The following is a 136,901-nucleotide window of genomic DNA, read 5'->3' as shown; positions in this document are numbered from 1 at the left end:
TGTTTATGCTCTGTATCAATTGAACTGTTTTGGATTTTTGTTTTGGAATATAATGATTGTTAAAGGAGCTCTTGGGTTTATTTTTAGCTTTTGAAATCAGTCTTGAGCTTGTACTGATTCAATTATTATCTGTTGTTTTGTGTTGTGTGAGTGCTTTCTATCTTCTCTGAATTAGTGTACTTGTTATTATGTTCTTGATGATTTTACTTTGATTGATAGCACGGTCTCTAGGTTGTGAGAATTACTGTCAAATAGTCTAGTTTTTGTTATCTGATTTTGGATTGGGACTGGTTCAGTTTTGTTAGTTTTGTCTGTAAGTTTCACATATGTTATCTTCTGACTAGCAAGAGTAAGCAAGTGCTCGGTGAACGCCTTGTTTTCTTCCGGCACTTATTGAGAGTTTAAGCTTTCTGCTAGATCCCGTTTGTTTTGCAAATGACAAATTTTAAATCGGCACCAGAGGTTAAAAGAAAGGTACTTCTCTTTGTCCCAAGAGTTTGATTGCAGACTCCCTATTTTTTGCATTGTGATTTTAATCGAGTCAAAACTTTTCTATTAGTTTCAGTTTACCTTTGTTTGTTAAAGTTAGAGACTAGTAGTCTGGGCAGTGTTGTGGGTAATTAGATCTACCTAGACCTGTAAATGGACCGGATTTGGATCGGATCGACCTAAATCCAAATCCGTTTACTTAAAAAAAAAATTCGATCCAAACCCGCTCCGTTAACCCGGCGGATCATTGATAGCTCGATCCAAATCCGTATCCGTCGGATTAACTGATACCCGATCCGCTAATCCGACCCGTTTATAATTTCAAATATTTTAAAATTTTAAATAGTAATATTAAATTTATATTATGATATCTCATAAGATATTAATAAAATATTAAAACAACATGAAAAGTATTACCAAAACTAGAATTACATTATTAAAATTCTTAATGCTTTTTGGAATCTTTGGTGATGGACTGTTCCTTAGATTTCTGCAAAAAATTTGTATTTAGAAATTCTTCATATTTTATATTTTATATTTAAAAAAAAAAAATAATAATATATTAATAAAAAATAATATTTTATTATTACGAAAACGGGACGGATCATTAACTGATCGGATCGACCTAAATCCGTATTTGATCCGTTAAATAAATGGGTTAACGGATTCGGATCAATGGATCAAAATTTTCGATCCAAACCCGTCCAATAGCCATGGATCTGGAACGGGTACGGATCAAAATCCGATCCATTTACAGGTCTAGATCTACCTGGTTGTTGTCAGCGTTTTGTGTCATGATTGAGGAAGTTTAATTTTATTTATTTATTTATTTTAGTTTCTTTGTGTTTGGGTACTTGTTCTTTTCAGCGTTTTTGATTGATGTATTTTGCTGGTGTAAGAATGTTCAGTTTCCTTTTGGATCGGCCCTTTGTTGGTGGAGTTAATTATGTATTGCAACTTTGTTGTGGAGGAATGTTGCATTGGTTACATGCTCTATTGCTGGTTAGCTTTTATTGCATGTAGTGACACCATAGCTTTTGTTTTGGTTAATTTCAGTCCAGGTTCTTTTTCTTCTCTGGAAGTTGAAATTTTTACTTGATGTAGTATTTCAATCTTTGGTTTTATAGTACTAGTTGAGTTAAGATTTTGCGTCAATTATGTTGAATTTTAATTGTTTTTTTTTTTTTTTCTTTCTGCTTGTACCTCTTTCGGCTTCTAATGAACTAAAATTTGATGCCATAGTTGTCTTTTCTGGATCTCGATTCTTCACATTGTTTTTTACACTCAATGATAAATGGGTCCTGATGTGTTTGCTCAGAGAATTGATTATTGCCATCTTGTTACAGTTTGTCTGCATTGGCTCTAGTGAAGAGATGGAGGATAATGAACATGATGGAGATGGTCCGGAAAGACAAGAAATGGAGTTGTTAAGAAATGCAATTGCATAAAGTCTAATGAATGCATCTACTTAGCATTTAGTTGCAAATTTCAAGTGACTTCAATTTATTTTGTGTAATGGTTCCCGTTGAACTATGGTCGGGAAATTAATCCAAATATTCTTGACTTATTTTGTGTAATAGTCAAACATAATATGCATATTGAAGAGTTTAAAGTAAAAATTTTATTCGGTCCAACCAATGGTACAAGAATAATACATGAGAAATTTTTTTATTTGGTATAGTTACATAATCAAAAAACAAAATTTTGTGTTTTAGTAGCATATCAAAGCATGTATACCAATTTTGGTAATTATACCCAGCCAAAGCACTTTTGCCTTACAACTTACCAAACACCTACAAATTGCTTTTCATTCTCACAGCACTTTTAAAAACAGTTTACCAAACACCTCAGCTGCTTCCTCTCACAGCAAGTTCGGAAGTGCTTCTTCTCACAGCACAGCAATCCCAAACTAAGCCTTTCTCCCACGGCGATCCAATTTTATAGTTCTTGTTCACAAGAGATTCTTTGCTATCATGCTCATATTTTGACACTCTTTCCCGGCCTCGATATCCCTTAGATGGGAGGGACTTCTTAGTTTCGACATGAATGTGACTTCGATAATCAGTTGCTGAATTGGAATTTGCATGACATTTCATACCTCTAAGGCTCTAACTACATATCTCAATTATTGGTTGCCTTTTTACGTACGGGGGATATGACCATGCAATTTTGCATTCCATCAAGCTAAAATGATTTCTAGATGCTTGTGTACATCTAATAATTTTTTTTTTCCTCTTATCAAGGGTCGTTCTAGTTAGACCTCCAAATTTGATATTTGTACCTCTCCTGCTTATTAAACCTCTAAATCACTTTTCTGAATACTTATTTAGCTAATTAGACCTCCTTAATTTTACCAAAACACTCTTACACAACTAACATGAAGAATTTTTTTTATTGATAATCATGAACTACATACAATAACGTGAAGTTGAAACAAGTGATCTCAATCAAATGGAAATTTGGTTTAAGCAAGTTAATCTTAGATCTCCACCCACAACCTTTTTACCATCCTTTTATTAAAACCCAGATTCTGTATCATCATCTTCCACCATTTAGTGATTATGGAAGTCGATATGCCCTCTTTATTTATGTATTTCCCAACTATGGGGTTGGAGTTTGAAAGACGGAAGTATAATTCATCAGGCACTCTCTCAAGATGTAATTTTTGTTTCTGTACAATTTGGAGAAGGTCAGAAGGACCTTTGAATTTGGAATGTTAAGTCTGTGTTTGTAAGCTGGGTTTGGAGACTATAGCCATGATTCCATGAATTTGGAACTCCAATTTTTTTTTTTTTTTGGGTCGATGGTACTCCAATTGGATTGGGTTGTTCTTGCAATCATATTTGGGATTCAATAATAACTTGGGTTAATGTTTTGGCGTCATCTTTTTTCTCTCTTTGAATGAAAACAGAAAGAGTAAAAAGGAAGATGGTGGAGGAAGAATATATATACTTTGCAAGTAAACAGAAAAATTGAAGAGGTTTGTCGTGGAGGTAAGAATAATATGTGTTTGAATATATATTATAAACCCTTATTTGTCATTTCATATAAGTTGACAAAATCTAATAAAAATAAAAAAAATATGGAGATCCAAATATTTGGAGGTCCAACTAGAACCTCCCTTCATTTTATGGTAGAACTGTGCATTTACTCATTATATTGCTCAACTTTTATATTTAATCATCTATGGTTTATATGGAAGAGCCAGATAATGGATTATTCAACTTCTGATTCTTGCTTACACAATGACAATATTGTTTCCCTTGACTGACTAGCATATGTATATAGTGCAAAAATGTATGTAATTCTTCATTCCCATTGGGCTTAATTGCCAAAATACTTCATAAATTTGGCTATAATTGTTAGTTTACACTTCAAAATTGCAATTGTAAAAATTTACCTCATAAACTTAACAATAATTGTCAATTTACACTCTCTCCATTAACTATAACTTTTTACATAAAATTTTGCTTCAGTCTGGGTCTAAGAGGTTTTGAAGATTTCAAGAAAATATGTGCTAAAATAAGCAATCTGTGATTAAAAATTGACATGCTTCAGGATTGACTTTTGCCGAAGAAACTAAGTTCCACCAAACTCCCATCAAAATACTATATTTATCTCTATTGTAAATCACAGCAAGTTCATGACTCATTTATCCACATTTCCAGGAACTTCATGACAACAATTATTGGAAAATTTCCACCAACTTCATTGTTACTGATTTTGTTTGGTAAAAAGTAAAAACTTAAAATGTTATAAAAAAAGAAGAAGTAAAAAGTAAAACCTTATGACTATTTAAATTCATCAACACTTTACTCTTTTGAGTCTTTTCCTCTTTTTCTCCAAGTCAGTCAATGCCCGTGAGCCATGCAAGTGACACGTGGACACAGGAGAATGGATATCCTATTTGGCTTTTTGATCAGGTACTCTGCCAGTGAGCATCTCCATTCTCAATTCTCCACGTGTCTCTCCAATGGCCCACAAGATCATAGTAATCGAGACACGCTAAACCCCACTTTCAAATCACCTCCCTTGATCAAGCAGACTTCCCTACTCTAACCAAAATCTCACCGTCACAGTAGCGAGTAGTCTCTCAATCCCACACTCGCGAAGACGCTTTCCTTAAATGAGAAAAAAACAAAAAAGAATTGGAAACGTGAAAATACCAAGAACGGGTTTGTTTTGGGGGCACGAAATGAAATATAGTGGACTCAGAGAAGACCAGCAGTCCTCTCCAGTCATTGCTTTCTCTCTCTAAATTTCCAAAATTGATTCTCACACTCTCTCTCGAAACCCTAACCCCCATTCTCTATACCACAACACTCTTCCGCTTCTCGTCGCCCGCTCGCCGTAGACTCGCCACGGCGTCGTTTCGGCTTCCGGCGTGTCGCATTATCGGCGTTTCTCCGCGTTGTCGGTGATAGCCGGAAGGAAGAAGGAGGGAGAGTAGGGGTTTTGGCTCTGTGGGACTTGTACGACGGCGTTGGTGATCGGTCTTTGTTTTGATCAACATTCCGGCGTTTTGGCTCGCCGGAGAGGAACGATTGGGGTATCGGAGGCTCTGTGGGAAAAGAGGTTTGTTGAGTGAAACTGCGAAGGTAGTTTCTGAACCTAATCCAAGTGATTTAGCTTAAACAGAGGCGTTCCGTATTTTGGGGCAACCAAACAGAGGGGACTAGTTACTCAGAAAAATTTTCTGCTTTGCATATAGATGGTTGTGTTGATTTTGTTGATTGTTGAGCAGAATTGCTTGTTCTTTTGTAAAATAAATGTTAGGAAAAAAGAAGAAGAAAGAATTGAGCCTGGTTGTATGTTCTGTAATCTGTAGCCGAAACTTCACCAATCTTTGGTTAAATTCAATGTTTTCTTCTTGGTGAAAAAGTGTTGTTTTGGTATTGTTTATGTGCAATTATATGTAGGAGCGGAACAAGCATTTGGTATTTTACATATATCAGCACCTTGAGTGGTTGTTACACTGGCACATTGGTACCTGTTTAGCCTTCATGTAAGCAATGGCAAGTCATTGAATTAGATTTCTAAGGCTGGATGCAAATGTAGGGTTCTTTTTGTTTATTTGTTTAATCAGGTAAGAGTTAGAGAGGATGTTATTTCAAATCGAATTCCATGTAAAGGTAAAAAAGGCAATTTGACATAACTTTGGTGCATGTCCCTAAGATATTGAACAGATATTACAATTCCTGACTTACTGAGTATTTGTGAAATGTTTGGATGTGTGGTTTTGCTCACCAAGAAAGAGATTTTAAAACTGTATGTGTAAGTCTTTCTTTCTCATATATATGAGACCGGAATTAGGACTTCAAGTTTTATATATGGCTGGAAGTCGAGAAGCTTAATCTATTACCTCACCATCTGCATAATCGTGTGGCTTTGAGATATTTTTAAGGAAAGAAACAAATTTTACTTATTATAACTAAAGTCAATGTTAATGGGGTAAATAAGTAAAATCTGTAAGTGTGAGATAACAAGATTTTGTTTAGTTTTGAAGACAGTAAATAGCCTTACATTTGGAACTAATTAGACAGTCACTAATTGTAATAGTTACTGTTCATTTTAAAGTGTGCTTAAAGATGATCTAAAAATGTTAAAAGTAGGTAAAGAACTTTTATGCCTTATCTACATAGATTCTTATAGTTGGCTGCTGTGCTGGAGTGGATGCTACTTGAGTGACGAAAAAGAGCTGTGTATGAGCATCATTGTTAAAGATCAATTGCTGATCAAATCATCAGGCTGACTTCTCATATATATCAAGATTTACATGTCTCACTTAATTATACTGGTCTTATATGCATGAGTTTTGCTTGCTGGTGACAAACATCTCCTTCTTGTATAATGTTGTAGGTTAGTTTTCTAATGCCTAGTGGTTGTTCATGATTAATCTCGTTCTCCTGTTTATATGCACAAATGAAAAGTCATTTCTATTTGTCATTATCTTTGTGAAGCATATGTTCTGGTTTTACTTGTGTAGTAATGTCTCAGGTACCAAAGACTGCTGCGTATAACAAATGTTGCTGTTAGTAGTGTTGTTACTTTCATGGTGCATTTAGGTTGCATAAAATAGATATTTAAGTTTTGTTTCTCTTTTTGACTAATAATTTACTGCTTGAGTTTTGTTTGGTGCATTTAGGATGACTAAATATTTAAGTTTGGTGCATTTAGGATGACTGAAATATATGTGATCATGAATTAGTCAAATTACACTACAAAATTATGAAAAATAATTGAAATGACGGATTTTGACTCATGATTCAGATTGATTGGTATTTAAGTGAAGGTTCCACATTCTCACTGAAATAAATAAAGTTGCCGTTATTTAGTCCTTCAAGGGGGATCTAAATTGTTTTTGGGGTCTCTGTTTGTGGCTTGTTTTTTTTTTTTTTTTTTGCAGGATATGCTTGTATCTTATTGCTATGTTTAGTAGCTTGAAAGAGAAAGAAGTGAGAGGCAATCAGAAGTTTAATGTTAGATTTTGTTCTGCATTTCAGGTTTGATATGTCTCACAGATCAAAGGAAGAAAAGGATAAGTGGTCTGATTTCAAGTACTATGAGGACAAGTATTATAATGAGTTAAAGAAAGGTAGTTACAAAATAAACAATTCTGATTCAACTTACAGATGTCCGTTTTGCCATGAGAAAAGGAGGCAAAGTTACCAACTTAGGGAGCTTTCACGACATGCTTATTCTATCGGCAGAGGCTCACATAGCAGGGGTATAAAAGATGAAGCCAAGCACTGGGCTTTGAAGAGTTATATAGATAAATATGTTGATGTGAAGAGTCGGTTAGAATCTGCAGACAAGATAGAACGGCCTAGAGAACTTGCACCCAAGGTAGCAGGACTGGAACAATCTGCAGTCAAGCTAGAAGGGCCTAGAGAACCTGCTCGCAAGAGAGAACGGGAACCTGCACCCATCAGAGAACTTCCTATAGAGCCTGCACCAAAGAGAGAACGCCATTTAGAGCCTGCACCGCAGAGAGAATCCCCTATAGAATCTGCAACCAAGATTGAATCCCCTAAACTGAATGATGATAAATTGTTTGTATGGCCTGTGGTGGGCGTTTTGGCAAACATTAAAACTGAGTTCAAAGGTGGGAAACATGTTGGCGAAAGTGGTTCTAAAATGAAAGCCGAGTTGACAGCAAAAGGTTTTAACCCTGTGAGGGTTCATCCGTTATGGAATTTTCGGGGTCACTCTGGTTTTGCAATTGTTGAATTTGAGAATAACTGGGAAGGTTTCAACAATGGAATGTCCTTTGAGAAAAGTTTTGAAGTTGAGCGCCATGGAAAAAGGGACTATAATCTGATGAGGAATAAAGGAGATCAATTATATGGATGGGTTGCTCGGGATGATGATTACAATTCAAGAAGCATTGTAAGTGATTATCTCCGCAAGAATGGAGATTTGAAAACTGTTTCTGGTCAGCAAGCTGAGGAACAGAGAAAAACTACAAAGCTTGTATCCAATCTTAAAAACACCTTGGAGATAAAGAATTCAGATCTTGAGGAGATGCAAAACAAATATCACAAGACTGCTAATTCCTTAAACAAGGTAGTGCTTGAAAGGGATGCGATACTTAAAGCTTTCAATGACGGTATGCTCAAAACTTCAGTAGTGTATAATTGAATGCACTTTTGAAGTAACTTTTCATTTTCCCAGTTCAATATTGTGATATCTTACTTTGAATGCTTAAGAGTTCTTCAACTCTGTATAATTGAGTGCACTTTTGAATTTAAAGGTTCATTTCAGTTTTGTGATTGCTTACTTTGAATCTCACTTTATGTTGTTAGAAAGAGAGAAAAGGCAACAAGTGGAAAAAGAACAGCTCAGCAGAATATTGAGGGACCATGAGAAAGCCGCAGAGCAGTTGGAAAATCAAAAAAAAGAGCTTGAGCGCCGTGAGAAGCAACTGCAACAACGTAGGGCACAAAATGATAGCGAGAGGAGGAAACTCCATCATGATAGGCAAATGGTAATTTTATTGTTCTCCTCTATCAAAGAGCTTGGGCTCTGTTTGGATGTGTGGGGTTGCACCACTGTCATTAACTGTCAGGTTGTATTAGTTTCTTGTTTTAAGTCAGTTTAAGTTTGATATTGATCTAACTTATAAGTTGTTTGCGCGTTAAGCTTGGAAATTAAACTGCTAGAAGGAGAAGAGAAACTAAGAGAATGGGATCAAAGAAGTATTCCACTTATATGAGACACTAAGAGACATTAAACCTTTTACATTTTTGCTGGACCACTTATATGATGTTCATTATATTGAGAAAACTCCTGATACTTAGTTAGAATAAGAAAGAGGATTCATCATCTCTTGTTCTACTTGCTTCTTGTTTGAGTTGTTACAAATCTGACCTCATTCAAGTTTCAATTTCTAGCATTCCTATAATATGTTTCATTCTTTTTCGTGTATATATTATGGTTGTATTTCATCGATTACTGCTCTCTTTTGACTAGTCTAGGGTTCAGAATCTGATTGTTTGATATATATATATATATGTCCATCTTATTGCAAATTATTACTTGGTAATAGCTGATAGATGTCTTTCTCTTTTAGAATGCAAGGGCTACCCTGGAACAGAAAAAAGCTGATGAAAATATGTTACGGTTGGCGGAAGAACAAAAGGTTTATTTTCCATTTATTTCATTTCTGATACTTTGTGGAATGGATGAATGAATATTTGAAATTTTGTCTTTGGTAATTGACTGAAATTGCAGAAACAAAAGGAGGAACTTCGTAAAAAAGTCATTCAATTGGAAAAGGAGCTGGAAAAAAAACAAGCACTGGAGCTGGAAATAGAGCAGATGAGAGGTGCTCTAAAGACGATGAAACACATGGATGAAGATGAGGACATGGATGCCAAGAAGAAGATGAATGAGATCAAACAAAACTTGGAGGAGAAGGAGCAGGAGTATGATGCTGTAGAAGCACTTCATCAAGCGCTTGTGGTCAAGGAGCGGAGAAATAATGATGAAGTGCAGGAGGCTCGCAAGGAGCTAGTCAATGTATGCACGTTTGACTGTTGCTTGGTTCATTGAATCTACTATTTCTTGGTTCATTGAATTATATATCTCCATACTCTATACAGAAATAATTTATGTATAACTGATATGCATAGTTGGATAAAAGCTTCCAAATTATGACTCTAATCTTGTATTTTGCAGGGATTATGGGATTCAACAAGCCAGGGCAATAAGACCCGTGTTAATATTGGTGTGAAGAGAATGGGAGACCTTGACGTCAGACCATTTCAGATTGCTATCAAGAGCCGATATTCCAAAGAAGAAGCGGATGTGAAGACATTGGAGGTATGCTCTCTTTGGGATAAATATCTTGCGGATCCAAACTGGCATCCATTCAAGATCATTACTGATAAAGAAGGGCGTCATAAGGTATACAATTAACTTCTTTTGTTGTTGTTCTTGCTAGTTATGTTTGATTTATTATGAGTGCATCAGGTTTAAGTTTAGATTTTTTCAGGTGATTGCCTTGTCATTATGAGCTCCTGGGGTTTTGTTGAAGAAAAATTCATGTGGTCAATCCTTTGCTTGCAACTGGCACATGTTTTTTTTATATTTTGGGTTGTTGTTGTTGTTCCTGATAATCTTGTCAACTTGGTTCTCATCACATTCTCGTCACAAATCACAATAGAGGGGAACTGTATCTTTCTTAGTATTATGCGCTGTCTCACAGTGAGCTTGCAACTGGCACATGTTTTTTAATTTGTTTTTGTTGTTGGTTCCTGATAATCTTGTCAACTTGATTCTCATCACCCTCTTTTCACAAATCACAATAAGGGGGATTGTATCTATATCTTAGTATCATGCGCTGTCTCACAGCGAGCTTGTCCCTTAAGTTAGTTTGTCTTGTTGGGTGCAGGAGATTATAGATGAAGAAGATGAAAAACTGGCAAGTTTGAAGAATGAGCTTGGTGATGAAGTGTTCCAGGCAGTTGTCACTGCCTTGATCGAACTGAATGAGTATAATCCCAGTGGCAGGTATTCAATAAAAGAGCTATGGAACTACAAAGAAGGGAGGAAGGCCACTCTGAAAGAGGGAGCAAGTTATATTCTGAAGCAGTGGAAACTGCTGAAGGGTCGGAGAAGAAACTGAAGGCAAGTGTTTAAATTTTACTTATGATATAGCAAATATATAGTAATTATCTTTCAATATTATATGCATGTAGACATATAGTAGTTAAGTTATCAATTGGATGAAAAGATTGGTTTGGGAATGTGGTTATGTATAGTGACCTGTGCTTACATCAGTTTTCATTATTTAGAATCTTAGATTAATGTGTTCCAAAGTGCTGTTATTGAAATGGATTCCCTTATACATTGTAATCAATTTTGAACTTGGAACATATCTTTGAAGATCCTGTAAATTAGTCCAATTAACATTGGACTTAGATATTATGGGATCGTGGTTAGCATAAAATATAATTTTGTTTCACCTACGATTTATGTTGTAATATAGATTATGATACACAGTATAATTTCTAATATCTAGATTCAATATCCTGACCAGAATGATCTTGTTTCTAGGCATTGTGGATGGAGAGTGCTTCAAGAGCTTCGGTTTTGTGTTGTTGAACGACTGGCTGCTGTCGAGGTCTTTGCTCTTGCTTAACTTTTGTCGGAAGAATAGATGTAAACTTAGGACATTTCTTTTGGTGGGAGACAGAGTTGGGAGTTCGCGAGATAAGAACCGCTGTGTTAGTTATGCCTTTAATTGTTGTTGGAACATACTATTGTGCATGGTCGCATTTGGCCTCTCATTGACCCCCGAATTAGTTGGGGCCTAGATCCCCCCAGATTTACTATGAATGTTTTCTTAACCCTTTCAATGTATTTGTTATCTTGGATGGCACGGCAGACATGGGATCATTTCCTGTTTGCTATCAAGATCTTCAGTTGTGCTTCTTCGGACCCCATCCAATGAAGCAAGATTAGTCCAATTTAAGTTTTCAGGTCTGGAAGTTCAATTGAATATTCCAAATTCCTGTAAAAGAAACAAGGTCAAAGCTTGAAGTTGCAAGAGAATACACTTTGGCCACAAACTCAAAATTGAAATGAAGAAGCTTTGAATTAGCTGCTCCCAGAGATAATCCCAATACATGATTTTCATTTATACTATCGGTTGCAGTAAATACAAATGTTGTTTGTATCTTACTACACCAAAGTTTGCTATCGTTATTGCGATAAAGAAAAAAATTGGTACTGCAATACCAAATTGCATAACGTGTATTTGAAAGTGACATTATGGCTTGAACTAGTTGCCAACAATGACATTCTTATATTAAAGGTATGTCTAAAACCTGTTTCTTCTATTGTTGTTGCTAGAGGAGGCTCACTGACCAGAAGCAATTTTGAGAACAAAGTCGAGCACTTTGGCTTTGGAGAGGTGTATATATAAAAATATGTGGATGGGTACTGATGAAATCCCTAAACATTTTGATGAGGAATTGTTTCCGTGGGAACATTGAAGTTGGAGGCTGGAGAGAAAGAGCTTGAATAGCAACTGCAACTACGCAGGGCAGAAAAAACTCAAAAAAGAAAGAAAAAAATATTGGTTATTTGGTCGTCTGATCGGGGACATTGAAGAAAAAAAAAAAAAAAGGAAAAGAAAAAACGAAGAAGAAGAAAATTTAGAGACCTTTCAACACCCTCCACTTCGCACTGTACCTCGTATCCAAACAGCCGGCTCCACGTGTCTCCCATGCACAACATGATGGTCGGTTGGGTTACCCAAGTAGAGATATATATATATAGAAGAGTTGGCGTTCTGTTTCCCAGTAATTACTGTTTGAGTAATCTTGCTATATATACACATATCTCTATGAAGACCAAGGAAGATATTTTCTGCTGTTTCTGATTTGCTGGGGAGAATCAGAGGGACGTAGCTAAGGAGATAGATTCTGGTAAGTGCCACTGTTGCATCTTTACATCCATTTTGTTTTTATTGTTGACCTGAGAGGCTGAGACCTCCATCTTCTAAAATGTTTGGTTCCTTGCTTTTGTAAACGAAAAAGTTCAACATGAGAGTGATGAGAGTCTCCCTTATCTTCAGGCACCATGTTTGGCTGATTTGAAGAGATAGGATCATATGAATATCTTCATTAGATTGTTTAATCATTACTGATTTCAGGATATCAAAATGTCTCACAGATCAGAAGAAATGGATATCGGTGAGTCCGAATTAAACTTAATACCCTTTTGATTCTACTTACAACACTCTTGAAGACCACCTGTCCACAGTAATGGGCTCACTTTTCTTCGATTTATATGGTTAAATAGGAAAACTGCAACAAAATGCTCGTGACCATCTTGAAAAGGCCTTCTTGGAGCAAGGCAAAGCCTTTTTAAAATCTGAAGGGCAAAAGAATGATCTTGAGAAAAAGCTTGAACAGAACGAGGCTCAAAAGAACGATCTGCAGAAAAAGCTTGAGCAGAATGAACTTGCCAAAAAAGAGCTTCAGCAGAAGACTGAAGATGAACAGATGTGGGCGGGCATGTATTTTATTGTTAGGGAAGAGCAGAAGCAGAGTGAAACTCAGATGAAAGAGATTCAGAAAAAGCTTGAGCAGAGTGAATCCCAGAAGAGAAAGCTTGAGAAGATTGAAGAAGCTCAAAAGAACGAACTTAAGAAGGCACTTGAGCAAAGTGAACTTGCCAAAAAAGAGCTTCAGCAGAAGACTGAAGATGAACAGATGTGGGCGGGCATGTATTTTGTGGTTAGGGAAGAGCAGAAGCAGAGTGAAAATCAGATGAAAGAGATTCAGAAAAAGCTTGAGCAGAGTGAATCCCAGAAGAGAAAGCTTGAGAAGATTGAAGAAGCTCAAAAGAACGAACTTAAGAAGGCACTTGAGCAGATTGAAGCTCAAAAGAACGATTTTGAGCAGCGCGAGATGAAATTAAAACAAGTGGTATTACCATTAATTTTTATCTTTTGATTGTCTAGGTCTTTCCTTTGTGGAATAATCTAGTGATTGTAGTATAATTGCCTGAGACATTCTTGGAAATTATTGTTTGATAGCTAATTTATGCTTTCCCCTTCTCCCTCAGCAGGAGCGGGTTAATATTGAGCAGAGGAAGGCTAATGAAAATTTGTTAAAAGAAAAGGTATGTTTTCTATTTACTTTCAGAACCAGCAAGGACATTTGTTACATCATGCTTATACGAATGAGTGTTTTGAAATTTTTATTTTGGTGACTGAGGGGAATGGCAGAATGAAAATGAGGAGCTCCCGAACAAGATCACTGAGTTGGAGGATCGTAAGAATCAAGTTCAGGATGAGGAGGATTTAGATGATGAGTCTGAGGACGAGCATGAAGAGATGGGTGAAATTCGAGAAAAGTTAAAGGAGAAAGAAGAAGAGCTGGCCAATGTTGAAGCTCTAAACAACACACTTATTGTTAAGGAGCTTAAAAGCAACACTGAACTGCAGGAGGCTCGTAGAGAGATAATCAGAGTACGTATGTATATGAATTAAAGGTTCTGAATTTGACTATTTGAGTGTGATTTTCAAGGTGAATACAGGAAGCTTACACCATGCTTGGAAATGCATTTATCACTAACTTAAATCAAGACATGCAATACTTTAGAAATTTGATTGAGAACTAAAATTAATGGGTGTAGAAGTCAGTTGAGGTCTGAACCAAGGGAGGGTTGACATATTTTCGTTTGTTTTTTTCGTGTTTAGCTGTTGTCTGATCTTTTGTATCCGTTTTATGATTTCTCATTAGCATTTCTAATATCATTTTCTAAACTAGTTACCTTATGTTACACAGATCCAACTGTAATGCTAGAAAGTAAAATCTTACGCATTGGCTTTGGACTTTAATCACATGTATTTAGAACCTTTAATCTGTTGAGGACAGACAAGCAGTAATGTTATTCAATAACTCTGTCCCAAATACAACTTAACTGTTAGAAATGCTCTCTTATTTGGTTTGATCTTCTGAACATGTTCCTTTTATGGTTGGAGATTCCATCAAATTTTAGCTTCATGTTATCTTTGTTGAGGCTCAGTCGTTAATGTATTAATCATGATGCTTGCTTGTCAATATGATAAATAGTATTTTCATATGGTTTGAGTAAAGTTTTGTACTTTTCAGGGATGGGAATCAGCAAGTCGTGCTTTTATTGGTGTCAAGAGAATGGGAGAGCTTGACAGCAAACCATTTCAGACTGCATGCAAGAGAAAATATAATACAGAAGAAGCAGATGACCAGGCAGCAGCACTATGTTCTCTATGGGAGGATTATATTAAGGATTCAAGCTGGCATCCATTCAAAACTAGCAAGGATTCCTTTGGACATTGTAAGGTATAAATTTTCCTTAGAATGTACTATCTAACAGTGAATAGAATACTATTGTTGGTAACATTAGTTTCATTGCTCCTCCTATATCGGTTTAACTTCTCATGGGCATGTACTTCCAATTAGAGAAATATTCATGTTATTGTTCCTAATGCAGTAAAAGACATCCAATTTTCCTTTTCTTGCTCATGAAATTAACTTATTTTCCTCTCACAGATGCTAAACCTATAGGAGTCTTTCCTTGTCTAATAATGAGCTTGAATTGTACCCCAGATGAACCATTGCACCAATGTCCTAATTAATGACATTGTCCCATGTTAAAATTCTAGAATGACATTATTTTACCCCATCGTGTTTCTTGAAATTGATTTACTAACATATTGGATGCGGGTACGTACACAGGAGATTATTGATGAAGAAGATGAAAAATTGAAAAAGTTAAAGAACGAGTTTGGTGCTGAAGTTCATCTGGCTGTGTCAACTGCTTTGCTGGAATTGAATGAGTATAATCCCAGTGGTAGGTATGCACTTAAAGAACTATGGAACTTTAATCATGATAGAAGGGCATCATTAAAAGAGGGAATATTGCATCTCCTGAAGCAGTTGAAACTGCAAAAGAGGAGAAGAACCTCATGAAGGTATGCATTTGGCGAGTATTGAGTTTTTAACTTGAGTAATGATTCTTGCTAGAAATCTTTCATTCAAATGTAAACTAGAAATGGATAACAAGATCTTGGTAATATAGTGACTTGTGTATTTCTCTTATATAAGTTGGCTTAAATTCAGGTTTGATTGGTTTAAGGTCTCTCATTGTTTAATTAGCGTAATGCATGGCCAAACTTGAAGCATTGCTGCCAGTGTCCAATATGAGGCCTCTTTATTTAATTGGTTACCCTCGTCATTTTTTTTTTTAAATCTTTCTTTCCACACATACAGTGCATAAAATCATAAGCTTCTTTACTACTTTCCAATAGATTTCAGGTTGGCCATAGCTTCTTCAAATTTGTCATGTGATTCGTAATGCACTTTAATTTGGTATTATTTATCTTTACATAAAGATGACCTTTATAAATAATGGGCCTATTGTTTTAAAATTCATGCGGGATGATATGGTTGTGTAACTGATTTTTCTGAACATCGCGTTTCTTCTGTTAGAACTCAAGGAAATGTTTTATTTGTGGTGTTTCTTGGTAAATATGATCGATGTGCTCACACATCTGTGGATGGGAGGGGGGATTTGGCATCATCAAGCACCTTTTGCAGTACTGTTCTGCCTACCCTCCCTGAAATATTCATTGAAATCATGAAAATATTTTCGATGAACTGGTTTTAACTCAATGAGACAGTTCATACCAAACATGTTCTGTTACATGCTGTATCCAGACTTTTCTTTTTTTGGCAAATGACTAATTTCATTGCTTACCATTACTACTGAGTTTCTTATGTTTCTGTTGTTAAGTTGTTTCAAACTTTACATTTACTGGAAACTGATAGTTGCTTGCTGATCTCACACTAGGTTCTGACCACATCCTGTTGTCCAAAATTTCAGAGTAGGGGATTGTCTCGAGAGTGATGGCGCTCAAGGGAATCGAGAAGCTGCTATACTTTCCTGCTAGGAAGCTTTTGAAGTTGCCCTGCCGAGCCTGTTTCGTATGTGAAAATCAAGTCGTTTCTGTGTAGTTTTGTAGTCCAACTTACATAGTTAGGAAACAATCATTATGTAGAACTAAGATTTGGATAGTTCCATGTCAATTCCAAGTTCCCAACACGTTTGTTCACCCTGACTTAAATGACTTCGTCTTAAATCTATGGTCAAGTTTAGTTGGACTGATCCGGGACAATGGAAACCTATCTGGGCCTCGCTGGGGGCAGGTCTCGCTCTGATGTGTGTTACTAGCTGGGTGTCACAGGCCCTAATTAGCCTAGGCCCAGTGTTTGGCTCTAGGTGGTCGATATGGGGCCTGTTTCGAGCTTGCAAATGGGGGTACCTATAAAGACTGTGTCAACTCATATAACACACTGGCCTGAGAATAATCACAGCAGGATTAGGAAAGTCGTAATTAATTCAAGATTAAATGAGAATATGAGAGTAGTTAATGCTGGAATATAAGGAAATAAAATGAATCCCTTACGATTCTCTACTTTTTTTTTTCTAAGTTACTATCTATGTGCTCACTCAATATGGTAAAAGAAAATAAGAAGAGAATAAATTTATTTTTATCTATTACGTTCACTATGTTTTCTTTTTCTGAATCAGAAATCTGTGAACCAAACACGACCCGTTGCAGAGATTTGATATATTTCTTTACTTGACTAGTGGTACACAAATCTATTCTTTTCTCGAGAAAGGTTGCGAATACACTTTGGGGTAAGAAAAAGTAAAATGGAAAAAAACTTTCAACACCCCCGATTATTTGTGGCCAATCACCAGCAAAAGTCAAAATGAAAGGCACAAGACTGCCCCGCCCCGCCCAATTCACCAAGGCCCTCGTTGCCAAATGGTCTCTACATTCATTACCAAAAAAGACATGGTCTCTACATTCATTACCAAAAAAGACATGGTCTCTATATTCGATTTCCCCCGTCCACGTGTCTTCTACTAACCAACGATATCAGAACCAATAAGCAGAGGAGTTTCTTCGATGAAGACAAGCCATGTTGCTAGATTTTTTCATCCCTGTGAACCAGAGGAAGAGCCCTTGCTTTGGTTCAGTTCAATTTGGTTTGTAGGCATCCACAGGGTTCGCTAATCAAATTGAGTAAGCACATTCTGCTTTGTGTTCTATATGCTGTTCTTTGTTCTTGAAAACGAAATCTACTGTTTGGTTGCTGAGAAAATTTCAGAGAAGGTGTGTTTATTAGTTTGGGAACTTGGGCTAAAAATGAAATCCCACTGTTTGTGACCTGCCGTTAGTATGAACCCTTTTGCTTCATAAGTTAGGCAACTGTCTCTTTTGTTGCTGTTTTCCAAGCCATAAACCCAAAACCTTTTGTCTCTGCATGGTTGCTTTGAAGACGTAGGATTTATTCTTCTAATCTTTAAATTTGTTTCTGGAATTTTGTGTTGGGGAGAACAAGTTTTGTACCTTATCTATTTTCTCTGATGCAGGTTTGATATGTCTGACATATCAGAAGAAATAGATATTGGCGATCAGTCTGCGTTTTGTCACCAAGATATTGATATTGGTGAGTCTGATTCTATTTTAAGAAGCGCAACCATGTTCATTTGGCTTTCCCTTTGGAAAAGGGTTGCAGTATTACTTTATTTATCTTCTTATGTTGATAAGTAGGGAAATTGCAACGAAATGTAGCTCATGTCTTTGGAGAGGCCTTCTCAGAGCAGGGAAAAGTCTTTTCAAACTCTGAGGTTCAAATAAATGATCTTAAGATAAAGCTTGAGCATACAAGATCTCAACAGAAAGAACTTCAGGAAAAACTTGAGAAGAGTGAAGCTCAAAAGGAAGAGCTCCGGAAAAAGATTGTGCATAGCGAGGCTCAGAACAAAGAGCTTAAGAAAACTGAAGAAGCTCAAAGGAAAGCACTTAATGAAGTACTGCTTCAGGAGAGTGAGACTAGAAACAGAACTTTGGTATTGTTATTCTTCTTCGCTCAAAATTCAGTTAAAGTATCTTCTGTTTGTTGGGTAATATAATGGCTTAGATGCTCTTAGCAAACATCTGGTAGAAGAAAATGCTCTGTTTTTTTCTTCTTCCCAATCTGCGAGATATTGATAAATCAATTTTGGTGATTGACTTGCAATGCAGGAACAGAGTGAGAAGCTTGGTAGGAAATTGAACAGATTGCTCAACCATTGTGATCTCCAGCATGAACAAATGAATGTAGTTTTGAATAAGTTAAAGAAGATGGAAGAAGAGTCGGTAGAAGTACGTGCTCTATACTCTACACTTATGCGCAAGGAGGACAATAATCATGATGAGCTGATCAATGTACGATACCATCTTGAAAAGACCTTCTTAGAAAAAGAAGCCTTTTCAAAATCTGAAGATCTAAACAATGATCTTATGAAAAGGCTAGGTGAGAGTGAATCCCAGAGAAAGGAGCTCCAGGAAAAGCATGATCATAGTGAATCTCAGAAGAAAGAGCTACAGGAGGAGCTTGAGCGGATTGAAGCTCAGAAGATAGAGCTTCAGAAAAAGGATGATCAGAGTGAAGCCGAACTGCAGGAGGCTCATAAAGAGTTCATCAATGTATGTATAGTTGTATACAACAGTTTTCAATTTCTATAGGTTTGTTATTATTCTCCATTCTATTGTATTAAAATACAAGAGGCTTACACTACATGGATTTAAAGGTATAAATATCCTGAAACAAAGGGCATGACAATACTTTACAATTTCAATCTAGGAGGGGGATTAAATAGGGTTTTGAAGGAATCAATCAGGACTGAAACAATGGGAGGTTTAATAGTATATATGTACCGTGTATGCATCATATATCTGTAATTTCTTTTTGGATTGTGTGTATGAATACATAGGGTTTGGATAATTTGTCTAGATTTATCCCATGTTTTCAGCACTTCAAACATCAGGCTTTGTTTCCAATGTACCATATTCTTTTCTAAATACAATTTTCTATTTCACATGTCTTTGTTTTTGGTTCTGATATTTTGAAGATGTTACTTGATTTAAAATGGGGTGGAGGATCCATCTAGATGACTTCTTAGTTTTATCTCAATAGGACAATGCCTTTTCATTCGATGGGATCATAACATGTGGTCAATGCAGGGACTAGGAGGTTTAAGAATTTGTTCTTTAATTGGTGTGAAGAGAATGGGAGACCTCAGCAAAGAACCATTTCAAACTTCATGCATGAGACGATATTCTTTAAAAGAAGTAGATGGCAAGGCAGCAACACTATATTCTCAGTGGCAGGGCAACCTTAGGGATCCAAACTGGTATCCTTTCATAACTAGCATGGATTCTTGTGGAAATTCCGAGGTATATATATGTAATTTATAATGCTCTGTCAGACCATGAAAGCTTTATACCTTGGAGTACCATTGTTAGCGAAACCATTTTCTTTTGTTCCTGCCATACCACTTCTACTTCTTTTGAGTGCAATTAAGGTTTCAATTGAAGAACTATTCATGTTGTCATTCCTGCATATACAAACTATAGCAATTGTTATCAAAAATATATTTATGTGACCAATCCTTTGAACCTTAAATCTTCATGTCTTGTTTGAGGCTGATATTGTTAACGTTTGTTTTACTCTCACACCGCTCAATCTATGTACTGGTCATTTGGTCATTTACAACAAAAAGGCACCATATTTCCGTTTCTGTGAACCATCTAGTCAGAATCAATGCATATTTCATTCTTAATTTTCATCTAGTTTGCTGACTGGTTATTGCGGATGTGGCTATGCAGCTAACAATCAATGAAGACGATGAAAAATTGAAACAGATAAAGGTTGACAATCTTGGTAGTGAAGTTTACAAGGCTGTGACAACTGCTCTTATGGAATTGAATGGCTATAATACCAATGGTAAGAGTGCAAGAACAGAATTATGGAATTTTAAAGAAGGGAGGAGGGCAACATTGAAAGAGGCAATATCGTCTGTACTGAAGCAATTGAAACTGCAGGAAAACAGGAATGGTAAAAAGTTGTCAGAACAAAAGGTTTGTTTCCACTTATGTAGTTGAAACTAGGAAGTTTCATTGAATATGAATGAGTCTTTGAAAAATTGTTGAATTGGAACAGCAACTTGATGTGAAGAAGACAAACCCGGATGAATTGGAACAGCAGCTTGATGTGAAGAAGAAAGACCCGGGTGACATTAATGAAATTCAAAAGAAGTTAGAGGAGAAGGAAGATGAGTTGAAAGATTTAAAAGATGATTTTGAATATTCAGAAGCTCTCAACTCTACACTATTTGTCAAGGAGCGTGAAAGTAATAATGAACTGCAGGATGCTCGCAAGGAGTTAATCAGGGTATGTTTAAGTTTTATGTTTTAAGTTTCTGTGTGTTATTCATCCATTCCATTATTGTGTGCTTAAACACAAGATGCTTGCATCTATATACAAAAAGGGCATGCCATTCTCTATAATTTCAAATGAGGGCTGATAATGTGGAGAACAGACAGGTCCGGATTGGGAATTTGTATAATTTCTGGAACCAGTTTACTGCACTTGGTATTTAACTGGTAATTTTCTGCCTTTCAGGGACTGGTGGATGACGGTTTTATTGGCGTGAAGAGAATGGGAGAGCTTGACATCACGCCTTTTGCAACTGCATGCAAGAGAGACCATTCTATGCTAGAACCAGAGGTGTGGCAAGATTATCTTAGTGATCCAAGCTGGCATCCGTTTAAAGCGATCGAGGATGAATTTGGAAATCGGAAGGTATAATATATACAAAACTAATCAAGCACACCCAACAATCAGTAGCTAGAATACCATTGTTGATGACATTGTTCCTTTGTTGCTCTATGCTATATTGGTTGTGGTGCAGGAAATTCTTGATGTAGATGATGAAAAATTGAAGAGTATAAAGGGCGACGATGCAGTGTACAAGGCAGTCACAACTGCCTTGATGGAATTGAAGGAGTACAATTCGAGTGGTATGTATGTGACAGATGAACTATGGAACTTTCAAAAAGGGAGGAGGGCAACACTACAGGAGGGATTATCATATATATTATTAAACTGGAGACCTCTGAAAAGGAAAAGAAAAATTTGACTCGTAGGTTCAGTTGGAAATCACCATCACCATTGCGAAAATTATTTATTTTCATAGAGACTCAGATGCAGCGTCAAAGCATTTTTTTTTATTTTTTTGATCACTTTAAGATGTTATTAATCTATTTTTTTATTAAGAGATGAGCATTTATTTTCCAACATTGGTCAAATCTTTCCAGGTCAATTATATTTTTCTGCTTGGTTTTGTATCTTTGTTTTATAAATAGGAAGATGGATTGAACCAAAATCAAAACAAAACAGGGTTCATACACCAGCCTTCAAAAACCAAATCACACGCCCATGAGGGTTGGTTCAGTTGGCAAGGATCGGATTGTTCGTTGAGCCCCAACCGAGTTTGAATCCCGCTAATCTTTATTAGGGATAGTGAAGCCTCCCCTGTGCCTAAACTTTTTTGGGCTCTTGACCATTTACATAGTTTGGGCCCAACAAATGTTCACTTACTCTATTAAAAGATTTATGTGCTCACTTAAATGGGTAAATGTAAAAATATAAGTTTGCCCTCCAAGGTAATGGAGTGCAAATATCTATCTATCTATGCACAAGGTATGAAAAAAGAGCAAGGTAGTTTAAACATAGTTCCTAATAAAAAGGTAGGAAAAAAAAATGATTCATTGCAGCTTGTCTTTTCCCTTAAGAAATTATCTTTGTACTAGGTATCAAAATTGCAAACATATCTATACACATGTAATGAAAAAAGGGCAACTTAGTTTTAACATTGTTCCTATTCAAAAGGTAAGGGAAAAAAAAAATCGCAACTTGCCTTTCCCTTAAGATATGAAAAATACAGCTCCCTTTACAGAATTTTTCTCCTTTGGACGATTTATCTTAAGGTGCAAAAGTAGATAGGCACAATGTAGAATATTACATTTTTAGATGGATCAAAACCTTCTTATGAATACCCATCTGAAATATCTATTTGATTGTATAATACTATAATGAAGTTGAACAACATGGCAATTCTATAATGAAGGTGTAAAAACAAGAAGAAAGTGATGAGAATAAAGGAGAAGAAAAGAGACAAGATATAGGGTGTAGAAAAATGATTGTAAGGTATGATCATTTTATTTAAGTTATAATTTTTTTTAATGACTATGCATTAATTAAGGGTTCATTGTGCTGATGAAATATTATAATTGGTATGGTTTTTATGAATATCAAATTAATTGAAAAACAACATTAACTCTCAATTAATTGACTCATAGATTATTGATTGTTTTGAGTAATACTGTTATGGGTAAATTCAGTATGTGGAATAGTAGAAGTTAACTCATCATGCTAATATAGGAAAGTAAGCTGATGTAGATCAGTAGATGCCTATTCACTGGACCGCAATTAACAAAAAATTTCGTCCGGATTACATTTATAATAGGTAATAGTTTTTGGACTTAAAACAAATTAACTCTAATTACCAGACGCGGGACTCCGATCACCAGTCACCGAAGGTCCTCAAAGAGGTCGTTGGAGATCTTATAGGTCACCAGAGACTTTTATTACCCCTAATAAAACCTAATAAATTTTTATTGGGGAGCAATAAAACCGGACACCAGACTCCTGTCAAAAGATTCCGGCAGCCAATCACGGGCAAGCAAAGTCTCCGATGACTTCTCTCGCTCTAAGTGATAAAGAGAGAAAGCGCAAAACTGTCCCAAAAATAAACAAAAAATAATAAAATAAAATACTTAATTGAATATTAGGACAAAAGATATGTAAGCTAGTGGGTAAATGGGCACCCACTACCTAAGAGATCAAGGTCCTGAGTTCGAGTCACCATGGGGGTAGGAGTGAAATCATTTGATCATCTTTTCAATAAATAAAAAATAAATAAATAAAAAAAGTGGGTAAATGGGCAATCTTATAAAATGTTTGGGTAAATGAGATTAGTGTAGCTCAAATTTGGGTAAATAAACAATTTCCCACCTTTTTTTGTCCAAAAAAAAAAGAAAAACCAAATGCTTAGCAAGAAAAGTCTTTGATCTAATGCTTAGCAAGGGCTGCATGGTTGATGTTCGTGGTTGTAACATATTGATAAATGAATACTGTAAGCATAAAAGGATTGATGAGGCCAACCGGGTTTTTCAGGAAATGCTTCGTACGGAACTTGTTCCCGATACCATTACTTACAGAACTCTTATCGACGGTTTTTGTAAACCGGGGAGAATACAGGTAGCAGAAAAGTTGTTCTCTCAGATGCAAGGTTGTGGCCAACTTTCAGATCTTCATACTTATGCCATTTTAGTTGATGGCCTATGTAGAAGCAACCAACTTTCAACGGCAGTGGAACTGCTTAGAGAGATGGAAGACAACAAGTTGGGAGTAAATATTGTAATTTACATCATCATCATTGATGGTCTGTGCAAAGCTGGAAAACTTAAAGAGGCCAGGATCTCAGACCCGTATCCGGGCACCTAGCATCAACGAATTTTCCTTGGTTTCTTGTCCGGTTTCTTCCTCCTTGCTTTCGCACTAATTATCTCCATCAATTTCAAGCATTTCACAGCTATGGAAGCTACACTACTTAATGACTAAGAAGTACTGTATTAACAGGCAAAATGCATTTATAAGCTAATGCCTTCAAATTTAGCAGAGTTTGAGACAACATGTACAATATTATGTGACAAAATATAAGGTTGAGATACAAGACGACTCATGAATTTATTTTCATTATTATATGAAATGTCAAAGTTGCAACTAAACAAAAGTTCAGCTTTTGTTAGTCACAGGCAAATTTATTAGATTCCCCCGATCAACTTTAAAGGATTGCGTTTGACATTACACTCCTGGAACTAAACTAACCAAGTTCCAACATCTTATAATAAATAAAACAAGTTCCCAGTTTCCACTTATACAGGCACAGGTTCGATAAGTAGAGAAGCTACAAAATCTTTGAGAATGGTTCCAGCATGAGTGTAGCCATCTTCAGACTTGTATACTACATCTATCACGCGTGTGAGATTCAGAACTCGCATTAAGAGGGACATGTCAAGAGGTGTAGGGTGGAGGCACTCTTCATTTATGTCCTTCCATGCATCACTCACTTGTTTACGAAATTCAATTATGGTTTCTTCTTCTGTCGCACCGTATTGTTTCATGTAACATTCCACAGCCGAGGCAACATGTCCTCTCTTTTGCTCAAACTACATAGGCAAGAAGATTAAGATAAAAATTAGCTGAGGAAGAGTTTAAGAAAGTACATATATATAATTCAATTACCTTGTGGGATACAACGTCATCCATGAGTCTGCAAACTACTGCTGAAGCCTTTACAATCTTAGGGTCACTGAAGATCCACTCAAAGGAGTCTTTTGTAACGATATCTCCCATTCCAACAAAGGATGTGGTTGCTAGCATTGAGTAGGCTGAAGTGACAAGGGCTACTTCCATGTATTCATCCATTGTTGGTGTGTAGTTCTTGTGAAACCATGAACCTGTCTCTTCATCTAGGACATACATGCAGCAAGTTAACTATTAATAATTAACCTTCAATAACTTTATGAATTTACAATACTGAAGGTAATTTGAGGCTTAATAAATTACCGCTTCTTTTGCGTAATTGATACGATATAATTGTCCCTTGTTTGCAAGCTCTTGTTCTGTTTCAGCATAGACATCTAACAGTGCCTCGTAACAGACTTTCATATACTCCGGTAGTTCATCCATGGCTGAGATGTCCCACCTGCATATAAGCAAGACGACGGCGATTACATGTGGAGAAACTTTTGTTAGGAATAAATTGAGGTTATATAATATATATAAGGCAAAATGTATATATATCAATTTCAAACCTCTCAATTGCTCTAGTAAAGAGGTCTAGTTCTTCAAGCGTGCCATACACATCATAAATGTCATCGATAATGGACGTCATGGCAATAACTTTGGTTAGTGTCCTCCTGGCAAAGTAATACTCAGGCTCAAAGTAGACTCCCAAAATCCAGAAGTAGCACTCGATTACTCTGTCTCTTGCAAAAGGTAGCTTGCTAGCAAAGTCCAACTCCTTCCACCACCTAATCAATCACATAATTAGTTATCACACACATTTATCTAATTAATTAGAACAATATTCACGTGTTTCTTTAATTACTTTCTTGCATGGTGTCTACTTAATGAGTATGGTAATTAATAAATATCAACCTTGCAATATCACTTAGTTCTTTCTGATGCACTTGTTGGAGCAGGTTGAAATCCAGCTTTGCAAAACTCAGCAAAATTCGGTTACGTGATCCGTGTAGTTCCTGGTGGAGAGACATGTAGTGCCTCGCTTCTAGCCTCGGTAAGCCCTTCCGGAGTGGTTGATTCAAGGCATGCCTTACTTGTTTCGAAAGCGGGGGGCTTAAATGGTTTGCTAGCGCTGCCGACTCTAGATGTGTGGTGGTGAAGGTCAGTGCTTCTTCTAGAAAATCCTCTCCCCGTACTCTAAGATGTGTGGCTTCATACAAGCTTTGTAGCCCCACTACATCATCGTGAAGCGATGTGTAGTCGAACTTGTTGAACATATCTGCTTAATTATTCATATGCGCGCCAATGTACACAAAAATTAGCCTATTTTTAAACAGAAAGAGTTAATAGGATTAATGCAGGGAAAATTATATTTGCAACTTTACCGCATGAAACATTGTAACCATGCTGCCTCAACAAGCGAAAACGAAGAGCACAGGTGTGCAGATCACCATCACAGTAACCATTAAAATTGTTGTGAATTTGCTGCATAGTTTGGTCAATCTCGTATTCAAAATGGTAAGACACGCCCAAGCGTTGAATGTCATCAATCAACTCCAGTTTTTCCAAACAAGCTTCAACTGGCGGAGCCATTAGCACTCTCTTCACTTCTTCCTTCAGTTGTTGGACATGTTGCTCACCATTTATGTTAGTTTCCTATATACAGGGCGATAGAAGAAATTAACAAAAATATCGATCATCTCATCAGACAGATAATAACATGTAATAGATGTAGTGTTGCTTCAGATCGATGTACGTACCATAGTGTTGTTACAAGACAGAAACTGGTCTCCCCAAATACTGGGATGGAAATTTGCCGAACGTCGACTGTCGGCATCAGTAGAGGCATTCAGTGTTGGAGGGGCTTGAGAAGCTATATTGACCCCGTTGAGAGACATATTTCAATATGGCTTAATTTTATCAAAGGTTTGATTAAGTGGCTGGGTAGCAGTATGAGTTGAAATATTGCTCCCGTTGCTTTGGTATTTATAGTAAAATATCTATGAAAGAACAGTATACAACCATACAAGAGATTAATATCTAGGTAAATATCTGGGTTACAAACTAGCATGCATAAAGCATAAAGCATAAAACATGCATACAAGATACAAGTACGTACTGATCGACATTAATTGCACGCATAAAGCATGAATATCGAGTCGTTGACTATAGGTCAATGAATAGGTGATTCATCCCCTACGTACATTAAATATGACAGATGCAAGTCGTCGTCTAGTGAATGCAACAACAAAAGTGATTCATCTCCTCCGTTTAATATGACACGTGTATAATGATTAATGACATATGCATATACGGGAAACGCTGTCTGCATGTGAGTCAGATAATATTGAATTAACTCCTACCTAGCTAGTCTCCTTGGTGAGGAAACCAAACATGCAAATTAAACGTGTTCGATCGGTTGTGTCTACAAAAATTGAAAACACGTTGGTAGCTCCGTGGTCCACCTTTTTGTTTTGAAAAATTGAAAACACCTTTTTGACCATGTGAACGGGCCGTGTGAAATACAGTCATAATCACCTGGTCACCTACTGACTAAATATTATTTGGTCAGTCACCGTTCGATTGACATCGGACGGTTGACAGCTAAGTGATGAAATCTGATATGAGAGATGTCAACCGTCTGATCTCAATCGAACGGTGACTGACCAAATGATATTTGGTCAGTGGGTGACCATGTGAACGGGGCCGTGTGAAATACAGTCATGATCACCTGGTCACCTACTGACCAAATATTATTTGGTCAGTCACCGTTCGATTGACATCGGACGGTTGACAGCTAAGTGATGAAATCTGAGATGAGAGATGTCAACCGTCTAATCTCAATCGAACGGTGACTGACCAAATGATATTTGGTCAGTGGGTGACCATGTGAACGGGGCCGTGTTAAATGAGACTAAAGCAAAAGAAATTTAGAGGCTTTCCTAGAAGGATATTTTCAGTACAACAACAAAGAAAACTATTTGGTATAATAAATATGAACTAAAGATACATCATTAATTGGAATATATATATACATCTGTTGAAGAAATCTGTCAAAATTCTTAAAAATTTCATTTGTGAAAGTTTGAGTTTTCCAAAACTAAACATAAAATCTTAAATATTTAATAAAATTTTCAAGAGAATTGGGTGTTAATCCATTAAAAGAAATTGTACGTGGGTAATCGTACACGGTGACCACCATGGATGGCACATTCGACTTGCATCATTCCTTAGGGAGCCCTAAAGCTACTTACATAATGCTTACCTAGATAGAAGCACAAAGTAACTAGTAATTTGACAATATTAGGATTTTCTTTGAGCAATTCAAGATCAAACCCTAATTTATTCATAAATCTTAGGGCCACCCTCGTTTGATTCTCCTTTCGTATTCCTATGTCTTTGATAGCTAAATTAAAAGCTATTGATTTTCCTTATTCACACTTAAGATTGTCAATTATAGCAAGGGTAAACAAGGGGTCTTTCTCGCATAAAACTAAGGTTCTAAATACTCAAAACAATGTCACAAAAGTGACCACTGTTCCTAGAGAACAGCAGTTGAAAACCTAATCTAAACTGATCACACACAAAAAAAAAAAAAAAATTACAGAGATGTACTAGACACACAGAGAGTCCAGCACACAAAATTTGAAAATTTTTGGATGTCGTTTACTATTTAAAATAAATACAAACATATAGAGTACAAAAGCTGAAAATAACAAAAACTGGTTTTAAGATGGTTTGAAAACAATATGATGAAGATAGTTAGGGAAGATGCATCCACCCCTGACAATCACACACAAGATAATTTGTTCAATCTTAATTCAATTAATCTAGATGAAGATGCTCAGGTTGGCTCGGTACGCTTAAATACAACCTATTACCATTTCTTACTTTGTACGCTAAGCAGGATGCTCTACACCTAGGCTATTCTCTAACATGCAAGCTAAAGGTACGTTTATTTGATTTAACAAGAAGAGATCATTATCATTTAAAGGGTTTGAGACATCACTAGGCATCGCAAATAACTTAGTGCCTTGCTAAATCTTGGACTTAGTTTATTTGATAGTGAAAACTAACAATTGCTTCTCTAGAAGGTTTGAGGAGTCCAAATATTGACTCAGGCATCAAACAATCAAAGCGGTAGAATCCTAACATGCATATTAAGCATGCACTCAAAGAATACAAGCAAGCATTCATCAATGGAAAAGTAGTGAACTAAAGTCTCATCTTGAATTAAAATAAAATAAAATCAAAGGTCAAATCATCTTGTATTTCATGTCCAGGGGCTTCAAGCAACCCCCTAACTAATAAAAACTAATTAAACATGGAAGAAACAAAACAAACTAAATAAGGGGAGGAAGAGAGAGAGAGAGCCAGCTACTGCATATGGATCTCCTTTTTATATGCTTAGAGGTTGCCTACATCTTTCTTGTTGTGTAGGAAATCCAAAACCTAAGAGTATATATTAGGCTTAGTGTGCTTAGGTGGAATTTCCCTATTGGCTCTTGAACTTGATGACTCATTCCAACTATTCACGTCGCGCCATTTGTCTATATTAATTAAGTTGGAAAATGAAGCACAAACTCAACCTCAGGCTTCCTGGTGTGATTTGGGCCTCGAAACATAAATTCCCGTCCAACCTCAGATTTATGCGCAGCCTAATCTTCTTGTACTAAATCGGCCATAACTTTTTCTAAAAAAATGATATTGACGAGCCGTAAAAAAATCCATAAACTAGACATCTGAGGATTTCCACCAATATAAAGACAATCATTTGGTTCGTTCTGAGATGGTCCCAGTGCTCTGTCGAAGTTAACTGATCTGTACAGGCAGATTTGCTTCTTTTGCTTTTCAATCCCTCTTTTGCTTTTCTCCTTCTTTGCTCAAAATACCTATCAAACATAAAAACAACTAAATCAATCATAAAATAAGTTAAACTAACAAGGTAAATATGAGAATTAACAATAATAACGTCGCATTATTATGCTCCTATCAGTTTTCACGTGGGAAGGGAAATGAAAATTTTCAAGAACTTTTCTTTTCATTCCAATATTTGGTCACATAAGGAAAGTTACCGAGAAGTTGTTCAAATGTTTGTAAATAATGCAATAAAAATGTGTTATGAGTAATAAATGCAAAGAAAGAAGGGGGAAAAGTGATTCATTTAGGGTTTGGAATGAACACTTTCCCCTTATTTTTCCTTCCTTCAGGAAAGTATTTCTTTTCTTTTTGTATCCCAAACGCAAGAAATGAGCAAGTTTCCTTTCCTGATACTTACTTTCCTACCAATGTTTGAGAACGCCGGGAAGTAATCCGAAAGGGTGGTTCTAGTCAGACCTCCAACTTAAATATTTGGACCTCCATATATTTTTTTGGACTAAATACTTGTTACTCCTCAAACTTTTCCCTGAAAAACAGTTTAGTCCCTAGTCGTTTAAATTAAATTGGATAGTCCTTATTCTTTGCAAATCTCACCCAACAGGTTCAAAATGACTATTATATCCCTCACTTCCTTTTTTTATATTTTTTTTATTTTTCTCGCTTTTTTAATTTTATTTTACGTTTTCTGCTTAACTCTCTCTCTCTCTCTCTCTCTCTCTCTCTCTCCCTCTCTCCATCTTCCTCCGGAGGACGCAGCTATCGTCTACGACGGCGCTGCTAGGTCTCTCCCCGGCAATAAGGCCAAGACCAACTTCCTGGCGCCGTTGGACCAGAGGAGATCTCTCCCTCGACCTCAACATCTCCTCCGCCCACTTCGGCCGTCTGGTTGAGTTTCTCCACACCAACGTTTTGAACGACGTCGTTTCCCCAGCGTAGGAGTGCGGCAGCCATGCGAGCCCAACGTAGCAGCCAGGCAAGCATAGCAACCCCGCGCACAGCAGGCACGCGTGCACGCAGCACAGCCTCGTCACACCACTCTGCCTAACTCAGCCAAACCTCAGAGACCAATTCCACCATCTCCACCCAGCTCCGATCCCATTTCCAACAAGCATACCTAGCTCTACCGAGCTCTATTCCTAGCTTCGATCCCATACTCGCGGCTCTCGAAGCCTTGGACCTCAATCAACCTAATCAACTTCAATCGGAGCCCTAGACAGATCAAAATCCAAGCTCGGCGACGTAATTGGGCTGGGGCTTGGCGGTGAAGAAGGCGTAGTTTTGGGTGGAGTGGCCTATCGGAGAATGGGGCGAGGCCATCGCTGTGGAAGAGAAGAGGAAGAAGAGGCGGGTCACCGTTGGTGAGCGAGAGAGAGAAAGAGAGAGAGAGAGAGTAAAAAAAAAAAAAGATTAAATTTTGTTTAGTCCCTGTACTCTGACTATTTTCTTATTTCAGTCCCTGACATTTTTATTTAATCTGAAAAGTCCCTGAGGTCACAATTTCCATCTGATCGGTACACTCCATCCAATTGCTCCGTTTGTAGGCTGACATGGCATTAAAGTCAACGCCAACTCAGAGCCACATAAGCCTTTCCAATTGCGAAATGTCCATATTGTCCATGCCTTTTATTACTGTAATACCCCGAAAAATCCAAATTAAATTCCATGGATTTTTAGAAATGATTTCACGATAGTGGGAGCGAGTACGAGGCTCGGAGAAGTTGTGGAATTAGTTCGAACGATTTAATTTTCGAAAACGAACGTTATTTAGGGGGTCTCAAAAAGTGACTTTTATACGTTCAAAATTTGGGAAAACTTCCTTCATGAAAGTTGTAGAGCTCGTCGATACGATCGTGTGCATATGTGGAACGCAATATTCGGAGTTCGTATGAATAAGTTATGAATATTTGAAAATTGGGATTTTTCTATAAATAGGTGGACAATCTGATTTATTTCGGAAGGACGAAAGTTTCTCAAAATTGCATTTTGGTCCCTGGAACTCTCCGTTCTCTCCCCTCCCTACGCAGCCGACCCGGTCGACCCGACCCGGCCCTATCTGCCTTCTCCGGCGTCCACCGGCGACGACCCGGCCCTCTCCGAACTCGCCGCGACACACCCAGCCTCCTGGTAGCCTATCCTTGCTCCGCCGCTTCCCCAAGACCTGGATCGAAGCAACCCAGCCTCAGATCTGTGACCCGGAAAGAACTCCACTTTTCGGGCGTTCCCTCGGCCGATACTTCCCATTTTCGTGATCTCCTCTTCCTCCTGATCATCCCCATATAGGCCTTGCATGACGATTTTGGGTGTAGAGCGCTTGATCAAGGTTTGACTTTTAGACGGCTCTGATTCAATCTGGAATCAGATCAGACGCTCCGGATTAATCTAACTTCAAAGCTTGATCTAGGACGATCTAGGCCAAACCAGACTTAGCTCCAGGTATGAAAGTCGATCAACTTTTCATTTTGAACAAGTTTGTATTTGGTCACTTTGCCATCGGAGGTGGTTGACCGGCGTTGACCGCCACGTTGACCGCCGTCTGACCTCCGCTTGTGGCGGCGCGTCGGACCATATTTTGAGTTTTTATTATCTAGGCGATGATCTACGCATCCATACGAGCGTTTTGATATATCACAAGGTTATTTTAGAAAAAGTTGGTAAATAGTGGATTTACATTTTGACGTTACTATTTACAGTTTTTACGTTTTATCTTCGGTTTACGATCTGCGAAGATCAGACCATCGGTTTTACTTCAAATTTTAATATGTTGATCGTATGACTGTCCCGGTGACTTTGTGAGGTCACGGGCGAAGATCCGACCGTTGGATCTTCGTATAATTGAGAAATGGTGATTCGGAAGGCGATTCGTGAGAATCCGACCGTCGGATTTTCATATAATTTTATGGAGATGTTTGTTAGAGTGATTCAAGAAGATCTTACCGTTGGATCTTCGTGATAATTTTGGAGGATGATCCTAAAGGCGATCCGTGAGGATCCGACCGTTGGATCATCATTAAATTCAGATCCGACCGTTGGATCATCGTTTAATTTGAATCCGACCGTTGGATCATCATTATATTCAGATCTGACCGTTGGATCGTCGTTTAATTACATTTATGAGTTGTTGGCTAAGTTAAGATCATTATTGGATTAGGTTATCGACGGATTGATTTGGCGGACAATTCGGGAAAATTGTTGTTTTAGCTGTTAAGAAGACGCAGCTGGATTAGAGGTGAGTAAACCTCACGTGGTTCATATTACGAACCGAATAAATTTAATTACTTTATTTTTATCGCAATTGTGTGAAAATATTTGTGGAATAAATATTTGTTTTAAATCATATGGACTTGATCAACTACGGTCCATAGGTAAGTAAAATGATTTCATTTATACAAATGAATTTCACGGTTTTTATGCTTGAACTATAGTTGATATTAGTGGTCATCCCTGAGCGGATGATTATATATATATATATATATATATATATATATATATATATATATATATATATATTTATGTGGAATATATATAGTGGTTGATGTGTGATTGGTGTGATGAAATGATTGAGAATGGATTGGATATTATTCAAGCTATTAATCTCACATTTAATTGTTGAATAATGAAATGTTGATCATGTGGTGTGAAAGCTATTTTATATGCCCAAATGTGATTATGTGGAAATTATTTTAAGAAAAAAAGATTTGTCTTGAAATAATATGTCTCTTTATGTGGGTGTACATATACATATATACGATCTATAAATCATAAAGATTGTATTTTGTGAATTTGATTATGTCTGAGAAGTACAATTGTGAAGCCGAGTGATTTCTACAACCCCGTGCTTAAGTGAATTACTGGTAAATATGTTTTGGTGTTATGAGACGTTAAGCCTGGGCCCTAGTCCCTACAGATAGTGCACTATTATACTCTTAGGAAGGTTGCTTACTTTGAGTATACATACTTGGGTATAGTACGTTGGACCCTAGTATGCTGCGGCTTTCCCGTACTTTGGGTATAGTACGTTGGACCCTAGTACGTGGATTTGTGATTTGTTACCAGTCAACCTGGCTTACTCGTGCTTTGGGTATAGTACGTTGGACCCTAGCACTTGTATTTATGATTTGTTACCAGTTAATCAGAAAATTCACTAAAAAGAGAAGTGTACTGATATTATTCTGATCAAATATCTATCTGTGATATATTGCTAATATGTGAAGGTGTTAGTGAAAAGAGAATCAAGCATGCTTTGTTTTAATGTTATTTCACATATTAATGTTGCAATATTTGTTGGTTGTGATCAGTCAAATGTTGAGTTTTAAAAGAAAGCATCGAGAATATACTTATATGTTTCTGTGATTTTTGGAGTTATCTTGTGAGTGTGTTGATTGCTTACTTGAGTTATAATAAATATAATTGAATAAATCAACAGTTCTTTCTTGTTTACTCATACTGGCTGTCAAAAGCTTACCGGGTTTTGTGTTGTTGCAACTCCCGGTACACTATTCAAATTGTGTAGCGGGTAATCCTACAGGTCAGGAGAATCAGGGCAGTGATCGTGCGGTTTAGAGTATTAGTATTAGATTTATAGCATTTGTTTTGTGAGGAGAATTGTGCTCTCTTGAGCTTTATAATTTGTTTTGGTGAGAGTGTACTGTAATAAGTAGCTTGAGGATTTGGTTTATGTAATTATCGAGAGGTGTAATGTGCAGCTGATTTTGAGGAAAAAAAATTCTGAGATTATAAACAGGGTACTTGAGGTTCATGCTTCGAATATGAATTACTTAAATTCAGAATTCGGGGTGTGACAATTACGAGTGTTTAGGCAGACCTAAAATTCAAACCCCACACCTCCGTCGCCGAGAATCCCCTCTCCTACACTCTCTTCCCCAACCTCCTCTCCACTCTCCAACGCTGCTGAGTCCCTCACCAACTAGCTCCAGGACCTCGACTTGCTGCTCAGATCCACTGCGTCCCTCCATTGTTTGTCGCATCCGGGTTCCAGGTCGGATAAAGAGAATCTCAGCTTCTTTATCCGGGACCTCTTCACTCGACTGGAAATCGGCGGCATCGAGTTCAAGAAGAAGGCTCCGGAGTCTCTACTTCAGCTTCTCGAAGACGACCACAAGGTCGCCTGCTCGATAAGGTCGTCGATGGGATTCAATCGGCAACTCTAAAATGAATCCCTCGCTTTCTTCTTCTCCATCTTCTACTTCTTTAGGTTTCGCCGGCTCCTGGTTCTCCGGTGTGAAACAGTGTCAGTAGTTGTCGATGTCTGAAGATTTGATCTGGCGGGTTAGCATAGGCGCAGGAGAAGCCGAGTCTGATCTGGTACGGTGAAAATCTGGGTCGAACATCGATGGTTAGAGCGCCGGTGGTCTGGATAGAGGAACGACAGCAGGAGAAGATGTTGTGGTGGTCTTTGAGCGTTGGGTTTGCAGCTCGGCGATTGGTCTGGTATGGGTCTGAGTATGGATCAACCACTGGTTTGGAGACATTGGGTAAAAGATTGATGCTTTGAGCTCCATTTGCTATAGATTTTGCTCACTTGGGCCATTTTGGTGTTTCCGGAACTCTAAATTTAGAGAGATTGCTGACTTGGGTCCCTTTAAACTTCTGCAGGGCTTGTTTCGATGATGATGTCAAGGAGGGGGGCAAAGTTTGCTTGCAGTGTGGCACTACCTATGATGGTATCTCTTTTACTTGGATTTCTCTATTCTATGTTCATGTTTTAGAAGTTCAAATGATGGTATCTCTTTTACTTGGATTTCTCTATTCTATGTTCATGTTTTAGAAGTTCAAATCTGCTTGAGAGGGGTTGATGTGTTTTGTATGAAATAAATGCAATCGATGTTTAAATCTTCTTTGAAGAAGATGGGTCCGGTAGTAATTGAGGCTTGGTGTTGATTGTAATGGGATTGGTGGTTGGGCTCAGAGAGAGAGAGCTTGGTGGTGGTTATGGTGGTTTGGGTGTGAAGAAGAAGGTAGTAAGAAAAAAAAACAAGGGGGAATAAAAGAAATTAGAAGGGAGAAAAAGGAATAGAAAATAACATAGGGTTATATTGGACAATTTACAGGTTACATGGCATGCAAACTGAGGTGGCGTGACTTGGAGTGCCACATCAGCAACTTAACGGCCCAACTTGACGGAATCTTAACGGCGAGGACCTATTAGACGGAAATTATGAACTCAGAGATTTTTCAGATTAAATGAGAATGTCAAGGACTGAAATGAAAAAAGGGTCAGAGTATAAAGACTAAACATAATTTAATCCAAAAAAAAAAAAAGAGTGAAAAAAAAAGAGAGAAAAATAATAAAGAAAAAGGAAGTGAGGGGTATAAATGTCATTTTGGACCTGTTGTATGAGATTTGCAAAGAATAAGGACTATCCAGTTTAATTTAAAAGGCGAAGGACTAAACTGTTTTTCAGGGAAAAGTTGAGGAGTAACAAGTATTTAGTCCTATTTTTTAATTTTTGTTAGACTCTGTCAATGGTCGGCAGTACACTCTAGGTGGCATAAGATGACTGGTCGGCACTCGGCAGTTCCCTCTAGTCATCGCCTATTTTTAGAGAGTATTTTTAAATCAGATTTACGAGATTTCTGAAATGATTTCGAGATATTCTATCATGGGAGGATTTGAAACAGTTTTCGAGATGATTTACATCATGAGCTGAGATTTCAGTACTAGAGAATAATTAAGAGTGTTTTCACGAGTTTTGCACTGATTTTGAGATGCTCGTTTCAGTTTGCATTTAAAAGTATTTTTCTTGAAACCTTACTGCATGCCTTGTTTTTAATGAAAAAAAAATTGAGAAAGCATTATATATTTTGTTTTACCTTCATTACAATTACTTTTTTTTTTTTATTCACTCACTTTAATGGTTTTCTAATACTTTTCCTTAGGCTTTTCAGTTTTACTTGCCTAGTTTGCATATAGGTTGAGGTGGAGCGTTCGTAGGCATCGAGGCATAATGTCCACCGTACCAACTTCATCTTCATTGTAGGTTTCCCAGTTAACTCACTCGAACCTTATTTCAGTATTTCATTTAGATTGCTCTGATTACCAACATTTGTATAACTTTGTATTTTGAGTATATTTAAATTTATCGGAATTATTGGGGAGTTGGTTATGAATTGTGGGGAGCGAGTAGACTTCATGAGATAAAAATGGATATGATTATTGAGGAGTGTTAGAATGTTTTTACAGATTTTGGGTAGTCAATTTTTAAGAGTAATTTTGCCTGATTTTCGATAGAGTTATTTCGAAAGTGAATCCCACAAAGCCACTTATGATTTCAAGGTGAAATTCAGAGCAAGTCCTATCAGTAAATGATAAAGTTTTCTTTCCAAAGCTTTCCATTCCGCCGACCAAACGAGACCTAAGTGTTATTTGGACCGACGAATAGATAGAAACAAATAAATTTGATGGAAGGGTAGTTTATTGGTTAATTTACAAATTTGAAATGGAACTAGGCAGAAATAAATCTTTAGATAGAACATTGACATGAAAATGGAACTAGGCAAAGCCTTGTTTTCGACTCTCCCATAACTCCGTCGACCTCGAGAGACTATATATTGCCCTGCCCGCTGACTGCCCAAGCCGCCCGTTGGCACATGCCTCTATATTCCATTTGCACCCTCCACGTGTCTTTTATGAACCATAACCAAAAGAAAAGCAAGTTCAGAAGTCTATCCCTCTTTCTGCACCCCAAGAAAGAGAGAAAGAGCGTTTGCTTTGGTTTTGTTTCTGGGCATCCACTGGAGTAGGAGTAGAAGTAGAGTGGGCACTAGCCCTCTATTCAAATCGAGTGAGCCTCTTCTGCTTTGTGCTTTATGTGTTGTTTTTGTTCTAAAACATGAAATGTACTGTTTGGTTGCTCAGAAAATGCCAGAGAAAGTGGAAAACTTGTGGTATTCAATGAAATCCATTTTTTGTGATCTGCCGTGAAACTCAGTGTAGTTATAACCCTTTGGCTTAATGAGTTAGGGAACTTTCTCTGTACTGTGTTACTGTTTTCCTAAACCCTAAACCTTTTATCTGCATTTGTACCGTGTTTCCTTATTTGGTTGCTTTGAATGTTAGTTTAATCTGTATTTTGTATAGGGGAGAACGGAGAACAAGATCGTTTTCTATCTTTTCTATTTTCTTTGCAGCAGTTTTGATTTGTCTGACATATCATAACTGGATTTTGGTGAGCATCAGTCTGAATATTGTAACCAAGATATGGATATAGGTGAGTCTGATTCTATTTTAAGATGCCCTAAGTTTGGCTTTGGCGTTGCAAAAACAGCTTGTTTTACTTATCTTCTTATGTTGATGATTAGGAAAATTGCAACAAAATGTACGTCATCTGACTCATGTCTTTGAAGAGGCCTTCTTAGAGCAGAAAAGAGTCTTTTCAAAATCCAAAGCTCAAATAGATGAACTTAAGAAAAAGCTTGAGCAGACAAGATGCCAACAGAAAGAGCTCGAGGAAAAACTTGAGAAGAGTGAAGCTCAAAATGAAGATCTTCAGAAGAAGCATGATCACAGTGAAGCTCAGAGGAAAGAACTTATGAAAAGGCATGAAAAGAGTGAAGCTAATAAGAAAGAGCTCCGGAAAAAGATTGTGCATAGTGAAGCTGATATGAAAGCGCTTCTGAAAAAGCTTGAGTATATTGAGGCTCAGAAAAAAGAGCATGAGAGAACTGAAAAAGCTCAAAAGGAAGAACTTGATAAAAAATTGCTTCAGCAGAGTGAGACTCAAAAAAAGAAATTGGTATTCTTATATATTCTTCTCATAACTCAAATTTAAATAAAGTATCTTTTGTTTGTTGGGAATTATAGTGGCTTAGTTACTTTTCACATAAGTATGAGCTAATGCTATGCTTTTTGTTTTGTTTTTTTTTTTTTTTCTCGCAGCAACTTATGTTCAGCTTGGATGATAATAAGGCTATTAAAAAGCTGTTCGAGGAAAAGGTTTGTATTCCATTTTTTGGCAAAACTATGTGATTATGATAAATCAACCTTATATGAATGAATTTTTAGAATTTTAGTTTTGATAACTGACTTGCAAAGTTGCAAGGCAGAAAAAGAATGAGAAGCTTGATGGGGAATTGAATGAGTTGCGCAACCATCATAATCTCCTGCTTGAACTAAAGGATGCTGTTCTGAATAAGTTAAAGAAGAAGGAAGAAGAGTTGATCAATGTACGAACAGACCTTCTTAGAGAAAGAAGCCTTTTTAAAATCTGAAGCTCTAAAGAATGATCTTAAGAAAACGCTAGGGGAGAGTGAATCTGAAAGAAATGAACTTCAAAAAAAGCATGATCATTGTGAAGCTCAGAAGAAAGATCTTCTGAAAAAGGATGATCAGATTGAAGCCGAACTTCAGGAGGCTCGTCAAGAGTTCATCAATGTATGTAAACAAAAGGTTTTCAATTTCTGTATATGTGTTTATTCCATACTATTGTATGAAAATACAAGAAGCTTACACTATACATGGATTTAAAGGTATGAATATCCTGAAACAAAGGGAATGACAATACTTTACAATTTCAATCTAGGAGAGGGCTTAATTAGGGATATGGAAGAATCAATTAGGCTGAACCAATGGGAGGGTTGATAGTATTGTGTTTGTTTGTGTGGATTTTGCTTTTTGGACTATGTATCTGTAATTTATTTTGGATTGAATATTGGTACTTAACTAGTATCGTACTGGTTTTCTGTTATTACTCTTAACATGATACATAGGCTTTGGAAATTTAGTCTGCGATTATTCCATGTTTTCAGCACTTTAAACATCAGGCTTTGTTCCCCAAATACCATTTTCTTTTCCAATTACAATTTCCTGTCTAACATATTTTTTATTTTTTATTTCTTTTTTGGTTTTGATATCTTGAACTGTTACTTGATATATAATTGGATGGAGGATTCGTGTCCAAGCCTTAGTTTTATCTCAGTGGGATAATGTCTTTTCATTTGGTGGGATCATAACTTATGGGCAGTGCAGGGACTAGGGGGATTAAACTTCTGTACTACAATTGGCGTGAAGAGAATGGGAGAGCTTGACAACAAACCATTTCAAACTTCATGCAAGAGACAATATTCTAAAAAAGAAGCAGATGACAAGGCAGCAACACTATATTCTCAGTGGGAGGGCTACCTCAGGGATCCAAATTGGTATCCATTCACAACTAGCATGGATTCTTATGGAAATTCTAAGGTATGTAGATATATGTATGTAACTTGTAATTCCCAATTAGACCATTGAAGCTTTATCTTTTAGAGTACCACTGTTAACGAGTCCATGTTCTGTAGCTCCTGCCATACCAATTCTACTTTTAGTGAGTGCATGGTTTCAATGAAAGAATTATTCATGTCTTTTCTGCAAATACAAGCTAGCGCATTTGTTATCAAAGAGATATTTCTGTGATCAATCCTTTGAACCTGCAATCTTCATGTATCCCCTGTGGCTCATTGTTAACTTTTATTCTTCTTTTGCACTGCACCGTCAATCTATGGTACTGGTCTTTTATAACAGGGAGCCTTTCTTCTTCTTTTTATTTTTTATTAATATCTATTCAACCATCGAGTCCAAATCCATGCATTTTTTTCTTCTCAATTTCCATTTGGGTTTGCTAACTGGGATATTTTGGATGTGGGTACAAGCAAACTATCAACGAAGAAGATGAAAAATTGAAACAGTTAAAGGTCTGCAATCTTGATATCGAAGTATACAAGGCTGTGACAACTGCCTTGGTGGAATTGAATAGCTATAATACCAATGGTAGGACTCCAATAGCAGAATTATGGAATTTTAAAGAAGGGAGGAAGGCAACAGTGAAAGAGGGAATATCGTATGTACTGAACCAATTGAAACTGCTGAGAAAGAGGGTTGGTAAAATGTTGTCAGAACAAAAGGTTTGTTTCTATTTATGTTGTTGAAACTAGGAAGTTTCATTGAATACAAATGAGTCGGAAAATATTGTTTAATTGGAACAGCAGCTTGATATGAAGAAGAAAAAAACGGATGATGGGACTAATGAAATTCAAAAGAAGTTAGAGGAGAAGGAAGCTGAGTTGAAAGATTTAAAAGCTGAGTTAGAATATTCAGAAGAGCTCAACTCTACACTATTTGTCAAGGAGCGTGAAAGTAACGATGAACTGCAGGATGCTCGCAAGGAGTTAATCAGGGTATGTTTAAGAAAGGTTCTAAATCTCTGGCTGATGTTCATTCATTGCATGATTGTGTGCTTAGATACAAGATGCTTGCATCTATGTACCAAAAGGGCACGGAGTTCTCTATTTTTTCAAATGAGGGTTGATAATGTGGTGAATAGACTGGTACAGATCCAGAACTTGTATAATTTCCAGAACCAGTTTAAGTCCAGTCTTTAACCTGTAACTTTCTGCCTAGCAGGAACTGGTGGATGGCGGTTTTATTGGCGTGAAGAGAATGGGAGAGCTTGACATCACCCCTTTTGCAACTGCATGCAAGAGAGATAATTATATGCTAGAACCAGAGGTGTGGCAGGATTGTATTAGTGATCCAAGCTGGTATCCTTTTAAACCAATCGAGGATGAATTTGGAAATCGGAAGGTATAATATATACAAAACTAATCAAGCACACCCAATAATCAAAAGCTAGACTACCATTTTTTGATGACACGTTCATTTGTTGTTGCGCTATGCTCTATTGGATGTGGTGCAGGAAATTCTTGATGTAGAAGATGAAAAATTGAAGAGTATAAAGGGCAACGATGGAGTGTACAAGGCAGTTGTGACTGCCTTGATGGAACTGAAGGACTACAATTCGAGTGGTATGTATGTAACAGAAGAACTATGGAACTTTCAGAAAGGGAGGAGGGCAACACTACAAGAGGGATTATCATATATACTATTGAACTGGAGACCTCTGAAAAGGAAAAGAAAAATTTGACTCATCGGCAGTTGGAATTTAGCAGGGCAAACATTAAGAATCGTCCTAAAGACTCAGATGTAGCTTCAAATATTTGATATGCTGGGTGTTGGTTATGCTCGAGGTTTTGTTAGTTAAGTTGGTTATTTGTTTTTGTTATTTGTTTTTGTTTTGAAAAAGAAAGGGGAGCAGTTGATATCAGCTTTTTGATGTTTCAAATTGTCCGTACATCCCTTGTTATTATGAGTTCTTTGTTTTTACAAAAAAAAAAGGATTCATACACCAGCCTTTGAAAACCAAACTATGCATTATGGACGAAGTGCAAGTACAAAATTTACAATGATAAAATCCGGAAACCAGAACATTATTACAAAGTAGTTTCTTTCAGAAGCCATGGTTGATGTGATAACTTCCTTGAGAAGCTTAATCTGTAGTACGATCACATCAATCACTTCAACTGTTTACAGTAGCTAGCAAGGCGCTTCCTTCCCACGGAAGCTCAAGCTTTCCTCTTCCTTCTTCCTTTATAATCTCAATACTGCAGTAGCTTCTTCTCCCCACACAAGGCACAGAGGAAAAGAAGAAAATGGACGTGGATATGATCAAAGCTTGTCGAGAAGGTAAGTAGACTCAGATTGTTAGTTTCCAGCAGTATTCAATGAGTTCAATTCATTTATTTTCTATCCCTTAATTTTAATTGTGTGGTAGCTAGCTTACTTCACTTCATGAATTGTTGGTTAGAAGCACGAAAATTGCAACAAGCTGTAAGTGAGATGAAGATGTTGTTAGAGGATCGAGAGATACCCGAAACAGAAGTGGAAGTTCGAAAGAAACATCTTGAGCTGCTTATGCAACAACATTGCCAACAAATAGTACGTATTCATATATTATTCTTAGTTTTCAGTCTTACTCTGGTGTTAAATTGTTTTCTACTTAGCAATATGAGCATATAATTGTCTCTGCCTTACTCTTTCAGGTTGAGAGGGCAAGTGAAGAGGGCTTGCGGTTGAAAAAAGAAGCAGAGGTTTGTTTAATATTCCTTAATAATCTGGTCCTTACTAATAATGAAACTAGATAGCAGGCTAGGAGATTCATCATATACTTGGGTACTCATTATTTGATAATACTTAGTTTTGCTGATTAACTGGCAATGGTATCAGAAACTCGAGGGAAAATGTAATGCTATATCTGGAAAAAAAGAAGACTGAGGGGAACGAGCTAGACAAACGGCGCGTGCTGAAAGTGGAAAACTTTGGATGTATAATTTCCTAATAGGAAACTTTCGGAGTAGCCATCTTGCACTCAGCAAGCTAATTTTTAATATGTAAATGACAATAACTGTAAGATAATAGGAAGCTAAGCTTGATCAAGCCAACTGAAACTTATTGGCTAAGAGTGCCCTGAAGTATGTATGTTTTGTGACCTGACTGAAATGGCAGATGGTTTCTATGGGTACATGTCAATCTCAACTAGTTTAACCAGATATTATTAGACTTTCTGCGCATGAGGATCAAATTCTGTAACTTTATTAATTCATGAATATAGGCATACAGTGCCGATGCGTCTGTACAAAGATAAAAGTTTTGATTGACATCGAAATTGGGAATAAGATTAGCAATCACCAAATTTTATGCAAGTCTGGTTCAGGCTCCTTCTTCCTCCATGTCACTGAAGTAGAGCTCATCAGCAAACACTTCAACCTGCTCCGAAGTCCATCCAAGCCTGTGGCATCTGCCCTTGGAGCAATCACTGTACCCAACACTGTACTGCTGGCTCTCTGTCATGAAGAGTTGTTCTTGGAAGTCCTGCATCAAATCTTCAGTCAACTTTCTCTTCTCAACCTCAAATTGGTTCTTGCATAGTTCCAAGCTCTTCTGGCTCTGCTCCAACTCAGATTGGCACTTGGACAAGTCCTTTTGAACCTCCTTTAAATCCTTCAAGGTCAAATCTCGCTCCTTATAAGCCAAGTCTCGCTCCTTGGAGACCAGGTCTTTCTCCTTAAAGGCCAGGTCTCGCTCTTTCGTCAAATTCTGGATAGTGGCATCGGACCAGTCCATATAAGTGCCAACCTGCAGAACACAAGTACAAACCAAACCCAATATTCACCTAACTTAGAACAACAACCGTATGGTCCTTTTGGATTGATGAAATTAAACGATTCAACTTGAATTTTAAAAACAGAAGCCACCATTCATAAGAGGTGATTCCAAATCTCCGGGATTTAGTTAACATAATATCTAGAGTTCTATTACAAGCCATAAGATTTGAGTGAGAAGGAAAAGAGTTGAAGACATGAATTTGCAAAATGGGTTCAGTTAGTTTCTTTCAAATGTATCTACTTTCTTCAATTCATTCTAGTGCTTACTTTGTCTCCACAACAAATCCTTATCAAGCCATTGAACTACATAATATCAACTAAACCTATGTTCCCAATTAAACAGGCTTCTATTAATAATGTAAAGGGAGTTGAACAAAACAAACAGGGTTTTGTATGTAATTTAACTTACAGAAGCACAATGCTGGGAGAGCTCAGCTCTGAGATTCACAGGGCTTACTAAACCTCCCCTCAAAAATGTGGCTTGGGGCGGTGGTGGTGCCATCACAGAGGTTCTTGGGGCACCAACCTGAGGTGGGTTTGCTGGTTTTCTATCAGGCTTGTTTTTAGGAGAAGGAACAAGACAAAACAAACATGAGGATTGATGTAAGAAACAGATGAAGAGAACTAAGCACAAGGCACAATGGAAAAGGATGAAACTTTAATTACCAGGGTGCCCAGCCGCTTCTTGGGGAATTTACCGCCGGTTGATTTCCGAGCAGTTTGAGCTGACTTGGTTGGAAACATTTCGGATTTCTTCTCAGATATGAAGTGGATACTGAACAGTAGTCAGAAGAACTGGCCAGGGTGCAGAGATTTTAATTCATGTGAAACCAGTTCCTCTCATAAAGAGTCGTTCAATAATTACAACATTCCACCGGATTGGATTTTACTTTTGACTATTCACCAAAAAAAAAAAAAATTTTACTTTTGATTGTTTTAGTTAGAAATACCGGTGTATTCATTAGTTCATTATCTTCATTTCACTCGAAAAACTTGTCCGGTTGTCCATAACAATTTTTTTTTTTTAGAAAATTAAATGAGAAATTTTATATACTCCCACCCTACATCGATTATTTTTGAAAAATTAAAATCACTATTTTACCCTTCTTGAAAACTTTTTAATTTTTGAGATAATTCTTCCCGACTTAATAATACACTAGATGTCAAACACGCTGTATAGATGCGGTTGTTCTTTCATAGAATGTGGAGAAAATTGCTCAACTTTTTTTTGTTTTTTATTTTTATTTTTTTTAATTTCTTTTCTTTTTAATTTATTTTGGATATGGACTTTTTTGTCCTTCTCGAATATTTCAGTTCAAATTTGAGGAATATTTTTGTAAAAGAAATTCTGTTTTGGTTGACAAGCACTTTTTTTTTTTTTTTTTAGGGGAACGGAAGACTAATCCATTGATATAAAATCATACGACCTCACTCGATCAAACATGAAGGGTACAAACACCCCTCATATTTCAATCATTGCTTAAGTAGTGCATTGACTGCACATTAAAAATGACTACTAGCCTAGACTATTGCGCCTTGAACATTAAGAAGCTACAACACCAAAAAATCAGTACATCCGCCTAAGACCCTCATGGTGTACATTGATCATTGGGCACATTGTAATGTCCTAGAGAAACAAGGTATACAAGGCCAAGGCCCACTGCACCCACCCGTAAAAGAGGGAGCCTTATTAGACAAAAATAAATAACAAAAAAAAAGAAGTTGGGCCCAAAGCAAAGCCCAGACCCAAAAGCACTCAAACCCTAGCCAACTCCAAGCTGCAGCAGCCACCACGCCTCCACCACGGTTACAAGACTCTAGCTACCGCCACGAGTAGCCGTCGGCCACCATCCACTCCTCCATTATCGCCAGCACGCCGACAAGAAGCACAACCTCCCCCAAAACACCTTCTCCCCGCATGGTTCCGAAGCACATATCAGATCGGAGAACTTCTATCCAAAAGAGCCCGTCGAAACCCCACCTCACACTATCCTGCCAGCCGCCGCCGATCAAGGGACAGAATGCCGGTACCACCAGGCTGCTCCCGCGAAAGCCTCTAAGCGATCAGAAGACGCAGGACCAACACAAGGCTTGCAAGCTCGTCAAGGTTCGAGCCATGCCGCCGCAACAACAGTTGAGACAGCCATCAAAAAATGTCCCCACTCGGCTGCACTCACCGCTCACCGACAAGGCTAAAAGCCTGGCACGGCACGGGAGGCGCCGGACGAGAGCCTCCAAGCTTACCCAAAGAAACCCTAGCCGCCCTCTTCTTGAGAGAGAGAGAGAGAGAGCTCTAAGTTACAAAGACAAGCACTTTTCTCTTAATAATAGTATAGATATGTAAAACACAATTGAAAAAAAAAAAATGATTTGTAATAGTTTATTTATACCATAGCTTTGAAATTCTATGAACATGAGGCTTTGCATATCAGTCATTCACAAACGAGTCAATTAAACGAGGTTTCTATCAAATTTGCTAATTTTTTTTATTAATTAGACTACTATATTGGGACATAGAGTTATACTATTGAAAAGAGTCAAAAGACATTCTATGTTCATGATCTCTTAGAGCTGAAAAATAATTACATGCTCTAAGATCAAAAGGGTTGGCCTTCAAAAACAATTTTTTTATGAGTTGTGTATTAATAAAACAGGGATGTGTATATATAATTACTCTATGATGTCAGTGAAGATTAAACATTTTACATTCACGATATTAATTATTTCAAATAACCAATATGTCACAACTAACAACAATATCATCATATATAATTTTGTGTTTTTTCATGTGTAATGTATTAGGGTATTGAGCCTGTGTGAGGTTGGATAAACTTCTATAAGTCTTCTATGACGTTTCTAGTTTATTGCCTATACCACAATTGCGTGATTGACAACTGATTACTAGTTGAATGATTTATTTTCCGTAGGAGGCGAGGTTTTTTTATTCTTGTATAGACTCGCTTAAATATGAGTGTCCCAGTGATCCTTAATGATTTGTTTTAGCTTAGGTAGGTTACTCTGGATTTTCTTGCTGGATTTCTTATGTAAGTTTTGGTAGACTACAGCTCTTTCTGTTGTTGATCTATGAAATCAATTTCTATTCAAAAAAAGAAAAAGAAAAAAACCAATTGAAGCACACACCTATTCCGTAAAGACGTAAAGATTAATTATAGGAAGGAACAAGTAGCCATTTTTTATTGGAAAAATGTCCAAATACCCTAATTTTAGAAAAATTATTTCCACTTCCCCCACTAAATTTATGGGTTTCCCCATTACTCATAAGATAATTGATTGGACACAAACAACCCGGATTACTCTTGTCTAGGGTTTGAGTATTTCTGCTCGTCCGGCGGTGCTCGAGATCGGTGCGGGTTTGCCTCGCCGCTAATAGGCTACTGTCAGACGAGTGTTTGAATGCTATTTACTCGGCGAGTCCTAGAGAGAGGTTTTTTGGCTCAAGGTTTGGATGGGTGGCTAGGTGGTGAGTACCAGACGAAAGCTCCAGGCGTGGTGGTTGCGTTGTGCAGGGATGGCAGGTTTCAGCATGGGTTCTGCAGATCTGGGCAGCGTGGTTCTAAAGGGCTGTGCGGTGGTGAAGATCTGGATGATCAGGGCAGTGGCATGGATTCTGGAAAGTTGTGCAGCGAAGTAGGCCAAGTGTTCTGGGAGGTGGTGAGTCGTATATATTCTGGGTTCGGGCCGGCGCGGCATGGTTGGGGCTTGCTCCAGCAATCCTGCTGGGCCTTGCGTTTTTTGGGCTTCTACTCTTTGAGCTACTGGGCTTTTAATTTGGACTAGGGCTTTTGCCCTTGGCCCAACCGTATGTTTTTAGTTTTTGTCTAACTACAATAATTTCCTTATATTAGGAACTTAGATCTCTAGCGCCTCCAGCGTAGTACCAAAAGAGGATCTCCTCTACCTCTATGTATCTGATTGTATAATGAGTAGGTATACTTCTATCTACCACTGTGGGTGCTACCGCCATCTTCTTGTCTGTCTATAAATGACAGCGGAAGTGTATGTAACGGCCTATTCTGACTTGTGATGAATATACTATTTCGCCCTGTGGGCTTGATTCAAAAAATAAGATAATTGATTGCATGTGTTCCCTAACACCAATTAAGCTCTTTTTTTTTTATTATTTATTTTTGGGCGCACTCTCCCTTTGTCACATAGAGATAAAGTAAGAGAGAGAGATCACCGGAGATTTTGCCGAAACGTTACCTGACTTGGAGAGGACACACGTCCTATTTTTTAGACTAATTTCATAATTTTAAACGTAAAATGTCAAAAACAGATAGCCCAGAAATCCTCAGTGGCTTTTATCAGTCCTCCTCGATCATTCTAGCTAGTTCACATAATATATATGGAGATGGGAAAAAGGAAGAGGGGATCAGATGAGAAAACGAAGACTCCCATGCAGATGGAGGGCGAATACCGTGTGGCCCTGGCTGCTTACAATAAGTTACAGCGTGAACATCAACAGTATACTACATATTATCAAAAAGGTAATTCAGCTAGCAACACTCAGATTCTTTATTTCCAGCTTCCATGTTAATCAAATGATGAAAAAAACGACTTTCAAATTGTTAAGGTAATTAGTTTAATTCGTTTTTCATGTTGTTAGAAGCACAAAAAATACAACAAACTTCAAGCGACTGCCGCGAAATATGGTTCTTAGAGAATCATGTGAAACCAAATCTCTTTCTACTGGAAGCTGAAAAGAAAGCGCTTCAGCAGCGTGTGCAACAATAATTCCAGCAACTGGTAATCTAAATCCCTAAAATTAATATTGATGTTCCCAAATGAATATATTTTGTTCCTACTTTGAATCATACTGTGCATTGTTCTTTAAGCTTGATAGGCCTTCTCCAAGGAGAAGATCGAAGGCACTCTTGTGGTGTTACGGTTGGACGAAGAAGCACAGGTTTGTTTGTTTAATCAGTTGAATCGGTTAGTCAAATAACGGCTTATATTGATATGATCAAATAGTATTGAGTTGAATTAAGTTTCTAGTGATATATTGGAAATGGCAGAGACTTCGCAGGGAATTCAATGTCAAATGAGGTAAGAAACTTGATGGGAACAAACCAGGCACTGGAGCTGGAGATTGAGCCTTGTTAGCTAGGGATGAAAGCTATAATATCTTTCTAGGAAGCTTTTTGAGTAGCTCCTTTGAATAGGCATCTCAGGCCGGTATTGATATTGCCATGTAGCCTTGTTTTTCCAGGACGGTAGCATGAGAACTTTGTTAAAAAGCAATCAAAAATTAACAGCGTAAGCCATAAGGTTTGCTTGCTTCTATATGGAACTGCATGGCCTTAGTCACTTGTATATTCATTCTTATCATGGTGTGCCTTATGTGTCTGCTTAGCATATCCTGCAATCATAAGAAAAACATCACGTATAGCTCCGTTGCTTATTAATTTCATCAAATATGCCGGAATGAAGATGGCTTTCTCAATACAATGGAATAAAAAGAAAAATATAGAAGCATCATATTGATTAGCCAACTAAACATATAACAAGCTAGTGAAGATAGAATATAGTCTAAAGCAGAAAAACACCGAAAAAACCGCCCTGTCATCAAAGGATTAAAGAACGAAACAATGGCAAAATGATCACACCTCAAAAAGTAGAACAAACAGAGTAAACTGGAACATTGCTTATAAATTCAAATCCAAGTACAATCTAGGCTAATTTAAACCTATGACAGAAGATGGAAAGAACAGGAAAAGAAATGCTAACATACAGCATATCAGATAGCTAGCTACAACTACCTTAAACTCTTCAGTTAGCAAAACTTATATTATCTCAGTTGCAAAATAACTGCAATATATATCAAATGTAGTAGAGGTCAGTCTCTCATTTCAATAAAAAGTTCAATACTGTCAAAGCAGACAATACTGGAATGGGGTTTCACTTATCTTCACTCGATCTATTTAAGCCAATGGTTTTTTCCAAGGCTTGTGACTACACTTGCACTCACAATAGTTCTTGCTTTATGCTTGTTAGCATACACCAGTTGTAAATAAAGATGTCTATTATCAGTAAAAATCTAACATAGACATCCAAATTCGCAACTCAAACAATGAACTTGATGAATAAACATCTGAATGCAGTTCAAAATATCACTCAAAACGACAAGGACTCTGTTTTGAATCCGACCTCCCTTGTTAAAACAAAGATAAATGAGACTCCTTCACATTTCACACAAACTACTTTCTGCCAAAAACAAAAATAAAAAATAAAAAATAAACATAACCTAGACATTGAGACAACCAATTAAGTTTCTATGAACCTCCATGGACATTGATGCCTAGGGAATCTTTTCAGAATGCTGGCGACAAACCTCTTTTATAAGAGATCTCAAAATTAAATCAACCACGTTCAAGAAGGAATCAGTAGATCCAATGGTGACTAGATGATTTTGTGAAATAGTAGGATCTCCTCATCCACACCGGGGATAGTTTAGAATGACTTATCTATGCTCTTGTATATAGCAAATACAAATGAGACCATAAAACAGTTGCAAAAAGGATACCTTCTCAACCTTCTCCTCCACCGACAAGAAGAAGTATGAGAGAGATCTGAATAAGAGAGAGGGGCATTTAGTGTTTGCCGATAGATAAAACATTCACTAATCCAATGGCTAGACCAGATCATCAGAAATTGAGAAAGCACATATAGATGCAATAAAAACAATGCTGCTCAGTACTGCACATACATGCAGTTAAAGCATTTTCTGTATGCAGTTAAAGCATTTGGGTGGTTAATGTGATAAAATAATCATATATACACCTTGTTGTTTTACTAGTGGCCTTTTGGGAGATTTATTTTAGTGACAGTGGGATGTGAATGACAATCTACAGTATAAGAACTCTCATGAAGAAGGTAATTAAGATAAATTCAGATACTTCATTTCCAGCTTCCATGTATACAAAAGACTCCATGACAGGATCTATCCTACTCTATTAGGCATGATGGGTTTAAGAAAACTCCATGAACCCACCTCCACAAAATAGAAGCTGCAAAAATTGGCACTAAAATGCCAATAACTTTCACACTAACTGATATATAGATCTAGACATGTGATTTTGGCAGGTTGTTCATCATCTGCAACACAGGAAGATCAGTAACCTCATTGGCCAATCTGGCATCATGCCATGCGTGGACATAAGCATGAGGCTTCTTGAGCCACCCATCTAGGTATCCTTTGCAATAAGCCTTTTCTTTTTCCTTGTTCGCCATTGCTGTGCTCTCCACCATTTCTATCCTCTCAGCCTTGGCTACCTTTTTCCTCAATTCCAAGGCGTTTTCCTTTTCCTTGTTCGCTGTTGCTATCCTCTCTGCCATTTCAATCCTTTCAGCCTCCCAGACCTTGTTCCCTAATTCCAAGCTGCTTCGGTAGGTATCCCGTTCCTGGGAAGTCTTCTCCAACTCAGCTTCGCTCTTAGACAAGTTTTTCAGGACCTCCTTTAGCTCTGCTCCAAAGTTATTAAACTCCTTATTAAGTCTCTCAGCCAGAGCTTTCTTTTCATCCTCCCACTCCTTCTTCCCTAATTCCAAGCTGTTTCGGTAGCCATCCCGTTCCCGGGAAGTCTGTTCCAACTCAGCCTTGCTCTTGGACAAGCTTTCCAGAACATCCTTTAGCTCTGCTGCAAAGTTACTAAACTCCTTATCAAGTCTCTCAGTCAATGCTTTCTTCTCAGCCTCCAACACCTTCTTGCCTAACTCGAACTCAGCCAGAGCCCTAGACCTGTCATTGTGGACCTCCTTTAGCTCTGCTCTCAAGTTATTCAGCTCGTTCAAGGCCATATCTCTCTCCTTCAAAGCTTGATCGTACTCCTCCCTCGAGACTTCCCTACCATTGGCCTCATTCCGGTCCACCAGAGCAGGGTTATCGGCACCATTCTGCACGCAATGATTTAAGACAAGGAAAAGTACAAACCCAAATTAAAACTACATTACACATACTAAATAAAATATGAACCTAGCGATACATATTTTGCATCTACCAGAGCAGTTGCCTCTTCATCTTGGGGCATCTCAGACTCGGACCTTGTCTCTTCATCTTGGGACTTGGCAGGTTCGGAGTCTTCCTCTTCCTCTTGAGGCAGCATCTCAGAGTCAGAGCTAGCCTCTTCATCTTGGGACTTCTCAGACTCCTCTTCATCAGTGGAATCGGCGCCATTCTGCAAGCAATGATTTAACACAAGTGCAAGTGCATACCCAAATTAAAACTACACAACAAAAACTAAATAAAATATGAACCGAGTGATACATATTTTGCATCTACCACAGTAATTTCTTCTTCATCTTGGGGCATCTCAGACTCGGACCTTGTCTCTTCATCTTGGGCCATCTCAGGTTCGGGGTCTTCCTCTTCCTCTTGGGACTTGTCAGACTCACAACTGCTGCTTGGAATATCCACCACAGTGGGAGACCTCTTCGGCGGTATCGTACCACTCTTCTAGGATTTCAAATAAAATGGAACACTTCAGTGAGGACTTTTAACAAACACCAGGCGTGCAAGAAAAACACAACCCAGTTTGGAAATGCCCAGGAGAGAAGATCAAGAACTCACCGGAGTAGTACAGAAGCAGGCACGGAACCAGGAATTAAATTTGAGGTGTGCTAAATTTACCTTATGCTAGCAAGAAAAATTATTCTAAAAAATTTGACAGAGTTTACTTTGTTTTGATGGAATATCTCAATTGCATAACACTTGTCAAAATATGATCCACAAGATGCATTTTGTCACCCAAATCTAACAATAGAAAATTGAAACAATTCAAAGTTAAATATTCAATGTCAATACAAATTCAACTACTTAAGTTGTGCTCTTCGGTTACCTGAAGCATAAAACTCATCTATAACCGAATTTGAATCAATAGTATCAACAATTTCTCTCTCAATATGCACTGTCATTAAATCTGCAAGAAAATCATCACTCATCTTGCTTCGAAGTCGGTTCTTAATGAGCTTCATGGCTGAAAATGCTCTCTCTGTTGTAGCCGTAGAAACAGGAAGAGTCATCACTAGACGGACTAGTCTCTCAATCAACAAGAATGGTGTCCTTGTGTTAACAAATTCTTGACATAACTCAGAAAGGGTGCATAAATCTTGAAATTCTGAAAGTTCAGAGAATTGATATTCAAAATGCTCCAACTGGTCTCTTAGATCATTCAAATCAGGCACATCATGAGGATAAAATTTCTCAGCCAAACAACATATTTTGTCAATGTCAAATGATTGAAAATCAAATCGAGGATCCAATGCAGAACTAAGAATCAAGAGTTCTCTTGTTTGCTCATTGAATCTACTGTTTAGTTCCATCAATTGAAAATCAATTACAGCATTGAATATTTCAACACGATAATAATGCTCAATAGTGATACAATTTTGTTGTTGAGAAAGACGACCCGTACCTTCCATATGGCGAGCACTAAAATCTGGAGCATCAATTGTATGTGCGTCACAAAACGATACAACACTAGCAAAGAAATCAACCCAACCATTTTCTCTCAACTTTTGAAGACGACCCTTCGTACTAGAAACTAGATTCATAGCATTTATGATCTCTTGAGACTGTTCTTGCAGTGACTTACAAAGAGCATTTGTGATTCCCATAGTTTTGTCCAACAACAATAAGCAAAACACAAAGTCAAATGATCTTAGAGCTTTAGAAGCACCTAAAGCCTCTCCACGTATTTTTCCATTGAGTCCATTATCTATCATGTTTTTCAAAACTGAACTAGTTGAGTTATACAATTTCATCAAGTTCTTGATAGAATAATACCTTGAACTCCACCTTGTAGCTCCAGCTCTTTGTAAATTGCATGTCTGATTAGCTCCTTTTCCAGTTTCAAGTTCCCCAGCAGCAATTTGTTCCACAACTTCAACTTGTTGAATAGATTTTAACTCAGAAACACGCTTAGCAGATGAGTCAACAACATTAATGATACTAGTCAGCATTTGAAAGAATAAATAGACAACACCCACATCTTTAGCTGCAGCATTTAAAGCTAGTTGTAGGCGATGAGCAAAACAATGTACATAGTATGCATATGGACACTTTTGCAAAAATAGTGCTTGCAACCCATTCCACTCACCACGCATGTTGCTAGCACCATCATATCCTTGACCACGCAAATTTTCAACTTGAAGATTGTATTCAGTAAGAACATTGTCTATCTTACTCTTAAGAGTTGCAGCACAAGTATCGCTAACACTTACAACATGGAAGAATCGTTCACGAACAAACCCATGAGAATCAACAAATCTCAAGATAATTGCCATTTGTTCCTTCTTTGATTCATCAAGTGCTTCATCAACAAGCAGACAAAACTTAGCCTCCCCAACCTCTTCACGAATTTTTCTTCTAACTCTATTGGCAAGAATACTCAGAATTTCTTTTTGAATCTTTGGTGAAGTATAAGTAGCATTTCGAGGGGCATTTTCTAAGGTGACTTTTGCAACTTCCTCATTCATTCTCCCATAGGAATCCACTATCTCAACAACATTTCCACGATTAGATGACTCAGCAGATTCATCATCACCTCTAAATGCAAGTGCTTGCTTTGCTAACAATCTTACAGCCTCTATAGTAGCCTTGAGCCGCAACCGATTTTGCTGTATCAATTCTGGCGGTTGTGGATTCATGACTTTATCAATATGTCTACACACATGTTTTAAGCCCAACATATCTTGCATAGACTTGTGATGTGGGGAGCCGGTCTTCCCTACATGTTTTTTAAAGCAACATTGAACACCACCGATCCTTCTCCAATTGTCAAACCCATAAGAAGTGAACAAAGAATGCCTCGAAGGATCGCTATCAAAAAGAAAGCATGGAAAACAAAATGCCTTATCATTCTCATCAGAGTACTCAAGCCAATGATATTTTTCAAACCACATCCCATTAAATCTGCGATCTTGATCTCCACAAAGATGAGTTGGATACTCTTCTAATTTTGGTTGATAAGGACCATAAAGTATATATTTTCTTCGAACTTCATCACGCTCATTAATAGGATATGACGAGATTGCAGGGCGTTTTCCCGGATCACGTTCAATGTGATTAACATCAATTTCATGAGACTCAACTCGTACAGAACAAGAAGGTTCTTCCACAACCGAACTTGGAATATCACCCATAACAACATCATTTTTCAGAAAATATGAATTTACTTTCTTCTGAACTTTTCGTGGCTTAGGATTTTAAGGTTGATCTGTCATTAAAAACAAAACCTAGAAAAAAGAAAACATGAAAACAACCAATCTTAAGTTGCTGCTTGCTGGCCATGTATAAATTACAAACTTAAGTCAAACTCAAATATACAAGGACCACATCCCTCCCCACCAGGCCATCACATCCCTCCCCACCACAAGGGAAAACAAATTTAACTTACTCAAAAGCTAAAAAACACCCAAACAAAAGTATAATCAACTCAACACAATAAAGAAATTGCCACTATCATGAGCAATTGGGTATTTGGGTATTAATAATACAAATTCAATATCTTTTTCTACAAATCAATAGATTTGATTGCTTACATCAAGAAATCTAGAAATAACCAAATTCTAACCTAAATTACATTCTAATTTCGTCAAAAAAAATTATTATAGAAGAGAAGTTAAAGTGTAATACCTGAATAAAGTTGAGAGATGAGACTCGTGAGAGCAGATTATTAAAGAGAGCAGATAAGAGTGACTTGGTAGAGAGAGGTGAGAGTCTGCTTGAGAAATGCAGAACAGAGAAATGGAGAAAAGGAGGTCTGGACGAGAGGACGGAGAGGATAGAGAAAGGGAGAAAAGGAGAGACTTGTGTGCTAGTTGGTACATACATTAATTATATATGTTGACTTTTTTTTTTTTTTTAAAGGGTACCATGACTTGTCTGTTAGTATACATATACTAATTTTTTTCTCCCCAAAATCTTGAGGTGTGCTGCAGCACACCCCAGCACACCCCTAGGTCCGTGCCTGACAGAAGCGCTTCGTAGGGGGATATATTTCACCGGTTGTTAGACGAGTATCTTCCCCGGTACGACCCATTTCTTCTTCGCAATGACAAATGATGCAGAGACAATCTGAAACCACAAAGCAAGAATCAAACCATTAGAAATCAATGTATGAATCCGAACCCAGTAACTAAGAAGAAAGGGAAAGAAATTAGCCGCCTTCCTTACCCTAAATAAATAACTTGGGAGGGATTTGGCAACCCTCTGTGTAATTTGACTGAGTGTAGCTATCGAAGTGGCTTTTTCCTATTCCTCTTGTTTCCCACTCCAACCGTTTCAGTTCCTCTCCAAATGTCTTTCAATGCAAGAAAAAATAAGAAATATTAGCTTCTATGGGCTCAGTCGGGCTGTTGGTATGGGCTCCTAATTTTTGGTCATTCAGTTATCTTGGTGGATTTTTAGCTTTTATGTTCGACATATGTGTTTACATGAAGAAAAATATACATGGTCGATCGTATTATTAGTTATATTGACGGAAGATTTATCTCTATTCAACATAACATGGTCGGTCATACATTAGTTATATCTTTCACAGTTTCACTGTCTAGGTTACATTCGGTGCTTCATTTGATTTAGTCTTGCATCCCGTTATGTTCTTGCTAGGTTTATTTTTATTAGAAAGTATATGGAAATAATGTGATAACATTAATTCATTTCTCATGGAGGCTTTTATAATACTAGATGGATGTACAAGTTAAATAAGTAATTAATACAGAAATTAAAAGTAGATTAATACAATGAACCTGTTGAATGTAAAAAATAATAACAATAATAATAATGGGTAAAGCTATGGTATGTTAACATTTCTCATACATCAACTATTTTTACCCCTATAAGGACTCATATTATCACTTTGAGGACTAATATTACTATTTTCATGACTCATATGGTAAACTAAGAAAATTTACCACTTTAAGAACTCATGTTACCACTTTGAGAACTAATATTACTATTTTGAGGACTCATGTGGTAATTAAGTGTACATACCACCTATATCACATACCGCCAAGCATAAGCAACGACCTCTTAGGTAGGCCCTGCGACATGGCTAGTCCCGCCTATGACATGCATCCGGTAGTCCGACACCCGAGCTACCTCGCTATGGTGGAGGTCGGCCGATACCTCGTAGGGAGGCCACCCTCCCATGCTCTCCAAGAAGCTTCAAGAGAAGCAATATGTATGTTGTATCCCACATTGGAAATATAGAATAGAATGGGACTTCCTTTAGCTATAAAGGGAAGTCCTCCCCTTATTGGATGGGAGAGATCCATGATCCCTACACTTGTATTACTACAAAGGCTCTTTGGCCTCACTACTTGTTTGGACCCAAAATGAGCGTTTTGACCTGACAAGGCACGTCTTAGAGAAATTGAGCCAATCTCAGTGGCTCAAGCTATATATTGTCGACAAGTTCGAAATATATATTTAGAGGCTAAATAAAGCCTACTATGGAAGCATGGAAGCATGGAAGCATGAAAGCATGAAAAGTCAACTTTAGCACATTTTCCTATTTCGGCTAGGAGAAACCGAGCTAAACAAGGAAGGAGAGGCGGAAGACTAACCAAACAAAATTGAAATGAGCTGAAACCTTTCAGATTAAATCTAGAAAGCCCAAGGATCATTTCTTATGAAGAGTGCCAGAGCTAAAAGTGAGTGGAAGGCCTTCAAACAATCAGTCCAATTTCCTTGTCTAGAAAGGCTTGGAAACTGGACCTGTAAGAGGTCCAGCAGCGTTTTCGGCCCAACCACTATATGAAAAGCTCTGAAAATTTATCAGGGTGATCTACACTCATAGTGGAACATTTCTTATGAAGAAGTCATGGTCAGAAAATGAGTTCTTGATGGAGATAAGATTGAAGGAATTTCCTTGTCTAGAAAGGCTTGGAAACTGGACCTGTAAGAGGTCCGGCAGCGTTTTCGGCCCAACCACTATATGAAAAGCTCTGAAAATTTATCAGGGTGATCTACACTCATAGTGGAACATTTCTTATGAAGAAGTCATGGTCATAAAATGAGTGCTTGATGGAGATAAGATTGAAGGAATTTCCTTGTCTAGAAAGGCTTGGAAACTGGACCTGTAAGAGGTCCGGCAGCGTTTTCGGCCCAACCACTATATGAAAAGCTCTGAAAATTTATCTGGGTGATCTAAACTCATAGTGGAACATTTCTTATGAAGAAGTCACGGTCAACAATTGAGTGCTTGATGGAGATAAAATTGAAGGAATAAAGGAGCAGAAAGTGGTTCCTTATCTCCAAAATTCATCATTTCTTATCTTCAATTATGCCTTCTTATCTCCTTATCTCCGAAATTCATCATGCTTGATCTTCAATTATGCTTCCTTATCTCTAAAATTCATCATTTCTTATCTCCAATTAATGCTCCACTATCATTTGTTTAATGCTAAACACCTTGGCATGGTAGCCTATAAATAGAGGTTACAATTCACTCTTCAAACCACACAATTCACAACAACAATCTCTAAGATTATCAAAGCCTCTCTAGAGCAGCCCTCTCCTTCTCTTACCGGTAGTCATACTTCAGTCCTAGTCTCCTCACTAGCCGATTGTTAGTGCTACCAAACCTTCCAGCCAAGCTAAAGTCACGCTTTAGCAAGTTCTCCTCACTTCCTAGTAGTTCTCGCTCTGCTCGATCTACAACATCGAGTATCGATTGTGATTTTCAAGAAGCTCAGCAAAAGTCCTCGCCACGAGGCACAAAGAATCCCACGACGAGGTTGGTGCTCTCCTCGTCCACAATCACTTAAAAGAAGTCAGGTCAAAGGACACCCCCGACGACCGCACCCGAACGGTGCTGGCACGCCCGCGCAGAAAAGAGACTGTTGACCAGCTGCAGCAAAATTGGAGCCAAACACTACTAGTGGAATCTCTAAGTAGACGTAGCCTTGCCTCAAGGGCAAGGTGAACCACTATACATGCTTGTCTCTCTCTCTCTCTCTCTTCCTTCCATGATCTATGCTTGGTTCCCGTTCCGTATTCTGACACAGAAACACTAAGAAAATTTACCACTTTAAGAACTCATGTTACTATTTTGAGGACTAATATTACTATTTTGAGGACTCATTTTACCACTTTTAAGACAATTGTATGCATGTTATACGTTAACACATTGTAGAATTTTCCTAATAATAATACTCATATGGGACACCCAATAATCATGTCGTTTTAAAAAACCGAGAACTCTCTCCCTAGCGCTGCGAGAGAGCACCAAACCCACCAGTTTGTTCCCTGTCCGGCGGCGGCTGTCGATGGCGCCGTCTTCGGCCGCATTGTCTTTTGCTGGCTGCCAGACGGGCACTTTAATGCCCTGGGTTGTGGTCGGGAGAGGAGGTGGCTATGGCTTGTGGTTTGGCGACCTGGTTTTGACAGCAAATGTGGGCGCATTTTCTGGGCGTCTGTGGTAGTTCTTCTGTGCAGGGATGGCGATTCGGCGATGGCGAGGCTTGCGGCGATCGGGGCTGGGCGCTGGATCTACAGTGGCTTGGCGCTCAAGGCGGTGCTGGCTTGTAACGAAGCTTGACGGAGCGGCTCATGGCGGGGCTGGTTCACGGCGGGGATCGTGGCAAGCTTGGATAGTGGCGAGGCGGCTGTAGGCGTGGTGGAAGGGTGACTGGGCTTGGGTCAACCTGGCTTGCTGGACCTTGAGTTGGGCCTTCTCTGTTGGGCTGCCCATTGGGCTTTTATTTAGGCTAGGGTTGTTTAGCCCTAAGCCTTTTCTATGTTTTTAGTTTTGTCTATTTACAATAAGGTTCCATTTTCAAGGACAATTTAGGCACCTTTGTGCATTTAGTTTTCTGCATTTGGTCTGGTCCTGTCAGCTTAATTCTCAGTGGATCTAGGTGTACACCAATTGAGGTCTTTAGGCAGCTAGGTTTATTGGCTAAAGAGTTAGGTTGGGAGGACCGGATCTTTCTAGTGCCTCCGGCGTAGTACCAAAAGGGGATTCCCGCTAGTCTACGTATTGATGGTACAATGAGTTGGTCTATTTTCTATGTACCATTGTGGGTACTACCACTATCTTCTTGTCTGTAAATGGCAGCGGAAGGGTATGTAATGACCTATTCTGGCTTTTGATGAATATATATTCACCTACTGGATCCATTATAAAAAAAAAAAAAAAAAAAAAAAAAAAAATAATAATAATAATACTCATATACTCTCTATCTCCAACTCCACCTACTATTATGCTTTTTTTTTTTTTTAATAAATGTTTGTTTGTTTGTTTGTTTTTTTTTTTAAGGGACTATTATATGCATGTTTTACCCACCAGAAACCATTCAATAACTTTCTCCAGTGTAGGACCCTAATTTGTGTGATCTACCGCCAAGTCTACTCTCAATTTGGATACCTTCGTCATTAATATTGTATTCCTAAACATTTAAATCAATTTTGAGGTTATTTACCAAAACAAAATAAAACTTGGTACTGAAAAACAATAACAAGGCATACAAGGTCATTTCATATAAGCTTGAGCTTAGAGTCATAGTTTCATTGTGTGAATAAAATCCCTCTTGGGTCTTTGTATAAACAAGCAAGAGGCTCAACAGTGTGTAAATGACAGGATTCATCCTACTCTATTAGGCAGAATGGGTTAGAAAAAACGAAAACTCCATGAACCCTTGTCCACAAAATAGAACCTGCAAAATTGACACTAAAATGCTAATAAGATTAGCACTGACTAACTCTTCGATATATAGGAGTATGACATGGAGCCTCTACACTTGTGATTTTGGCAATTTTCTCATCATCTGCAAGACACAATGATCAGTAACCTCATCGGCCAATTTGGCCTCATGCCATGCGAGGACATATGCATGAGGCTTTTTGAACCATCCATCCAGGTACCCTTTGCAATAGGCATTTTCCTTTTCCTTGTTTGCCATTTCTATCTTCTCCGCCATTTCCATCCTCTCGGCCTCCAAAACCTTCTTCCCTAATTCCAAGATGTCCTGTTCCTTGGAAGTCTGCTCCAGCTCAGCCCGGCTATTGGAGAAGTTTTCAAGGACCTTGTTGAGCTCTGTTCCAAAGATATTGAACTCCTTATCAAGTATCTTAGTCAATGCTTTCTTCTCAGCGTCCCAAGCCTTCTTGCCCGACTCGAACTCAGCCTGGGCCTTGGACAAGCTGTTTTGAACCTCCATCAGCTCTGCTCCCAGATTGTCCAGCTTGTTCAAGGCCGAATCTCGCTCCTCCAAAGCTTGACTGTACTCTTTCGTTAAAACTTCTCTGACAGTTGCATCATACCGGTCCACCAGAGCAGTCGAGCAGGACCCAACCTGCACGCAACAATTCGACACAGACGCAAGTGCATACCCAATTCAAAACTCAACTCAAACCAAAATACCAATAGAAAATAAAATGTAAAGTGAATCATACAAAGGTACTTAGTTACTTACAGAAGCATAAAGTAGGGAAAGCCCAGCTGTGAGGTCTGTGTTAGAGAATTTGTCAAGGTTGGGCAGAACCAGAGCAGTTGCTTCTTCATCTTGGGAAATCTCAGAGCTGGTGCTTGGATTATCCAGCAGAGGCCTCTTTACTGATTTCCTACCACGCTTTTGAGGAGTTCAAAAAATCAATACATAAAGAAGACACTCTAAGATTCGTTCTATGAGGAATTTTAACAAACACCAGGCGTGCAACAAAAACACAACCCAGCTTGGAAATTCCAGAACAAAGAAAACACTCACCGGAGGAGCAGTACTATGGTGCCGCTTAAGGGGAGCACCATCAACGGTTGATCTACGAGCAATTTCCTTGGTACGTCCCATTTCTTCACAATCACAGATGATGCAGAAAACCCAATTAAACAATCTAAAACCACAAAAGCGATAATTGAAAAATCACAAGGTTATACATTAATGTATAAATCTAAACCAACTAAATTAAAAGGGGAGAGTGGAATGAAGCTAGGAAGCATACATAGAGCTTTTGTCCTTAAAGATCGGAGAAAGCAGGAGAGCTGCTTTAACAAAGCGTTGCTCTTGTTGCATGCGGTGGGTTTCCTTTTTTAGTACAGGCTTTGCTTCCCGCTGTTTTGTGCTGCTCCGTTTTGGCACCTTTAACGTTTGGCCATTTCCGCTTTCATCATTTCCTTTTTCTATTTATCTTATGTTTCAAAAATGTTTTTATTTTTTGTTTTTTTACTAAATACAAAATTATTCTTTACAACACCAATTAGTTTTATAACAAATTACATATAAGTTATTGACAAAAGATGACTTAACAAATACATCCTCTAAAGATTAAATTAAACATATAAGGATTAAATCTTACAAATAAGGACAATGTGTTCTCCACTTGCCACATGTCATGAGTTAATTTACTTTTTTACCCTTAACTATTTCTTTTGACTTATAATCCCTTTATAAGGATCAAATCTTACAAATAAGGACAATTGCTCTCCACTTGCCACATATCATGAGTTAATTTACTTTTTTACCCTTAATTACTTCTTTTGACTTCAAATCCCCTTATGTTACTTTTTTTTCTTTTTCTTTTTTCTGAGAATAATCCGTTTATGTTACTTTTTTTTTTTCTTTGAGAATAATCTCTTTATGTTACTTCACAAAACCTCACTCTCCTACTACTCTCATCTCATCATCTAATCCTGCTACTACACTCGTCCAATTCTGCTACTGCACTCATACTCGTCCAATTCTGCTACTCGTTTTCTGCTACTGCACTCATCATCACCTAATCCTGCTACTACACTCGTCCAATCCTACTACTGCACTCATACTCGTCCAGTTCTGCTACTGCACTCGTCATCGCCTAATCCTGCTACTGCACTCGTCCAATCCTGCTACTGCACTCATACTCGTCCAGTTTTGCTACTACACTTGTACTCGTGTTTTGCTACTGCACTCGTCCAATCCTGCTACTGCACTCATACTCGTTCAGTTCTGCTACTACAGTTGTACTCGTGTTCTGCTACTGCACTCGTCATCACCTAATCCTGCTACTGCACTTGTATCCTGCTACTGCACTCGTCCAATCCTGCTACTGCACTCATACTCGTTCAGTTCTGCTACTACAGTTGTACTCGTGTTCTGCTACTGCACTCGTCATCACCTAATCCTGCTACTGCACTTGTATCCTGCTACTGCACTCGTCCAATCCTGCTACTGCACTCATACTCGTTCAGTTCTGCTACTACAGTTGTACTCGTGTTCTGCTACTGCACTCGTCATCACCTAATCCTGCTACTGCACTTGTATCCTGCTACTGCACTTGTCCAATCCTGCTACTGCACTCATACTCGTTCAGTTCTGCTACTACAGTTGTACTCGTGTTCTGCTACTGCACTCGTCATCACATAATCCTGCTACTGCACTTGTATCCTGCTACTGCACTCGTCCAACCTCGCTACTGCACTCATACTTGTCCAGTTCTGCTACGGTACTTGTACTCGTGTTCTGCTACTGCACTTGTCATCGTCTAATCCTACTACTGCACTCTTCATCATCTAATCCTGCTACTGCACACATACTTGTCTAGTTTTGCTATTGCATTCTTCCTAATCTTGATTTAAGAGTTTGCTAATAAAGGACGTGAGAAGACGAGTTTGTGGGAATTTTCGGAGAATTTTTCGGATACCCAAACTAATTTTTATGTATTTTAGTAGTTTTAGTATTAAAGAAATTATTTCAGAAAAAAAAAAAAAAAAAAATTCTGGCCCGATCTGGTCCGTGTATTATCTCCATAGCTTGATATCAACCGTTGAGATCAAGAATATAGTGGCTGGAATAGGATCGAGCACACCAGATTTTACCAGAAGCTTCAAGCTTCTTCGACCCCGATCGACGACCCACGACCCGAATCAAGATCCGACCTGAATTCTTCGCTCCGACCACCTCCGGCCTGGAAACCTATCGTGTTTGGTTCTTCACACCGTCGCCGTCAAGCTTGTGGTTGTGCTTCGTCTGATCGTGCACCGTGGACGGAGTACGAACGAAAGAGTATAGCAGCTCTGGCGGGTTTTGCATTTTCCAGATCTTCGACTTGGACTCGCCGATATCTGACGTGAGATCGACCACTGGCACCAGAGCTGTGGCAGTGTCCGGAGTTAGACGAGGTGACGTTGAACAGATCTCTGATCTCTTCCTCGAAGCCTTTCTGATGAGAGATGAGAGATGAGAGATGAGAGATGAGAGAAGTTTTAGTCTGATAATGGCATTGTAGTAATTTTAATGAAAAATTGTATTAATTCGTAATTATACATGAAATTTCAGAGGTTAAGTCTATTCCATTCTCTTTGGGCTTGGGCTTTGTGTCCTTAATTGTATAAATCTAATACAAGATGGGGTTTCTGTTTTTGTAAATTTGGTCTATTACTTATATGTAATTTTCTATTAGTTTTATGGCATAAGTCTCTCATTTGTAAATGCAGTTGCCGATGTAATAAAAATAGGGTCTTTGACCCAAAACACCAAAATTGGCTAAAAATTATCTCACTTACCCCAACAACAAATTTTTATTCTCACCCACCATGTTTAAAGCAGAATGATAGTTTTGCCCCTGATGTAATTAATTAATTACAACCTGCCACTTTCTCTCTCCCCCCTACAAATCCCCCATATGCGCTCTCTCTCTCCCACCGCGCCGTTGTCGCTGCCGCCCTCCACAACTGCTTCAGCAACTTCAATGACACCGTCGACCAGATTTGCAACTCACTCTGGCAGATGAAGAGCCTCAGTTCGGGTCCCGACCGGAGACGGCGGCGACACTGCGAGACTGAGTAACGTTGACGATGCCCGAATTGGTAGCCTCTTCTGTGAAGGATTTTAGAGAGTTGCATGCTTTTTCTTTTTTTTTGGTTGGTAAAATGGTGGCAGAAGGCCTATAAGGAAAGGAAAAAGAAAAAAAATGTTTTATTGGGGCAATTGGGGGCAATAGACGTTTTGAATTGATGTAATCTCCTCGTTTTTTTTTCTTTAATCAAAGTTTTATCTGTCTAAATTTAAAGAGATTAGTTCTCATTCCGGCGATTGAAAGTTCTATTGGGGGGTAATAGAAGTCTATTGAGGGGCAATAGACGTTTTGAATTGATGTAATCTCATCGTTTTTTTTTCTTTAATCAAAGTTTATTTGTCTAAATCTAAGGAGATTAATTCTCATTCCGACGACCGAAAGTTCTATTGGAGGGCAATAGAGGTTTATTGGGGTCAATAAACCTTTTCGGCGATCTATGAGATCTCTGACGACCTCTTTGGGGACATGCATCCGGCGAGGTTTTTAGATAAATCCAGTGGCGGCGGCTGGTGACGGGACTCCGGCGAAGTCTTCTATGGTGTCTCTCTATTCCATTCTGTCTCTCTCTCTCTCTCTCTCTCTCTATGTAACAAAGGGGAGGGTAAAATAGTCTCAAAAACAAAAACAAAAAAAAAAAACATAATTGGGTATTAGGGAAGACCTTATTAGAGTTTTCATGGGTAATTGGGGATTAAAAAAACTTAATGGGGTAAGTGGGAAAAAATCCCTAGAATTAGAGTAAATGGACAAAAACCCATAAAAATAACATTTATTTTTGTAAATGATTATGAAAGAGCATACAAGAATTAGTGATTAAGACTGATTTATGTAAAAATAGTTCTTATAATAAGATGGTTCAAATCACATAATCAAAATGTAAATTTTGGCTAATGTATCATAATGTATTGATGTTTTGTTTTTACTATAACACTTCTAGCGATATGTCCCACGTTGTATCATAACGTTTTACGTCTAAATCTCAAACTTCTTATTTGAGAACAGATCAATAATAAAAAAGAATCAACTTTAGTAATAAATATTGTTGCTCAAGCATATATATAGTCTGATTGAAGTAGATTAAGCATTTCATAAGCGTCAACTTGATGATGCCTAGAAAATGAAGATTTTGGTCGCGGCTATGTATAATGTAATACCAATATCGACGAAATAAGCTTGGTCTCTCTAACTTTTGTTTTCATTGATTTGTTTTTTCTCTTTATGCGAGTTACATTTTTTGAATTTGGTGTCATTCATTTTGTTTTCCAAAGGTTTGGCTTTTGTGCCACCCTATTAAAAAAAAAATTGTAAGGTCTAGAGCGATATCTTTAGTTAAACTGGAAGCATGATTTTGTTTCAAAGAACAAAAAAGAAAGAGAAGAATGTTTTTCATGTTAAAAGAAAAAAAATAACACACACAACTAAAAATAAGGAAGGGTATTGGTAACATCACCCATCATCCGTCACTGGTCTTCGTGACTCTAGCACAAAGGAGGCAGTGAGGCACACACATACACAGTGTGGCAGATTCAGGATATAAAATTGAGGTGGACTAATTTAATCATCGATATAATTTTCTTTTTCCCGATAGTACTTCTAAAAATATACACTAAAAATTAAATAAGAAAAACAATTTAGAAATTCTTTTAAAGAACCACTAATGGAAGTGTAGAACTAAAAAAACAGAAACATTTTATATTTTTTGAAAAGTAGAAAATTGGCAACGCAAGAAAAGAAAATATAGAAAATATTGTAACCAAGGAAGGAAGGGAGAAGAAAATGGGAAAAAAAGAAAAAGAAAAAAAAGAATGAAGAATGAAGAAAGTAATAATGTAACCAAATTAAGAAGAAATGAAGAAGAAGTGCGCGATAGGTCAGTTGGTTATGCAGCCGTATGATACACTCCACAAACCCTAATTTACGGACCCTCCTCTTTGCTCGCATTCAGAACCAACTCCTTCGGAATCGGCTTGACCCAAAATCCGGTCTTCATTTCCTGACCTTGTGGACGCGGAGGTCTTCATTTCCTGACCTTGTGGACGCGGTTTCCGAGGGTTTGTGTGGCTCAATCTCTGTATAAAGCTTTCATGGGTATTCGCAAAGGTCAGCCTCAGTTTCTCGTAGACTGATTTGGAGAGAGATGCATGGAAAAAAGTATCAATCTTTGATTCGATTTGGCAGTTTAGTTCGTTGATCGGTATTAGTTTCTTTCAGTTATTGAAAATTTGTTGTAGATCAGAGTATCTGTGGGCTGACTTTATATGCTCAAGGTTGGTCTATAGGGTTTGAGTACTTCAGACTGATCAGTTTAGTTTGCTAATTTTGTGATGAATGTGGGCTAACTTGGAAGGATTGGAGGTTGTTGATACAAGGGTTGGGGTTTATTTGAGGTTGAGATAGGTGAGGGAGAAAGGAGGTTGTGATGTCTTTCAAGAGTATACTTCAGGATAAGAAAGGCGAGTTTGGAAGCAGTTGGAGGAAACGTTTTAATCTGAAATTTAGTTATGGGATGATATCTAGGTCTCACCGGGTGGTTCAGGACACCTCGTTCAGGATTGATGCTTTGAAGCAGAGTTGTTGGGCTAACGTGCCGCCGGAGCTTTTGAGGGAGGTGTTGATGAGAATTGAGGCGTCTGATGATACATGGCCTCTGCGGAAAAATGTGGTCGCTTGTGCTGGCGTGTGCAACAATTGGAGGGAGATGATGAAAGAGATTGTGAAGTCCCCAGAAGTTTCGGGCAAGCTGACATTCCCAATCTCCTTGAAGCAGACTGGTCCCAGGGACTTCCTTCTCCAGTGTTATATAAAGCGTAGCAACCAGGCATATTATCTTTTCCTGGGCTTACATCAAGCTTCAACTGAAGATGGGAAGTTCCTTCTTGCTGCGAGAAAGCGTAGACGCCTAACATGCACAGATTACATCATCTCTCTGAATTCTGAAAACGTGTCAAAAGGGAACAGTGCCTTTGTTGGAAAGCTCAGATCAAATTTTCTGGGTACCAAATTTACAATCTATGATGCGCAACCAAGTAATACTGGAGCCAATGTCACTAAATGTCATTCCACCATGAAACAAGTGTCACCCAGAGTTCCTGCTGGCGACTATCCTGTGGGCCACATTGCTTATGAGTTGAACGTCTTGGGTTCCAGAGGTTCAAGGAGAATGAAGTGCGTACTGGATGCCATCCCTGCTCCTGCTGTTGAGCCAGGATGTGCCCCTACGCAGACTGAATTTGTCGATAGCAATTCGGATAGTATTCCATCTCTCCCTCTCTTCGGGTCAAAATCAGGTCCCGCGGTGAGTGTCCAATCTGGACAACAATCTGGTCAGAATGAAGGGATGCTGGTATTAAGGAACAAGGCACCTAGGTGGCTCGAACAACTCCAGCGCTGGTGCTTGAACTTCAATCGACGAGTAACCGAAGCTTCAGTCAAGAATTTTCAGCTGGTTGCTTCTCCAGAGAACGGAGTTGCTGCTGACCCAGAGCATGAGAATGTCATTCTCGAGTGTGGAAAAGTAGGCAAAGATGTATTCACAATGGATTACCAGTATCCAATCTCAGCCTTCCAGGCATTTGCTATTTGCATTAGCAGCATTGACTCCAAGATTGCTTGTGAATGAGTAGCAAGCAAGTTGCAATCCAGTACAGGTGTTAGGAGTCACAGTGTTTCCGCTAATAGTAGTTTTTAGTTTGTACTATGCATGATGAAAACAAGTTCGTCTCTCTTTTACGTTTAAAAAGATAAATAGATAAATAAATACTAATGACTCACACTGCTTAATATATGATACAATAGTTTCTGAAACTACATTTGAGCACCTGGATTACAAACTTGGATTACAAGGCCACCATGTACAAGAGCAAGTGAGCAACTCTAAAATCTTGTCCATTGTTCATGATTTGTAGTGGCTTTCACGTACTCCCACTTGAACTTGGCCAGCTTCAACACCTGCCAAACCGTAACGTGACAACTCTTATGTTTGCTGACAAGGTCCTTATGAAACAAGTTAACGTACACTCTCCTTCTAGAAACAGATTTTTCTCATATGTTTGCTGACAATATATTTTCATCATTTTTTTAGTCATTTTCCCTATCCCAAATCAATTAGACAACTACAATCATTCGTGTTGGGAAATGTTGAGCAGAAATTGAGCAGAAAACGAAAAACTGATGGTCAAATTACTCAAGTTCTGCAACTTTCTGCAGAAAACTAAAACTTGTACAGTTCATTATCAAATAGAGCAAAAAACTAAAAACTGATGGTCAAATTACTCAAGTTCTGCAATTTTCTGCAGAAAACTAAAACTTGTACAATTCATTATCAAATAGGTAATGCTTAAACTATAAAAGCACAGAGTTAAATAACAGTTCCACAAACAAGTATCTTTGTTCCACAAACTGATGAACAGAAAAAACAGTTCCACAAACTGATGAAACTCCCAAACTGCAGAAGAAGACAGCAAGCTGTACAAAGCCTAATATCTACACGATTCTGTGATATGCTTCACCACAGATGGCAAAAAGAAGAAGAATGTAATAACCTCGTTGGAGGAATAATACGAACCTCGTTGGAGGAATAATACGAACATTTCACCTCTTCCTTTAGCTTTTCACTCTTCCTTTTGGCTGTCTCGGTCTCTCTCTTTCGTCCCAAGCATAATTGCTTCTCTTTTCTTTTTTCTCTGTCACGAGCTCTCTCACTCTCTCTCATTCTCTTTCTCGTCCGAAACCCATTCGAAAACAGAGCACGGCTTCTCCAATCTCTCTCTCTCTCCACAGGCCACCAAACGACGCCGGACCACGTACCACACCTTCGCCTCTTCCTTACGCAACTGCCAGTGGCAGCCTTGCACCGCAGCACGGTCGAATACGACGGTGGAAACCCGGTTGGTTTTGAAACCGTGTTAGTTCCAAGCTTGATAACTCGAGCTGCAAGCCACCAATCCTTTCCAAACTTCGTCCTCAAGCTCGCCTCAACTTTCTGAACAAGCACCTAGAAGGAATCGAAGCTTGGAATTGAAGTTTTGACGTCGAAATCGAGCCTTGCCGGATTCTGCAAAATTCTGGAATTTTTCCGACCACCGAAGCTTTCGATAGGTATATCTCGAGCTACAGACCATATTTTTCTGTGATTCTTGAACCAGTGAGTTCTTCTTAAGTTTCTTAACAACTCTTCAGAAGGAATCGAAGCCTTAAATTGAAGTTTTTACGTCGAATTGGAGCTCGCCGTTTTCTGCAGTTTCTCGCCGGATTCTGGAAATTTTCCGGCCACCTCGACTGTTTTAGGTAATTTCAACCACTTCCGGTAATTTTCAGCTTACATGGTAGTTATGAAAGTTGTTAAGCATGATGAGAGGAAGAAGAGCAGCCCGGCCCCGACACCATTGGTGGTGGTCGGCGGCGGCTCTGCCACTAACTCCGGCGGCCCTTTCCGGCCACCTCCGGGGGTCAAAAATATAGTTTCTGTGCTTTTTTAGATTCTATATTTCAATACGATCTTTTCGATATATTATACGCAATTTTTGGATATCGCATGATTAAGTTAGGAATTTTTAAGTTTCGATCGATTTCGATCGTTAGATTTGTGATCTGTGAAGTTAGGACCGTCAGATGGACTTGTAGTTTTGATATGGTGATCTTATGACTGTCCCAGTGGCTTTGTGTGGTCATGGGCGAAGATCCGACCGTTGGATCTTCGTATAAATGCAAAACAGTGATTAGGGAGGCGATTCGTGAGAATCCGTCCGTCGGATTTTCGTATAAATTTGTGAAGATGTTAGTAAGGACGATTCAGGAAGATCCGACCGTTGGATCTTCGTGATGATTTTTGGAGGGTGATCCTAAAGGTGATCCGTGAGGATCCGACCGTTTGATCATCATTTAAATTCGATCCGACCGTTGGATTGTCGTTTGATTTCGTTTTTGAGTTATTGGCTAAGTTAAGGTCATGTGTGATTAGGTGATTGACGGTTTCCCTTGGGTGAGCGATTTCGGTGTGTATTGTGTTAAATTGAAGACGCAGCGGGAATATCGAGGTGAGTAAACCTCACGTGGTTCATATTACGAACCGAGTACATTTAATTACTTTATTTTGTCGTAATTGTGTGAAAATATTTGTTTTAAATCATATGGACTTGATCAACTACGGTCCATAGGTAAGTAAAATGATTTTAATTATACAAAATGAATTTCACGATTTTTATGCTTGAACTATAGTTGGTATTAGTGATTATCCATGAGCGGATAATTACGTATATATATATTTACGTGGTTATATATGGAATGGTGTGACATTGAGGTGTGCGTGGAATTGCTATAACTTGGTTATGATTTGATATTGTTTTTGAAATTGCCATGATTATTTGTGACAATGATGATCGATGGATGTTTGTGATAATCATGTTGATCTTGTGAGTTGAATAGAGAAGTAGGGTTCTGAGGACAGGGGTCCAAGGATCGAGGGTTATTAAAAAAAAACCCTGATAGAGGTCGTTTTACTAAACCTAGGCCAAGGTGACGTAGCGACGTAGTTAGAGCTCTAACGTGTGGAGATATTGCAGGTGGTGGGAAAGACCACATGCAGTGAGGATGATTGCAGGTGGTGGGAAAGACCACATGCAATGGGAATACATGTAGGTTGTGGGAAAGACCACAGAGGGATATTGAGGTTAGGGGATTGTGGGGATGTATTCCTTGTTGTTCTGTGAATTGGTCTGACTTTTGCATTTTGAATGTTGAGATTGTTGATTGTTTACTTGAGTTAAAAGAATTGGGATTTAATAAATCAACCGTTCATTTCTTATTTACTCACGAGCTTTGCAAAAAGCTTACCGGGTTTTGTGTTGTTGCAATCCCGGTACACTATTCAAACGGTGTAGCGGATAATCCTGCAGGTCAGGCAAATCGTGACGGAGGTCGAGCTAGTTAAGGGTTGCAGCATTATTTTATTCCCTGCTATTGTGAGGTTGTTATGCTCATCTGAGCTTACATTATATTTGGAGAGAGTGTACTGTAATAAATAATCTCCTTGAGAATTTGGTTATGTAATATTGAGTGGTGTGAGGTGTGGGATTATGAAAAAAATTCTAGTTGTTATTTAAGTAAGTTGTGTAATTCACGTTTCGGATTTTAATTTGTTATTTAAAATTTCGGGGCGTGACAGTTTGGTATCAGAGCGTAAGGTGCATATTTGGTGATATGTCAATACTTACCGAGTGATGGCCCGTCTGCAGCGGATCCCCATCGTGTGCTCTCCGGTATTGGCAAAGTCATTGGGTATGTGTGAGTGTTAGGAGTCATTTAGTCCGCTAAGTCTTCTTAGGAACGTGAATACGTTTCTTGTAGTATTGACTTGGTTAATATGGACTTGTGTTTGACTTATATTGTGTTTTAAGTTTTATACGTGTATTAACCAAGCATACTATACTTATATTAACCAAGCGTACCATGCACCTTAGGTAATGGATAGACAGCGAGGCCTTAATGTGCGCAGAAGAGGAGGCAAAATTGGTGGTAGGGGGGAAAGGACCCGCCCCGTAGAGGAGCTTTATGAGAGTGATGCAGAGTCTTCTTTTGACGCACCGCCTCCCCCACCTGTTGTGGAGGTAGGGGATGCTGTTCGCTTAGCCAAACTGGTTAAAGAGATCAAACAGTTAGGTGCAACCCCATTTGAGGGGGGAGTTGATCATTGGGCTGCTGATCAGTGGCTTGAGAATATGATGAGCTGTTTCGAGATGGTGATTTGCACCAAAACTGAGAAGTGGAAGATAGCTGCTTATCTTCTTCAGGGGGATGCCAGAATATGGTGGGCTGGTCAGAGGAATACAGTGGATATGGCTACTCTGACCTGGAACGATTTTGTGGAACTCTTCCAAGACATGTACTTCCCTGATGCAGTGAGGGAGCAGATCGAGTTGGATTTCATTGCTCTGGAACAAGGGACTATGACTGTGAGAGAGTATGAAACACGGTTCACCCAATTATACAGGTTCGTTCCCCAGTTGGATGCCCGAGCCTTGGCTAAGAAGTTCCTGAGGGGACTGAATTACAGGATTAGGGAGATAGTGTATCCTCTTCGGTTAGCCACCAAGGAAGAGATCTTTGCTAGTGCCATGGCCCATGAGCAGGCAACCAACATGCGTGCAAGTGAACGAGGGGCGGTGAGGGAATCCTTGGGAAAAGGGAAGGCAATTGTAGGAAGCAGTGGTTCTAGGGATCATGGAGGTGGGTCGTGGAAGCGACAGCGGACTCAACTTCATCCACAAGCTCCAGCTAGGATAACCTATCCGCACCAAGCCCCAGTTAGGGCAGCAGCAACTCCTCCTATTCATGCTGCGCCTATCAGGCAAGCTGCACCTGCAGCACCTATGAGATGTTTTAACTGCAAGGAGTTGGGCCATCTTTCCAGGGCGTGCACAAAACCCAAGGTTGTGGGATGCTTTCGATGTGGACAGACTGGGCACTATGCCAAGAACTGTACCCGACCACCGGGTGGAGGACAAGATAACCAGCAGAGACTCTTGCCCCCAGCACCAGCTAGAGTTTTTGCAATCGGTCAGAGAGGCACTGGGGTGGAAGGTACCTTATCTGTTTATAATTATCTTGCTAGAGTATTGTTTGATACGGGAGCCTCCCACTCTTTCATATCTAGTTCAGTAGTGGATGTGTTGAGATTAACTGCCATGCCTCTTACTAGATCATTATGTGTTACATCACCCCTGGGGGTGTCTCTTGAGCTGGATATGTTTTGTGATGATTGCCCTATTGGGATAGGTGGTAGAGAGTTCTCTGCATCATTGATTGTGATTCCAGATCACACATATGATGTGATTTTAGGTCTGGATTGGTTGAGTCCGAACCATGCATTGATTGATTGCTTTAGGATGATTGTGTCCTTCTGTATTCCTGGACAACCAGTGTTTCATTACCGTTGTCTGAAGTCCGACATCGCCATGAGGACGGGGATTTTGGCTCATATTGAGTCAGGGAGTGGTATTTCTGAGATTACAGGGATTCCTGTAGTTTCAGAGTATACTGATGTGTTTAAGGAGATACCAGGGTTGCCTCCAAAAAGGGTAATGGACTTCTCCATCGATGTGATACCAGGTACTGCCCCTGTATCGAAAGCACCATATCGAATGGCTCCAGCTGAACTTCAGGAGTTGAAGGTTCAGATTGATGCATTACTGGCTCAAGGGTTCATACAGGCTAGTGTATCTCCTTGGGGTGCACCGGTGCTGTTTGTGAAGAAGAAAGATAATTCACTTCGGTTATGTGTGGATTATCGGCAGCTGAACAAGGTGACCATCAAGAACAGGTACCCTTTACCTAGGATTGATGACTTGTTCGATCAGCTTAGAGAGGCTACCGTGTTCTCAAAGATTGATTTGAGATCTGGATATCACCAGTTGAGGGTGAAGGACGAGGATATTCCAAAAACGGCGTTCAGGACTAGGTATGGACATTTTGAGTTCCTTGTCATGCCTTTTGGTCTAACTAATGCTCCAGCGGCATTCATGGACTTAATGAACCGTACGTTCAGTCCTTACTTAGATCAGTTTGTAGTGGTATTCGTAGACGACATCTTGATTTATTCAAAGTCGTCCGATGAACATGAGAAGCATTTGCGGATTGTACTGCAAACATTAAAAGAGAAGGAATTGTATGCCAAGTTCGAGAAATGCGAATTCTGGCAGAAGGAGGTCAAGTTCCTCGGTCATGTAGTTTCGAAGGATGGAGTTTCTGTTGATCCTTTGAAGGTTGAAGCAGTGATGAGTTGGAGCCGCCCTACTACTGTTACTGAAATCCGTAGCTTCCTTGGATTGGCAGGGTACTACAGGCGCTTCATTGAGGGGTTTTCTAGTATCGCTTCAGCTTTGACTAAGCTGACAAGGAAGGACTCTCAATTTATATGGACGGATGAGTGTGAGAAGGCTTTCAATGAGCTGAAGACTAGGTTAACTACGGCTCCAGTGTTGACTATTCCTACTAGTGGTGGTGGTCTAGTTATCTACAATGATGCATCTCATCAGGGTTTGGGGTGCGTGTTGATGCAGAATGGCAAGGTTGTAGCTTATGGTTCTAGACAACTGAAGGTTCATGAGCGGAACTACCCCACTCATGATCTAGAGTTGGCCGCAGTAGTGTTTGCCTTGAAGATTTGGAGACACTATCTATATGACGAGAAATTCGAACTCTTTTCTGATCATAAGAGTTTGAAGTACCTATTCTCCCAGAAGGAGTTGAACATGAGACAGAGGAGATGGATGGAGCTCATCAAAGACTATGATTTCACATTGGAATATCATCCCGGAAAGGCCAACGTAGTGGCAGATGCTTTGAGTAGGAAGCCCCGAGTAATCATGGCTTCGCTTATGGTGCAGGAGTGGCTCATGTTGGAAGCTGCATCCGAGTTTGATCTTATGCCGGCAGGAGGTGGACATGAAATCTTTCTCTGTAGTATGACCTTACAGTCGACCTTGATTTCCAGGATCATTCAAGGTCAGACACTTGATGAGTTTGCCCAGGCAAGGATTGCAGAGATGACTGCTAATCCGAACGTGGAGGGCCCTTCTCAGTGGGCTATTAGAGCAGATGGAGGGCTGAGATTTCGAGGGAGATTGTATGTCCCTAGTGTTGATAACCTCAAGGAGGAGGTCATGCGGGAAGCTCATAGATCTCGATACACGATACATCCAGGGGGTACTAAAATGTATATGGACCTACGAAGACAATTTTGGTGGTATGGGATGAAGAGGGATGTGGCGGAACATGTGTCAAAGTGTCTTACATGTCAACGAGTGAAGGCAGAGCATCAGAGGCCTGCAGGGATGCTGCAACCATTACCGATTCCTGTGTGGAAATGGGAAGATATCTCCATGGACTTTGTGACTGGATTGCCTAGGTCCAGGCAAGGTTATGACTCGATTTGGGTGATTGTGGACCGATTGACGAAGTCTGCACACTTCCTTCCTGTGGCAAAAACTTACTCAGGGGATGCGTTGTGTAAGTTGTATGTGAATGAGATAGTAAGGCTGCATGGTGTGCCTGTTACAATTGTTTCTGATCGGGATGCTCGTTTCACTTCAGAATTTTGGCGTAAATTTCATAAGGCATTTGGCACAACTTTAGCTATGAGCACTGCATTTCATCCTCAGACTGATGGGCAGACTGAAAGAGTGAATCAGGTGATGGAGGATATGCTTAGAGCTTGTGTGTTGGACTTTAAGGGAAGTTGGGCGGATCATCTACCTTTAGTAGAGTTTGCCTACAACAACAGTTATCATGCCAGCATCGGCATGGCCCCATATGAGGCTCTTTATGGTAGGCCATGTAGAACTCCTATCTGTTGGACAGAAGTAGGAGAGAAGGGACTCTTTGGTCCTGAACTTGTTCTGGAGACTACAGAGAAGATCACTACTATTCGGGACAGGATCCGAATAGCACAAAGTAGACAGAAGAGTTATGCAGACTTGAAGAGAAGACCAGTTGAGTTCGAGATGGGTGATTACGTGTTCTTGAAAGTCTCACCTATGAAAGGTGTGGTGAGATTTGGTAAGAAGGGGAAGTTGGCACCAAGATATGTTGGACCTTTTGAGATTCTAGAAAGGGTTGGGAACTTGGCATATCGCCTCGCCTTACCTATTAGCATGTCTGGCGTACACAATGTCTTTCATGTGTCTATGCTCAGGAAGTATGTCCGAGATGAGGCCCACGTGATTGATCATGGAACTATTGAGGTAAACACGGATGTAACCTTTGTGGTCGAACCTGTTCGTATCTTAGATAGGTCTACGAAGAAGCTTCGTAGGAAGGAGGTTGATCTTGTGAAGGTGCTGTGGAGTCATCATGACGAGGGTGATGCATCATGGGAGTTAGAGTCTGACATGAGAGTGAAGTATCCACAGCTCTTTGTGGAATTAGGTGCTTGAATTTCGGGACGAAATTCCTTTAAGGGGGGTAGATTGTAATAACCTCGTTGGAGGAATAATACGAACCTCGTTGGAGGAATAATACGAACATTTCACCTCTTCCTTTAGCTTTTCACTCTTCCTTTTGGCTGTCTCGGTCTCTCTCTTTCGTCCCAAGCATAATTGCTTCTCTTTTCTTTTTTCTCTGTCACGAGCTCTCTCACTCTCTCTCATTCTCTTTCTCGTCCGAAACCCATTCGAAAACAGAGCACGGCTTCTCCAATCTCTCTCTCTCTCCACAGGCCACCAAACGACGCCGGACCACGTACCACACCTTCGCCTCTTCCTTACGCAACTGCCAGTGGCAGCCTTGCACCGCAGCACGGTCGAATACGACGGTGGAAACCCGGTTGGTTTTGAAACCGTGTTAGTTCCAAGCTTGATAACTCGAGCTGCAAGCCACCAATCCTTTCCAAACTTCGTCCTCAAGCTCGCCTCAACTTTCTGAACAAGCACCTAGAAGGAATCGAAGCTTGGAATTGAAGTTTTGACGTCGAAATCGAGCCTTGCCGGATTCTGCAAAATTCTGGAATTTTTCCGACCACCGAAGCTTTCGATAGGTATATCTCGAGCTACAGACCATATTTTTCTGTGATTCTTGAACCAGTGAGTTCTTCTTAAGTTTCTTAACAACTCTTCAGAAGGAATCGAAGCCTTAAATTGAAGTTTTTACGTCGAATTGGAGCTCGCCGTTTTCTGCAGTTTCTCGCCGGATTCTGGAAATTTTCCGGCCACCTCGACTGTTTTAGGTAATTTCAACCACTTCCGGTAATTTTCAGCTTACATGGTAGTTATGAAAGTTGTTAAGCATGATGAGAGGAAGAAGAGCAGCCCGGCCCCGACACCATTGGTGGTGGTCGGCGGCGGCTCTGCCACTAACTCCGGCGGCCCTTTCCGGCCACCTCCGGGGGTCAAAAATATAGTTTCTGTGCTTTTTTAGATTCTATATTTCAATACGATCTTTTCGATATATTATACGCAATTTTTGGATATCGCATGATTAAGTTAGGAATTTTTAAGTTTCGATCGATTTCGATCGTTAGATTTGTGATCTGTGAAGTTAGGACCGTCAGATGGACTTGTAGTTTTGATATGGTGATCTTATGACTGTCCCAGTGGCTTTGTGTGGTCATGGGCGAAGATCCGACCGTTGGATCTTCGTATAAATGCAAAACAGTGATTAGGGAGGCGATTCGTGAGAATCCGTCCGTCGGATTTTCGTATAAATTTGTGAAGATGTTAGTAAGGACGATTCAGGAAGATCCGACCGTTGGATCTTCGTGATGATTTTTGGAGGGTGATCCTAAAGGTGATCCGTGAGGATCCGACCGTTTGATCATCATTTAAATTCGATCCGACCGTTGGATTGTCGTTTGATTTCGTTTTTGAGTTATTGGCTAAGTTAAGGTCATGTGTGATTAGGTGATTGACGGTTTCCCTTGGGTGAGCGATTTCGGTGTGTATTGTGTTAAATTGAAGACGCAGCGGGAATATCGAGGTGAGTAAACCTCACGTGGTTCATATTACGAACCGAGTACATTTAATTACTTTATTTTGTCGTAATTGTGTGAAAATATTTGTTTTAAATCATATGGACTTGATCAACTACGGTCCATAGGTAAGTAAAATGATTTTAATTATACAAAATGAATTTCACGATTTTTATGCTTGAACTATAGTTGGTATTAGTGATTATCCCTGAGCGGATAATTACGTATATATATATTTACGTGGTTATATATGGAATGGTGTGACATTGAGGTGTGCGTGGAATTGCTATAACTTGGTTATGATTTGATATTGTTTTTGAAATTGCCATGATTATTTGTGACAATGATGATCGATGGATGTTTGTGATAATCATGTTGATCTTGTGAGTTGAATAGAGAAGTAGGGTTCTGAGGACAGGGGTCCAAGGATCGAGGGTTATTAAAAAAAAACCCTGATAGAGGTCGTTTTACTAAACCTAGGCCAAGGTGACGTAGCGACGTAGTTAGAGCTCTAACGTGTGGAGATATTGCAGGTGGTGGGAAAGACCACATGCAGTGAGGATGATTGCAGGTGGTGGGAAAGACCACATGCAATGGGAATACATGTAGGTTGTGGGAAAGACCACAGAGGGATATTGAGGTTAGGGGATTGTGGGGATGTATTCCTTGTTGTTCTGTGAATTGGTCTGACTTTTGCATTTTGAATGTTGAGATTGTTGATTGTTTACTTGAGTTAAAAGAATTGGGATTTAATAAATCAACCGTTCATTTCTTATTTACTCACGAGCTTTGCAAAAAGCTTACCGGGTTTTGTGTTGTTGCAATCCCGGTACACTATTCAAACGGTGTAGCGGATAATCCTGCAGGTCAGGCAAATCGTGACGGAGGTCGAGCTAGTTAAGGGTTGCAGCATTATTTTATTCCCTGCTATTGTGAGGTTGTTATGCTCATCTGAGCTTACATTATATTTGGAGAGAGTGTACTGTAATAAATAATCTCCTTGAGAATTTGGTTATGTAATATTGAGTGGTGTGAGGTGTGGGATTATGAAAAAAATTCTAGTTGTTATTTAAGTAAGTTGTGTAATTCACGTTTCGGATTTTAATTTGTTATTTAAAATTTCGGGGCGTGACAAAGAAATTGAACTCTGAGGTCAAATCATTCATCACCACGGTGTGAGTCTTCCCCATCATCTGGAAAATCTTGAGAGTTAAGTGAGGAGTCAAGAGATCGGACTCGGCTTCAGTTCACGACTAGATGATGAGGGGGGTCCGATGAGGGGAAGGAGGAAATTGGGCGAAGAGAGAGAGGGAGATGCGAGGAGTCCAGGGGTAGAGATCTTGTTCGATTCAACACTGACGTTAAAGACCTATTTGGAGATCGTTAGTGAAGTTCAGGCTTTCTGTGTTGTAAGCATTATAGCCCTTAGATTGAACCAGTAACACGTGGCGAGCTGAGAGTGTTATCGAAGCAGATCCTAGCAAAATGAATTCTAGCAGAGAAGCCGAATCCGGGAAAATGAATCCTTTGAGGATGAGAGGCACTTTCCCCCATATTTTTCCTTCTCAAAGAAAAGTTGTTCCTTTTCTTATGCACCTACACCAAACATAGGAAATGAATACATTTCATTTCCCAAGTCCTTAAATCCGCGAACCAAACGAGGCCTAAAGGAAGCGATGATGAAAGCTAAGGAGAAAGATCTCAAGCATGTTTTCCTGGAAGGCGATTCAAAGCTTATCATAGATTGTGTCAATGACATTTGCAACATTCCTTCGAGATTAAAGACTATCATTTGTGATATTGCCCACCTAAAGGACTCTTTTGAAGAAATTTCATTTACTCATCTCTTCATAGAAGCAAATTTCAAAGAAAATGTTCTTCATAATCTCAGGTATTTGGTGGTTGGATCTAAATGCTAAGAAGATGGTCTTAATGTAAGCTTTTAACAACTTTGACCAATTTCGTGTTGACTGCCCTCGTGACTTTGGCTTATAATTTATTTTTCTTATAAAAAGAAAATGGGTTCATTTTTCTACTTTTCATCTTTTAAAGTCATCTTAAATTCTTAGTATTATGTTTACCAAATGCGGAAAAAAAAATGGATGAGCCAAATTGTCTGAAAAAAATCAAAACTTTTGTACATCAAAATGGGAACTAAACGTCGTGGCATGAATGAAAAGGCACTTGCTTGAGTGGAACCCCCACCCAAGTTTTTTTTTTTTTTTTTTGGGTGGGAGGGATACAGCAAAGAAACACAAACAAAGAAACGAGAAAAGAAAGCAACAGAGTGAAGATAAGCAGAGCTAATCCCTGCTATCCATGAGCAGGAGCAACATGAGGGCAAGGGAGCCCATCATACAACAACACACGAATCAGAGAGGAAGGAGGGTTTACAACCCAATCTTGGGGACACTTTCCTCTATAAGCAAGAGCAGCAACATGATCCGCTACTCGATTTGCTTTCCTGCTGGTCCAAAACCAGCTGATTTGCCGGTTTCGAGAGAGGTACCGGGCTTTAGAGAATAAATTAGTCACAGTCCAATCTTGAGGAGGGATGCCTGACTTTAGAGCCTGAATAAGAGTGATAGAATCCGATGCCAGAATGACCGGACAAGGAGGAAGCTTTGCAATAAGAACCAAGCCTTCACAGATTGCAAGGAGCTCAGCCGCTAGCGGTGAAATGGCTGGAGAGATACCCGCAAAACCATCAACAATTCTTCCCATATCATCACGCACAACAACTGCAATACCACCAGAGACGGAATTTTCATGCCAAGAAGCATCAGTATTTACTTTGAAACAAAGAGAAGGGGGAGGAGACCAGGTGTCAATGGTTGTGGTATCTGAAACAGAGGAAAAGTTGGGCTGATGTATTAACTTTAATGGGGCAGAATCAAGAAAATCCAGAGCAGCCGAATACGCTTTCATGGCTATCATACTTGGGTGTGGGGATTGGTGATTAAAAACACACCAACAACGGTGCTTCCAAATGAACCACATTAAGAAAGAGATTTGGGTGAAAAAGTCTTTAGAGACGGGAGACTTACGAATGATATCAAACCAATCATCCACTGATGTAATTGCTTGCATCGGAACTTTATAACCAACAGGATGAGCAAACCAAGCTGCTACCACCCAAGGACAAGTGAAAAGAACATGTTCCACTGACTCCGGATAAAGATTACAGATCGGGCAAATGGGGCTGTGAGTCGTATGCCTTTTAAATAAGGCTGCTTTCGTGGCCAAGATATTGTGGAAAGCCCTCCAAAAGAAAAGCTTGATTTTGGGAAGAGTGTGAATATTGAAAATCCACTTCCAGGTGAAGGTTGAAACAGAATGAGAATGGTGGGGATGGATGGGAGAGATATTGCAATTATAAGCAGCTTGAAAGTGATAACCTGATTTGACGCTATACTCTCCATTTTTTGTATAAGGCCAGATAAGCTTATCCGGAGACGCTTGATCAACGAGCTGAATTGACAATATTTGACGACGTTGGAGAGGAGAAATATCGTCATGAATCAGAGTGAGATCCCAAGAAAGACAATTCCAATCAATTAATGAAGAAACAGTGTTGTTGAGATGTGCTTTGTCCGGTCTCAGAGGAGAAGGGGGAAAACCTGGAATCCAACAGTCTGACCACAAGTTGGCCGATAGGCCATTCCCAATATTCCACAAAGAACCATTCTGCAGAAGCTTCCTCCCAGCCAAAAGGCTTGTCCACAACCAAGAAGGAGCAGAACCACGTTTTGCCTCCAAAATGGTGGAGTTAGGGTAATAAACTTGTTTGAGCACCTGAGCACAGAGAGAATCAGGGGACTGAAACAACCTCCAAACTTGCTTTGCAAGGAGAGCATCATTAAAATCCTGAAAGTTGCGGAAGCCAAGACCACCATCTGATTTGGGAAGGCCTAAGAAGTCCCAAGCTTTCCAGTGAATACCAGATGATGTATCATTTCCCCACCAAAAATCACTGAGAATGGAATTAATCTCCTTACAAGTAGAGGCTGGGAACTTGAAACACGCCATTGTATAAGCAGGGATAGCACTGGCGACAGCTTTTATCATGACTTCTTTGCCCGCCTGACTCAATAAAGATTGTTTCCAACCTGCCACTTTCTTCGTAATCGCATCTTTCACAAAACTCAAGGCCTTTCTTTTTGACCTGCCCCAAATCGTAGGGAGACCGAGATGTCTGCCAGGGTCATCCACAACTTTCATTTGCAGAATTGAGCTGATCAAATGAGTAATTGGTAGAGGAGTATTTGGACTAAAATAAATAGAAGATTTATCCATGTTAATTCTTTGTCCGGAAGCGGTGCAGAATGTATGCAGAAGATCGGATAAATGCAAACAATTATCCAAAGTAGACTTGAGGAAGAAAAGAGAATCATCCGCAAAAAGTAAGTGGCTTATGGCAATCTGCTGGGGACCAAGACATTCAAAAGTCCTTCATTGATAGGTTGTTGAGTACTGGGATCATGCAGGATCCATGCGATGCTGGTGAAAGCGTCAGCTTCTAGAGAGTCTGGTCATTACGATGCCCGACTGCCGGATGCCTGCGAGTTTTCAAGGTGAAAAACCTTGGGCTAAGTGGCCAACAGGGTGTGACTGCTCTCACATAATAATCGGCACCGAACCCATGTGTTAGTTGGGTTTCTATGGCCACAAGTGGTTTATAATGTTCCTGGACCAGTGGGCTACCTTCCCCGGTCCAAATACTTTTGTCCCAAAAAAAAAAAAAAAAAAAAAAAAAAAATCACTAAACAACCCTGAAAGCGCCCACTTTTGTTGAGTTGAGAAAGCAGAAACCAGTTTGAGGTTCGAGTATTGTTGTTCTTCCCAACTCTTCTTGGATTGATTCTCTCTGAAGATGATGCGCAGAACCACATCTTATTCTAATTGCAGCATCAGCAGCAGAAGAGGTATGCCATTTCTTCACTCATCTACTACTCTTGTTGCTTTGTTTCATTCTCAATCCTCAAACCCAACCAAATCTAGAGAAACCCAGCTCGGACAGCTTCTGAGAGACCCACCTTCAATGCCCAAAGTCATTTAATGTTGTTGATGCCTTGAAGGCATACGATGAAATTCTTCAAAGGCGTCCTCTGCCTTCTGTTCTCCGCCTCAAGTTTCCAAACTGAAACACGATTCGGCAGTCATCGCTTTGTGTAAACAGATGGGTCTGATCGGAATCCGTCACGATGTTTATACTCTAAACATTGTCATCAATTGCTACTGTCATTTGAACCAAATGGGGTTTAGTTTATCTGTGTTGGCACACTTTTTTAAATTGGGTATTAAACCGAACAATAGGGCTTTCAATACTCTAATCAACGGCTTTGTTCTCGACTTTTCAGCAAAATGGTGGAGGGAGGATATTGGTATACCCTATGTGGTTACTTTCAACACACTGGTAAAAGGCTTTTGCATGATGGGAAACAACACCGCGGCCATTCAGCTACTTAGGAAGATGGAAGGAAATGGATGCGAGCCTAACATAGTGTCCTATAGCACCATCATTCACAGTCTTGGCAAGGATACACTAGTTGTTGATGCAATGAACCTCTTCTCAGAAATGATGAGAAGAGGTATTGCTCCAGACCTTGTTACTTACAACTCTTTGATCAATGGAGTCTGCAAACTAGGCAAGTGGAAAGAAGGTACGAGGTTGTTGAATGAAATGGTAGGTCAGATTATCTTTCCAGATGTGCAAACCTTCAACATCTTGGTAGACGCACCTTGTAAGGAGGGAATGGTCATCGATGAAAAGAGCGTTGTTGAAATGATGATTCAAAGAGGAATTGAACCAAGCACGATGACATACAATTCCCTTGTGGATGGCTACTGTTTGCGAGGAGAAATGGACAAAGCAGAAAGGGTTTTTGATCTAATGGTTAGCAGTGGCTCCATTGTTGTCAGAGTTATAACATATTGATGAACGGATATTGTATGCATAAAGAGATTGATGAGGCCAACAAGGTTTTTCAGGAAATGCATCTTAGGGAGCTTGTTCCCAATACCATTACTTATACCATTCTTATTGATGGTTTTTGCAAAGTGCAGCTGATACAAAACGCACAAAGGCTGTTCCTGAAGATGCAATAGTGTGGCCAACTTCCTGATGTCCAAACATATGCTGTTTTACTTGGTGGCCTATGTGACATCCAACAAATTTCTACAGCAATAGAACTGCTTAGAGAGATGGAAGCCAACAATTTGGAACTGAATATTGTAATTTACACCGTTATTATTGAAGGTTTGTGCAAAGCTGGAGAATTTCAATCTGCAAGAGATGTCTTCTTTGGTTTATCATCAAAAGGATTTCGACCTGATGTCAGGACATATACTATTATGATTAATGGACTTTATGATGAGGGACTATTAGATGAAGCAGAAAAGTTTATTCAAGAAATGGAAGAGAAGGGCTGTTCTCCAGATGATTGCACCTATAACATCATTATCCGAGGGTTTATCAATAAGAACGAGACATCAAAGGCAATGGGACTTATTCAAGAAATGCTGATGAGGGGTTTCTCTGTAGATGCAACAACTGTGGAATTGATAAATGATTTGTTGTCTCAGGATAGAGTAGATCCTGCCTTGTTGCCACTGTTAAAAATTCATAATATGGTTAATTGGAATATTTGAAACAGAAGTTTCTCAGCATGAGAAGGAAGTTGAGCCTGCACCTTGGACAACCCTGGATGTATATAAGTGTGTTATTTATAATCAATCATTTGCAAACACAATTTCATTTTGTGGCTGAACCCAATTTTAAGCTTAGAATTGTCATATCCTTTGCTAATAACTTGTTAGGTACTTTAGTACATCACCATTGCATCCCAAGCTCTAGTGTATGTTGTGCATGAGGTGGTTGTTGCCTTGAGAAGTATCTATCAGTTGCTAGCTTGACTTGGGTTAATCTACAGATGGCTCAATCATGAATGAAGTCTTATTCTGATATGCACAGAACTAAATTGGTTTCTGAGGTTGGCGATGATCATATTTGAAACTTCAAGCGTACAAGCAGCTGTCAGTTCAACCAAGGGCATCCCAGTACCTAGTGCTCAGATACTTTCATTCGGTCTTCCATGTTTCAACACTTGAGAAGAAATTGGGGTCCAATGCAGTTGTTTTTTTCTACATACCTACCTCCCACACTGGATCCAAGTAATCGAAGGTATTTCCAGCAATGATTTTAGCCAGGGGAATGTTTCAAAAGTGCAATGCTGCTACAACCAATGGCTGACCCAGGGAGTTGGTGCTGCACCCAAAGATGCAACTTGGGAGGAAGCAGATAAAATCATCTTGCATGATACCAGTTCAATTTTGGTGGAGATGTTGGGGAACAAACTAGTAATACTTCCCAATGAAGCAACCAAACCAGAATGTCAGAGCTATGGATTTTGCACAGGAAAGATTCTCTTAAAACGCAATATTTCGTTACTTATAATTCTTAGTCTTAATTTTGACACTTGTCACAGTCACAGCTGGCCTCACTTTTGTGACCGTTGTGCGTTATACGCCATTTCCGGCCACTGTAAAAGCTTAAACTTGAATTGGATAGCAAAATTTCCATTTTTTTCTTTCATTTTTCATTGCTCATCCATCTCTGTATTCTAGTATCTATCAATATCGTCAATAGTTGGCACACACACACCCTTTTTTGATTTAAACTTTTGCATCCAAGAGGAGCAGAGAAAAGAAAATGGATCTGATGGAGCTGCAGAGAAGATATGGTCAGCTCCGTGAAGCTTTTGCTGTAACTTTGGGTAAACATAAAGAGAGAATCCTAGTTTATTTAGAAGGTGAGCTCATGATCTTTTTTCTTCGTTTCCTTTTTTAGTTAGAATAAGTTAATAGCTCAGATTGGTTTTTGATTGGTACACTCTAATTAATGCCTTCAAATCTTAATTTCTATGGTAGCTAATTAGCTTTCTCATTTACTTCATCTCTAATTCATGGTATTAGAAATTCAAAAACTTCAATTGGAAGTGGAACAAGATACAAGTCAGACCATGAGCAAAACAAGGGAAGAGCTTGAGCTGTGCGTCACAGAAACGGTACCATCTAATCATCTCGTTCCCATTTAATTTGTTTCTGGTAAAAGAATTACTATCAATGAACTTGGGCTTTTTTTGGATAATATAGAGATCAAAGAATTTGAATTGTGCTTTATAACTTTCTCCATTAATGGGATGAGTGCTTTATCAAAATTTTCCTTAAGATGAGCCTGAATTACTTGTCCCAACTGGTTCTATGGTTGGAATGAGTGAGATGGTAACTTGATCGGTATAAACTATAAGTGATCACCTCATTTTGAATTTTCAAGTTTTAATTATTGTGTCTTGTAATTACTATCTCACTTTGTTTCTTCAGGTTGAGAGATCTTGTTTGGAACGAGCGAAGGCTCATGCAGAATTATCATGCTTGGTAGAAGAAGTAGAGGTTTGTTTTCCATCATTTGTTGTAACTAGGTTGTTTGGTTGAATCAATGGTATGGTTCTTCACACTTTGTTTTACTTGAAACTAGGAGATTGAGTACCTTATGATGAGAGTTGCTAGGACTGAAGACCAGTAAATGCTGAGAACAGAGAGTGGATTTAAATTGTAGGCGTGAATCTGCGGTCAAGCAGGTAATATTTCAATATAATGTTGTGAACTGTGATCGAAATGAGTAGTTAAGAGCACTGGTATTGTATCCTTAAGTTCATTGTTGTTGTATCCTTCTTGGAATTGGCGTTTGAAACCAGCTATTGTTGGCCTCCTGGATTGAATACTTTAGGACATTTGTTTGTGTATGCTTTAGGACTATGATGTTTTTCCAGTGGTGATCTGCTGTAGGATGGAAATGCTTATTGAACTAACAGAATCACATTCCCTAGACTGGCAGCTCTAAATCCCCAAATGTATCAACCTAATCAAAATACAAATGTGATTACAATGATATTACAAACATCATAGAGATTTAGCCTCCAGGGGCATGTGTGTCCACAGCATTTTGCTCCTGATCTACAGCAATATCCTCCTCGGCAGGGGCGGAGCAAGCATAGCCACAGGGTCCGCAGCAGCGCTCCCTGAACTTAATAAGCATGTATATGTTGCAGGAAACCTAGATTTCTGTTTTTCTTAAAACTAGGAGCTTGGCCACTTCTATCTTGAAAGTTCGCAAGTGCTCCAGAGTATTAAAAACCATTACATAGTTGCCGATAAATGTGTGCGCATAAATTGTAAAATAAGCACAGGTATTATACATCAACTTTGTATATATATTAGCTTGCTTATAAATGCAAATATTTGGGAGAAATTCAGTCACACAAAAGGTGAAAGCCTGCAGACCCAACTTTCTCTTCGTGAAAAGCTTCATTAATAAGTCCCAACTTGATAAACCTTAACCGCTCTATTCAGTCTATTGAGCTAACAGAATTGCAGTACCTAATTAGGTTAAGCTCTAATCCCGAACACTCAAGCCTAATCATATACAGATGACAGATGACACGTCCCAAAAACATTATAACAGGATCTATGGACCAGCACTTCCGAAACGTCTAATTGTGGCACGAGAATGAGAATGTGAAGATGTGGCCTCCAGAGGATTGTGAACCGGAAGAGTAACTTCCTTGGCCTCATAGCTCCGCAGGGAAATATATTCATGAGGCTCCCTGAACCACCCAGTCAGGTACCCTGTACAATATGCATTCTCATTTTCTTTAATGTGCTTCTCGTGGATCTTGGCCAAGTCATACAAGTCCTCTCTGAGATCAGAGTTTCCTGTTCCAAACTTGTTAAACTTCTTAGTCAGTTCCATCTTCTCAGCCTCCCACACCTTCTTGCCTAATTCCAACTTAGCCCGGGACTTGGACAAGTCCTTTCGAACCTCATTTAGCTCTGCTCCCAAAATGTTCAGCTCGTTCATGGCTGTGTTGAGGTCCTTCTTTCCTGATTCCAACTCAACCCGGGACTTGGACAAATCTTTTTGGACCTCCTCCAAGGCCGAGTCTCGCTCCTTTAAAGCTTGGTTGTATTTCCAAGTGGAGTCCTGGTGCGTCAAAATTGTACTTGTCAGTGCCATCCTCTCAGCCTCCCACGCCTTTTTCGCCTTAGTAAGCCTCTCGGCCAAAGTTATCCTCTCAGCATCCCAGACACTCTTGCTCAATTCCAAGTCTTTTTGCGCCTCCTTTAGCTCTGCTCCAATGGTATTCAACTTCTCTAAGGCTGAGTCTCGCTGCTTCAATGCTTGGTTGTACTTGCTAATCAAGCCATCGCGCTCTCTGGTCATAATTTCACTCCTTGACTCATGAGAGCCAACCTGTAGGCAGGAATGAACACAAGTTCAAGTGCATCCAAAATTATATGAACCTTAATACTTGGACAGCAACAAATAGTACCTAATAAAATGCAACTAGCTAGGTCAAGTACCTGATCAAGTTCTTTCTTTAGAGTCTTGATTTGATCTTCATAGCTTGACAAGGCTGTATGCTGGTCTAAGACTATATTGTGAAGCTCTTTATTTTGAGCCTCGCTCTTCTCAAGATCTTTGTTTTGAGCTTCACTTTTCTCAAGCTGTTTTCTTAGGTCTTCCTTTTGCTCTAGAGATTCTAACAGAGCTTTCTGCTCCTCATTGAGTATCTTCTCAACCTGGCTACGTAGGTTCAGTAAAACTTGATGAAAATTGCCTATTAAACAACATTAAAACAGATAAAAAGAAAGTTGAATAAAGCTAGCTGCTTAAGAAAAATACTACATGTAAAATGCAAGCACAATTTCAATAGGTAAACTTGGCCTCCTTTTCATGCTCCAAAGTCCAAAGGTAACAAATTTTGGCCTCCAATTAAAGAAGTGTCAGAAAATTTAACTTTAATTAAGACAAAACTCGGGCTCACCAAATTGAAGTTCTCCTGCTGGAACCATTGCAAGCCTGCAGAGAGGACAATAAAAATCTACACGACTTAAAATCAGTCCAACTCTCAAAAGCAACTAAAACAAGGAATTAAGCTACAACAAGATACAGATAAAAAGACTGGAAATTTCTACTATTTTGAGCCTTTAAGATACAAGACCCAGAATCCCAGTTGTTCATTTTCCTATTTTTCTGAGTCATATTTGGCAAACCAAACACAAAAATCCACAATACTTTTTAGCAAGAAAAAGGGCTTAAATGCACCAAAAAAAAAAAAAAGAAAAAAAAAAAGAGAACATATCAATCTGCAAACCAGAAAGAAAGAATTGGTACTTCATAGATTGCTTACCAGGAACAACAAAGTAGGTTGAGGGCGCTTAGAAAATCAAAAGATGGGTGGTTTCAAGGTCTGAACTTTGTGTGCGTCTTGGTTTCAATTTTTGGAGAATGATCATTTTGGAGTGGTCTTTTCCATTTGATATTGTGGGACCATTGTATAAGACACCTGGAAGCTACAGAGTGGATATCTCACACTCACACGTGCCTGTTGGATTAACATGTCTGACATTACCAGGGTTTCCCTCATTCATGATTTACTCGCTTCTTTTTATAGACTGTCAAGAAAATATAGGGCAGTTAATGAGCGTTTACTCTTTTAGTGTATAAAGATGCAATGAATGTTGAAGCTTCAATTTGTAGTAACAATAAATTTCTGTTCAATTAGAATCTGACCAGATGATGGTTTAAATCTGTGCTAATGTATTATGAGATGTGGATTGCAAGATTTTCAATTAATGGAGTTGTAATCAGAATGAATTTTTCAATCGATTGGTCTATGTCAACATTTAAATGAATGTAAGATGAAAATGTAAATATTTGCTATTAATCTAAAATGTTTGGGAGCAAACAAACACACAGAAGATGATAGCCTGGAGACATTGAAACTGGGTGCTTGTTCACAGACCCAACTTGTTCAACCCATGCTCTATTGAACTACAGAATTACAGTTCTAAATCCCCAAATGCTGAAACCTAATTATATACAGATGATGCATCCCAAAGGCAGCATATCAGCACCTATGGATCAGTACTTTCGAAAAGTTTAATTAAGGTAGAAGTGTGAGAGAGTGGAGATGGGGCCTCCAGAGGATCATGATCTAGAAGAGCAACGTCCTTGGCCTCATGGCTTGGCAGGGCAATGTAGGCATGAGGCTCATTGAACCAACCAGTCAGGCATATCAGCACCTATGGATCAGCACTTCCGAAAAGTTTAATTAAGGCACAAGTATGAGAGAGTGGAGATGTGGCCTCCAGAGGTTCATGACCTAGAAGAGTAACTTCCTTGGCCTCATGGCTTGGCAGGGCAATGTAGGCATGAGGCTCCTTGAACCAACCAGTCAGGTACCCTGCGCAATATGCGTTCTCATTTTCTTGAATGTGCTGCTTGTGGATCTTCTCCAAGTCAGACAACTCCTCTCTGAGCTCCATTATCTCTATTCCAAACTTGTTTAACTCATGGTTAAGTTTGTTATTCAATTCCATATATTCTCTCAGCCTCCCACACCCTCTTTGCATTAATTAGTAAGCCTCTCAGCCACTGCTATCCTCTCAGAATCCCAAACTTCTTGCATAATTCCAAGCCAGCCTGGGACTCTGACCGGTCCTTTTGAACCTCTTCTAGCTCTACTCTCAGGTTTTTCAGAACACTCAAGGCCGCGTCTCGCTCCTTCAAAGCTTGGTTGTATTTGTAAGTGGAGTCCTGGTGCACTTTTGTGAGAATTTCATACGTCAGTGCTATCTTCGATTCTCAGCCTCCCACACCTGCTTTGCATTAGTAAGCCTCTCAGCCAGTGCTATCCTCTCAACATCCCAAACCTTCTTGCCTAATTCCAGGTCCTCTTGCGCTTCCTTTAGCTCTGCTCCAATGCTGTTCAACTTGTTAATTAAGCCATCGTGCTCTTTAGACATATTTTCAATCCTCAACTCATAAAAGCCAACTTGTAGGAAGGAATTAAGACAAGTGCAAGTGCAAGTGCAACCAAAATTATATGAAGCTCAATTCTTAAGCAACAATCAGTAGTACCAAATCAAATGCAACTAGGTCAAGTACCTGATCGAGTTCTTTCTTAACATCATCTTCACTCTGATCAACACGAATCTTAATTAGGATCCTTTGTTTGAGCTCCACGTTGCTCAAGATCATTCTTAAGATCCTTGATATGATGTTCATAGTCTAAGACTACCTTGTTAAGCTCTTTCCTTTTGTTTTCACTCTCCTCAAGTTGTTTCTCAAGATCTTTGTTTTGCTCTTGAGATTTTGACAGAGTTTTTCAAGCTCAAGGACTAGCTTCTCAAAATGACCTTGCAGGTCCAGTAGATCTTGATGCAATTTCCCTATTGAACAACATACAAATGAAAATTCAATTAAAGCTACTATATAAATAAAACAGAAGATCCTAAGAAGGAACTTAAGAAAAGTACTACAAGTAAAATGCAACTACAATTTTAATTCATAAACTTGGCCTCCTTTACAAGCCCCAAAGGAAACAAATCTGGGCATCAAACCAAAGCGGAGTTAAAAAATTGGGCTAAATACTGATTACTACCCTGTAGTTTGGGTCCAAAATCAATTCAGTCCCTGAACTTCTAATTTCATCAAAAACACGCCTGCACTTTCAATTTTGATCTAATAGGTCCAATTTGTTAGTTTTCCAATAATTGAAGTTATTTAACTAGTTAACGTGGCTCATATATGACCTATGTTTTATGATGTGGTGTCGAGGTGGCCTGCATAGTCAATTTAGGAGTGAGTCCTACTATTAAAAATAAATAGTTTTTCAACAAATAATCCAACTATAACTTGAACTCATAACAAAATATTAACGAATTGGACCTATTAAATCAAAATTGCAAGTGCAGGGGGTGTTTTTGATGAAATTAGAAGTCTAGGGACTGAATTGATTTTAGACCTAAACCACATGGTAGTAACTAGTATTTAGCCCTAAAAAATTTAACTTTAATCAAGACAAAACTTAGACTCACCAACATGAAGCTCTCCTGGAACCATTGCAAACTGCAGAAAGAAGGAAACCCCCACAACTTAAAATGAGTTCAATATGTTCAAAGCAATTAAACAAGAAATCAAGCTACAACAGTATATAGTTGAAAAGACTCAATCTTTACTATTTTGAGCCTTGAAGATGCAAGACCCCAGAACACCCAGTTGTACCATTGGCAAACCAAACCCCACAATCTGTTCACACTGTCCTTTCTGTTATAATGCTGTTGAAACTATTGATCATCTTTTTATGCATTGTTCATTTGCTTAACAAGTTTGGTCTTCTGCTTCATCTCCTAATCCTTTGACTTGGAATAGTACCTTTCTTTCCTGGCTTTAACATATTAGTAATATTCCATCTTTGGCCGAGGTTGTTGCTTCTATTTTCTATACTGCTTGGTCTATTATTTGGAGTTGTAGAAACAAAACAAATTTTCAAGAACCTGCAACTGTCTCCGATATCTTGTCTGTTTGAAGCCTTTACACTTGGTTCTAGTTATGCCAAAGCCAATCCCAAAAAGGTAAGGCTATGCTATGTTAACATTTCTCATACATCAACTATCTCTACCACTTTAAGGACTCATTTTATCACTTTAATGACTCTTTTTACCACTTGAGGACTCATGTGGTAACTAAGAAAATTTACCACTTTAAGAACTCATGTTACCACTTTGAGGTCTAATATTACTACTTTGAAGACTCATTTTACAACTTTAAGGTAATTGTATGCATGTCATACATTAACACATTGTAGAATTTCTCATCCCAAAATATCCCAGCCAAAGGTTTCAAAATACTTTCACATTAAATGGCAACCACCTAATACTAATCAAGTTGAGCTAAATTTTGATGCAGCGGTCAGGAATACTTTGGCTTCTATTGGTTTTGTAATTCTTAATGAGGAGGGTTATCCTTTGTTTGCAGCTAATAGACAGATTGGACATGCTAATTAATGTTCTTGTAGTGGAGGCTACGACATTACGTGATAGTCTACATACGGCTGCTTTGCATCACTACCCTAATGTTACTGTGGAAGGAGACTCTAAGATTGTCCTGGATTGTGTCCATGGTACTTGTCAAATTCCTTGGAGGATTCGGACACTGATTCAGGATATCAAGGCCATATCTCTTCAGTTTCATTCGGTCATATTCCGACATATTTATCATGAAGTCAATTATGTAGCTGATCGGTTAGCCTTGGCAACTTATAACTCTGTTACGAACTGTATGGTTTTACTGTTTGCTCTTTTCGGTGTCCCCAGCATTCCACTTGGATCAATTGGAAAGGGGTGTTGGTCGATGTTTTGTTCTTTAGTTGTTGTTTGTTTTCTGTCATTAAAAAAAATAAAAAAATAAAAAATTGTTGAAGGAAAATCGACTTAGTGTGCCTTATCAAACTAGAAATATTTTCATGGTTGTAATAGGAGAGAAGGTTCTAGAATTCCTAGTCCTACTCGGATTAGTTTTCCTTGTAATATTAGAACATGTACTTTGTAATCCATATATATAGGGCTCATATTCTCAATAATGAAATACAATTCTCTCATCAATCTCTCTCAATTCTATATATTATCCTTCAACACGTTATCAGCACGAGCCCTAACCTTGAGATCAAAAATCCAAAACCAGAAAATTCTTCAACATCACCTTTTCACCATTGCACCTAGCCTGTGCTAGACTAGCCACTGCTGCCCACCTGCGCGCCCCTGTGCTGCACGCTGCCCCTGCCCCTGCCCCTGCAGCACAGCAGGACGCTAGTTCCTGTGCAGATCTGCCTTCTTGCAAGCCCCGAAATGTCTTGATAGGGACCTCCGATCAAAATTCTTCCTTCATTAAAGTTGTTCGTCTCTGTCTCTTCTATCTGACCTCCGAATTTCAACCTTATCGGAGTTGTTTTGGGACCTTTACACCAATCAAAGTGAAAGCCGTTAAGAGGCAAATCTGCTCCGATTTTCAACAAAAAATCCTTGAAAACCGCTGCTGCCACCTTCAAGCATCACTGCAGCAGCTCCTAGCCCACGCTAGCCTCATCTGCGTGCCTACCCCTGCAGCGCCTATGCGCCTCTGCGCACGCATCTGTCGGCTAGCTCCTCAGCTTACCTCGGCCAGACCTATATCGGTCACACAGCAGGGATTGAAAGATAGTTTGCAATCCCCGACCCAGGATCGATAGCACGCCTGCAATCCTACACGCCTGCATCAACACGAGCGTGTATTGAGAATTTCAAGTTATGAAATTCATGAGTAAGTTTTCACATGTAAGTTCCCGTTTGTGAAATTTAAATTTACTTTTCTTCGGGGACTTACAAAATCCCTTCTTCTACATCCCACCTTTCTGTAACGTGGGTTTGATTTGCTAAAAGCGGAATCATGGGGATTCACGCTACATACGAACTAAGAGCGTTCGTGATCTTCGGACTAAGAGCGTCCGCGAGCATCGATTTTTACGAACTAAGAGCGTTCGTAGGCTACGGACTAAGAGCGTTCGTAAGCATAAAAATTTGACCATATAAACGTCATTGGTTTCAATCCAAATCCAAAAATTTGGAAACTATCAACAAAAACAGTGGTTATAACTCTTTCTCACTAGGCGTACTCAAGAGTAATTGTGATGTCTAGGAAAGGTTTGAACTGAGAGAACGGTTTTAAAAGTGAGCAACGCTCCACCAAAATCTCGCCTTACCTTACCTGGTCACAACCAAATTGGAATTACCAAACGGATTGAGTAACTACTATTTGTCTAAGCTTGATTATCCTTTTTGGATTAAACTTAGAAACTTTGACGTAATCATTGGCTTTCATTGAAATAAAGTGTCGATTTTTTATTCGAACTTTATTCATTCAAGTATGTTTCCTAGAGAGCTAGAATGCCTCGCAGATAGTGCAACTACACATACCATCCTTCGAAATAGGCAACTTTTCCTATGGATGGCGCCTACTCGATCTTCTGTGACTACGATGGTTGTATCATCTCAATTGATTCATGGTCGAGGACCAGCTCAATTTATGTTGCCAAATGACATAATTTTAAATGTCACCGAAGCTCTTTATGCTCCTAGGGCAGGAAGAACCCTATTGAGCTTTAAAGATATAAGAGCCAATGGTTTTCATGTGGAAACACATTGTGAGAATGGACAAGAGTTCCTTTGCATCACCTCTAATGACTACGGACATAAACGAGTCTTAGAGAAACTTATGTGTCGATCTAGTGGGTTGTATGCAACCACTATTCGAATAATTGAATCCAATCATGTTATGAGAGATGATTTATGGGATTCCGACACATATAGGCTTTGGCATGACCGTTTGGGACATCCAGGTCGTGATATGATGATCCGTATATTAAAGACTTCACACGGACATCCATTTTTCAGAACGAAAAGAAGTAAAGATCGGATTTTGGACCCCGAAAGAGCCCCTGCGCCTCACGGCGCCGTTCACCCCCAAAACCGGCCTTCATTGGCCGGCGCCGCCGTCCCCCTGCGGCCCAAAAGTGGCTTTGACGCCACCACAGCTCTTTTGTCTACAAATCCTACTTCTAAAGTCAATTGTGACTTTGTGGCTAAACCAAAATCCTCAGTGGTTGTTTCTAAAGCCCATCATTCCTTCTGCAAAGCCTGCTCTTTAGCAAAATTCGGATTGAGACCATCCTATGCAAAGGACACTAAAGAAAATATACCATTCTTGCAAAGAGTCTAAGGTGATATTTGTGGACCTATTCAACCACCATGCGGACCATTTAGATATTTTATGGTGTTGGTTGATGCATCGACACGATGGTCACATGTCATGCTTTTGTCCACTAGGAACGCTGCATTTGCTAAACTCCTAGCCCAAATTATTAAATTAAGGACTCACCACCCTGATCATCCTATTATGTCTATAAGATTAGACAATGTTGGAGAGTTTACATCAAAAACTTTTGATGATTATTGCATGTCCATTGAGATTGAAGTTGAACATCCTGTTCCTCATGTTCACACCCAAAATGGTCTCGCAGAAGCCGCCATTAAACGACTACAAATGGTCGCTAGAGCATTGGTAATGCGCACCAATCTCCCTATTTCTGCTTGGGGCTATGCAATATTGCATGCAACTGTGCTTATTCGTCTAAGGCCTACTGCCACTCAACCCTTTTCTACGTCCTAGATGGTGACTGGGTATGAGCCTGATGTCTCACACTTACGCATATTTGGGTGTGCAGTTTATGTGCCAATTGCGCCGCCATAGCACACCAAAATGGGTCCTCAAAGACGATTAGACATTTATGTTGGATATGATTCTCCAATAATTGTCCGCTGCATAGAACCCTTGACATGCGATCTCTTTACCACTAGATTTGCGGATTGTCACTTCGATGAGACAGTTTTTCCATCGTTAGGGGGAGATAAGAACATAAATGTTCAACAGGAATGACATAAATTGTCGTGGTCTGTCCCCACTCTGTCTCATCTTGATCCCCAAACCGCACAGTCCGAAATTGAAGTGCGGAGAATTCTCGACCTTCAGAACGTAGCAGAATCGATGCCTGATGCATTTTCTGATATCGCTAAAGTGACGAGATCACACATACCTGCTGCAAACGTGCCTGCAAGGATTGATGTCCCTAAAATTAGAGGACATGACGCCATCTCAAGGGCAACTGAGCATGGCGCCAACATCCCCTCTCACAGTGATGGTGACGTTGTGGCTAGGCCCATGACTCCTGCCAGGAAGCGCGGGAGGCCCATAGGTTCGATAGATTCTCGCCCAAGAAAGAAAGCGAGTTTGGCACAAAATAATCCATTAATCATCGATGTAAATAATCCATCTCATGAGAATATTCCAGATTATGGTTATGTCCAAGAGACATCATTGGGGGACACTCCAATGTCAGAACCAACTCCAGAGAATAGAGAGATCTCCATAAATTACACTAGTGTACATAAGATGATGGATATAAATTCTATGGCAATTGATGATGCATTTGCATATCATGTTGCAAAAGGAATTATAGAATATGATGATGTAGAACCTCGCTCTATCGAAGAATGTCAACGAAGAGCAGATTGGCCTAAATGGAAAGATGCGATCCAGGCTGAATTGGATTCACTAACAAAGAGACAGGTGTTTGGGCCCATAACGCAGACACCCCCTAATGTAAAACCTGTTGGCCATAAATGGGTCTTTGTTAGAAAGCGTAATGAGAAAAATGAGGTGGTTAGATATAAAGCTCACGTCGTGGCGCAAGGTTTCTCACAACGCCCTAGAATTGACTACGAGGAGACATATTCTCCCGTAATGGACATTATAACGTTCCGCTACCTTGTCAGCTTGGTAGTTTCTGAAAAACTTGACATGCAGCTTATGGATGTGGTTACAACATATCTCTATGGGGATCTAGATTCAGAGATATATATGAAGGTTCTAGATGGACTTCAATTACCCAAATTAAGTGGCTCTAAACCACGGAGTGCGTTTTCAATAAGATTAAAACGCTCACTATATGGATTAAAACAATCCGGACGGATGTGGTATAACCGTCTAAGTGACTACTTGATTGGGAAGGAATATATTAACAATGAAATATGCCCATGCGTGTTCATTAAAAGAACAAGTTCCAGATTTGCAATCGTAGCAGTTTATGTCGATGACATGAACCTAATTGGAACTCTAGCTGAGTTAAAGGAAAGTGCTAAATATTTGAAATCCGAATTTGAGATGAAAGATCTTGGGAAAACACGGTTTTGTCTCGGTTTAGAACTCGAGCACCGTAGTGATGGAATTTTGATCCATCAGTCTACATATATTCAGAAAATTATAAGACGCTTTTATGAAGATAAAGCAAAGCCTGTGAGTACTCCCATGATTGGTCGTAGTCTTGAGCCCGGAAAAGATCCGTTTCGCCCAAAGGATGAGGACGAAGAATCATTAGAGGCCGAAGTGCCCTACTTAAGTGCAATAGGCGCATTATTGTACTTAGCTCAATGCACAAGACCAGACATCTCCTTCGCAGTGAACTTGTTAGCTAGATATAACTCTGCGCCAACACGCCGCCATTGGATTGGTGTAAAGACAATCTTTCGATACCTAAGAGGTACAATTGATATGTGTCTATTCTATCCCTACAGAGAGAAAATGAATGACGGAAATTTGGGATCGGACCCCAAGAGGCAAAATGCCACCGTCCAAGGGTTGGCCGCCGGCCATGTTGCAGCCGCCGCCATCCATGGTGGCCGACGTCTCCCTACTCCCCTCCATCAAAACGACAACGATGTTTTGATGGGTTTTACTGATGCAGGGTAGCTCTCTGACCCTAACAAAGGTCGTTCCCAAACGGGTTATGTCTTTACCATGGTGATTATACACATTTATATGCGTGTAATTATATGTAAAACACTATAAATAAGTAAATCCCCATGTCAATTAATATGTAATTAATCCATTTTTATTTACTTTGTAGAAAATAAGCGGAGTTGAGAATTTTGGAGGAAAATGGTGCAAAATTGGAATTTCCGATAAAAGGATGAAATAGTCAAAGCAGGTCAACATGGTCAACGCCATCAAGGGAGCGGAATCTAATTGCTTCCGAAAGTATTTGCGGAAATGCATTGAGAAGAAAGAAGAAAATAGAAGAAAGAGAAGAAAAGAAAAGAAAAAGGAAGAAAAAAAAAAGGGGTTGTTTAATTAATTAATCAATCATGGTTTGGCATGATTAATTAATTAAGCAAATGGGTAAGTGGTTTGGTTTAAGGCTGCAGCACGTGGGCTCTGAATCAATTAGCAAGAAGAGAAGGACTCAGAAGGCAAGGCACCTCCATTCACCATGTCACACGTGGCATTTGTCCTCTTCAATTCCAATCACTCACACGAGCCATTCCCTTACTTCTTCAATCCCAACCGTCAATTCCTCATCTCTCTCCACTACCTTAATTATCCTTCCTCCTTCACACGTAAGCAGCCATATATATTGATTCCTTCACCTCACCCCAGCACACATAACCTGGAGTAGCCGCACCAGCCCTTTGGGCTGCTCTCTTCCCCACCTTCCTCCTCCATTTTCCCTCTTTTATTTATAATTTCTTTTGAGATTTAAAGAACTACTCACACAAAACTTCAAGGATCTATCAAGGACCTCAATCTCTACAAGATTCAAGTTTTGGGTATTTTGTGGGGTTGTAATTCAAGGCTAGTCATGCTAGCTTCCTAGCTATTTGTGACTATCTTTATTTTCTCCTACACTTTCTCTACTCTTTGCTATTTGAATTTTGTAATTTTGATGTTCATGAATATGGGTTGTGAGTAGTTACTTTTGGGAGCTAGGGTTTCTAACTCTAGCTCAATTTTGATGTAATTGACATATTTTTAAGTGATAAATAATGTATTTTCATATGGGTGCACTCTAATTACTATGTTAATTGATTCTTGATGCATAAAGTTTAGGGAATTGACCATTCTCTTTGTTATGTTTTGAGATTTGTGATGTGTGATACAATTGGTGGTTCTTTTGTTCACTAGCTTCATGTAATTAGTGTGGTGTGTCAAGTAGTTTCTTAATCGAGAATGAATGATTGCCTAAGTTTCTATTTTCTTGTGCCCTTTGCCTTTAATCCTAGACGTTGTGGTCCTAACAAGGCATAATGATTGGGGTTAGAGAGTTTATTCTTGCCTTAACCGGAAGAATGGATACCAAATAAAAGAAATTGACTTAGTGGCCTTAACCGGCATTAGGTAGAGAACTAAGCAATCGTTAAATTTTAGGTTGTAACTATTGCATGCTTAAATCCGTAATTTCTAGAGCTCTAGGCCTTTAGTTCATGTTTTGGTAGCCCTACTAAGGTACTAACTCATGAATTAGAGAGTTCATATTTGTCCTAACCGAAAATGTGAATACTCTTAAGGAAATTCGGCTTAGTGGCCTTGACCGGCATTAAGTACGGGATTTGGTTTCTCATGAAAATATGTTTGTTTGCTTGAAATGTGTTCGTTGCATTGAAATTGCTAGAGAGTGATCCCTAGTACCCAAACCTATCTCTCTTTTATTTTTATTTTCTTTGTTTTTAATTGTTGTTGTTAATTTAGTTTTTGACTTAGTCTTTTAGAAAATTACAATCACAATTTTGAATCATAATTTATACCTCATTGTAAATAGCCATCACTAGGCTCTTAGTTTTGATTAGGCTTTGGTGCAAACCAAAGCCGAGCATTGCTAAGGCTTGATGCCTTAGAATAGTATTTTTATTTTTTTTCTTTTTCTTTTGTTTGCTTAGTGACTTTAGTTCCGACTACCCAAGGATTGTGGTTTAGCCACTAATCCCCGTGGTACGATAAACTTTGGGCTCAATATTTCCCTATCTTGACAACGATACGTACGCTTGCGTAATTGTGTATCCAAGTCACATGGGAAGCACTGCGATATCTTAGAGGTCTACAAAACAGACCCTTGTTGCTACTTCCTCAAATTATTATTGCTCTACATGAAGCCGTGCGTGAATGTATATGGCTAAGGTCTATAATTAGACATATTCGAGGAAGTTGTGGTTTGAAGTCTACCACGGATGAACCTACATGCATTTATGAGGATAATGCAGCTTGTATTGAGCAAATGAAGTTAGGTTTCATCAAGGGCGACAACACCAAGCATATATCGCCTAAGTTCTTCTATAATCAGCAACAACAATCACTTCTAAAGATTGAAGTGAATCAAATCCGATTAGAGGATAATGTAGCGGACTTATTCACTAAGTCGTTACCTAAATCCACATTCGAGAAACATGTGAAGAGCATCGAATTGAGAAAGTTATCCGAATTCCCACGATTGTAGCAATCAGGGGGAGATATCGACATCAGGGGTAGTTATGATGTCTACATGTTCGATCTCGAAGAGTAGAGGACGTGTTGTACTCTTTTTCTCCTCCTCGAGCGTATTTTTGTCCCACAGGGTTTTTCACTCGAGCAAGGTTTTTAACGAGGCAACGGATGAAGCGTCACCACCAAGTTTGAGCGGCACAAGGGGGAGTGTTGAAGGTAAATCGACTTAGTGTGCCTTATCAAACTAGGAATAGTTTCATGGTTGTAATAGGAGAGAAGGTTCTAGAATTCCTAGTCCTACTCGGATTAGTTTTCCTTGTAATAGTAGAACATGTACTTTGTAATCCCTATTTATAGGGCTCCTATTCTCAATAATGAAATACAATTCTCTCATCAATCTCTCTCAATTCTATTATCCTTAAACAAAAATAAAATAAAATATCGAAACACCTACGGAAGGGTTTCCTTTGAGCCCACTTCATTCTTGGTCATAGAAACTCAACTATTCACTGCTTAAACATTTCCCAGTTCCCATTTCTAGTAAAATCCTCAAACACTTGGCGCGCACACCGATTTGGGCAAAGAGGGAGACACGAGAATCAACTTCATGGAGGCGCAGACCTTGCAGCCCGTGCTGAGTATGTATTGTGAGTACCGTGTAGCTTTGAAGAAGTTGATGGTTGAATATCAAGCCAGAATCCACGCCTTTGGTGAAGGTAAAAACCTCATATTGTTTCCGGCTTCTATATAATGAAACTTCAACTTATCTATTTCTCATTCTAGATTGTTTGATTTCTGTGGTAGCTAGCTTACTTTGTCTTGATCATTCATTTCAATGTTGTTAGAAATTCGAAAAGTCCAATTGGAAGTACAGGAAGCCGAAACCGAGTTTACCATATTGTTAGAGGAAGAGATACCGAATTCGCAATTGGAACTTCTAAGCAAAGAGTTTTGGCCTTTCTCTCAACGATGTGAACAAAGGGTATTCTTATTCTTATTGTTATCATTTTAGAGAAATGTAGCTTGAAATTCGGTATTTTGGAGATCAAAATGGACTGTCCACTTGTTTGCTTATAAAGTGCCCTCATTTTCAAATTGTTCAACTTTTAGCATTAATCCTCAAGATCTTTTGATCAATGCTTGGTTCTCTCATTTGGGTAATTTTGTGGCCACAATGTGATTGGCTGAGACATTCTAAAGCTGTGTTGTTTCAGATTTTGAAGCTTGACATGTTTCTAAAGAAGATGGAGAGAGAGACATCATGGTTAGAAGAGGAGGAAGAGGTTTGTTTTCCATCATCCGTCGTTGCTTCAATTTGGTTGAATCAATTATAAATTGCATGAGTTCCTCTGATTTCCAAGTCCTTGATGCTTTGTTTTTGTTGAAACTAGGAGATTGAGTACCTTATTATGAGAGTTGCTAGGACTGAAGACCACTAAATGCTGAAGAATGGAGTGGATTTATGTTATTTTGCATGTATATGATCAAGTAATGTCTTATGAACTGTGATTCCATGTTGTTGTCAAATAGCACTGGTAGTTGTATATATATCAAGTTTACTGATTTAGTTTTCTTTTGAGACATTAGACTGTAAGAGTTTGTATGACATATGTCAAATAGCACTGGTAGTTGTATATATATCAAGTTTACTGATTTAGTTTTCTTTTGAGACATTAGACTGTAAGAGTTTGTATGACATAATAGAATCTGCTTCTTCTTGGCCCCGTGGCTGGTATTGTTAAATAGATTCAACCGTGTATGCTTGAGCTATTAGTTAATTTGCTGTTTCTGATATTGTTTTTCTGTTTGAAAAGGTATATAAGTTAGATTTCAGTATATGCAGAATAATGCGGAGCACAATATCCCAAAATGTTAAAGCCTGCAGGTTTGAAGCTGAAAGTAGGTGCTTGTGTGCAAAATATTGAACTAACAGAATCACAATCCCTAGTATTGGACAGCTCTAAATCCCCAAATGCTGAAACCTAATCAAATCCTAATGACCCTCTCCAATACGTATACAAATAGCATATCAACACCCAAGGATCAGCAGAGGATCCACCACTTCCAAAATTTCTGATAAAGGTATGAGATGAGATCGTTGCAGTGTAGCCTCCAGAGGTACACTGTCTGTTGGCAGATTCGCTATCATCTGAACTGAGTGATCTTGTTGGCCTCAGGACACATGCCATGACAACATAGGCATGAGGCTTCTTGAACCACCTGTCCAGGAACCTGCACAATAAGCGTTCTTCATATGCTTCTTCTTGTTCTGTTCCAACTTCCGAGTCATCTCAGCACTTGGGACACCTCCTTGCCCCTCCGGGCCTCTGTTAACTTGCTTACTAGTTGTTGAACCTGCCTAATTGAGCTATCAGTGTTTCGTCAAACGTCTGATAATGTCCCCATACCAATACACCATAGCAGTGGCATAAGATCCAAGTTGCAGGAGTTATATAACACAAATGCAATTGTAGGCCAATGTTATATGACACTTAAAACAACAATAACATTACCAAATAAGATAATAATTAGCTAGCTTATCATATATAATTAATGAAATGTGTTTACAGAAACATAATGGTGGGAGAGGCCAACTGTGATGTCTGTGACAGAATTTCTCAAGATTGGACATCACCAGAGAATTTGCCTCTTCATCTCGATGCATCTCGCAAATGCTACATGGATTGTCCACCCGTGTCGTCTTTGCTGATTTGCTAATAGGCTGTTAGTATTTTAAACATCAACACATTCTAAGAAGTTAGAATTATTCTGTGGGAAAGTTTAACACATACAAAGTGTGCAGGAAAAACAGACCTTAGTGGCCTGCCGCTTCTTAGGAGTCTGGCCAAGTGTCTTTGTACAATGCATTTCCTCAGCAAGGGAGCAAGTTTGGATGACTCAGAAACTCAAAGATGAAATCTTAAAATATATCTCTGAATCTAACTCCACCCACCTTAAGAAAGTGAAATGATTTGGAAGAATTGGTTGCACCCAATTATGTGTTGAATGCAATTATTATCTATCCTCTTTGGTTCTTCCCTTGCAGGTTTTCTATACTGCCATTAATTGCCTGGTTATTCAGTATTCTGCTAGCTCCTTTATTTCTTTGCTGGTGTGTTTATTTTGTTCGCTTCTTTGTTTTTGGGCTGATTTTGCTGCCTTTGTAAAAGCACAGCAGAGCTTACTATATCAATATCATGTCAGAATTTGAATAAATGCTTGAATCAATCTCATTTTATACTATTAAATGTGCTTATGTAATTGATGCACCTGTGTTCCATGGACCAGAAGATCAGATTCATCACTGCAAAAGGTACTCGAAGAATTATTATCTCTGTCTTGAGAGATTAATATATGATGGTTCACATATTCGTTTCATGATTTCTGTAGGTTTTTTATTGTTCAATAATGAAGTGCAGTGTTTGGTTGCAATGGATGTCACAAAAATAGGAGAGTTATTTAGTTTTGGTGGATAAAGTTGCAATGAATGTTCAAGCTTCAATTTTTTGCAACTCTACACCTAAGCTTTCTATTCACTTGTACTCTGACCAGATTATACTACAAAGTTGATTTAGTGCTTAAAGGGCTTCATTATGTATGCTTGAACTGCATTACTTTCCCTTACTAATTATCACAAAAATAGATTAAAAAATTCTTCTTTTAATTTGCAATGTGGTTTCAAGGTGCCTTTTTTCCATCTTTTTCTGCAACGAATTTCTGCTAAATGTTTGGGAATTTCAACTCATGAATTCCTAGATATTAAAGCAACTGTCATACATAAGGATGTCCTTGACAATTCCTTTCTGTTGAAACTAGGAGACTGAGCTGTAATATAGTTGCTAGGATTGAATCAGTTGTGCTCATGAATTATTAGATGTCAAAAGAAATCATATATGGCTGAGTCGTTGACATAATGTTTTTCTTAAAATTAGGAGATCGGACACTTCTATCTTGAAAGTTCTATAGTGCTCCGGAGTATTGAAAACCATTATATAGTTGCCAGGATCGAAGACAGTGAAGAATGGATCGGATAAATGTGAATGCATAAATTGTAGTAAAAGCACTGGTATTATCCATGAAGTTCACTGGGATGAAAATGTATATATATTAGCTTGCTTATAAAGGCAAAATATTTGCTTCATTAATAAGACCCATCTTGATTAAACCTTAACTGCTCTGTTCAGTTTATTGAACCAACAGAACTACAGTACCTAATTAGGTTGAGCTATAAATCCCCAACACTCAAACCTAATCATATACAGATGACATATTACACATCCCAAAAACAGAATATCAGCATCTATGGACCAGCACTTCCGAAACGTCTAATTAAGGCACGAGAATGAGAAAGTGAAGATGTGGCCTCCAGAGGTTTATGAACCGGAAGAGCAACTTCCTTGGCCTCATGGCTTCGCAGGGAAACATATTCATGGGGCTCCCTGAACCATCCAGTCAGGTACCCTGCACAATATGCATTCTCATTTTCTTGAATGTGCTTCTCGTGGATCTTGGCCAAGTCAGACAACTCCTCTCTGATCTCCTTTATCTCTGTTCCAAACCTGTTAAGCTTCTTAGTCAGTTCCATTTTCTCAGCCTCCCACACCTTCTTACCAAATTCCAACTTAGCCTGCGACTTGGACAAGTCCTTTTGGACCCCATTTAGCTGTGCTCCCAAGATCTTCAGTTCGTTCAAGGCCATGTCGAGCTTCTTCTTTCCTGATTCCAACTCATCATTGGACTTGTACAAGTCTTTTTGGACCCCCTTCAGCTTTACTCCCAGGTTTTTCAGCTCACTCAAGGCGGTGTCTCGCTCCTTCAAAGCTTGGTTGTATTTGAAAGTGGAGTCCTGACGCTCTTTTGTCAAAATATTATCAATCAGTGCTATCTTCTCAGCCTCCCATGCCTGCTTTGCATTAGAAAGCCTCTCAGCCAAAGCTATCCTCTCAGCATCCCAAACCTTCTTGCCTAATTCCAAGTCATTTTGTGCCTCCTGTAGCTCTGCTCCAATGGTGTTCAACTTTGCTAAGGTTGAGTCTCGCTGCTTCAATGCTTGGTTGTAATTGTACTTGCTAATCAAGTCATTGCGCTCTTTGGTCATAATTTCACTCCTCGACTCATGAGAGCCAACCTGTAGGCAGGGATTAACACAAGTTCAAGTGCATCCAAAATTATATGAATCTTAATACTGGGACAGCAACAAATAGTACCAAATAAAATGCAACTAGGTCAAGTACCTGATCCAGTTCTTTCTTTAGATTCTTGATCTGATCTTCATAGCTTGACAAGGCTGTATGCTGGTCTAAGACTATATTGTTAAGCTCTTTATTTTGAGCCTCACATTTCTCAAGTTCTTTCTCAAGATCTTTGTTTCGAGCTTCACTTTTCTCAAGCTGTTTTCTCAGGTCTTTCTTTTGCTCTTGAGATTTTAACAGAGCTTTCTGCTGCTCATTGAGTACCTTCTCAACCTGGCTACGTAGGTCCAGTAAAACTTGATGAAATTTCCCTATTAAACAACAAAAACTTAAAAATAAAACAGAACAGAAGAAAGTTGAATAAAGCTAGCTGCTTAAGAAAAATAGTTAAAATACTACTTGTAAAATGCAAGCACAATTTAAATTGGTAAACTTGGCCTCCTTTTCAAGCTCCAAAGGTAACAAATTTGGGCCTCCAATTAAAGAAGAGTCAAAAATTTTAACTTTAATTAAGACATAACTCAAGCTCACCAAATTGATGTTCTCCTGGAACCATTGCAAACCTGCAGAGAGGACAATAAAAACCTACAAGAGTATAAGACTTAAAATCAGTCCAACCTCTTAAGAGCAACTAAACAAGGAATTAAGCTACAACAATATCCAGATAAAAAGACTGGAAATTTTTACTATTTTGAGCCTTTAAGATACAAGACCCAGTTGTTCATTTGCCTATATTTTTGTCTTAAAACCGGCAAACCAAACACAAAAATCCACCATACAACATACAAGACCTAGAAACCCAGTTGTTCATTTTCCTATTTTTCTGAGTTAGGCAAACCAAACATAAAAATCCACAATGCAGGTCACTTTCTAGCAAGAAAAAGGTCTTAAATGCACACAAAAAACATATCAATCTGCAAGCCAGAAAGAAAGAACTGGTATTTCATAGATTGCTTACCAAGAACAACAAAGTTGGTTGACAGCTCTTGCAAAATCAAAAGATGGGTAGTTTCAAGGTCTGAACTTTGTGTTCGTCTTGGTTGGTCTGCTCTTCAATATTTGGAGAATGACATAATGCTGATGCCAGAATGATCATTTTGGAGTGGTCTTTTCCGTTTGATATTGTGGGACCATTGTATGAGACACCTGGAAGCTACAGAGTGGATATCTCACACGTGCCAGCTGGATTAACATGTCTGCCTTTTAAGAGGATTATCAAGAGGGTTCACCTCTTTCATGATTTACTGTATGGTTCTTTTTATTTCAATTATGAAATGCAGTAGTAGTGTTTGGCAGCAATGACTGTCAAGAAAATATAGGGCAGTTATTGAGCTGAAGCATCAATTTTTAGTAGCTATAAATTTCTCTTCAATTAGAATCTGACCAGATGATGGTTTAAATCTGTGCTATGTATTATGAGATGTGGATTTAGTTCTTAAAGGGCTTTATCTTTGTATGCTTAAACTTACTGCTATTTTCCACTAATCTGTTGTCAGAAGATCAGATTGGTAATTCTTCATCTACAATTTGCAATATGGTTTTAATAGTGACAGTAGATCTTGTAACCAAAAAAAAAAAAAAGTGACAGTAGATCATATTCTACTTTCCTTTTTTCTTCCGTGAAATTGTGTTATGCATTGGCCAGTGGCCACTGGTATAAACATCAAGTTTACTGATGTAGTTTTCCTTATCCATGATTGGATTGCAAGATTTCCAATTGATGAAGTTGTAATCGGAATGGATTTTTTCAATCGATTGATCTATTTCAATATTTAAATGAATGTAAGATGAAAATGTAAATATTCGCTATAAGTCTAAAATGTTTGGGAGCAAACAACACAGAAGATGATAGCCTGCAGACGTTGAAACTGGGAGCTAGCTTTTTCACACACCCAACTTGTTCAACCCAAGTGCTCTATTGAACTAACAGAATTTATAATTCTAAATCCCCAAATGCTGAAACCTAATCATATACAGATGATGCATCCCAAAGGCAGCATATCAGCACCTATGGACCAGCACTTCCAAAAAGTTCAATTAAGGCACAAGTGTGAGAGAGTGGAGATGTGGCCTCCAGAGGTTCATGATCTAGAAGAGTAACCTCCTTTGCCTCATGGCTTGGAAGGGCAATGTAGGCATGAGGCTCCTTGAACCAACCAGTCAGGTACCCTGCGCAATATGCGTTCTCATTTTCTTGAATGTGCTGCTTGTGGATCTTCTCGAAGTCAGACAACTCCTCTCTGAGCTCCTTTATCTCTATTTCAAACTTGTTTAACTCATGGTTAAGTTTTTTAGTCATTTCCATCCTCTCAGCCTCCCACACCTCCTTTGCATTAGTAAGCCTCTCAGCCAGTGCTATCCTCTCAGCCTCCCAAACCTTCTTGCTTAATTCCAAGTCAGCCTGGGACTCGGACAAGTCCTTTCGAACATCTTCTAGCTCTACTCCCAGGTTTTTCAGATCACTCAAGGCTGCGTCTCGCTCCTTCAAAGCTTCGTTGTATTTGCAAGTGGAGTCCTGGCGCTCTTTTGTCAGAATTTCATTAGTCAGTGCTATCTTCTCAGCCTCCCACATCTCCTTTGCATTAGTAAGCCTCTCAGCCAGGGCTATCCTCTCAACCTCCCAAACCTTCTTGCCTAATTCCAGGTCCTCTTGCACTTCCTTCAGCTCTGCTCCAATGATGTTCAACTTGTTAATTAAGCCATTACGCTCTTTGGTCATATTTCCAATCCTCGACTCATAAAAGCCAACCTGTAGGAAGGAATTAAGACACGTACAAGTGCAAGTGCAACCAAAATTATATGAAGCTCAATTCTTAAGCAACAATCAGTAGTACCAAATCAAATGCAACTAGGTCAAGTACCTGATCAATTTCTTTCTTAATATCATCTTCACTCTGATCAACACTATTCTTAAGATCCTTTATTTGAGCTTCACGTTGCTCAAGATCATTCTTAAGATCCTTGATATGATGTTCATAGTCTAATACTACCTTGTTAAGCTCTTTCCTTTTGTTTTCACTCTCCTCAAGTTGTTTCTCAAGACCTTTCTTTTGCTCTTGAGATTTTAACAGTGCTTTTTGAAGCTCAAGGACTAACTTCTCAAAATGACCGCGCAGGTCCAGTAAATCTTGATGCAATTTCCCTATTAAACAACATACAAATGAAAAATCAAGTAAAGCTAGTGTATAAATAAAACAGAACAGAAGGAACTTAAGAAAAGTACTACAAGTAAAATGCAACCACAATGACTTGACCTCCTTTACAAGCCCCAAAAGTAACAAATCTGGGTATATAATAACTTTAATCAAGAGAAACCTCAGACTCACCAAGATGAAGTTCTCCTGGAACCATTGCAAACCTGCAGAAAGCAGAAAACCCCCACAACTTAAAATGAGTTAACAAAGCAAATAATCAAGAAATCAAGCTACAACAGTATACAGATGAAAAGACTCAATCTTTACTATTTTGAGCCTTGAAGATGCAAGAACCCAGAACACCCAATTGTACATTGTTAAACCAAACACCACAAACCACAATTTTTCAGCAAGAAAAGAGATTAGTTGCACAAGAAGATAACAATCATCAAAACCAGAAAAAAAAAAAAAAACAAAAAGAATTGGCGTTTCTTGGATTGCTTACTTGAGCGGTTGTTGCAAAATCAACAAAATCTGAGGTTTCAAGGTCTGATGTATGTCTTGGTTGATGTTAGAATCATCAATAAGGATTTAAGGAGTGGTCTTTTCCACTGATATTGTGGGTCCATGGTAGACAACACCTGGAAACCAGAGAGTGGATAATAGTCACATTCCAGCTGTATTTTCACTCTTTTGGCATGTTCCAATTTCGAGTTAAATGGTTTGCCATTGTTGGCTTGTTTTTGGCAATGGTTAAGTATTTTTGTTAGTTCCCTCTTCCGGAAGAAAAAAAAAAAAGAAAATGCATTTACTTTCACAAAATATATCATTTACGATCGACCAAAATTAGAAAAAGCATTTGCAGCATTCCAAAAATATACAAAGATCGGAATTGCATTTGAGCAATCTGGTGTAAAATCATTGCTCCACTCAATTTTTGAAGATATGAAACTAGGTGCTTGTTCACATAGATTTAGAGCTGAAACTAGGTGCTTGTTCAAAGATCGACCCTGCTGATAACCCTTTAATGCCTAATTGCGCCATACTGAAAGCAAAATTGCGAGCCATAGTTCAGTTGAGCTCTAGCTAAATCGCAAACCTAGTCAAAATACAAATCACAAGCACCATGTCAGCACTTACGGATCATCAGCATAAGCTAGGAGGTGCACGTGTGCACCCACAGCAGTTTGCTAGTGATCCGGAAGGGTATCCTTCTTGGCCTTCATGACATGTGATCACAATGACATGAGGCTCCTTGAACCACCCATCAGATAGATGAAGAAACCTGAAAACGAGAACAAGATAATAGACTCTTTCTTCTTTGGCAGAAGCACAAGATAATAGATTGAACCATGATTACTCACACAGGAAGATTATGGCTATGGTGCCGGCCTATTCAAAAGAAGGCTGGCCAGAACAAGCAAAACCACTACTCCCTACCCCCAGCAGCTTGCTAGATTTCTTAAAATCTCTTACCCTGCATATAATATGGAAAAGCATGCCAAAATAAGCTAACATAGACCAATGTTTCAGCCCACTTTTATCAAAATTTACAGTTAATGGACAGCTTCAAGAAGCATAAAGTCTAGCACAATGATAACCCTGACAGGTTTCACTACAATTTTAATAGCCAAATCCAAAAAGACTTAGCAAGGTACAAGCAAATTGTCAGAGTAGCTATATCATAGTACTCGAAAATCATAGAAAATGAACTTGTTCTGAGTTTTATAAAAGCTTGTATCATATAATGGGGCCTAATAATACACTAGTTTTTCTAAACGTCCAAATCAGTGACAATTTGTTTTATTCTAGAATTCTTCAAAATTCTCTCTAGTGTTTTGAACTATTATTATAGCATAAATAAGATACTTTGATATATCTCCAAGGTTCTCTAATGCTCTGCAATTCAGCGAGACTCACACACAGATAAGCTATACTAAAAAGCAATAAACTGAACTCATATTTAGTCACCGAAAACTGTTGCCTGCATGATTTTTCTGGCTGAACCCTGGATAACAAAACTCATCTCTAATAAAAAATTAAAGCCCAGATAAAGTTCTGATACACCACATCTTCAAGTCTAATGAGCTGGCGACTGTATTCAATAATTACTTTCATGTGCAGTATTAGGGGAGCATGATTAAAAATTGCAATACCAGATCGCATCTTCCTTGAAAACATCAACCTCCAGTGTAAAGAGAAAATATAGAGTTGTAGCAGAGAATTGTAACTGGATTTATATCATCTTTGAAGTAGAGTTTTAGTACGTACCTTTTCACCTCCTCTCCTTTTGAAACATCATAGAGTGAAACAAAGGATGGACGGTAAGCAAGTTGAATCAATGGCAAGGTAGTCGAAGTAATTCTAGCTTCCCTGAAACTCTTTGCTTCTTGATTATAACAAACTACGACCCGAGGATCATCATCATTGAACATCAGAATTTCCCCATTACTCAAGCATAATAGGTTCATAACAATCAAAGCTAAGTTCCATTGGAAAGAAGTTTTCAATAGCAACACTTCTAGTCCAAGACTCTTGGATACCATAATCCTTCATAACCTACATGTCAGATCTGCTAGAATCATCAGCAAACACAGATAAAATGAGACAATTTCTTAACACTCCCAACTTCAAACTATCTGTATACTGCTTCTCTATCAGCCCAAAGTTGCTAGGTGGGGGTCTCAGTCGAAAATTTTCTGTTTCAAAGTCGAAAGAATGTATAAACTCGCTGCTCTTACTCCAAAAGGAAACCCAATGAAGAGCTCCTTGCAAATGAGCATCAAATGATGCCTGGAGACTACTCCCGCAACTGGGAACAAATCCAATGCTTCCCCAAACTCCTGTTCCCATAGTGTATACCTCAGCCCTACAATAGACGTTACAAGAGCTCGATGATGCCTCATTACTAGATCTCAATGTAATCACAGGATGAGATATTCGCAATAACTTGCATTGATGGGACTTAATGCTGAAACCAAGTCCAACAAAACCACGGCACTGTCCACCAGTGGCGGACGCAGAAACTTTTGGACGTGGGGGCGAAAAAAAAATTAAGGACTAATTTCAGTTTACCCTCCTGAGGTTAGGGGTCGTCATCATGTTAGTCCCTCGAGTTTCAATTTAATCAGTAACACCCTTGTACTCTCCAAATTCATCAGCCTTGTCCAATTTTTGGACCTCCGTCTAAATTGGCAGTTAAATCTATTATGTGGGCCCCACTTAGGGGGTAAATGGTAATTTTGAGCTCCAAATTATAAAAAATAAAAAAAATAAAAATGTCTGTTTTTTCCCTTTTTTTATGTTTTTTTTTTTTTTTTAAATTCTGTTTCTTCGCTTATTATTATTATTTTTTTGTATAATTTTGTCTTCAACCTATACACCACAAGTTATAATAGGTTTATAAAAACAAAAAAAAAAAACTCTAGGTGGTTAAAAAGCCGCTCGCTGGTCTACAATATTTGTGATATATCTCCGATAAAGCAAAAAAATTTAGGATATATCTGTAAAATATATCTATAAAATATAATAGGTTTATAAAGTGAAGAATAATAGGATATATCCATAATAAAGTGAAGAAATATTTGTAAAATATGATTAAAAAAATAAATACAGATATTTCTTCACTTTATTTGGGATATATCCTAAAATTCTTCGCTCGCTGGTCTACGATATTTGTGGTATATCTTCTATAAAGCGAAGAATTTTAGGATATATCCCCAATAAAGTGAAGAAATATATGTATTTATTTTTTTAATCATATTTTATAGATATTTCTTCACTTTATTGGGGATATATCCTAAAATTCTTCGCTTTATCAAAAATATATCATAAATATCGTAGACCAGCGAGCGACTATTTAACCACCTAGAGTATTTATTTGTTTTTATAAACCTATTATAACTTGTGGTGTATAGGTTGAAGACAAAATTATAAATAAAAAAAATAAGCGAAGAAACAGAAAAAAAAAAAAAAAAAAAAACAAAACAAAAACAAAAACAAGAAAAAAAAAGGAAAAAACAGATTTTTTTTTTAATAATTTGGAGCTCAAAATTATCATTTTACCCCCTAAGTGGGGCCCACATAACAGATTTAACAGCCAATTTGGACGGAAGCCCAAAAATTGGACACGGCTGATGAATTTGGAGAGTACAAAGGTTTTACTGATTAAATTGAAACTAGAGGGACTAACATGATGACGACCCCTAACCTCAGGGGGGTAAATTGAAATTAGTCCAAAAATTAACAACTACAAGAAAAAATTTCGATAAATGAAACAAAATTTTAATTGGTTTATTCCTCTTACTAATATGCTGGATATGCTGCTACCTTCCCCTCCAACCTTTCTCTTTCTACCTTCCCCACTTGCCTTGTGCCATGTGGATTCATTTATAATTACAATCTATGTATTTACTACCTTGAAAAAATAACTGAAATTATTCCATGTTTTGCTCTTATTTATGTTTGACCTTATTAAATGCTCTCTATTAATATGAAGAAAAAAAACTCTTCACTCTTTTGTTTTTCTAACTTTTTTTCATTTCTTATCATTCCTAAGTTTTTCAACAAAAATTTTTCTTTCATTTATTTGGTCTTGTTCCATAATACTGAGTCTTTTTTTGACATCTTTTTTTTTATATAAAACCCACAAAAAACAAAAAGAAACAAAAAAACAAAACGGTAAAACTCACTGACATGGCAGCTGTAAACGTTTTTATTTTTTCCTTCTCATTAGAACACAATGTTAGATTAGATGATTATATAATTTTTTTTTAGGACAAAATACTGTTTACTCCCTATACTTATAGGGTATCGACGTTTCAGTCCCTGACGTTTCAATTTCACCTGGATAGTCCCTAAACTCTCTAATTTCATACAAAAGGTCCCTGCCGTCAATTTTCCGTCCAAAATTCCATTTTTTTTTGCTGATGTGGCACTTTTTTCACACTGAAATGACTATTATACCCTCACCTTCTCTTTTATTATTATTTACTTATTTGTTCTCTCTTTTTTTGTTTTTTCCTCACCTCTTCTTCTTCAGCTCTCTTTCCTCATTCTCTCTCTCTCCCCTCTCCTTCTGCCTCCAAAGAAGAAGCAGCCGCAGCAGCAGCCCAAGAGGCGGAGCTGCAAACCCCAACCATTCAGGCTTTAGAAATAAGATCAAAACCTGCCACCATCTCACAAGCCAAAACCTCGCCGTCCCACCACCGCCGGCGTACCCGCCGCTCCGAGAAAATGCTAGCCATCCCATCGTTCATCCATCCATCATCCCCGTCACGCCGGCAAGCACCACCACCCCTCCCAATCACCCCTCTCCATATGGCGGCTCCAAACCAAATCGGAGCACACCCAAACCAAATCAATTCACCTTCCACCACCCTTTCTTCCTCAAATCGGAGCACCCAAACCAAATCAATTCACCACAAATCAGAGCACCCAAACCAAATCAATTCACCACCGCCCTTTCTTCCTCAAATCGGAGCACCCAAACCAAATCAATTCACCACCACTTCCACCAAATCAATTCACCTTCCAATTTGAAATTTGAAAACCATCAAGATCTGAAGAAGAGAGATTCTGATCGGGAATGAGCGGAGCCACACTGTGCTCACTGTTGGGCGATTTTGGGTACGAAGGCGCCAATGCATTGGACCCCGACAGTTTCGAATGGCCTTTTCAATACGATGGCGCTCGACCTATTCTTGCTCGGGTTTGCTCCAGCCTCCGCCCCTCTAATGTTCTATCCCAGAATAAGAACAGAGCACCACTCTAGAGAACAAAGCAAGGTGCTTTTTTGGGCCGGGATCGGGAAGCAGAAGGTGAGAAAGGCTTCTTGGCGAGCGGCGATGGTGTTTTGGAAATTGCGGCGGTCTTAGTTCTTTAACAATTGCGGCGGGCTCAGTTAGGGTTTGCAGCTTCGCCTCTTGGGCTGCTGCTGCGGCTGCTTCTTCTTTGTAGGCAGAAGGAGAGGGGAGAGAGAGAGAATGAGGAAAGAGAGCTGAAGAAGAAGAGGTGAAAAGAAAAAAACAAAAAAAGAGAGAACAAATAAATAAATAATAAAAAAGAGAAGGTGAGGGTATAATAGTCATTTCCGTGTGAAAAAAGTGCCACGTCAGCAAGAAAACGGAATTTTGGACGGAAAATTGACGGCAGGGACCTTTTGTGTGAAATTAGAGAGTTTAGGGACTATCCATGTGAAATTAAAACGTCAGGGACTGAAACGTCGATACCCTATAAGTATAGGGAGTAAACAGTATTTTGTCCTTTTTTTTTTAACATTCTCTTTGATATATGTATATAAGTAAAGCAAACGTTTGGCCATTTTTTTGGTTTCAATTCTTTTTTTTCTTTTTTTGGGAAAAATTTGAAGTATGTATGTTCTTAAATATATATGTACGTATTTCTTATGTAAATACATACGTAAGCCCACAAAAGTAACATAGATTGCAAATAAAAATGATTCACAAAAAGAAAAAAGAAAAAAAATTGAGAAACTAAAATTAATTACTTAATTAAATGCATGTGAAATTAAATAAGGGTAAAGAGGGGAAGTGAAAACTTGTCTTTTAATTGTATTAATTATTTGAATTTTTTAGATAGAGGAATACACGTGGCATGCAATGAATGGGGAAGGTAGAAAGGGAAAGGTTGGAGGGGAAGGTTGCTAGCATTCCTCTGAATTGAATTGTGTCTGTCTGTATTACTATTGTTTCTACCAACATTATTGGTGTATGAATAGTAGTGTACCATAATTGTATTCATGTGAGCTTGGTATCGATTGGTAGGGAATCATCTTATCAAAGGTGTAATCCTTAGCTAAGGGATTAATGCATTATATTGTTTGGTCTAAATGATCGTAATCCTTACTTCCGTATTTGAAAAAAGGTCTCAAATGTTGAAGTTCAAAGAAAGCTTTGTAATTCGGGGTTCAGGTATTATGTCACCCCATGTATTCTGAGGTTTCATTAATGGTCAACACTTGAGAGCAGCCGTACTCGCCCTATTTCACAAAAAAAAAACAAAACAAAACAAAAAAACTTTGTGGCTCTGTATCAAAAAATTATTAAATAGTATATAATTATTACATGTCTGTGGTTCTTAATAATTTGATTGATTTATGTAGTCTTACGTTGATGGAGGTTAACTAATTTTTTTTTTTTTGGGGGGGGGGGGGGGGGGGGGGGGGATTCTAGAGAAGTTTTTCCCCTTACACGATTCACTTATTTTTTTTTCCCTAATACCCAATTAAGTTTTTTTTTTTTTTACTATTTTGCCCTCACACCTCACATAAAGAGAGAAAGTCGAAGAGAGTGAAGTTATAAAAAACTTGCCCGGAGGTCTCCGGATTTCGCTGGAAACCTCACCGGAGGTCGCCGAAATCCGGTCATTGCACTTCAATCACCGATGACCGGTCTTCGTAGGAAACCTCATCGGAGGTCTCCAAAGAAGTCGCAGGAAAACTCAATAAACTTTTATTTTGGGGGGGGGGGGGGGCAATAAAAATTTAGACTAATCACCCTAAAATTAGAAAAATAAAACTTTGATTGAGAAGAAGATGAGGAGATTACATTAATTCAAAATCTTTTATTGGGAGCAATAAAAGTATATCGAATTTTATTGGGGGGCAATGAAAAATTTATTGGGGGAAGGGAGACTAATCTCTCTAAAATTAGACAAATAAAACTTTGATTTTTTTAGGGAAATGGAATCAGGTTCCAATATATTACGACGTCACAGCGTCAAGGTAGAGGGTTTCAAGAAACCACTCATAGTACAAATACAAGCACAATATAGACTGCGTAAAGCAGACAAACTCCTAATCAGACTGTCCAAAGCAGCCAAATTATTACTAGCCAAACCTAGAAAAACAAAATGCAACAAGTAAAAAAACCCAACACCTATCCAGCCCTGAAACAAAGCAACTGACATAACAAGCATTGACGCTTAAGACCTTCATGGTGTACATTGCCACTCATCAAATCAGCACACAGCAATGATCAAGGGCAAAATAGGAGGTGAGCTGAGCCAAGCTCAATTATTCAAAACAAGAAAATTGAAAAACTACCACTCTCCCAAAAAAAACCTAAATCAGGCCTGATCCAAGAAAAGGAAGGGAATAAGAGAATGGGCTTACCCAGCCAGACCACTAGGAGCGGCCCAGGCAGGCGGAGGCCTACTTGCCAAGGCCCATCTCTTACTAGGGGTGGGCATGGGTCGGCCCGGTTCGGTTTTGGGCCCAAACCGAGTCTGACCCGGACTTATCGGTTGGGCCAAAATCTGAATCGAGAACCGAAAAAGATTGGGCTGGGTCGAAAACTTCGGGTTACCGAATTTTCAGTTCGGCCCGGTTCGGGGTCGGTTTTAGATGGGCTTTTTTTTTTTTCAATTTTAATGGCCTTTTTCTTTGACAACTAAAAGTTTTTATGGGCTTTACTCTCATCTTTTTGATCCATATTCTTTTTCTTCATTCATATTCTTAAGGGAAAATCGTCCAAACAGTGTCTGAACTTTTCCAGACTATTAATTTTCATACCTATACTTTAAAAAACCTCATAATGGTACCTGAAGTTTTGGCCCCGACCCAATTTTCGTACCTAGCAACAGTAAAATCGTTAACAGAGTTAACTTTTGAAGGATATTTTCGTCATTTTATTATTCATCATCTCCATCCTCTTCTTCTCCTCCACTGAAACCATCACCAGAACCTCTCTTAGTGGGTTAATTTCAAACGAGATTGGAGGGATTGGATTCATGAATCTGACGATTAGTTTCCAAGTTTTGATTGAATTAATTGTATTGGATTTGAATGTTAATTGGATTCGAAGGAGGATTGTGATTGCAACCGCCGCGTGGTGGAATCATTTTCATGAAATGAGAAGCAATTCGCCATGTAGCTCCTTGAAGCCTTCAAACTCGAAAGAGATCAACAGCCCCTTCCAAACCACCAATCTTTGATGCACCGCTGCAATCATAGTAACCGATCTAGTTCCTGCCAGACACCCACTGCGAGACAACAAAGAGTCCAAAAAAAAAAAAAAAAACTCGGTCAAATCTACAAGCCTAGAAACAAGCCTGCTTAGACCCGAGTCCTACCGGATCTGCCCATCGATCACCATCATCGTCACCCAATATGCTTTGCCGGAAAACTATTTTGGTGATATTGAACCTAGCGCAAAGCGCTCGACTTTAATGGATGGGCCACAAAGCCGGAATCGGAGAGGGAAGGGATCGGCGGGGAGATTATATAAGCCTCGGTGGGGTGTAGATTACTGCTGCTGGGATTGACTCTGAGAGACCAGGCCAGGTGGGGAAGCCGATGGTTTTCCAAGCGGAGAAAGCTAGAGAGTCGTAAAGGAGTTGGGAAATGGTGGATTTGGAGATGGGTTTTGGAGGAGGGAGAGAGGTGAAGAGGGAGTAGAGAGGGGAGGGGTGATCGTTTGGTGGTGTGGGGTGGAGGAGAGGGAGGAGAGGGGCGGAGAGGTAGCGGTAGAATGGGTTGGGTTGGTTGGCCCAGTCGAGTCTGCGAGGGCCTCTAGCGTAGTGAGTGAAGTGGTGCTTGGTGTCGTTGTGGTACGTGAGGACCTGCGAGGGGTTTTGGTCGAGTTGCGGGTGGGGTTGTTTGGGGGTGGAGAGTGAAGAAGGGGAAGGAGAGGAGGAAGAGAAGGACATGGTTGTGGTGGTGGGGATGGAGGTGGAGGAGAGAGGTTAGAGGGAACGAGAACCTTGTGGGAGGGAGTGGTGGCATTATTCCTTGCATTCGTTTTTGTAGAGGAGAACGGTCCTCTAAGTTGATGAAGTTCTAGAGCAAGAGAGGTGCTGGTGATGGTTTCGGTGGAGGAGAAGAAGAGGATGGAGATGATGAATAGTAAAATGACGAAAATATCCTTCAAAAGTTAACTCTGTTAACGATTTTACTGTTGCTAGGTACGAAAATTGGGTCGGGGCCAAAACTTCAGGTACCATTATGAGGTTTTTTAAAGTATAGGTATGAAAATTAATAGTCTGGAAAAGTTCAGTCACTGTTTGGACGATTTTCCCTATTCTTAACCAATTGATCCATTTATTATGTCTGATGAACAATATAACCCATTTTCTGGGCTTCAAGTTCCAGATCAAAGCTTCTTCATGTAAACTTTTTTTTTTTTTATGGGGATGAACTTAAACATAAACATATAATCTTTGCTTTGCATGCATAGATGATAGATCTAATCGTACATACTGTTAATAAGAGAAAACAACACAAAAACTTCTCAGCAAACAATCCAAAATCAAACTCTGAAGCTTAGTACTAATCTCAGCAAACATACCGATCTGGGTTTGCTATAATCAATGTGCCAAAGTTCATAAGAAAAAAAATTAATAACAAAAAAATATCAAAGCTTTAAACATAGCTTTCAATTCCCATATCGCATCAAAAAAGAAAAAAATTCCGGCTTCATCTCATCCATCCCTTCCAGATCTATGATTCCATATCCTGCAATACATAATTCAAAAATCATAAACCATAATCATAATCATATCTTATATAAACCCAATCTGATCTCAACCTAAAAAGAGAATAAAATTGAACAACTAATCTAACACCTAACCCAAATCGAATAGAATATGACATGCAATGAAGAAGATCACCTGATGATGGAGAACACCGAGAACGGCGACCTTGCGTTGGAGGATAGTCCGTTGATCAGCCGCGGTGGGCGTCGTGGTGGACGGATCTGATGAAGGCCTCATCTATTCTAAAAGGACATGGCCTAATTTAGTTGCGGCCTAAGTTTTTGTGGAAGATGGTAAGACTTGAGAGAGAGAATGAGAGATGGTGAGAGAGAGATCATAGTGAGAGAATGAGGCTGCTATCGTTAGGGATTTAGGGTTATAAGAATTTATATAAGGGGATTGCGATTGTGTGTGGTAAGGTGCAACATAAACAAAAATCATCCAATAAGAAAGAGACACCAAATTAAAGAAATATATATGTATTTAAAATTCGGTTGACTTTGGCCGGTTTGAAGGGCTGAACCGGTCCCGAACCGGAAAGATCCGTCCAGTTCGGCTGATGAGTTTTTCAATGCTTTTTTCATCCTGTTCGGTCACCGGACCGTTTTTCCTGCGCGGTTCGGCCGGTTTTCGACTCCCGGTTCGGTTTATGCCCACCCCTATCTCTTACCCTCACCTTCCCAAACCCGCCCGAGTCAGGCTTCGAGAGAGCAGCCTCCTTCACCAGTCCGGCGGCCGGCCGTGGACCTCCACCACGGCTATGGTCAAGTCTGGACCCCGACCTGTACTCTGACCAGAATCGAACGACCTGTTCTTCGATCGCACAGGCTGACGCCTCCTCGCCTCCGAGCCCAGCTGGAAGGATCAGAATCAGGATCCAAGCATCATCACAGCCCAAACACCCTTAATCGCTAACGGAGCCGGACATACCAAGAACGAACAACGCTGTCGACCGCCCATGCCCTAGCTACGATCAAAGTCCATCATCGCTTAGATCGAAATCTGCTAACACGATCTAAGAAGCCTCTGAACCAAGAACCCCTCTCCGCACCCATGATCAGAGAAGCCTCCGATCAGAAAAGCCTCAGATTGAAAAACTCCCGCCGCACCCCATGATCGTCGCTGAGAACCAGCCCCGCGCTGTCGCCGTACCTCGTCACTCCCACGGTCGTCGCCTTGCCTGAGGGAAGAACGCCGCTGCTGCTCCATGAAACCTAGGTTTCGCCCGTCGAGGTCGCTCCGCAAAACTCGGAGGCCTCCCAGTTGGCCACAGCTGAGGCTCCTCTCAATGGCCTCCCAGTCCTCCTCTTCAAGCAAGACCTGAAGGTGCTGCTGAGTAAAGCTCTCGACGGCTTTGCAGTAGATTTCAGGCGGTTCCTTCATTGTCAACGGTGATCTAAGAGAGAGAGAAAGCAAGCGTTTCAAATTCCTCCTCTCATTTTTGCTTCCATTAAAAAATTAAAATTTTTCTTTAATCAAACAGTTGAAATTGAAATCAAGGTTCTTCTTTATAGAAACGAAACCAGAGCTTCCGAGCTTGATGGGATATGGAGAGTCTCCTTTTACAAACCTCTTCCGTCAACTGGTGGCTTTGCATTACTTCGATCGTCGTCCTTTTGGTCATTTACAGCAACTCCAATTGAGGGAAGAACGCCGCTGCCGCTCCATGAAACCTAGGTTTCGCCCGTCGAAGTCGCTCCGCAAAACTCGGAGGCCTCCCAGTTGGCCACAGCTGAGGCTCCTCTCAATGGCTTCCCAGTCCTCCTCTTCAAGCAACTGGAGGTGCTGCTAAGTAAAGCTCTCGACGGCTTTGCAATAGATTTCAGGCAGTTCCTTCACTGTCAACGGTGATATGAGAGAGAGAGAAAGCAAGCGTTTCAAATTCCTCCTCTCATTTTTGCTTCCATTAAAAAATTAAAATTTTTCATTAATCAAACAGTTGAAATTGAAATCAAGGTTCTTCTTTATAGAAACGAAACCAGAGCTTCCGAGCTTGATGGGATATGGAGAGTCTCCTTTTACAAACCTCTTCCGTCAACTGGTAGCTTTGCATTGCTTCGATCGTCGTCGTTTTGGTCATTTACAGCAACTCCAATTAAGGGAAGAACGCCGCTGCCGCTCCATGAAACCTAGGTTTCGCCCGTCGAGGTCGCTCCGCAAAACTCGGAGGCCTCCCAGTTGGCCACAGCTGAGGCTCCTCTTAATGGCCTCCTAGTCCTCCTCTTCAAGCAAGACCTGGAGGTGCTGCTGAGTAAAGCTCTCGACGGCTTTGCAGTAGATTTCAGGCGGTTCCTTCACTGTCAACGGTGATTTGAGAGAGAGAGAAAGCCAGCGTTTCAAATTCCTCCTCTCATTTTTGCTTCCATTAAAAAATTAAAATTTTTCATTAATCAAACAGTTGAAATTGAAATCAATGTTCTTCTTTATAGAAACGAAACCAGAGCTTCCGAGCTTGATGGGATATGGAGAGTCTCCTTTTACAAACCTCTTCCGTCAACTGGTGGCTTTGCATTGCTTCGATCGTCGTCGTTTTGGTCATTTACAGCAACTCCAATTGAGGGAAGAACGCCGCTGCCGCTCCATGAAACCTAGGTTTCGCCCGTCGAGGTCGCTCCGCAAAACTCGGAGGCCTCCCAGTTGGCCACAGCTGAGGCTCCTCTCAATGGCCTCCCAGTCCTCCTTTTCAAGTAAGACCTGGAGGTGCTGCTGAGTAAAGCTCTCGACGGCTTTGCAGTAGATTTCAGGCGGTTCCTTCACTGTCAACGGTGATCTGAGAGATAGAGAAAGCAAGCGTTTCAAATTCCTCCTCTCATTTTTGCTTCCATTAAAAAATTAAATTTTTTCATTAATCAAACAGTTGAAATTGAAATCAAGGTTCTTCTTTATAGAAACGAAACCAGAGCTTCCGAGCTTGATGGGATATGGAGAGTCTCCTTTTACAGACCTCTTCCGTCAACTGGTGGCTTTGCATTGCTTCGATCATCGTCGTTTTGGTCATTTACAGCAACTCCAATGCGCTCATAGGTTCCTCCTACTTGAAATATGACTTTCTGTTCTCGTTTTCGATTTCAATTTCGATGGCTCAGTTGCGAAGCAAGATGTCTCTTCCCTTTCCCCTACTTATAATAAAAGAAAGAGAAAAGGCGTGCGCCAGAGAGATGGCTGAGTAGTAGTGAGTAATATAATAATTATTCTGAGCCTAAAAATGACTTTTTATCCTTAAATGGGGTAAGTGATAATTCTACTATGTTGGTAGGGTGAATGAGAATATTTGGGCTAAATTTGGGGCATTGGGTCAAGACCCCTTTTTTTTGTTTGTGTTCTATGCATGTTGATGTCGACAATTTAGACCACAAACACGTGGTAGTCTCGGACCACACTATCCTACACAATATCTAGTACTCAGAGACACAATTGAAATTTTATAAAATTTGTTATGTAATTACTAATTATCATGATTAATCCTTTTTTTTTAAGGTAAAGATGAAATTGTATTAATGATTTATACTATTACAACTGTAGGACATTCGAAACAAACTCTGAGCATGAACAAAATGTCAGAATCAAAACCAAAACCTGCTAGACTACTATGAGCAACATGATTAGCACTTCTATAAGTATGATGGACACCTACAAAATCCAAATCACTTAGCAAATCTTTAATTTCTTCAACAATGATTCCCAAAGTAAGTCTTGATCCTCTGCTGTCACAACCTTAATAGCCTCTAAATAGTCACTCATTAAAGCAACATTAGACATACCAAGTGCTTGAATAAGCTCCAACCCAGACTTAACAGCAAGCAACTTAGTATGGTAGGTAGAGGACACATTGGGCACTTTATAAGCAAAACCAACAATAAACTCACCCTTCTCATTATGCGGAACACCTCCAATGCCTCCATACTGTAATGAAGAAACATAAGCACGATCAACATTCAAGCACAACATACCACTTCTGGGAGGGGACCAGCCTACTTTAGCTTTTGTCCTCTTACTGGTTACAAGTGTCAGGCCTTTATTACCCTAAAGGAACTCTTCATACTAAGCCATAGTACAAGCACAAATTGATGAAGCAGTTTTAGCATATCATCCCCCAATTATCATTCCTATTCTTCCAAAGACCCCATAAGAGCATCACCAGCTTAAAGAAAATTTTAGATGAGAGGGTAGATGCTTGTTCAAGAGGCAATAATTTAAATATAAAAGGAGTAATGTGAACCTGAATAGAAAAAGGAGGAGCGGCAAGAATTGCCTGTGCAGTACGGGACCCACATAACACATGTCTAACGTCCTCACACTTGTGAGGGCAAAGCAGACAACCCATATCACATGTATAACCCTTCTTACTCTAACTCTCCCTAGTTGGTAACACATTATGGCAAGCTCGCTAGATACAGATAGAAACCTTCCCAGGAATCTTAGCTTTCCACAGTGTCTTCCAAAGAACATTAAAAGGATCACCAAGAGAAGAGGAAGCAAAGGAATCCCCCATCACCATATCCTGAGCTACATATATAGGCAGATTTAGTAGAAAACCTGCCTTTCTTCTCAAATGTCCAACTCAAACGATCTCTCCTATTTCTACTATTGAGAGAAATAGACAAGATAGCATCAACAACTTCTTGAGAAAAAAGATGTTGTAGATTAATATCAACCCTCTAACTCTTGGTGTCCGCATCAATTAAGGAAGAGTCTAACTCAATGTCACAAGCTACCGGTATACAAAGTTGATGATGAGAAATTTTTTGGATCCATTGATCACTCCAAACATTGATAAAGGAACAAGTACCAACCTGCCAAAGTAAACCATCCTGAAGCATAGTTCTAGCTTCCATTATATTTCTCCATGCATAGCAAGGGGAATCCCCCATATCTGCATCCAAAAAAGAACCATCCGGGAAATCCTAGCCTTAAGCAAACGAGACAAGGAATTAGGATCAGTGATTAGCCTCCACCCCTGTTTTGCAAGCATAAACAAATTATGGGCATGCATATTCTTAAAGCCTAGACCTCTCTCACTTTTAGACAGGCACAACCTATCCTATGGCCTCTAGTGAATTTTACGATTAGAATCTGAACCTGCCCAAAAGAATTGAGCATAGAGTTGGTGGAGATCGTCGCAGAGACCTTTAGGAAGCGTATAGCAACTCATAACATAAGTTGGGATAAATTGAGCTATAGCCTTAATTAGAATTTCTTTCCCAGTAGAATTTAGAAATTTGGTGTGCTAACTGATCAACTTCTTAGAAATTTGGAAATGATTTTGGTACTTCATCACATGGGTATTCATTATGCCAATAATGCCTTCAGACGACAAAATCTTTGTTTTTTGTTGTCTGAATATTTTATACTTCTTTAGACGACATATAAATTAATTATGTTGTCTGAATAGCATGAGAATCCATACTATTTTAGTTTTTTCATATTTTTCGTAAGTTGGAAAATTCGGACAACAGATAACTGTCGTTTGAAAAAACTGATAAATTCTCATTAAATGTTGAAAATTTGGACAACATTTATATGTTGTCTGAGTAAACGGAAAAATAATTTCCCCTAGTCTGACCAAATTTTTTTTTTTTGGCACAACTAAACTTATCCATCCTTTTTGCCCTATGACCCTTGTTTTTCCCACACTTGACTGAAATTTTCAAAAACTCAGCTTTCTTTCCATCACGCCTCTCTCGACCTAGAGGTTCATTCCACCATTCCACAGAAATTCAAATTGATTCATTCATGTCTCAAAAACTAGGAGAGGTTCTTCTCCCCCAAAAGAGACATAAGCTACAAACACACTTCTCGAGCTGGGTTTTGGACAGAGAAGAGTTTTCTCAACCTCTCTCCGAGCTTGTGGCTCTCGTCACTGTTGGTGGAGTTCTTCAATTTGAAGAAGGAACGAGGCCAAAGAATTCATTCACTATTGTTCATTGGTAAGCCTCTTTCTTCGTCGATCTTAGGGTTTCGACTTTGGTTTGTTTTGGGTTTTAGGGTTTTAGGGTTTTCTTGGATATTGATTTGGGGGTTTAATTTGCTAAGGGTTTAGAAATGGATTTGGGAATGGTTTGTTCTTAAATTCGATTTGGGTGTTTTATGGGTATAAATTTTCACTAAAATTTGCTGAAAATTTGATTTGGGGATGGTTTGTTCTTTTGATCGAAGGATTGTCAGCCGAATGAGTAGAGCGTTGGGATTTTAGTTCGTGGGTATTCTAGAGCTGGGTTTAGTAATGGAGGATTGGATGTTTTGGATTGTGGTGTTGTGCCCAATAGGGTTGTGTATAATACTTTGGTTTCGAGTTTTTGTAAAGAAGGCAAGACTGATGAGTCTGAGAAATCAGAGGGTATGTTTCTGGATGTCATTACTTTCAATTCTCGGATATTCACTACACCAATAACTTAAACACACAACACTTTTTGCACAACGAAAAAAAAAATGTGTTGTGTGATGAAGAAAAGTGAATCACACAACACGTTTACAAAACTTGCGTTGTATAAGGTGGTTAAAATTCTAAACTTTTTAGCTAGTAGATCATTGCACAACAGTTATAAGAATAGTTCGTTGTGTGAATGAAGAAAAAAATAGCGGCAGATTTCCCTCTTAGCCTAACTCAAATTTGGCTCTAAATTGGTGCTCCAAAGGACAACAGAATAGTTATATCTGTTGTATGAGTGTAGATTGTAAAATGTCATACAACAGTTTTTGTTTTTGTGTTGTATGATCTAGGAAGATATATTGGGAGGTTTGGATCTGCCTCCAAATGCCGCTCATTTCCCACCCAAACTGAAATTTTGATTGCTTATAGCGGGAGCTTCCCCGCCTTGTTGCCTCAGCTCAAATTTAATGTGTGTAGAATCAGACGACAGAACTTCACTCATGTGTTGTTTGATTCATGAATACAAAATAAAAAGAGCAGACTGCTCGGCCTTTGACAACTTAATTAAGTTAAGGCTAGCAACTTTGTTTCCTACTTCATTTATTTCCAGTACTTCAAAACACAATGAAAACGCAATTTCTTCGAAGTCTTCTTTTCTCCCCGAAACACAAGTACCTTCTTCTTCATCAACAGCCAACCTTCGTCCGACTCAAAAGCAAATCCCTTATCCAATCGAAGCGCTCAATGGATTTCACCTTCTCTCTAGTGAAACCTGCATCCCTCAGATCCCCAATTGTCAACTCCTCAACTGATTCACCACTCCCTCGTACTCCACTGAAACCCTAACTTGCTCTCTCCAACTCATTCGCGAGCCCCTCGTACACCACCGCACTCCAACACAATTCCCGCTTTGTGGCCTTAGCCTATCCTTTTTAGACTGCGCCCTTATGTTCATCTCTCTCAGATCTCAACTCCATCCCCTAATTTTTCCCGGCGGTTATTTCTCTCCCAATTCAGAATAATGGCGAAGCAATCTGAAGCCAGAAATTAGAGAATCTGGGCCAGGGCACCTCATCCAGATCGCCTTCCTCGTCAACAAGTATCTCTCCGATAACAGGCTACATCGAAGCCTCCTTCGTTTTCCAAACGGAAGCCTCCTCGCTCTTCTCCTAGTCTTCGATTCGAGAGGTACCCACTTCTTTTTTTCCCAATCAATTTAGACTAAAATATTAAAAAAAAAAAAAAAAAAAAAAAAAAAATCTAATTCAAGGTTTTTAATTTTGGGTTTTAATTTGTTTTAGGTGTCAAAGAGCTTGCTGAGTTTGTTTGAGATTCTGATCAAGTACATAGCATTGAAGGAGCAGAAAGTGTTGGACCATGAGAAGGTTCAGGTGGAGCAAGAGAAAACCAGGGTTCATAAGTTGTTGAATGGGTTGCAAAACTCGATAAACATTTACAATGCCAGTGGAAACCCCCAAATCTCCAAAGTTTCGGATGCGGCACCGAAACAAATGCACATGGCTCCTCAGTCTCGCCTATCTAATGGTTCTTCTACAGGTACAATCCTAACCCCATTTGCTTGTATTTGAGAAAATTTGATTGAATTGAGAATATAGATGATGTTGATTCGGGCATCCGAGAGCTAAAAAGTGCCAATTGAACTTGTAGATGCTTCATTTATGCATAAAGAACCTATTTGAACCCATTGATAATCAAATAACAGAATTTTACAAATCCGGAAGTTACTATCTGTCACTTCGTGACTTGGCTGAGAACTTGAATTTCCATATTACTGGATAGCTGTTGTATTAGGCCAGGAAATATAAAAGTAACATTTCTTGAAGTTTAATTTAGTTGTGTTTAGTCTCAACAAATTTCATGAGGCAAAGAAGTTTAAGTGAAATTTCACTGCATTCATTTGTTTTTGTGCCTTGTTTTCATCAATTTGTTTGTTGTTACCAAATAATTTGGAAAAGGGCAATAATTTCCTAAACAAGAAGAGTAAAAAAGCCTGGTAACATGAACCCATAAATGTAGTACTTGGTACGGATGACAGTGAAGATTAACCCAAGTTTACTCTTTGATAACATATCAACGTAAGAACCATGAATTGGTGAATCCAAAATTGTTCTTGCAATGAGTCACATGAATATAAGAAAATAGAGGGATTGGTTATTGGTTAGTGAGACTTCCTGTATAACATATGTATAAATGGTGATTATTGTAATAGCTAAAAATTTGGATATCAAGACATGGGAACCTAAAAGAGTTGCTGCATTGGTTTTCTATGTTTTTATTGCCGTAGTTTCGTGTCAAAGAATATATGTAGCAATTCGAGCTCCTATCCAAGATCGCCAGAGGAAAGAGTTGACAGAGGCTTATATGGAGGCAGTGATTCCTGAGCCATCTCCGAGTAATGTTAGAAAGTAATTTGATTCCTCATGTTGTGTGTATTTTACGTTTTGGTCACTTTAACTGCATCACATTTCTGCTTAGAATTTGAATATTGCCTTAATATAGACAGGGTTTAAACTTTTACCCGTTGTCTGTTTCATTTTTTGGTGTAGTGTGGATTTTTGATCTTTTTTTATCCTAAACAGGGGGAGAGGAAAACATGAATTTGTGGCCTTAGTGAGTTTGGCAAGAGTTTCTGTGTAAGTTTTCTGCTGCTGCTGCTATTGCTTTTGTCAGTTTTTGTGTGATTTGGTTTTTGATTGGATCTTTTGTTGTTGGTGGTCTTGAATTGGTATGGGCTTCTGCGTTTTGGGTGTTTTGTTTGTCTGCCAGTCTGGGTTGTTGATGATTGATTGGAGAGGTTTCAAGTTATGATTGTTTGTACTTTTATTCGAGAATATTAATTGTTGTTAACTAAATCAAACATGAGCCGTCATCTAATTAAAAGTTTGACATTGGTTAAAGGCTTAGACAGCAGAGAATCAATGCCAATTGATGTTAACCAATCTCATTGAGTAATCTAAGTTTCAAGCTTTAGATATTAGTATCAATAGCAAAAATGTGTCCTTTGAGGGGTACTTCTTCAGTTTCATATTTTAATACATTGTTTCATGGCATTTAAATATGCATAAAGGATATCTGGGATATTATGAGACTACCATTCAGGGGGGTCAGAAAGTTGTTTTTGACCCTGGATGGATAAGGATTGGCAAAAGAGTTGGCTGCGTGTTTGTGGATGGGTAGAGAAGGAAAAGAAGATTTGGAATTGAGCGATTTAGATCGGGATTGAAAAAAGAGTTGGTTGTGTGTTTGTCAACGGCTAAATAAGGAAGGGTTTAGGTGCGTGTTTGTGGACGGGTAGACAAGGAAAAGAAGGAGAATAGAGACGGGAAGACTCTGCTGAAAAGTGAATGGGTGGAAAATGTTTGCAAGAATGTTTTGTTGTTATGTTGGGAAATCGTTTTTCCCAATTTTGTTGTTTGTTGCTGGTTTTTTGATGTTGCGTTGCGGTTTGTGGAGACATGTATAATATCTGTCAGTTCTTGCTTTGTTGTTCTTTCTGTTTCGGTGGGCAATATCTGTTCTTGCTTTGTTTGTCTGAACAAAAAAGTTTGAGAGGATCAATAAATTTTGTTTAATTTGTGCGCTTTTTGCAGCAACTCCCAAACTGATATATCAAGTCTCATTTTCTCTATATTGGTTTTGCAGGTGAGACTTACTCTTGAAAAGCCTAAACCTAAAATGAGACTCTTTGAAGGTCTGGTATTGATTCTATTCTCCCTCTGTTCACTAAATTTTTGTCTTCCCATATTTTTCTTCCAAAATTTTACTTGGATTATCTATACACGACCTCATTTATGTACCCGAAATAGTTTCACTCGAAAATGAAATTTTGATATGAGAATCAATAATTTTGATTAAGATCTTACAGTTTTGCAGTTGTCTAAGGTTGAATTGCTCCCAAAAGGGTTGGAACCATGGTTTCAATTATTTCCAGTAAGCTTGGAAATCCGGTTTTGTTTCACAGAGGGTATGATTTTCTTGAGCAATATCAGTTGCTCTGTATTTATTTTTCTCCAGTTCAATATTGCATGTAAAGTATTGTTGTAAATAGCATTATGGTCTCAGAGTTTACTGCATGATTTTTTTTTTTTTTATTGTAAATAGGATTATAGTCTGACAGTTACACATTTTGTAGAAAGAAGTTACTGTGTGTTTGTATTATTGTTGTGCCTTTTTGGTATTAGTATATGTTCTTGATTTATTTTACAAATTGGTTTCCAAGTAAAGTTTAGCTGATTTCTTTTTATTTATCATATGCACACAGTAGTATCATGCTCTATTTTTACCTGTGTTTCCTAGGTTAATTCAGTCAATGGTTTCAGTGATACATGAATTGTGATAAAAGCTGTGTAAAATGGATTTCAACCAAAAAAACTATTCACTTACTATATAACTATATTTTATTCTGCAGCTGTATTACCTTAAGCTTAACATAGAGTGGCAGTGGAGTGGTTTCTTTGCTGTTGGTTTGCTTGCAATTAAATCAGGTGAATAGACTATTTGTTATCTAAGTTTAAGAAAATGAAATTCATTACTTTCTTTGATTTGTAATGTGAAGGCATGCTCACCTAAGGGACAGTTTTTAAGGGATTGTGAGGGACAAGTGAATCTGACGGCTGAAAATAAATGCACAGTTTTAAGTTGTTATAATTTCTGCTTTTATATTTAATACATGTGGTTGAGATGCATTTGTCCCTCACACTCCCTTAAAACCGTCCCTTAGGTGAGCAAATCTGTTGTAATGTGAATAAACAAGTCCAGTTTAATAGATGCTTAATAGATGCCAACAAATGAGTTATATTGTATCTACTCATTCATCGCTGTTTCCCCTTCTTTTTTTATGCATCTTTCTCTATTAAAAATTTCATTAATTATTTTATATGTACTTCGAACTTGAAGACTGTCTGTACTCAACAAGTTGGGGAGACATTTGTGCTCTGAGGTAAATATAATCAGTAACTATTTCAATGCACTCAATTTATTAACACGATGACCATGGTAAATATAATTTAAGTCTTGCTGATTTTGTATGATTTCCTTGCCAAATTATCTTCATTTTTTCTTTCATTGATGGCTTGCAGATCATGTTGTTCAAGTAAAGGACGATGCTGGATAAAGACAGGTGGGGAACTAGATTTGATTCCATGGCTAAACAAATCAAAATTTAACTCACCAATAATCGCTTCAACTTTATAGGTTTGACACCATGGCTGCACAAACTAAGTTTTGGGAATAGTGGGAAGACAAGAGTTTGTATCAATATGTTGGCTGTAGAAACCAAGTTCCTGCACACACTATATATGGCATGTTTAATTTGGAACAACATAGTTGTATCAGCTTTTGATGTCCCAAGTAGATGGCCATGCATTTGAATACTTTTCTTCTATTAATGGTTGCTTGGATGATTGGGAAATGCTCCCTTTTAACATTTGAGATATATGGAATGGGTTTGATTACTCATTTGAGCATTTGCAATGTGTTTTCTTTCCGATTGATCAATGTTCATTAGGTAAAATGGAGCTATATATGCACAAAATATAGCAAATGAAAATGATTGTACAACAGTTTTATAGTGTGGCAATCCAACGTTGTCTGAATACAAAAATTGGGTCATTCACTCAATGCACTCTTTACATATCACACAATGGTTGTAAAAAAACTATGTCTTCTGATTTTACAATCACACAACGATAAGAATTGAATTATGTTGTCCAAGACCAATTCACACAACAACCATAGTGTACAACTGAAGTGTGATAGTATATCAGACGACGGTGAAATGAAAAAAATATTGTCTGACAAGGGTTTCCAAGAACAGCTTGGAAACAAGTTCTGTTGTATGAAAGATTCACGTCATGCTGCGCGGCAGCTGTGCTTGGCATCTGTCGAGAGATGGCACAACACTGATAACAAAAATATGTCGTGTGTTTGTATATCATACAACAGTGCACCACCCTTGTGCAAAATTTAATCAGACAACGCTCCGATACACAACGGTGAGCCTCCAAATCACACAACGAAAAAAACCCGTCGTCTGTTTCTTTTTTTGGTGTAGTGATTGGCTCTTTGTAGTGCAGGGAAAATTCTTAAAGCCTCTAGAATATTTAGAGATATGCATATGGATCAGGCTTTGGGTAGATAAGGGAATGGAACCCAATATTTACTCATATAACATTGTGATAAATGGGTTATGCAAAAATTAATGAGATGCTCTATGATGCAAGAATTGTGATGGGTCTAATGGAAAGAAACAATATTTTGCCATATATGGTTTGCTTCTGATTTAGTTATGCATTTGGGGACTACCTAAGTGGTGCTTCAAGACTTGGTTGCTTTCAATTATGTAAAGAACTATATATGTACTTAAACTATCTGATTTTTGCTTCAAAAGTTTGTAGGAACAATCAAGGTCTACTAGTTAGGGTTAGGCATAAATGTAATGCTTTATGCCTTTATCATGGTTCCTTTAGGTTTCTGCTGCATTGTAAGTTCTGCAACAATGGCAGTTCTGATATGGTAGTCACATTCTCTGTTTCAGTATTCCACTCTTGGTTTTTAGGACTTTCCTTAATTTTGTTTGCTTGTGTTATTGCTCTTCTCTCCTTTATCGCTGGCATGTGGGTTAGTACTTTCTATATCCTATCATATCTTTGCTAGCTTACATGTTTTTTGTGCTTCCAAATGCAGATTGTCCACCTTAGTGTCTTTTGGATGGCTATGTATGTTTCAAGGAGAAGACCTGCTATCGCTTTATTTTTGAAGGTAATACCCTCCCATTTTTTACATCTGTAGAGAATATAAGGGTTTTTAAGTTTTAGAGCTTGCATGTAATGTTTGGCATTTTACTTTTGGGGTTGCTGGTTTGTCCTAATATCCATATACTATGTTTGTCTAAATTGGTTCCGTAATGGAGAGTGGTTCTGAACAGGAAGTGGATATCATGAGACGTGATTGTACGGTCTGGTTTGAAATGGGTTGGCCAGATTTCTTTAATTTTATAATTCAAGGTCTGTGCTTTACCCTTCTATACCTTGCTTTTTGTGTTTGTAATGTGCAGGATATGGTTCAGAACAGTTTATGCCTGTGTAGTGGGACAGTATTTCGGTGCTAAAAACAGAAAGGTTCACCAAGTTGTTGATCCAAGAAGTCATGGAAATGTGCTAACTTCCCAAAGAAAGATAAGTTTGAATCCTTAGCTCCTTCCAGAAGAAAGAACAATTAGCTGGAATTCTGCAGAAACTGTTCTGCAGCACAGCTCTCTTTGGTATTTGTTTTACCCTACTTACCGATCTTCAAATATCCTGAAATTTTGACATGTTTCTGTTCTGTTAGTTAACAAAGGATCTGGAAAGTTTCATCTTATTTTGAAGCAAGGTGATTTTTCCAAATTTCGTCTGCATTTGGGAAAGTTCTAGCATTTTGAATGTATCTTCTGATTATCTGTTGAGATTTGAACTCTTATTTGAATCATTTAACCTCTGGTTCTCATGTATATTGAATTATACATTTCAAATGGTTGTTTCAAAACTGATTTCATGTCAATTGGACTTCCAATGAATTTTTGGTGAATTTTCTAAGTTGACCATAGTGCTGAGATTTTTTTTATATAACTCCTGCAGTTCAGTCGGATTGTGTTCATCTTTTTACTTGCTTCCCAAACTCCGAATTGCATGAAATTTTAGTATCTTCTAACTTAACATGTTTAATATGAGTCTACAAAACTTCAAGCTCATGGCTAAAAAAAATACCCTTTCGTGTCGATTTTACTGGGAGAGGAGAGCTTGCAGATCTTCATGTCAGTTCCATATATATGTATGGCAGTTGAGTAGTACTAAGGAACTTTTCTTGTCCCTATACATAGAACTGGTCACTATATGATCATACTTAAACCTATTTTTTTTGTGCCTTCATCGATCATACTTCTAGTATTAGGGACTGATGGGATTGATCACTATATGTATTGATGTATTTTGGTGGAGACAATGACAAATATGGCTTCATTTTGATGACTAATTTTAGATTAGGTATGCCCAAATGGCTTTGGTGATTGTTATTTATGAATGATGTTGATATGGTTAAAATCCAACATAGGATTGATGATATATGTTGTCTCAACATATATAGGAACAACTAAACCAAACTATAATCTATTGTTTCTTCTTACTTGTAAACAACAGAAAAGTGAAATCATAACCAATATGAAACAACAGAAAAGTGAAATCAAAATCAATATCAAACAATAGAAATTGTAATCAAACGACAGAACTCACCACATAGATGTTGACTAGAAGAACCTTAAGCAACATATAGCTGACCTTGAAAAGCAATTCAGACAACATATTTGTCAACTAAATGCTAAAATTGGTATATTCAAACAACAGAAACACATGTTTCTGCTAGTCCCTTAGCAAAATCAAAACCAAGAAAATAAAACAAGGACTCAAAATACTCAAAACAAACTATGCCTTCAACATTGTTGTCTCAGAAATCTCTTACTTTCATAGCATCAAGATTAGCACGCAACCAAGAATCAATCATGAGTAATTCGAGAGTTAATTAAAACATATATTCCACATATAAACATGTAAGACACGAGGGTGACAATGGTGATGGGTGGAGCTCAGCATGTATCCAACAAGTATGATTCAAACCTCACAGGATTCACCACTCTTTCTTCTCTCAGATCAAGGCTAATGCTTAAAAGCTTTTTCACTCAAATATATGTGAGAGATGATGATATTTTCGACAAACAAAAAGCTCACATATACAAAGAAAGAAAGGCTATGTCGAAATATATGTAATAATTTTTTTTACGATCTCATGAAGGATACCAACTATTTGCCAAACAGACCGAACCATATGCTCAACTCTTGTAGCCAATCTCCACAGATCAAAGGCTGCCCATCTTAAGGATCAAAGAGGTCTTAATTCAAGGTTGTAATGGGGCCAAGGTTTAGGGGTTTAAAGAATCGAAAGGGTAAGGAAAAATCACAAAGTGTTCTAAAAACCTAGCGGAGCTTTCATTGAAGCATTGAGACATCTTCTTTTAGTCACCAAGGCATCTTACAACGTTGAGCATCTTGTGTGTCTTTATTGAGGGCCGGATGTCATTGTGTTGGACCCTTGCTTCATTCTAACACTCCTTCGAACACTTGTGAAATAGGACAAAGACCAAATTCATCGTACTTTAGGCCTTCACTTCAAAACAAAACTCCTTATCCACCATGGGGGGACTAAAATCCATAAATACTTACACATTTTTTTCTCATTGCCGTACACTTTTTTTTTTTTTTCTTTTCGGCATACATTTTTTTTTTCTCATGGACAAGTCTTTCCCCCACACTTATTCTTCCTCGTCATCTCTTCTGTAGTGCCTTCAAAATCTTGTCTGTCTCGTGAATTAGCTCCAGTAAATCTTTAAAACAAGGGTAGGGATATAAATATACTAAGGAAAGGTTAAGATTTTGAGGGTGATGAAAGAAAAAGGTTTGAATGGAGGCTCAAAAAGGGTTTAACTAAGGGCGTGTACATCTTGTGTACACAAATGGGGACACAGGCTATTTTTGGCTTTGGTGGAAGTTCCTAGGTGCCTTTATCCTCTATGAAATCAGGGACATGTATTGATAAAAGTTTCGACCAGTACAAGAGCAAGTTCTAGTAATCTCTAGAGTCCGTTAAACTTAATCTGTGGCAAGCAGTCAATCAAAGAGAAAGATAATGAGATCACTAAGCATCGCCAAGAAAATAAGAATATATTTAATTTTCAATAAACACTCACAAAAAATGGCAAATAGGCTCAAATTATCACAAGCATTATTATGAATCAAAACTCATCATCAACATGCTCATAATTCTGTACCAAGGTCAACAAAAAGCCACATCTACTACACAATCATATGCTTTATATATATCGTAATTAACCAAAGAATTATTTTAACATCATCTCAGTATTGTGATCCACTTTTATCCATAATTTCAGAGATTAAGTTCATCCTAGACAGTTGAAAGGCAACTTAAGACTCAGAAAACAAAACAAAAACAAGAACTAAAAATTCTCAAAGACAGAAAATAACTAACGAATTTTTTTATTTTTTATTTTTTCCAATAAGACTCAAATTTGACAAATTCCCTTCCCCCACACTTGAATCATACATTGCCCTCAATGTATGGCAAATTAAATCAAACAATGCATAATAGAAGTGTAAAGAAAGGAAATCAAAAAGAGTAAAAAGAAGAAAGGTGAGAAGGTTGATAGAAAAAGCTCCCCCTTGTAGACCTCCCAATGCTCGCGACCTTTGGAGATGACAATAAAGACACCAACCTCAAGACCATAAGGTCTTGACTTCCTAACGTAAGCTCCGTGCTATATTGACTCCAAAATAAGTGATGATGGGTTGAAAAGGAGAGAAGGAACGAAAAGTGCACTTTCTAACTTCACAATTTTGTGTCATGAGGCCAACTTCTAGCCCTTAGAACTTCTGTAGAGACTACCCACTGGATGAGATGTTCTGGGAGCTGAAAGTAGGTGTTATAAGCTATCTGTGCATATGTGGCACGTCTCCTAAATCCAGATAGATTGAAAATGGTAGCCCTGCAAAGTTAGAAGAAAAACATGATTTTGTACAGAAAAGCTGAGAAAAGGACCTTTACCCATTCAAACCTTAATTCCGACGGGTTACAGTGCTCCAATGGAGATGATGCTCTAGATCACTTTTGAAGTAGACATCTCAAGCTTTAAGTGCATATAAGGTTTGTCCTTATTAGATCCCCGGAAATATTCCCTGTTTTGCCTTTTATATGACCCAACTGCACATATTTCTGTTTTCCTGGGCTGACCCTGCTGCATTCAAACTGGAACTGGGAACGCATATGAACTCTGAATCCAGTTCTGTAAAAACCAACAAAAACTAGACTCAAATATCTTTCGATTCATACATGATACGTCTTCTGGTTCCATCTGAGCTAAAAACAGCAGTCATCCAAAGTAGACTGACTGTATGGTCGACACTATGTTTTTACAGAAGTGACACTTTTCACACTTCTCTACAACCTTATG

The 136,901-nt window shown here is 38.8% G+C and overlaps 17 protein-coding genes and 2 long non-coding RNA genes across 36 annotated transcripts; 11 read left to right on the top strand and 8 right to left on the bottom strand.

Moving 5' to 3' along the window:
- Window positions 1–4,751: 4,751 nt before the first annotated feature.
- LOC133732145 (factor of DNA methylation 4-like) lies at window positions 4,752–11,471 on the top strand. The gene is made up of 8 exons (XM_062159626.1): window positions 4,752–5,087; window positions 6,993–8,098; window positions 8,295–8,476; window positions 9,062–9,130; window positions 9,223–9,510; window positions 9,670–9,897; window positions 10,385–10,620; window positions 11,050–11,471. The coding sequence occupies exons 2-7, from the start codon at window positions 7,000–7,002 to the stop codon at window positions 10,616–10,618; spliced, it is 2,100 nt and encodes a 699-aa protein (XP_062015610.1). The 5' UTR covers window positions 4,752–5,087; window positions 6,993–6,999; the 3' UTR covers window positions 10,619–10,620; window positions 11,050–11,471.
- A 1,064-nt stretch (window positions 11,472–12,535) lies between these two features.
- Window positions 12,536–16,656, top strand: LOC133727872 (factor of DNA methylation 1-like). 3 transcript variants are annotated; one of them, XM_062155281.1, is made up of 7 exons: window positions 12,536–12,692; window positions 12,802–13,430; window positions 13,573–13,626; window positions 13,733–13,975; window positions 14,622–14,831; window positions 15,228–15,463; window positions 16,375–16,656. In XM_062155281.1, the coding sequence occupies exons 1-6, from the start codon at window positions 12,662–12,664 to the stop codon at window positions 15,459–15,461; spliced, it is 1,401 nt and encodes a 466-aa protein (XP_062011265.1). In that variant the 5' UTR covers window positions 12,536–12,661; the 3' UTR covers window positions 15,462–15,463; window positions 16,375–16,656. The 3 variants fall into 3 exon arrangements, with proteins under 3 accessions (XP_062011265.1, XP_062011264.1, XP_062011263.1); XM_062155280.1 differs by having other exon boundaries at window positions 13,570–13,626; window positions 16,342–16,656; XM_062155279.1 differs by having other exon boundaries at window positions 12,537–12,692; window positions 13,570–13,626.
- Window positions 16,657–17,435: 779 nt separating this feature from the next.
- On the top strand, window positions 17,436–21,688 carry LOC133734720 (factor of DNA methylation 1-like). Of its 5 annotated transcripts, none has more exons than XM_062162335.1 (9): window positions 17,436–17,584; window positions 17,935–18,011; window positions 18,116–18,414; window positions 18,590–19,033; window positions 19,571–19,783; window positions 20,216–20,467; window positions 20,550–20,780; window positions 21,012–21,191; window positions 21,301–21,688. In XM_062162335.1, the coding sequence occupies exons 2-9, from the start codon at window positions 17,942–17,944 to the stop codon at window positions 21,526–21,528; spliced, it is 1,917 nt and encodes a 638-aa protein (XP_062018319.1). In that variant the 5' UTR covers window positions 17,436–17,584; window positions 17,935–17,941; the 3' UTR covers window positions 21,529–21,688. The 5 variants fall into 5 exon arrangements, with proteins under 5 accessions (XP_062018319.1, XP_062018318.1, XP_062018317.1 ...); XM_062162334.1 differs by having other exon boundaries at window positions 18,113–18,414; XM_062162333.1 differs by having other exon boundaries at window positions 17,472–17,842; window positions 18,113–18,414; window positions 18,596–19,033.
- Window positions 21,689–24,175: 2,487 nt separating this feature from the next.
- On the bottom strand, window positions 24,176–26,705 carry LOC133732326 ((-)-germacrene D synthase-like). The gene is made up of 7 exons (XM_062159854.1): window positions 26,522–26,705; window positions 26,147–26,417; window positions 25,677–26,040; window positions 25,331–25,549; window positions 25,083–25,221; window positions 24,759–25,010; window positions 24,176–24,682 (listed from the first exon to the last, which is right to left on the bottom strand). Exons 1-7 carry the CDS (start codon window positions 26,657–26,659, stop codon window positions 24,389–24,391), a joined length of 1,677 nt encoding a protein of 558 aa, XP_062015838.1. The 5' UTR covers window positions 26,660–26,705; the 3' UTR covers window positions 24,176–24,388.
- A 10,574-nt stretch (window positions 26,706–37,279) lies between these two features.
- Window positions 37,280–41,557, top strand: LOC133734197 (factor of DNA methylation 3-like). 5 transcript variants are annotated; one of them, XM_062161835.1, is made up of 10 exons: window positions 37,283–37,444; window positions 37,741–37,870; window positions 37,962–38,395; window positions 38,539–38,595; window positions 38,706–39,033; window positions 39,628–39,840; window positions 40,287–40,538; window positions 40,620–40,811; window positions 41,038–41,217; window positions 41,330–41,557. In XM_062161835.1, the coding sequence occupies exons 5-10, from the start codon at window positions 38,824–38,826 to the stop codon at window positions 41,555–41,557; spliced, it is 1,275 nt and encodes a 424-aa protein (XP_062017819.1). In that variant the 5' UTR covers window positions 37,283–37,444; window positions 37,741–37,870; window positions 37,962–38,395; window positions 38,539–38,595; window positions 38,706–38,823. The 5 variants fall into 5 exon arrangements, with proteins under 5 accessions (XP_062017821.1, XP_062017819.1, XP_062017818.1 ...); XM_062161837.1 differs by having other exon boundaries at window positions 37,280–37,870; window positions 40,623–40,811; XM_062161834.1 differs by having other exon boundaries at window positions 37,283–37,870.
- Window positions 37,861–38,628, top strand: LOC133730409 (uncharacterized). The gene is made up of 3 exons (XM_062158008.1): window positions 37,861–37,870; window positions 37,962–38,395; window positions 38,539–38,628. Exons 1-3 carry the CDS (start codon window positions 37,861–37,863, stop codon window positions 38,626–38,628), a joined length of 534 nt encoding a protein of 177 aa, XP_062013992.1.
- Window positions 41,558–41,695: 138 nt separating the features above from the next.
- On the bottom strand, window positions 41,696–44,447 carry LOC133734199 (uncharacterized). 2 transcript variants are annotated; one of them, XR_009858137.1, is made up of 5 exons: window positions 44,301–44,447; window positions 44,044–44,190; window positions 43,159–43,605; window positions 42,254–42,298; window positions 41,696–42,144 (listed from the first exon to the last, which is right to left on the bottom strand). XR_009858137.1 is itself a non-coding variant. In XM_062161839.1 (3 exons), exons 1-3 carry the CDS (start codon window positions 44,376–44,378, stop codon window positions 43,180–43,182), a joined length of 651 nt encoding a protein of 216 aa, XP_062017823.1. In that variant the 5' UTR covers window positions 44,379–44,447; the 3' UTR covers window positions 43,036–43,179. The 2 variants fall into 2 exon arrangements, 1 of the variants encoding a protein (XP_062017823.1); XM_062161839.1 differs by lacking the exons at window positions 41,696–42,144; window positions 42,254–42,298 and having other exon boundaries at window positions 43,036–43,605.
- A 6,082-nt stretch (window positions 44,448–50,529) lies between these two features.
- On the bottom strand, window positions 50,530–52,119 carry LOC133732185 (uncharacterized). The gene is made up of 3 exons (XM_062159674.1): window positions 51,934–52,119; window positions 51,653–51,829; window positions 50,530–51,548 (listed from the first exon to the last, which is right to left on the bottom strand). Exons 1-3 carry the CDS (start codon window positions 51,997–51,999, stop codon window positions 50,718–50,720), a joined length of 1,074 nt encoding a protein of 357 aa, XP_062015658.1. The 5' UTR covers window positions 52,000–52,119; the 3' UTR covers window positions 50,530–50,717.
- A 344-nt stretch (window positions 52,120–52,463) lies between these two features.
- Window positions 52,464–54,794, bottom strand: LOC133730408 (uncharacterized). The gene has a single exon (XM_062158006.1). It carries the CDS (start codon window positions 54,792–54,794, stop codon window positions 52,464–52,466), a length of 2,331 nt encoding a protein of 776 aa, XP_062013990.1.
- Window positions 54,795–60,110: 5,316 nt separating this feature from the next.
- LOC133733240 (uncharacterized) lies at window positions 60,111–61,734 on the bottom strand. Of its 2 annotated transcripts, none has more exons than XM_062160887.1 (4): window positions 61,597–61,734; window positions 61,365–61,488; window positions 61,074–61,229; window positions 60,111–60,953 (listed from the first exon to the last, which is right to left on the bottom strand). In XM_062160887.1, exons 1-4 carry the CDS (start codon window positions 61,665–61,667, stop codon window positions 60,393–60,395), a joined length of 912 nt encoding a protein of 303 aa, XP_062016871.1. In that variant the 5' UTR covers window positions 61,668–61,734; the 3' UTR covers window positions 60,111–60,392. The 2 variants fall into 2 exon arrangements, with proteins under 2 accessions (XP_062016871.1, XP_062016872.1); XM_062160888.1 differs by having other exon boundaries at window positions 61,365–61,447; window positions 61,597–61,731.
- A 4,822-nt stretch (window positions 61,735–66,556) lies between these two features.
- LOC133733549 (tubby-like F-box protein 3) lies at window positions 66,557–68,197 on the top strand. Its single transcript, XM_062161177.1, has one exon. The coding sequence runs from the start codon at window positions 66,848–66,850 to the stop codon at window positions 68,045–68,047; it is 1,200 nt and encodes a 399-aa protein (XP_062017161.1). The 5' UTR covers window positions 66,557–66,847; the 3' UTR covers window positions 68,048–68,197.
- A 2,188-nt stretch (window positions 68,198–70,385) lies between these two features.
- Window positions 70,386–71,506, top strand: LOC133731327 (uncharacterized). The gene is made up of 3 exons (XR_009856682.1): window positions 70,386–70,463; window positions 70,989–71,095; window positions 71,307–71,506. It is a non-coding gene; the product is annotated as an uncharacterized LOC133731327 (long non-coding RNA).
- Window positions 71,507–77,817: 6,311 nt separating this feature from the next.
- On the top strand, window positions 77,818–78,946 carry LOC133729978 (uncharacterized). The gene is made up of 3 exons (XR_009856567.1): window positions 77,818–77,895; window positions 78,421–78,527; window positions 78,739–78,946. It is a non-coding gene; the product is annotated as an uncharacterized LOC133729978 (long non-coding RNA).
- Window positions 78,947–82,637: 3,691 nt separating this feature from the next.
- LOC133733813 (pentatricopeptide repeat-containing protein At3g22470, mitochondrial-like) lies at window positions 82,638–87,005 on the top strand. 2 transcript variants are annotated; one of them, XM_062161451.1, is made up of 5 exons: window positions 82,638–82,812; window positions 84,861–85,698; window positions 85,862–85,953; window positions 86,270–86,338; window positions 86,424–87,005. In XM_062161451.1, exons 2-5 carry the CDS (start codon window positions 85,599–85,601, stop codon window positions 86,469–86,471), a joined length of 309 nt encoding a protein of 102 aa, XP_062017435.1. In that variant the 5' UTR covers window positions 82,638–82,812; window positions 84,861–85,598; the 3' UTR covers window positions 86,472–87,005. The 2 variants fall into 2 exon arrangements, with proteins under 2 accessions (XP_062017435.1, XP_062017434.1); XM_062161450.1 differs by lacking the exons at window positions 85,862–85,953; window positions 86,270–86,338; window positions 86,424–87,005 and having other exon boundaries at window positions 83,248–85,468.
- On the top strand, window positions 84,092–84,538 carry LOC133730406 (pentatricopeptide repeat-containing protein At1g12620-like). The gene has a single exon (XM_062158005.1). The coding sequence runs from the start codon at window positions 84,092–84,094 to the stop codon at window positions 84,536–84,538; it is 447 nt and encodes a 148-aa protein (XP_062013989.1).
- A 116-nt stretch (window positions 87,006–87,121) lies between the features above and the next one.
- LOC133733812 (COP1-interactive protein 1-like) lies at window positions 87,122–89,450 on the bottom strand. 2 transcript variants are annotated; one of them, XM_062161449.1, is made up of 4 exons: window positions 89,140–89,450; window positions 88,774–88,830; window positions 88,310–88,566; window positions 87,122–88,199 (listed from the first exon to the last, which is right to left on the bottom strand). In XM_062161449.1, the coding sequence occupies exons 2-4, from the start codon at window positions 88,799–88,801 to the stop codon at window positions 87,414–87,416; spliced, it is 1,071 nt and encodes a 356-aa protein (XP_062017433.1). In that variant the 5' UTR covers window positions 88,802–88,830; window positions 89,140–89,450; the 3' UTR covers window positions 87,122–87,413. The 2 variants fall into 2 exon arrangements, with proteins under 2 accessions (XP_062017433.1, XP_062017432.1); XM_062161448.1 differs by having other exon boundaries at window positions 87,123–88,199; window positions 88,774–88,808; window positions 89,140–89,449.
- Window positions 89,451–101,116: 11,666 nt separating this feature from the next.
- On the top strand, window positions 101,117–102,754 carry LOC133727774 (uncharacterized). The gene is made up of 4 exons (XM_062155175.1): window positions 101,117–101,353; window positions 101,483–101,619; window positions 101,852–101,920; window positions 102,029–102,754. The coding sequence occupies exons 1-4, from the start codon at window positions 101,245–101,247 to the stop codon at window positions 102,074–102,076; spliced, it is 363 nt and encodes a 120-aa protein (XP_062011159.1). The 5' UTR covers window positions 101,117–101,244; the 3' UTR covers window positions 102,077–102,754.
- Window positions 102,755–104,661: 1,907 nt separating this feature from the next.
- LOC133730405 (intracellular protein transport protein uso1-like) lies at window positions 104,662–107,067 on the bottom strand. The gene is made up of 5 exons (XM_062158004.1): window positions 107,022–107,067; window positions 106,788–106,874; window positions 106,361–106,392; window positions 105,872–106,102; window positions 104,662–105,765 (listed from the first exon to the last, which is right to left on the bottom strand). Exons 1-5 carry the CDS (start codon window positions 107,065–107,067, stop codon window positions 104,938–104,940), a joined length of 1,224 nt encoding a protein of 407 aa, XP_062013988.1. The 3' UTR covers window positions 104,662–104,937.
- A 502-nt stretch (window positions 107,068–107,569) lies between these two features.
- Window positions 107,570–111,978, bottom strand: LOC133728125 (uncharacterized). 4 transcript variants are annotated; one of them, XM_062155533.1, is made up of 5 exons: window positions 111,235–111,330; window positions 109,469–109,604; window positions 109,156–109,187; window positions 108,691–108,971; window positions 107,570–108,578 (listed from the first exon to the last, which is right to left on the bottom strand). In XM_062155533.1, the coding sequence occupies exons 3-5, from the start codon at window positions 109,178–109,180 to the stop codon at window positions 107,838–107,840; spliced, it is 1,047 nt and encodes a 348-aa protein (XP_062011517.1). In that variant the 5' UTR covers window positions 109,181–109,187; window positions 109,469–109,604; window positions 111,235–111,330; the 3' UTR covers window positions 107,570–107,837. The 4 variants fall into 4 exon arrangements, with proteins under 4 accessions (XP_062011517.1, XP_062011515.1, XP_062011516.1 ...); XM_062155531.1 differs by lacking the exon at window positions 109,469–109,604 and having other exon boundaries at window positions 111,235–111,978; XM_062155532.1 differs by lacking the exon at window positions 111,235–111,330 and having other exon boundaries at window positions 109,469–109,749.
- Window positions 111,979–136,901: the final 24,923 nt, after the last annotated feature.

Source organism: Rosa rugosa, chromosome 2 (genome assembly GCF_958449725.1).
Source record: "Rosa rugosa chromosome 2, drRosRugo1.1, whole genome shotgun sequence".
Classification (NCBI taxonomy): Eukaryota; Viridiplantae; Streptophyta; class Magnoliopsida; order Rosales; family Rosaceae; genus Rosa; species Rosa rugosa.
The sequence above is the reverse complement of the archived record's forward strand: the minus strand, read 5'-3'. Positions and strand labels throughout refer to the sequence as shown.

What these genes read in the sequence shown, in the direction of transcription:
- LOC133732145 (XM_062159626.1), top strand. Translation starts at nt 7,000, where the DNA reads ATGTCTCACAGATCAAAGGAAGAAAAGGATAAGTGGTCTGATTTCAAG. An exon ending in ACTTAAAGCTTTCAATGACG is followed by an intron (nt 8,099 to 8,294) that starts GTATGCTCAAAA and finishes TTATGTTGTTAG; the next exon opens with AAAGAGAGAAAAGGCAACAA. An exon ending in ATAAAGAAGGGCGTCATAAG is followed by an intron (nt 9,898 to 10,384) that starts GTATACAATTAA and finishes TGTTGGGTGCAG; the next exon opens with GAGATTATAGATGAAGAAGA.
- LOC133727872 (XM_062155280.1), top strand. Translation starts at nt 12,662, where the DNA reads ATGTCTCACAGATCAGAAGAAATGGATATCG. An exon ending in AAAATTTGTTAAAAGAAAAG is followed by an intron (nt 13,627 to 13,732) that starts GTATGTTTTCTA and finishes GGGGAATGGCAG; the next exon opens with AATGAAAATGAGGAGCTCCC. An exon ending in CTCGTAGAGAGATAATCAGA is followed by an intron (nt 13,976 to 14,621) that starts GTACGTATGTAT and finishes TGTACTTTTCAG; the next exon opens with GGATGGGAATCAGCAAGTCG.
- LOC133734720 (XM_062162331.1), top strand. An exon ending in AGACTAGAAACAGAACTTTG is followed by an intron (nt 18,415 to 18,589) that starts GTATTGTTATTC and finishes CTTGCAATGCAG; the next exon opens with GAACAGAGTGAGAAGCTTGG. An exon ending in ATTCTTGTGGAAATTCCGAG is followed by an intron (nt 19,784 to 20,215) that starts GTATATATATGT and finishes GTGGCTATGCAG; the next exon opens with CTAACAATCAATGAAGACGA.
- LOC133732326 (XM_062159854.1), bottom strand. Translation starts at nt 26,659, where the DNA reads ATGTCTCTCAACGGGGTCAATATAGCTTCTCAAGCCCCTCCAACACTG. An exon ending in TGGTTACAATGTTTCATGCG is followed by an intron (nt 26,041 to 26,146) that starts GTAAAGTTGCAA and finishes ATAATTAAGCAG; the next exon opens with ATATGTTCAACAAGTTCGAC. An exon ending in ATGACGTTGTATCCCACAAG is followed by an intron (nt 24,683 to 24,758) that starts GTAATTGAATTA and finishes TTGCCTATGTAG; the next exon opens with TTTGAGCAAAAGAGAGGACA.
- LOC133730409 (XM_062158008.1), top strand. An exon ending in AGACTCAAAAAAAGAAATTG is followed by an intron (nt 38,396 to 38,538) that starts GTATTCTTATAT and finishes TTTTTCTCGCAG; the next exon opens with CAACTTATGTTCAGCTTGGA.
- LOC133734197 (XM_062161835.1), top strand. Translation starts at nt 38,824, where the DNA reads ATGTACGAACAGACCTTCTTAGAGAAAGAAGCCTTTTTAAAATCTGAA. An exon ending in ATTCTTATGGAAATTCTAAG is followed by an intron (nt 39,841 to 40,286) that starts GTATGTAGATAT and finishes TGTGGGTACAAG; the next exon opens with CAAACTATCAACGAAGAAGA. An exon ending in AAATGTTGTCAGAACAAAAG is followed by an intron (nt 40,539 to 40,619) that starts GTTTGTTTCTAT and finishes TAATTGGAACAG; the next exon opens with CAGCTTGATATGAAGAAGAA.
- LOC133734199 (XM_062161839.1), bottom strand. Translation starts at nt 44,378, where the DNA reads ATGTTTCCAACCAAGTCAGCTCAAACTGCTCGGAAATCAACCGGCGGT. An exon ending in AGAAGCGGCTGGGCACCCTG is followed by an intron (nt 44,191 to 44,300) that starts GTAATTAAAGTT and finishes CCTAAAAACAAG; the next exon opens with CCTGATAGAAAACCAGCAAA. An exon ending in TCTCCCAGCATTGTGCTTCT is followed by an intron (nt 43,606 to 44,043) that starts GTAAGTTAAATT and finishes TGTGTTCTGCAG; the next exon opens with GTTGGCACTTATATGGACTG.
- LOC133732185 (XM_062159674.1), bottom strand. Translation starts at nt 51,999, where the DNA reads ATGGCCCAAGATGAAGAGACAAGGTCCGAGTCTGAGATGCCCCAAGAT. An exon ending in ATGAAGAAGAAATTACTGTG is followed by an intron (nt 51,830 to 51,933) that starts GTAGATGCAAAA and finishes CATTGCTTGCAG; the next exon opens with AATGGCGCCGATTCCACTGA. An exon ending in ATGAAGAGGCAACTGCTCTG is followed by an intron (nt 51,549 to 51,652) that starts GTAGATGCAAAA and finishes CATTGCGTGCAG; the next exon opens with AATGGTGCCGATAACCCTGC.
- LOC133730408 (XM_062158006.1), bottom strand. Translation starts at nt 54,794, where the DNA reads ATGGGTGATATTCCAAGTTCGGTTGTGGAAGAACCTTCTTGTTCTGTA.
- LOC133733240 (XM_062160887.1), bottom strand. Translation starts at nt 61,667, where the DNA reads ATGCAACAAGAGCAACGCTTTGTTAAAGCAGCTCTCCTGCTTTCTCCG. An exon ending in ACCATAGTACTGCTCCTCCG is followed by an intron (nt 61,230 to 61,364) that starts GTGAGTGTTTTC and finishes ACTCCTCAAAAG; the next exon opens with CGTGGTAGGAAATCAGTAAA. An exon ending in TTTCCCTACTTTATGCTTCT is followed by an intron (nt 60,954 to 61,073) that starts GTAAGTAACTAA and finishes TGTTGCGTGCAG; the next exon opens with GTTGGGTCCTGCTCGACTGC.
- LOC133733549 (XM_062161177.1), top strand. Translation starts at nt 66,848, where the DNA reads ATGTCTTTCAAGAGTATACTTCAGGATAAGAAAGGCGAGTTTGGAAGC.
- LOC133733813 (XM_062161450.1), top strand. Translation starts at nt 82,761, where the DNA reads ATGATGCGCAGAACCACATCTTATTCTAATTGCAGCATCAGCAGCAGA. An exon ending in CAGCATCAGCAGCAGAAGAG is followed by an intron (nt 82,813 to 83,247) that starts GTATGCCATTTC and finishes TCGACTTTTCAG; the next exon opens with CAAAATGGTGGAGGGAGGAT.
- LOC133730406 (XM_062158005.1), top strand. Translation starts at nt 84,092, where the DNA reads ATGGAAGCCAACAATTTGGAACTGAATATTGTAATTTACACCGTTATT.
- LOC133733812 (XM_062161449.1), bottom strand. Translation starts at nt 88,801, where the DNA reads ATGGTTCCAGCAGGAGAACTTCAATTTG. An exon ending in AGCAGGAGAACTTCAATTTG is followed by an intron (nt 88,567 to 88,773) that starts GTGAGCCCGAGT and finishes GTTGTTTAATAG; the next exon opens with GCAATTTTCATCAAGTTTTA. An exon ending in TAAAGAAAGAACTTGATCAG is followed by an intron (nt 88,200 to 88,309) that starts GTACTTGACCTA and finishes TCCTGCCTACAG; the next exon opens with GTTGGCTCTCATGAGTCAAG.
- LOC133727774 (XM_062155175.1), top strand. Translation starts at nt 101,245, where the DNA reads ATGGAGGCGCAGACCTTGCAGCCCGTGCTGAGTATGTATTGTGAGTAC. An exon ending in AATCCACGCCTTTGGTGAAG is followed by an intron (nt 101,354 to 101,482) that starts GTAAAAACCTCA and finishes CAATGTTGTTAG; the next exon opens with AAATTCGAAAAGTCCAATTG. An exon ending in GGTTAGAAGAGGAGGAAGAG is followed by an intron (nt 101,921 to 102,028) that starts GTTTGTTTTCCA and finishes TGTTGAAACTAG; the next exon opens with GAGATTGAGTACCTTATTAT.
- LOC133730405 (XM_062158004.1), bottom strand. Translation starts at nt 107,067, where the DNA reads ATGAAAGAGGTGAACCCTCTTGATAATCCTCTTAAAAGGCAGACAT. An exon ending in AACCAACTTTGTTGTTCTTG is followed by an intron (nt 106,393 to 106,787) that starts GTAAGCAATCTA and finishes TCCTCTCTGCAG; the next exon opens with GTTTGCAATGGTTCCAGGAG. An exon ending in TAAAGAAAGAACTGGATCAG is followed by an intron (nt 105,766 to 105,871) that starts GTACTTGACCTA and finishes CCCTGCCTACAG; the next exon opens with GTTGGCTCTCATGAGTCGAG.
- LOC133728125 (XM_062155531.1), bottom strand. Translation starts at nt 111,509, where the DNA reads ATGGTATCCAAGAGTCTTGGACTAGAAGTGTTGCTATTGAAAACTTCT. An exon ending in TCCAGGAGAACTTCATCTTG is followed by an intron (nt 108,972 to 109,155) that starts GTGAGTCTGAGG and finishes GTTGTTTAATAG; the next exon opens with GGAAATTGCATCAAGATTTA. An exon ending in TTAAGAAAGAAATTGATCAG is followed by an intron (nt 108,579 to 108,690) that starts GTACTTGACCTA and finishes TCCTTCCTACAG; the next exon opens with GTTGGCTTTTATGAGTCGAG.